We start from the raw sequence: 133,237 nt of genomic DNA, 5'->3' as shown, positions 1-133,237 counted from the left end.
CTCGTTCCGCATAACGCGGAAAACGTTTTTGAACAAACAGATGATTCATGCACCCGAAAACACCCCAGCAAAGTATACCACGCATTCTTGTCTCTCTTTATTAGCCTACCGTAGTGTTTCGAACAAAAAAAAAATGTTGTAGTGGTTTTTTGAGTCAAACATTTCAGGTAGGGGAAGGAAGTTCTATCGAAGAAAACAGCCCAGCACTATCATCTGCACGATTCATGGCAGAGCAGGCCGTTGTGTCACAGCTCCCCGCAACCAGTCGCACCGCACGACCATTTCAGAAGGCTGTTTACCGGCACTTCCGCGCATGCAGCGTCGACGCCCAAGAGATCAGGTTCAAGTCACAGCGCCATTGAGACGGAAATCGGGTCCTATTGCCAAAGAACGCGTCGTGGGCAACGCATCGAGCCAGCAAACAGCGAGTCGCTCGCGACGGGGCGTCACTCGGCGAGCCCGCGAGAGGCGCACAGGTGCGTTGCAAGCGCAGCTGGAAGACGACGACGACAACTGCTCCACTAGAGGCTGTTTCGTGACGTACAGTGATTTTTTTCGTAGTCAGAAAACAATGTTGTAAGAAATACGTTTTGAGGGATATACTGCCCAAGAGCACCGTTACTGTGAAGACTATGCCAGAAAGTGAAAATATCACACGGCGCTTCGGTTAAACGTGTGGCGGCGCCTGCCATCTTCCTCCATGTGATGGCAAGAGCGGCAACAAAAAACTCTTGGAGACAGAGGGATCAAATATTTATTTCTTCTTACATCAAGCAGTGAAAGACTGCTCGAAGGAACCGCCCATCCAAAAGTAAGTGCAGAATATGTGCGTCATAAATAGTCAAGTTATTATTTGCTTATTCGGTGGTGACATCAGGAAATTCTGAGAAACTTGTACGCGAGAGATGTGCAAGAATTTCAGTGCATTTTAAAGCAAAGTTTCAAGTTTTTCCATGGCTTGTGATATTTTTTGCAGGTTTTTGCTATTCAAGATGAAGTTATTATGTATGCTTATAATACACTCCCCTAACAGCATGGTGCATGACAACTTACACGTGACAGTTCGCGCTTACAAGGTCATCACTTTTTATTTCTTTGAAATATTATCGCTTCTGGGAGAGTTGCTTTGAAAACAATTATTGTAAATTTAGAAACGGAGCCATATGGAATATGGGTGGGCACGGCAGCACCGCAACCGCCATGCCGTCTAATCAGCGATTTTTGTTCCTCGAGCAGGTACTGCTGCTTTGCGCATCGATTCAAGCGCAAGCCCCGGACATGTGCATCGTCGGATCGGCTGCTGACGCGGCCGGTATCAGCGTTGGAACGTTGGATAGCCTCAAACCCGGAAGCCATGGAACGACGCCTACTGTCTGGGACAAGCCTATAAAGCTGGCACCTTTGGGAGTCGGCTTCAGTGGGCACGGCAGCACCGCAACCGCCATGCCGTCTAATCAGCGATTTTTGTTCCTCGAGCAGGTCAGTTACTATACCAAATGTGGTTACAGAAACGACAACCGTTTTGTTGTAGTGCTGCCGTGCCCGAGTGTGCTTTTTTCCGAATTTGCATCTATGTGCCTCTTGTTGTCCGGTGATGTAGAGCTAAATCCAGGGCCTGACACTAAGGTTTTGTAGAAGGAGCTTTGCGATGGGCAAAAAGCAATTCAAAAGGATCTAGATAGCCTCGGAAAGCGGCTCGAGTGTGTAGAAAAGAGCATTCAAATCGTTAGGGATCAAGCAAATAGTATAGTCAAGTTAACAAAAACTGTTAAAGAACTAAACGAGACCATCGTGAAGCAACAGGAGAGGTTGATAAATTTAGAGGATAGAAGCCGGCGAAACAACCTCGTGGTCTTTGGAATCAAAGAAAGCGAAAACGAATCCGCTGATGACCTTAACACAAAAGTTCTAAGTGAAGTTTTTGAAGAAAAACTTGGTGTGACGTTGAACACGGTAGAAAGAATTCACAGAATTGGCAAGAAAAATAGTAAGCACCCTCGACCAGTGATCTTGAGACTTTATGACTGCAGAGAAAAATCAAAACTGTACCAAAACTGCAAGAAACTTAAAGGAAGCGGCATTTCGATTGGCGATGACTTTTCCAAGGAAACACTGGCAAAACGCAAGCTGCTCTGGAATTCGGCAAAACAGGAACGTGATGATGGCAAACGAGTCCGTCTTAATTATGACAAGTTAACAATAAACAGCGACGTGTTTGCCTGGGATTACTCTAAGAACCGCCGAGTACGAATACGCCAAAATAACCCTCCACCGGCCGAAGGCTCGGAATGAAGCCATGTGAGCCTAAAGTATTCTGATTTTCGATTAATTAACTTCAATGCTAGGAGCCTTACGAATAAAATTACTGACCTAGAATACTTACTGGCCAGCTATGATCCACATATTGTCACTATTAGTGAAACATGGCTTCGTCCCGAAATAAAAGATCATGAAATTATACCCCCCGGCTACAAAATATTTCGCAATGATCGAGAATCGCGAGGAGGAGGTGTAGCCATCATAGTGAAAGAAAATGTTCAGTGCCTACAGATGCAAGGCACTCCGAATCACGAGAGTGTTTGGTGCCAAATAAACTTTGAAAATTCTTCATTTATTATTGGAGCATTGTACAGGCCACCAAGCGCGCACGTATCATATTTAGAAGATTTACAACGCCACTTGGAGGGACTTCAACCCTCGAAATGTAAGCTGATTCTCGCGGGTGATCTTAACCTCGGGGGTATTGACTGGAATAATTTGACAATTGATACAAAAGAGCGGTCTTCCTGTGAAGTTCTTCTTGATATCGCGTTCAATCATGATTTGACGCAGGTGGTCCGTGAAAACACACGTATAGCAGGATCAGCACAGTCTACGCTTGACTTAGTTTTTCTTGATGCATGTTTGGATAATTACAAAGTACAAATTCAAAGTGGACTATCTGATCACAAACTTATTTCTGTAGAACTTAAAACTGATCTTACTTCTGCCCGAAATAAAGCAAAGACCACACTTGTTCGCCAGTATGACAGAGCCGATGACACGAGCATTATCGACTACTTATCATTTACGTTGGACAGTTTCAGAGCGGAAAGTGACGTCAATGACTTGTGGCTGCGGTTTAAAGATATTGTCTCGTATTGTATCTCAACGTTTGTACCGTTGCGAAAAATAAGACAAAAGAAACAAAATCCATGGGTAACCAGAGAAATAATTCATTTAAAGAGGCAGATCGCCCGCCAAAGACTGAAGAGAAAAAGGAACCACGAAAAAATAGCTCTGTTATCACGGCAATTACGAACTAAGCTTCACACAGCCAAAGAAAAGTATTACACCGAAACCTTGTCCAACTTTATGGTCTCCTCCCCACACCGTTTTTGGCGTCACTTGTCACAGCCCGAAAATAACCCACATAGTATTATCATGAACGGTTCGGTTCTGGACGATGACGGAGCGATAGCGTCACATTATAACACGTTTTTTCAGTCTGTTTTTTCCCCGCGGTCTGGTGGTGATGCGTCGCAATATCAGATGCCTGGCCATCGTTCTTCGGAAATGCCGGACGTAAACGTAACGTACGAAGGCGTCGTTTCCCTCCTGCTAAACATTAACATAAAAAAATCTAATGGTCCCGACGATATACCAAATGCTTTTTTACGTAGATATGCGGAATGGATTGGACACTATCTTATGATCATTTTTAAAGCGTCACTTGAACAAACACGCGTCCCAAATGACTGGTTAGTGGCCAAGGTTGTCCCAGTTTTCAAATCGGGAGACCGGCAAAAAATTGAAAATTACCGCCCCATTTCCTTATCTTGTGTATGCTGTAAACTTCTCGAGCATATAATATCAAAATCAATATACGCCTACCTGGAAGACAAGAAACTTCTATATTCCAATCAGCATGGTTTTAGGCGAAATCTTTCGACAGTGACGCAACTGGTTGAAACAATTGATGATTTCGCGAAGGCTTTGAATAACAAGGGACAGATTGACTGTATTTGTCTTGACATGTCCAAAGCCTTCGACAGAGTCCCTCATTCAGAACTCATTGATAAGTTGGTTCACCTTGGCATAAACTACCATGTAACACAATGGATTCGTGCCTACCTAACAGGCAGAACTCAGTACGTAGAAATTAATGGCTCCAAATCAGAATTATTAGACGTCACATCGGGTGTTCCACAAGGGTCTGTGTTGGGTCCAGTCTTATTTCTTGTTTATGTTAACGATATTGCGCAATGTATTAACAAAGACATAAGGGTGCGACTCTTCGCAGATGATTGCCTCCTGTATAAACAGATAAACAACCAGGACGATTCGAAAATTCTTAACGAAGCTCTGCAGGTGGTTGAACAGTGGTGTGAAATTTCAAAAATGAAAATTAACAGAAATAAAACTTTTGTATTTCGCGTCACAAACAAGACAAAACATGTTGTTGACTTTAACTACACCCTGGGTTCATTTACACTTGCCGCAGTTGATAGCCTTAAATATTTAGGCGTAACTATTTCCAAGAACCTGAGTTGGAAGGAGCACGTTAAAAACATTTGTTCGACAGCAGAAATGAAACTCTGGTTTTTGCGTAGGAAGCTCAAGCTTGCTTCGAAAGACTCTAAGTTAACTGCCTACCTATATCTCGTAAGACCCACACTGGAATATGCCAGTATTGTTTGGGACCCTTATGAAACAGGATTGATAACCATGATTGAAAGAGTCCAACGAAGAGCCGCTCGATTTATTCTGTCTCGTTACTCGCAAACTGATTCTGTTACAGAAATGCTGCAATTACTTAACTTACCCTCCCTAGCAGAACGACGCCATGTAGCCAGACTTAAGTTTCTTTTTTTGCTTTGGAAAGGGCATTTCAACATAAATACTACTCCCTATTTAGCACCAAAACAAGGCAGAACCTCAAGAGGTACACATGAACATAATTTCCGGATATCTCAACTCCACATTAATGCATACGCCAATTCTTTCTTCCCCAGAACAATAAACGAATGGAACAGACTACCAAAAGCCATTGTTCAATGTGATACCGTTACACAATTTGAAAACAATCTGAGGCAAATCATGCCCTAAACAAAATTATGTGCATTATGTTACACCGACACAGATTGTGTTTATTTTCCCCGCATATTGCTTTTGTATTTGTGCTCTTACTAGTTTCCTGGTTTTTATGAATGTATGCTCAAAAGCAGTGTTTTTGTATAATTTTTGTATAATTTGCGTGCATTGTGTATAATGTACATTATGTTTTTCATTTTCTGTGCTGTACCCCACCCCTGTAACGGCCTCCGGGCCAACAGTATGACTAAATAAAAAAAAATATACCTAAACTACAAATTTTTTTTTATCTCAAAAGCAATAACAAATTCTTTATTATTCTTTATTCAGTGAGTGCCCCGCTTTTGCCAGTAAGGCGTTACAGCAGGGGGGGGGGGGGGTTACAGACTTAAATAGAACACTTCTTCATCTATACAGCACACTTGCGTCTCTTGCAGCCGGTTCCAATCTCTGATGGTCATCACAAAGAAGGAATTGTAATACATAGTTGTTCTTGCACGGTACTCTTTCACTTTGTGTCGGTGATCATTTCTACTGGATATGTAATTGGGTTGATACAAGTAGTTATTATAAGCAATTCCAGTGTTACCATGAAAAATACAAAAGAAAAACTTCAACCGCAGTTTTTTTCTGCGTAAAGAAAGCGATTCCCAACCCAATTCCGTTTTCATATCTGTCCGCTTGTACAGCTATCTGTCCGCTTGTACCGCCCTAAAACAAACCGCGCAGCTCTATTCTGAATTTTTTCAAGTTTATCTATAGACCTGGCCTGCATCGGGTCTCATACAGGGCATGCGTACTCTAAAATCGGTCTAATACAGGTGAGGTAGGCTGTGTTCTTTAAATTCTGGGGTGCCCATCTTAGGTTCCGTTGGATAAAGTTAAGAGCCCTTGCTGCTTTACTAACAACATAATCAATATTAGCATTCCATGAGCAATCATGCGATAAAACAACACCAAGATATTTGCATGTCGGTTCAGTAGCAATGACATACATATTCAGGCTGTAAGATGTCTCAATTGGTTTCTTTTTTTTTGGACACACGCATGTGCACACACTTTTTCGGGTTCAACGACATTTGCCACTTCTGGCACCACCTTGTAATACGATCCAAATCCTCCTGCAAAGAAACGCCATCACTTGCGTCCCTAATCTGCCGATATAAAACACAATCGTCGGCAAATAAACGCATGCGCGATGAAATACCCACAGAAATATCATTAACAAAAATGAGGAATAAAAGCGGCCCAAGGACGGAGCCTTGCGGCACGCCTGACGTTACACCAACATAGGATGAACACCTCCCATTTAAAAGCACGCATTGATGCCTGTCGAACAAGTAATTGGTTATCCAAGTTAGTACATTCTGGTCAAAATTTAGAATCTGCAGTTTGGCGAGGAGAAGGGAGTGCGACACGGTGTCGAAGGCCTTTCGAAAATCTAAAAAGACACAATCTGTTTGCCCACCCTCGTCAACGTTGGAAGCCAACTCATGAAAGAACTCTATAAGTTGCGTGGTACAAGAAAATCCTTTGCGAAAACCGTGCTGCTCATTTATCAGAACATTATTATCTGTAAGATGGGTCAATATGTGCTTAAATAGGATATGTTCAAAGAGTTTACATGATATCGATGTTAATGAAATGGGCCGGTAATTCGTTACATCTTTTTTTGAGCCACCCTTATGAACCGGAACAACATGGGAAATTTTCCAATCATCGGGTAAAGTGCCTGTTGAAAGGAACTTAGTGTAAATTATGTAAAGGTAAAGCGAAATGGGCGCAGCACATCGCTTCAGTACACGAGGAGAGATTCCATCAGGACCAACTGCTTTGGATTCGTCTTGGCTTTCAAGAAGAGAGCGGATACCACGAACACTCAGTTCCACCGGCGGCATCAGTGGAAACGTGCTTGGGTGCCGTTGGGAAGGAGCGTCATGCTTAGGCAAAAACACGGATTGGAAATACGTATTTAAACATGTGGCTTTAGCTTCCTCATCGACTATAACCGTATCGTTAAAATTCAGTTCGCTGACTCCAACATTATCAGATGCGCACTCCTTGATATAATGCCAGAACGACTTGGGATTAGTTTTCATTTTATTATTGAGCCCTTCAAAATATCTCACTTTTGCTTTTTCGACACTTGCTTTATATTGCTCCGTTAATGCTTGTAATTCTTTCGCGTGCTCACTGCTTCCAGTTTTCTTTAACTTACGGAAAACTCGTCGCCTTCTCCTGATTTCTCTCAAAATACCTGACGTCATCCATGGCTTCTTGCGTTTATTAATCTTGCCTGCTTGCATCACAGGTATGTGCTTATCCACAAGGGCTAACACCTTATCCCGAAACTTAAGCCATAAATCGTTTACACCATCGGATTCAGCAAGGCACTCAAACACGGGCAGATAATCTTCTAGTTTTTGAGCTATGCTTGAGTAGACACCCTTGTTGAATAGAAAAACCTTTCTAGTTGCACAACTTAAGGTTCTTCTGCTCTCTTTTTTAATGTCTGCAACAACGGCCATGTGGTCACTGATACCTGGAATAACACTGACATTATTCACCAAACTGGGGTTATTCGAGAATACGAGGTCTAGAACGTTACTATTTCGAGTTGGGCAAGTAACAAATTGAATAAGACCAAAATTGTCAATAATATTTTTCATTTCTATGTTTACACGGCACCCAGTGCTGCTTACACATATTCCATCACGCCATTCTAAGTCTGGCAGGTTAAAATCACCGGCAAGAATGAATGGTCTGCTTGAAACTTCCGAGATAATTTCATTCAGCGATTGAAGTGTATTGTAATCACAGTTCGGTGGTCGGTAAAATGCACCTACGGCAAACGAAGAATTATCATCTAGGGTTACTGTGCACCAAACAGATTCGACATCACACGGGATGTCTAAGGCGGCAGATTTCAGGGAACTTCGCACAAGTAAAAATACACCGCCCCCATGGCTCGACCTATCTCTACGATACGCGACAAATTCGCTGGGAAAGATTTCACTATCGCCGATATCACGGTTCAACCATGATTCCGTGCCAATAACTACGTCAGCTCTCACCGTCTCAATTAGTCCTGCCAATTCTTCCGCCTTATTCATTACACTTCTACAGTTTATTAAAACGGCGACCAGGTTGTGCCGTGTTATTTTTTTTTCAGGCAAGCATCATTTCTTTCTTTTTAGTGGGGCGACTACCTTCTTTTCGTCATCCCATACGTAAGTTTTTTCACCAAGAGTAAGCCTATCAAAATTCAGTTTAACTTTTGTTTTCTCGCCTTTGTGCGCCTTACCGTATTCCCATAATCGCTTCCGTACTTCCCGAGTAGCCGGCGCATAATCCTGATCAACTCTGATCTCTGACCCCTTAAATTTTCTTGCATTGGACAAAATTTCTTGTTTTTCTTTATACGAAGTGAGGTTTGCTATAATCGGCCTCTTTTTTTGTTCTCGGTATACACCAATCCGATGTGCTCTTTGTAGTGATGTAACTTCAATTCCCAGCTTGTCGCCAACAATCTTTTTAATCAACTCCTCTGACTGGTCCCACGTTTCCGCCCTGTTGTCATCCACTCCGTAAAACAAAAGGTTTTGTCTCCGACCTCTGTTCTCTAGGTCAATATTCTTAACCTGCAAATCCCTGAATACTTTCTGAAGAGTCTCAAGTTCATCCTTATGTTCTGAAACTGCTCTACCAAGGTCCTGAACTTGTTCCTTAGTTGCTTCAAGGCTGCCTTCTATGTCCGCTATCATTCCTTCATATACGGCGATCCTGGATTCAATAGTATCTAGCTTATTCAAGATTGCAGTCTGCCCTTTTTGCAGGCTTTGCAATATTTCCATTTCGACAGGACCCGGATTAAGTTCGATATCGCCGGAAAGCAACAAAAGCAGGAACACGTACAAAAATCTGTTCAAGAATAGAAAAGACCTACTTCGAGGCGCACGCGCTCGTTTACGACAACAAGCATCAGCAAATACCAAAGTGGGAGGAGCCGGCAACGCACACAATAGTCGTGAGACACGAATAGGGTAATGCAAACCAACCTGCGTGAATAACAGGGGAATCAGCTGCATGTCTGCCAGCGTGCCGGCTCCAAATCCCACGAGGCAGAAGCGTCGCTCATCTATATAGTGTCCACTCTGGTCACGTGGGCGTCGATTTCCAGCGGCGATTGGTCGAGGGCAATCGCTCGAATTCCACCACGCGCCGAGCGCTGCACTGAAGATAATGGGCCTTGAATTGTCGATGTGGCTTAACAAGTCATGGGATGTGATACCCGCCGAAGATGAAGGTACCGCTGAAGTTCGGTTTTGGCATGACGAAATTCTGTGCTGCCGACAAGCGCCCCGACCAGAAGGTGATTCCAAAACTTGCGAGAACCTGCGTGAATAACAGGGGAATCAGCTGCATGTCTGCCAGCGTGCCGGCTCCAAATTAAATGATTCTTTTTAAACTTTTTGAAGGAAACTATTAGATGTCCTTCTATGAAACACACAAGCTTTCATGTTTTTTTGGTTGACTACGTTAGAGGAACACTCACTGCTTAATCAAATGCATTTTTTTTTCAAATTTGGAATACTTTTTTAAATATTTCATATTGTTGCATGCCAAAATATTTTATCCATTTATTCGGATACACGACTGCCATGAATATTAGACAAAAGAACTTGATTTTAAACGATAACAACTCTCAAATATGCCCCAATAAGCCTTGACACCGGCTTTATTAGTACACCTAAAATAACGCCTGCGCTTTCAAAAAAGAACACATTGTAAAGCACAATGTTTCTAATTCACTGAAACCAAATTACCACTTTCATTCAATAAAGCATAATTTTCAATGATATTGTTATGTACCTCATGTATTGCTCTTCGAGAACAATTCAAATGGTGCTGAGGCAGGCAAAATTTTATTTCACGCAATATTTTTTAAAGAATACATTATTGCCAAAATGAATTACACAATTTTAAAGAACAATATCGGAGAGGATCAAGTTTACGCCTGCAGCGTTTGGCACGGAATGTCCGAAATGTGTTCAATTATTTGCACTCGAAACTGTCTTCTTAGCTCTCAACGTAGGCTGTAACTAATGCTCGTCAGAATTGAAACGCGAACCCTGTCGCCGCTTCTGCGTCAGGCTTCGTTACTTTCTTACCCACGTGACAGCGTTTGTAGAGTAAAAGTGCGCACTACGCGCGAAAAATTAAGGTGAGCTCGGCTCCCACTAACCAAGCCGTGCTCAGCCTACTGACACATTAGACAGGCTCAGCTTGTCAGGCCGGCATTCGAGTAACCGCAGGCGGACGGGGCGTGAGCGTCCTCCATGGTGCAGCCACCTGGTGGTGCAGAGCTCAAAGAGACTAAAACAGCTAATATTGCATAGGCAAGCGTATTCTGCTTCGTTGCTGTGTAAGTTTTCGGCATTCGCGTAATCATGTTGCTGCCAAAAATTTCCACACGCAGCAAAATAAAATACACTTGGTATAACCGCCTGCGGTTACGCGAATACGGGCCAAGTGAAACCTCTCTATTAACTTCGCCGTCGCTCGTACAGTACTGCCAACTCACGGACAAATTACTGAGTACAGCCGTTGTCCTCCATTTCTTGAAACCCATGTTTAGCTGAACTTCCCCCTCCGGGTATTCCTGACAGCTTTTATCTTTCTAGCGGTAGATAATGCTCTTTATTCTTTCATCAGTTATTCTGTGAGAGTTGTTGTAGTCGCTGGCTTCCATCGGCTTCTAGCACCGCCTACTGACCTGCCAGATTGATATCCCATAATCCTTCTGGCTCTCGACAGCTACACCAGTTATTAAGGCGTAAGCATTTAGTGACTCATGAGTGTCCGGGCGAGGGGAGCAAGGAGAGGAGGCGCCATGCCAGTAGCACTGTGCGAGTGCGCGCGTGGGAGTACGCGCGCATCGGTGACAAACCTGGAAGCCATACGGCTGTGATTGCATCACATGCTAGCGTCCAAGGCGATGCCCTTTCACAGAACAGGTCAGACCACAGCAGCAGAGGCAGACATCGATAGGCTTTCGCCTATCGCAGTTTAGCTCAGCAAAGTATCCATAGTCTTTGGCCTCGTGCGTGATCGATGGCGGCCCTGCAAACAGCCCTCGGATGACATCAGACGAGGGACTCGCCTTTGTCGTCGGCTACGCCCCGCCTAGTATAGCTTCATGTGTTTGCTCGCGCTCTGACTGCGCGCTCGCTTAGCACGTGGCTGTCCTCTTACTCTCCGTATTTAGGGCTAGTGTTAGATTTATACATCCCACTGTTAGATTTATAAATGCAGCGTGAGGAGGACAACAGACGTTATATATTTTCTCCTTACAAATTTCTCATAAATTGCTTACAGTAAATTTTCTAATAAATCTCCATAGAACTTTCTAACGCATACGCTTTATGTATTTTTTTTTAGGGTAGCATAGGACAATTTCTGTTCAACGTACTTATCGTACTACCGGACACGACTCCGAAAACATCCCTTCATGAGCGTTACAAAAATATTGTTACATAAATAACCGCCACAATGCCTGTGAACATTTTATTGCACCTTTGTCTTTGTCTTTAGTGCGTGTTAGTGTGGTGTGTGTTCAGCGCGTCAAGTGCCAACAAACCCTAGCTTCTAATTTTTTTTGTTTTAGTTCTAAATTCGTATGAAGCATTTACAGAACAAAATATTTTGAAAGCGGCGGTCTAACCAAAGGCTGCTGCTTGCATTTGTTACACAATAGCGCAAGTTTTTATCAGTGGGCCAACCTCACCCGTGTAATGTACTTGGCACCAATTGCAGGATCAAAGAAAGAAGGCGCTCCTGTACAGAAGGAACGTGTTGAAAAACTGCAGGCTTAGATTTTAACGTAGTCCAACTACTCAATACAGCGGCCAATGCTTTTCTTGCTCGCTTGATTTAGAGGGCTACATCAGTGAGCAAAACCGGAAGACGTCCCGGGCCTACGTTTGTAAACACTGAAAGCCTCTATACTGTTCTACGGATCTGCCGACTCACATTTCAAATATTCTAGCAGGGCACAACGGCCGACAGCTTCAAGTTGCCGTTACGCACATTCGGCAGCGGAGTCCTCCTCCCCCCCCTACTGTCGTCACATGGAAGAGGTCGCCACTCAAAGATGGCCAGTGTAAATATCCCGTTAGCTAAGGCGGCGAATTTTGCGGTCACTGACATCAACCGAGAAGTGGACTGAGCAGGGCCGCAAACGTACCTCTGTGAGCGACGGGATACATTTTAGCGAAAGTGTAGCAGCACCGGTTGGACGTTGATTCGCGGCGCATGCTGCAGCTTTTTGTAGCGTGAGCTACACTGGCCGAGGTTGAGCAGTTTCGCGGGGCTCCTGGAGAGCCGTGCTGCGCATGCACGAAGAGCAGTGACGTCACACGGCACACAGCTTGCGCGGCGGGGCCGCCGCCGCCGCGCGCACCTCGCCGGTCTGCACATTCTAGAGGAGTGACGTCATAGCCGCGGCACACGCACTGCCGCCGGCGAGTGCCCAACTGGGCGCCTCCTTTGCGCAGTAGCCAAGTCTGACGCTGCGCCGGAGCTGCTATCCTAGTCGTACGGCAAGTGAACTTTGTGTCGTGGCTGGGGACTTCAATCGTGCTCCAGACTCTCTTGGTGTTGCTTTGAAGAACACGTTTAACCTGGACTTAGCCATTGTTCCAACTGTACAGACGACCTAATGGGGAACCACCATTGATCGTGTATCACAGGCAGACAATCAATTCCAAATACTGCGTTGGGGCCATAGAGATGGCAGCGTGCTACTACAATGACTACCGAGCCGTCTTTATGGCGAAGAGAAGCAACCAGACGTTGAGCAAAAATAAATATACATGCGTCACATAATGCGTATACCGTGTGTGTGTCATTGAAGCAGCACTAAGCATGATAATCAAGCCAATCCTAGAACACCAGGAAAGCTAAGGATAACCAGCTGAACCTTAGCTCACGTATATCCTGGCATAGCCGAGCTAAGTCACTACTAATTTTTTAGGCGGGCCCCAGGCAAAGATGAAGGAAGAATAAGTAAAGGGCAGAACTGGACCACAAAGATTTAGGAAAGGACGCACAAAGGTTAAAAATAGAGAGGGTGAAATTTGTTAAATAAGCATGCAGCATAGTCCCAAGCAAGTGGCAAGAAATTGAAACGCAGCTGAATGACGAAGCGATTAGCATGTACAGTGTGGTCCTTTATGAAAGGGAAAACGCCCGCGCTTTGCGGAAGCTGCTTAGAGCGCTAGCAAGTGGCAGCAAGCAGAACCACGTCTACTTGTGGCGTCATCTTTCGGCGGCCACAATAACCAGGCGTGGCCGATAGGCAAGCGCCTACTAGAATTAGTTCTAATTAGTTTAGAATGTGGGAGTGGATAGATCCTCCAAACCAAGTAAAAGTGCTTTGTAAGTCGGTTGTACGAGGGAGGAGAGTCCCGATTGTCTGTACTCCCAACAGCACGGTGCCCGGTAGCTACGCGGTCAATGATCCCTCGCGCAGCATTCTGTGCCGACTCATTCAGGTCGGGTGGGGCACCTTCAATCTGTCCCATGTGGACTGGAAACAAGATGACTGTGTCGCTTGATCACCTTGCTTCCGAGTATCCCTAGGGCCAGAGCTTGACGTAATAGTTCTGCGGAAACCCACATGGTGGAGAGAAGTAATAAATAAAGGGAAAATCAGACATCCACCCTTTCGTAGCAATTGCCGCAAGCGAAACCCGTACGGGTTTTTCGAAAGAAAAGTCTCGCAGTTGAAGGAAAAATCGTCCTTGGTTCGGCACTGGAGCCTGAGGCTGCCGCTCTACCATCTGAGCTAACCAGGTGGCAAGCAGATGGGAGGGCGAAGTCAGTTGAAGATAATTCTTCCTGGCCCGGGACTCGAACCCCAGACCACTGCCTTTCCGGGGCAGCCGCTATACCATCTGAGCTCACCAGGCGGAAAGCAGATGGCAGGGCGAAGTCAGTTGAAGATAATTCGTCCTGGCCCGGGACTCGAACCCGGACCGCTGCCTTTCCGGGGCAGCCGCTCTACCATCTGAGCTCACCAGGCGGCAAGCAGATGGGAGCGCGAAGTTAGTTGAAGAAAAGTCGTACTGGCCCGAGAGCCGAACCCCGAACGACCACCTTTCCGGTGCAGCCGCTCTACCATCTGAGCTAGCCAGGCTGCAAGCAGATGGCAGGGCGAAGTCAGTTGAAGATCATTTGTCCTGGCCCGGGACTCGAAAACACGGACCACTGCCTTTCCGGGGCAGCCGCTGTACCATCTGAGCTAACCAGGCGGATAGCAGATGGCAGGGCCAGCTCGGATATGTTTCCTTTGGCAAATGCCCGAACGGCTGATCTCGAGTCACTGTAGATCATTTTCGTCTTGTCGTCCAATAAGGCCATCACTATTGCAGCCATCTCTGCGATCTCAAAGGACGTCATCCGAATCGAGATTGAGTTCTTCGCTTGTCTTTCATGGTCTACGCTAACCGCAGCGAAAGCCCCTCCCTCAGCGTAGCGCTGTGGGTCTACAAAACTGTTCTTCGAAGCCCCGACCTTCTTCAGGAGGGCGCTCGCGCGACACCTTGCCATGTTGAGTTCCGAATGCCCGTTTCGTGGGATCGGGGTGACAGTGATGGTCTCGAGGGATGCCGCAGAATTTGTCTTGACTACTGTGGGGGGAGCAATAAAAATGTGGAATCGATTGATTCTACTAGAAGCGATAATGATTAGTTCATTGAATCTGGCTAGCGGACATTAGTGGGGAATATGAACGCGCACCTGGATGATTTAGACAAATATACCAATTACAACGGTTCTCTAGTGCTGGATCTGTGCAAGGAAAAGAACCTTATAGCAGTTAACAGGAAAATAAGTGTCGTGGACGGGTCACACAATCTAAGAACGGCTAAACAAAACATTTACAGATAAAAATGGAAAAGATTGCATGGGTAGCGAACATAAACATTTACCTTTAAAATTTGGGAGAGGTAATAATGAAATGCGAGACCCAATAGCATCAGAATTTCTAAAGATGAAAGAAGAGCAAATAACAGAGATCACAAAAGCATAGAAAAGAAAATCGAGGCTTTTCATAGAGCGGTCCAGGAATATAAGAAACTGATGGACGTTATGCAGCAGGAAATAAGAAAGGCACAGCAAAATACTCGTTGGACCAATTGGAAAAAGGTAACCACGTAAGTGATAGAACAAGGAAATAAAGCAAGCTATATAAGAGCGTCACCAGGCGTCCAGAGATCATGGAGAAGCCAAAAAGTTGGCATTCCACGAAGAAGAGGTGCTCCTTAGATGGAACACGTACCGAGAAAAAGAAAAGGTTGGCGAGTGAGCTCATGCAAGAGAAAGTTAAATGCGGAGTATTTGCTCGAGTATTTGCAAAAGAGCAATGGAGCACCAAAAATATTATGGAACTATAAAAGAGCATTCGTAGCTCTAACAAAAATTCACAAATGGTTATAAGGGATAAAGACGGTAACATATAGAAGGAGACAGTGCGCTGCGGTACACCACATACGTTATTAGGTATAAGTTTGGCACGAAAGGAAACGTAGTTGAGACTCAAGGAAATCCAGCAAAACAGAGAAGCCTGAGAGATAAAAGTTCAGCAGAGAAAACTTTTACTCGACAAAAGGAGAAGAAAATGGCCTAACAACATGGCAGCCAGGTACGATGAAATCCGAGCATAGCTAATCAAATACCTTGGCCCGAGTTAACAGCAAGGCACAGCTGACTAATGCCATAAAGCAAGTGATTAGAACGAACGAAATTCCGGTTGGATGGCGTGAAAGCAAGATGAACCCTATCTACAATGGCAAATGCGATAAGGATAAGACAAGCTCGTACAGGCCAGTTACAGTAACGTCGCTGATATATAAAATGACAATGCAAGCCAAAAATAGGAACTGTCGAAGTGGGTGGATAAAAACGATGTACTGGGATAACCACAGAATGCGTTTAGGTCAGCCAGACGCTTAGATGATAATATGTTTTTACTGACAGAGTATATAGAGATTTCAGTAGCTGAACATAGACCTTTATCGACAGTATTTTTGGAAATTAAAGGAGCCTATGACAACGTAGAGAGGGAATTTTTATAAGATGTTCTTAAGCACTAAGGCATATAGAACGATTTCGTGGAGCTGCTGAGAGCGGTATGTAGAGACAACCGAGTATAAGTTGTATGGGAAGGTCGAAAAGGTAATGAAGTGGTGGGAATTTATCAAGGACTGAAGCTAGAATGTGCTCTCTCCCCATTTTTGCTTACGCTCTATGTTAAGGCCATGGAAAGACGACTGGAAAATAGCGAATACTTGTTTGATTTATCCTACATGCATAATGGACAAATTGTGCAACAGACGTTCCACGTACTGATGTACGCGGACGACATAGTGCTACTAGCGGAAAATAAAAGACATTGACAGGCATTTGCGAATATTTGTAGCAACGCAGCAACAAATCTGGGCCTCAAGTTTAGCTTAGAGAAATAGGGAATTATGATCTTTGGTGAGGAGACGAGTAATTGCGTGGTGTCAATTCAACAGGAAGTCATATCCATAGTCATGCAATGTAAATACATCTGCGTATACATAAACAAATGAGACTTTCTCAAGCAACCACAAAGGGAATCTGAAGATAAAGGGGAAGCGGAATGCTAAAATAATGGAACACAGAGCACTGTGGGGCCACAATAAGTATGAGGTGGCACGTGGTATCTGGAAAAGAGTAATGGTGCCAGCACTAACGTTCGCAAATGCCATTCTATGCTTAAAATATGATATCTTGCCCAGGTTGCAAGAGAACCAAAGATTTGTGGTCCGGTTGTCTTTGGGAGCCCACGGTAGAACCACAAATGAGGCATTGCAGGGTTACATGGGTTGGGCCTTTTTTGAAATCAGAGAAGCACATAACAAAATTAGTTTTGAAGAAAGACTCATGAGCATCTAAAGTGCACAAGTATCTGCACTCGAAATGCGTGGACACAGAATAGAGATCAAGAAAGTTGGCAACCAAGTACAGAGCAATTGAAACCGTAAATAGACTACCAGGAGTCATCAGAAAGAAAGTTAGAGAAATAGAGACATTTAATTGGATGCAAAGAATGGAAACAAAAGGACCATGGAGATCTACAAGGATGAGAAGAAAGAAAGTAGAAGGGAAAATCTGTACGATAACACAAAGAGCAGTGCCTTGGTATGCGAGGCTCGAGCCGGTTGCTTAAGGACAAAAACAGAGCGAAGAAAATATTCGTAAATAGATGAGGAATGTGCATGATGCGGCCAAATCCAGAGACCACTCAGCGCATCCTGACGGAATGCGAAGGGAATCACCCAGTGAGAACCGTAGGAAAGCTTTCCAAAACGCATGAGTTTAAAGTGGGCGGAAGCATCAGCTGGTCATCAGCCGAGATAAGCAAGAGACGTCTGGAGTGTTGGTGGAAAAAAAGCAGGCAAGAAATTCATATGGTTGAATCTCTCTCAGTCATGGCTAGCGGTACTACGTAGCTTTTGAAGAAAAAAAAGGATAAACAGACGTATAAAAATGCTAAATAAACATGTCTGTAGCATATATGCTGCAGATGTGCCTGATTAAATAAAGCAGGTCAGGTGACTATTTGTCACCGCCATGTTTCAAAGGGGATGCCATTAAATCATCATCATAATCATCACCACGATCATCATGGACTAGTAGTCGTCACATTTGCTCATAAATTGTGGCTTGGTCTTCCGCGATGGCGGCACCGCGCGTTCGGCGAAGCGTCAATTTGTTAATCTGCCGAAGCCTGAACAGCGCAGTGAAACAGCCCGTGAGCCAAGTCAAAGTATAATTTAGGGCCAACATCACGTTGGGCCCACATCAAACAACACCTGAGGAAACAATAACAGCAATTCTCTTAATTTCGCCTTTATACGCAACACAAATTATTGCTGGTGTTATCCCACGCAAAAGAAGAGAGCGAAAGAAATCTCCATGCTAGCGCAGATACGCTGCTGCTCGCTTGATTTTATTTAAATAAAATACAGCGCCGATAAGAAGTCGGGGACAGGGAGAGAGGTGAGTGAGTAAGGGTGCGCCGCCATCGGCATAAATGCCGTGCATGCTGATGCAGCAAGCTGTCACGTGACTCTTGCCGCCTCAGAAGGCGACAGCTGTGGAGAATGGCAAGTGCAATATCACGGCGCAACTCCCTAGGGAAGAAGGGAGAGAAATGCGGGACGACTGCTTTGAGGCAGGGCATGAACTTCTGTGCAGTGCTTCAGCACAGGGAGAAGGACATTGCGCTTTCCATGTTATTGTCACTGTGCCCAAGGTCCTCCACCCCCTTTCTTTTTTAAATATATTCCAACAAGCTTGCACAGCATGGGTTTATTACTTGATGGGGAAATGCGCCGGAGAAGCGTATCTTTCCTACTAATAATCAATGTGTTATCATTGTTGAAGGATGATAGTTTCACCTGTTTTTCCGAAAGCTCTCGTACGTTTCGGATGTTGCTTTAGTGTTGTTGCAGTTTTGCAAGTATTCATCACTAATACGACATTGATCTAATACGGGCGCTTGCAGCTGTTATTGTTCAACTTGTTCGGTGCGGTCGATAGCTATTAAGGAAATAGAATGCTCCTACAAAGGTTGGTTTGAGCGGATTGGCCAGTCTAAAGTCCAGTGTGGTATACCACGTGGTAGGTAATGCTTGTGTTCCTTGCTAAATATCTACATGAGATGTATTCTCAACGCAAATAAGTAATTTTCCATGAGCGCAGATTCTTGAGTGGAAGGCCATCACAACATACAAAGTAAACTAGGGAAAAGTTGCGTACGAAGTTTTAGGGGAAGTATGCGCGAATGAATGAAATCTCTAGTTGTTACGTTACATATGGAGAACACTTATTTCTTGTCCTTCTAGAACAGATTTAAAAGGAAGCCATCTTTAACAGCAAGGTGACTTCTTCACTTTCCTGACTGCTTTGGGGTGTCAGCCGTTGCGAGTTGACCAATAACGTACATACACGTACGGCCATATTCATCATACCTCGAGCCAGCGTGAATGCGATGGATGGGTTTTTCACGGTTTGCTAGATTAAATATTACTCATATTTTCCCAGGCAACGACGCAATATCGGATGGCCATTGTTTTAACAATGAACAAGAAATTACACTTTCTCAGAAGCATGCATTTTCGGGGCTGTATATTGTTGGTTGACCATTGCTGCTCCACTCAAAGGTTCGAAAACTACCTCCTCGTTCTAGTTAAGAGGATTTATATTTTAGAAAAAAAAACAGTATGGGTGGACCGCTACAAGCGACAATTTCTAGAGACGTGGGTGCTGCAGACATCACTCTACAACGCCATCTTATATGACACAGTCTACGTCTTCAGTCGCCGATCGCGATTGTCATACTAGTGGTGGCAAAATACAAAAATGCTCGATTCATTGTTGGCGCACAAGAGGCAAGCGCTGATAAGAAAATGCGAATGAAGCCCTCAACTACAACGCTATGCTTGCCATCAAACGAAACGACCTTTCTGGGTAGCGTTTGAACACAAAATTACTTGAGTCTTTTATTGCAGCAGAAAAAAAATCAAATTATGAACTTGAAGATCTGGTTAAATCCTCGCTATATTAAAAACGTTTTGACTGCGTTCTCAATTATGCATAGGATTGTGGCCACAATAAGATTCGCCTAAACCTAAGGCATCTAAAAGGAACTGTGGTAACACACACACGATGGTAAATTATTGTGCACTATGGATTCTGTAAATACAGTGTTAAGAAACATCAAAAGTTTAAAACCTTGCCCACAGGCTTTAGTGTACTGTGAGCGTGAGATTGGTTTCCGCTCCGATAGCGCTTATTGCACGGAACTCCGCAGCAAGGAAACGAGCTTTGACCGAGCCGCCACCATGGTCTCCGCCTCCCGGCGGCGCCGATCGATGCCTACGCTGAGGGGCGCCGCGTCCTCCTTCGCGCCACCTAGCCGTCCGAGGCTAGCAGAGACAAAATGGCGGAGGCCCGTTTCCCTCGTACCTTTGGTTATTTATCTTCTTTTTTTCGGCAGGAGAAAGAACCAGGAAGTGTACGCACCTCTACTAGCTGAGGTAGCTGTATTAGGAACGAGTCAATGTTTGCACCCTAGGAGTAGTGATGAAGCAGCTAAATTGAAAGGTCAAAGGGAGCGTGTTGGTTAGTGACACACTTCAATGGTGAATGCCGTAGTTCATTTTAATAAAAACGCCAGCATCATGCAGGACAGTGAAAGAACTGGGTGCTGACATAAAAAAACACATAAAAACACACGGAAACACTAAAAAAGTAAGCACGATCAAGATCAATTATCTGTTTATTCCGACGTTAGTGGCAAGTACGGCGGTGCTGTTCAACATAGGAACTGTCTAAGGAATTGCGGAACTCTCATCACGCGTGTTTAGAGTGCAACGCGCAAAAGTGTATCAACACAATAAAGACGTTTGTATTAGCAGGCACGACGATAAATAGACAACGAGTTATTACGTTATTACGCTGCAAAACCATCGCATCTGCATCTGAGAACACACCATCTACAGAAATATCGGGATTTAATTTCGTTATGTACAAAAGTGCGATATTGCTGATAAAATAATTTACGAATCACTTCTGTTGAAATAAGGTGTAACTTAATAGCTTTAATCTCCCAATAGTCTACAACGTTCACGCGCGTCGTAGTTGTAAGCACAAATATGTCCTTCTTTATATGTACCTAACGTTATTAAGTGTCTACGAAATACAATCAAGATCCTACTTACGAAATATTGCGCCACAGCTCGAGAGATTAATGGTTCCTGGAAGCTACCAGTCATGGTATTGATTATCTACTCATAAATTATTGTTGATGTTGTACTTGCCACATTCATAATATACTCTGATTTAGATGTCGTGCTAACGAAGTCTCTTTGTAATGGAAGCGAAAGTAACCATATTGGCTACGGATCCAGAGGCTGCTAGACTCATTTGTTATGCTTTTATGCGACATTATTTTTTAAAAAGAAGGCAGTCACATAGTACGACGTGAAATTCAGAAGTGAGGTCTAATGCTGTAATTCGACAATTTCTGCATGGCCAAAATTTATGCAGAAGCATGTGGAATCTTACAGTCAATAAATAGCAATGATTGAGTACAGTCGTCATCTAGATATGTTACAGAAGTATAGACCCAATATTTCTTACGTTAGTCTGACTAACTGTGGTTCCACCCCTATGGAGAAAATACAGACGATACGCTACAGAGCGTTAATGTGGCTGCCCTACCATTGCACATAAATATCGAAAAAGTCGTGTTTTACTTTTGGCGTGTGCTATTATTGCGTGCATGCGCCTCTGCATCCTGATTGTCGTGCGAAGAAGCTAGGATTGTCCTTTGCTGCTGTGAAAATGAGCTGTCACCACACCTGAAACCACAGTGACAGAACATGAACACAAACAAATTGTGAATAATTCGACGCTAATTAACAACAGAGGCGAAAGCAAAGCGACCGAATTGAACAGTCTCTTGAGAGGCAACCTGGCCCCTCGGCCACGCAACTAATAGTCGGGTATGCCAAGTATACACAGTCGCTTTCAAAATTTTCAGATAGCACTGCATGTGCCCTTAATGCGAGCAAGTTATTTGATAGACATCACTTTGTTTCAATGCGTGTGAACAAACCAGCGAAGATAATGGCATTGCGCTCTATGCTCTATGCTCTATGCCAGCCAGTCGTCGGCATAAGCGCACCTTAGTGTTTAAAGGAAGCTGGGGCCGTATAACGTTAAACTATTCCAATATGTTTTTATTCCAATTTTCTGACGTCAAATTTACGTAGCCGCCGACGCAAGCATCGGGCAGTCACCCGCAGGGTTGTCTGAACACACCAAACAAACGCTTTCCTCGTTCGTAGGAGGTGACTTTTGTTTGCTTGAAAAACGAATAACATTGCCTACACTGAGTTGCTTGTCTTATCTAATTGGTTCATAAGAGGCGAGGAGCATGCACAAGTGGAAAGGGATTCGATGGGGCCGAGCCACTGCACTGAATATCGATAACCGGATGAAGAGGGTGGTGCCGGCGTCTGCGATTGGTCCGCTTTCTCTTACATAGCTTGCGGTGGCTCGTCGACAATCGGGGCGGCATGCAACGGAAGCTTAAGGCTGACGCTAAAACAAATCCCCAGCAAAGAACAGTTAGCAGAACGAGGTTATAAACGTGCCGAATGTTCCAGAAAATGTTACATGGCCACGCAAAACGTTTCATTACACGCAAATAAACCCACGCTCTGCGTTAGGGGCGAGTAGGCAGTGCCGGAGCTATCGGTGGCAGCCATCTTTTATTCCTTTCGGAACGGGGCAGCCTGCGACTATTCAGAAAAAAAATTCAATTTTGTTCGGCATAATAATGCATATTTATCGCCTAACGTCACTTTGACGCGGTGAGTTTTTGCGGTTTTGTGATGTCGCGTGAGAGGCAGGTGAAGTGGGTGCAGCCCGAAAACTTTTGACGAATAGCCGAGAGCTAAGGGCAAAAAGGCGTCGCATCGGAAATAACAATTTTTGTTTTGTTCGGTCAAATTATGCATAATTAGTGTGTACACGTCATATCAGATGGGGAGCTATCGCGGTTTTCGTGACGTCACGTGACAGACAGGTGAAGTGGGAGTGGCCAAAAAAATTTTTTGACCAATCGCGGTGGGCTGATTGCAGAATTGGAATAGAAAAGTTTGGAATAGTTTTACGTTATAGCGCCCCTGTTTCCCCTTCCGTCTTCCCCAGTACAGACTGGAATGCACTAGCTGAGATGGGCCTTTCTGTCCTTCCTATCAATAAAATATATCTATAAAGGAAGCTTTTAGTTTTTCTGAGATTGACAACAAGAAGCCAAACTGAGCTTAGCAAAGCCATAAGGGCTGTCTCAAGGGCGACTTGCACGAACATTTATTAACAAAAATAATAACGGCTTTATTACGCGTTATTAAACGCTTCCTAGACCACCGCCCCTTTGCAGCTAGCCAGCAGTTGAGTAAAAATACTGATCCGTTTATCACTTGACAAGGTCGCCGCATAATAAAGAATATTGCGAAACGAACTCAGGTGGCAAATTAGAACGAACCGGTGGTATCACCATGTGTGAATTCAAAAGTAAAGCATGTTTTCCACTGAAAAAAAAAGGCACATTTCAAGAATATTGTGCTTAACTTTTCCAGCAGCCGGTGCTGAAAGACATGGCGTGCTTTCATTGCTTGAGGAAAGAAACGTTGTTCTTTGCGATAGCCAAACAGTAGGGTTCTTGCCGAGGCTAGCGACGCTGGGGAACAGCTGGCCCTGTTAGCATGGCAGCCAGTCGCCACAATTTGTTCTGTGCCTCGGTGTCCGTTCGCCACACTCACACCAACTGGAAGGAGTTCTTTCGATGCCATAGACGGTGGATGATTTGGTATGCAAACGTGTTCCTCGCGAAAGATCGTGAGGACGGAAGGAGTTTCTTCATGGAGTACAGTCGTCGGATAGCCGAATGTCAACAGATTGGATGCGAGCTAGACGCAGAGTCTCTGCAGTGTGCGGTTCCAGCCTCGTTACGTGGTAAATGAGTGCGAAAGTTGCATTGGTATGTCCACATGCTTGTCTCACTGCTCTGACGGCGACGTGAAGAGTGTTTGAGTTGAAAAATACTTACCAAACGTCCCAGCGTTTTGGTGGCAGCGATAAGCCTATTTGTGCCTAAAGCAGCCGATTGCTTCAAAGTGACTTTGTCGGCTGTGTAGATTGCATACGGTGGAGTTGTTCAGTCGTTGGTTTTGATGTCGTGGCATGTTAACATACAGTTCGTGTTTACCCAGCAGTGTGTGTTTTACGCATGCACTCTGCCCGTATAAGTACCATCATTGCCCCAATGGTTGACTACCGAACATTGCGGTGTGCTGAGCGTTGATGCGCCGCCGCTCAGTCTCGGAAACTCAACTTGCCAAAGCTATCACTTTTACTTAAATACGGCGCACGTAAGTGTACCCGCGTAGTGTCTTGCATAAGTGTTGAATGGCGGTAATGTAGAATACTTTCCGACCACCCTCTACTTTACGTTAACGTGTGTAATGCTTGTGTAAGAAAATTTCCTTCGAGTAATTATGCCGCACATAATTCTCTCTACATAACAACGTTTACGCACCACATTTCTGCCTGTCGTTTGCGATGTAATGATGGTTGGATAGCGAAGATCAAGCACTATGTTCCTTAAATGAGTGCTTGGTATACATCCCTCTTAATTTCCTCAAGTTCTCTCGCTCTAACAAAAAAAAGCCTTTCGTGGTGTATGCATTTTATTGCTACATTTGGATGCAATATTGCTCAGAATCAACCACAATCACACCGCCTCTTCATTTCCAAGTGGAACGTGCAGAAATTGTGGGAATGGAAGCAAAGTGCCGTCTGCCTTTATAGCGGCGAAAAAAGAAATCCCGTATGCCTTGTTACACCCATAGCATATGCATGGTTTTACCTTACCAGTGCCAGATGCTGCCACTGTTCCCTTACAGAGAATTCTGCATCTTCTGTTAGGCGTTGCCGTAAGCGATCGCCTACAGAGAGAGAGAGGTCATAAGGGAAAAGCAGGGACATTAACCAGGCTGAGCCCGGTAGGCTACCCTGCAGGTGGAGAAGGGCGAAAGTTGATTGTAAGAGGAGAAGGGAGAAAGAAGTTAAGAGTTTGCACTATTAAACACACAAGCGTTCATCGCTGAGTCAGTCACAGTTGGCCATACAAGCTGGTGCATTTCGAGAAACGCACCACTGCCTTTGAGGCCTTGCACATAGCAGACGCACGAGGCCACAGTCCCAATATCCTCTCCTCTGTGAAAGGCCAGTCGTTTAAGTGCTCCAAAGCTGTCCGAAGGGTACTCCTCTCGTATTCGTATGGGGGGCAGGCACACAGGAGACGTTTGGTTGTTTCTTCGACACCACATGTGTTGCAGTTGGGACTACCCGTCATTCCAGTTAGGAATGAGTAGGCGTTTGTCAAAGAATTTCCTACTCGCAAGCGGCACAGCAGCGTTTCTTCCCGTCGGTTATAACCAGGTAAAAGTTGTAATGTCATATGCGGGACCTTCGCATAAATAGGCGCCTGTTGGTGAAGTCGGGTGGGTTCCATTTCCTAAGAGTAATATAATATCTGCAAGACCGCTGAGGTGCCTTGCTGCATCCATTCTTGACAATGGTATCGATGTGCTTTCACATGCATCATGTGCCCCAGTGGTAGATTTCTCGGCACTTTCGTTGCCAATAATGTTGCAGTACCGAGGCAGCCTCTGAAATATATAGCCGTGGCCTTTGTCCGCTGTTTGAGGGCAGCACAATCGTGCATCTGCTGCCACTTGTTCATGGGGCCTGCGGCGCAGAGCTGATAAGAGTGATTGAAGGCTTCCATCGAGTCGCAGAACATAGCTCAGTGATTTCGTGACTGTTGATGCACATGTATCACTGCTCTACTGAAGAAGGAAAGTTCGGACGCTGTCGATGTTCTGATCTGGCTGATCTTGAGTTTCTTGCAGACTGACGTCGACGGAACGACCACCGCACCAGCTGTACAGCCGAGTAATACACTCGGTCACATTGCTGGAACGTGTTCACAGCGAAATATAAGTGCGAACGAGCCAGCGGTATAACCAGAAGAGGCGCGCATACCTCGCGTTCCGCCCGCATTTTCTTTCTTTCTTTCTTTATTCATTTATTCAAGACATTCCTTACAGAATATGCCTTGGGGGACGCGACAAAAGGCACTGAACGTGCCTGACTGGGCCTCGCCACCCTTGGCAGCAGCAGTCACACAAGAACAATAATAACAAAAGTATCGACCACAATAGGCTCAATTTGGAACACGGTAGAACTTAAACATCAACAAGTGTTCCTTATCAATAACGTAAATCAATAACATAATAACATAAATACACATAGACATCAATAACATAAATACACATATAATTAGATACATTGTACAGGTATGTCGCAACTATCGTCCTAGTACAGAAAATATATCGGACTTTAACAATGAAAAGCCAAGACACAGTAAGAGGAAACCAACTGGGATCAGTCCGGCACGATTTTTAGTCTGTGTTAAGGAAAAAATTTTTGAGCATTTTTCTGAAAATGTGTACTGAGGTAGCTGTAACGAGCGCTTCAGCAATTTCCGGATATTCGTTGAGAAGGTCTGGTATCATAAAGCTTAGTTTTTGATCGCCATATTTTGTACGAGAACGTGGCCTGGGTATTAAATTCTTTCGTAGGCAGTACGGACCGGGTTTCACTTGATATTTGGTTTGAATAGGTGTTGTTTGGTGCTGACGCAATATTTCCAGGGCCAAGTTGTATTTATACAATTTATGAATAGGCAGTATTTTATTAGATTTAAAAAAGGGTGTAGTGTCTTCAGAAAGTTCTAAATTTTCGATTGCACGCACCGCTCGCTTTTGCAAACAAAAAAGACTGTCTAGGTTGGTCTTAGTCGTTGTTGACCATACTAAGAAACAGTAACATAACCGGGAATGAAATAGCGCGTAGTATATCTGCCTTTTCACCGCAGACGGGATATAATATCTCACTTTATTTAAGATTCCAACAGCTCGCCCTAGCTCACTTCGGAGCTTGTCAACGTGAGGCGTCCATGAGAGGTTTTCTTGAAATGTCACCCCCAAAAATCTAACTGATACAGATTGTTCGATGGTAACGTTTTGAAATTTTAAATCCAAGTTTATAGTCGGGTGGTGTCCTCGCGGCCGGAAGAGTAAGTATTTCGTTTTGCTGATGTTTAATTGAAGTCTGTTAGATTGAAGCCACAAATCCAGACCTGTTAGCCATTCGTTAGCTCGATGAAATACCTCTCTTTCATGAGCTCCTGTGAAGAATACATTCGTATCGTCTGCGTATAAAATTAACTTTGTATTTTTGTTAATGTTTACAATATCGTTAATGTATAATAAAAATAACGTTGGTCCTAGTAATGATCCCTGTGGTACGCCAAATTTTACAAATTTTAAGTCCGAATTTACGCCATTTATGCATGTGAATTGAGCTCTCGAAGTTAAGTAGCTTTTTATCAAAGACCAAGCTTTGCCCCGTATTCCATACAATGGCAATTTCTTTAAGAGCACATCGTGTTGGACACAGTCAAAAGCTTTTCTAAAATCCAGAAATATTCCCAAGGTAACTATTTTCCTTTCGATGTTGTCTAGTATGTGCTCCTTTATTTCAAGAAGGGCACTTTCAGACGACTTGTTTTTTCTAAACCCGAATTGTTCGCTTACTATCGTTATGTTAATTGATCGTTATGTTGCAGCACTGGTTTGCGAAGTGGCCGTCGAGTTGGGAAAAGCTACGTGAAGTTGGGCCTCCCGGTCCTTGTAGCTGAGGAACGAAGTTGCAGCATTCTAGGGAACATTTGATAACGCATTAATAAAATCGTTATTATTTTTGTTATCAAATGTTCCTGCACGTTCCCACTCATCTGCTTGTTGTCCTGCGCCCTAGCTCTCGCTTGTCTAACAATACAATTGAGATCTGATAATGACCATTGGATGGCTGCAGCAAGCGTGCGTATTAATGGTCCCGTGTTCTTTTGTGTTGTTTTATGTTTGGCACCTGTAATGGCACCTATGCTTTGGAACAGGTAGATATTCCATTCTTCACTCGGCAGTTCGGTGGCGGTGCACAGACAGTGCAAATCGTAACGCACCTTCTGCTTTTGCAGCTCGCTGTCCTTAGCTAGCCTCACGGAAGACCACCCTTATCAACTTCCTGGACGGACGCTCCGCTGCAAGCTTGGTGACCGTGGTCCTGCGCCTGCGCTTGGATCCTCACGTGGCCGCAGCACCAGGTGGCCGTGGAAGACGCGTAAGAGGACGGCTTCACCGAGTGGGCCACGCAGTTCGGCAGCGGTGCACAGACAGTGCAAATCGTAACACACCATCTGCTTTTGCAGGTAAGAATTGGTGTTAGTTGCTTTTAAATTTGCTTCTGTTCTTGTACACTGCTGCCGAACACAGCGTGAAGTGTATTTGTTTTGCGTGAAGTGTATTTGCTTTGCTAATGGGGAAAGACTCCGCAAAGAATGCCCGAAAAGATGCAGAGAAGGACGCAACTGATGCAAAAGATCTTAAAGAGCTGTTGAAAGCGTTCGAAAACTTCAAGCGTAATTTCAGAATTGAGATAAGGGAAATTAAGGACGGCATACCATTTTGCTCTGATACTTGTAGTGAGTGAAAGATGCAGCCACTGATATTATGAAAATGCGAGCTGAAATGCAAGAACTTATCAGGGAACACATGGAACTAAAAGTCGAAAACAAGAAACTGTCACCAGAACGCGATCAGCTGGAGCAGTATCAGCGCCTAAACAATCTTGAGATAAAAGGTGCCCCGGTGGGAAATGATCCGGTGGCTGTTGTAACAAAGCTGTCGGCACGACGATTCATCCGGCTGACATCGACACATGCCACTGGATTCACACTCCTAAACTTGGTGCGCAGAAAATAATCGATCGTTTTGTCAAAACAACAAAAAGTGACGATATTCTGGTAAAGTGTAGAAAGGAAAGGCTGGATACTTCTGTGTGGGGGGATAAGAAGAAAATGCCCATTTTTGTAAATCAGCATTTGACTCATAGTGGCAAGGCTTTGCTTGCAGCTGCAATACAGAAATTTTTTGCACGAGTCGAATCTGTTCGTGTATTTCTAACATCTTTTGTATTATGCCTAAGGGCATGCTTTCGAATTAAAAAAATACAGAAAGAAAAAGAAACTGGCTGGAAATTCATCTGGAAATCTGGTGGCAAAGTGCCAGCACGCAAAGATGAAGGTTCACGGGTCACACACATTGCAGAGATGATGCAAGCCTCACTAAAATAGAGAATTGAACATGCAATGTGAAATACGAAATTGAAAACGGTTTATTATGTCTGATCTTGTTAACAACCGTAAGTATTGTAATGCTGCAGAATTTAATAGTGAACTCCGCTCTAGCAAGAACTTCTTTTCCACATTACATATAAAGTCTAGAAGCATAAAAAGAAAATGGTTAAAACACGTTGGCGGGCTAGTTGGTTAGAATCCATGGTAGTGTATAAGCGCGACTGGACGAGAACGAAGAAAGAAACAGATACACAGACAAGCGCTGCGTCTGTGTATCTGTTTCTTTCTTCGTCCTCGTCCAGTAGCGCTTATACACTACCATGGATAAAAAGAAATGTCGTTGACATTGCTGTTTTTCTACGGTCTCTATCAATTGGCTTTGATGTGCTGGTTTTCTCAGAAACATGGATCATTTGTACAGAAGATGCACCGTTCTTTCCAGGTTATCAAAATGAAATCCTTTGTCGTGAACAGCAAAAAGGTGCAGGTTTTGCTATTTATTTTAAGGATGCGCTTTCTTGTGAACTGCTTGATAATTATTCTGTCTTGAATGATATCGAATGCATGACCATGTTATTGGACCATATTTAGTAGTTGCTGTATAGAGGCCACCACGTGGCAACAAAAAAATTTATTCAGTTCCTTGACGTTGTGTTATCATCAACTATTCGCTGGAATACTCATTTCATAATTATAGGTGATATAAATATTGACCTCTGCTCCAATGATCCTTATGCGAAAGAATTTGAAACGCTTTTGCTTATATATGAAAGTGTAAATTTTATAACATTACCTACTAGATAATGCTACTAGGTAAGGCTACGGTAATGTCAAGCGCTACGCTGCTTGACAAATGTGCTTTCAATTTAAATTCGCAGAATATAGAAACCAGGGTTTTTTCGTATGACATAAGTGATCATATGCTCATCTTCTTTCTGTTATTATCTACTTCTCGCCTCTGCATATCGAAAACCCAGACATTTCTTTATCGAACTAAAAACAGCAAAACTTGGGAAAATCTTTTTTCACTTGGTTCAGAACCTAGATTGGAGCACGGTTTATAGGCAAAATAACCCTGATGAAGTTTATAACGCCTTCCTAAAGCTGTTGCGTGCTAGTTATGACGCAGCATTTCCACTTCAGAAGTGCTCACGTGATAGTATTAAAAATGCAGAAAGCCTTGGATAAATTCTGATCTTTACAGGCGCATTCAAATAAAGAATAAGTTGTACCACGATTTAATCCACTCGAGAGAGACAAGTGCGTTTACTAAATACAAGACATACAGAAATGTTTTAACTTCAGACATAAGGAAGGCCAAAACGAAATGCTATGAAAAGTTACTCGAAAAAATTACCACAATCACAGGAAATTATGGGAAGTCATAAATGGGCTTACGAATAGGAATAAAGGCTGTCATAGGACGCGGGACCTAACAATTAATGGCGAAACACTCAGCAGCGAAAGGTTGGCTAATGTCATGAACGAACACTTTATAAACGCGGGCTCCTATGTTGCAACCGATGGAAATACGGAAAGTGCCCCAAGTGCTGATAAGTCTACTGTGCCATATTCTATTTTTTTCAGTACCCACAGATCCGGTTGAAGTAGAAAACTTAATCAGAAAGCTTAAAAATAATGTTGCATCAGGGATTGATGAAAGAGGCTCTGCTGAGTTGAAATTGATATCACCATGGATATGTGATGTATTGGCCTATATTATCAACCTCACCCTCGCTACTGGTATATTTCCGGAACAGTTAAAGGTGGCAAAAGTCAATGTAGTACAAAAAGGTGGTGTTGTCAATAATTTAGCAAACTATCGACCAATATCTGTGCTTCCAATAATATCAAAAATATTTGAAGGAGTAATTTACGACACGCTTGCATCCTTTTTCGATGAACATAAAATAATAACAAAGAGTATACATGGGTTTCAAAAAAAAAAAATATAAGTCAACGGAACAAGCTCTATTGCATATTAAATAAAGATAAGATAATCGACCATGAGGTAAAGAAAAATAGACTTTTGGGCTGTTTCTTGATCTTCAAAAAGCATTTGACTCCATACAATTCCAACTATTAATTCATAAATTGTCGAGGTATAGAGTGCGCGGAGTCGCACTTCAACTCTTCAAAAGTTACCTTGAAGATCGCTATCAATCCGTGCAAATTAATAGCACAATTTCTACAAAGATAAAGTTAAACCAAGGAGTCCCCCAAGGGTGTATATTGGGGCCACTATTGTTGCTTGCTTATATAAATGATATTGTAGAAATTCCTGATTCCCCTGAGCGTTATATGTACGCTGATGATACAAGCGTCTTCTTTTCATCAGCCAATTTAATATCACTTGAAGTATGTGTATAAATATTTGAGGCGTTTTTCAGAATGGTTAAGGCAAAATAAGCTACGCGTAAATGCGAAAAAAAAAGACCTATATGATATTCTGACCTATCAACAAGGCTATAAGTAAAGTAAGTGTCACATTTTAAGGAAATTGTATTACACACGTTAGGGAACAAACATTTCTTGATGTGTGCTTTCAGGAGGAATTAAACTGGAACACACATGTGAATCACCTGATTACGGTATTAGCGCGAATAGTTGGTTGTTTTCACAAAACAGTACACTTAATCCCATTGAGGTTAAAACTAAATATGTACTATGCACTCTTTCATTTTAAGGTAACTTATGGGATTTTAGTCTGGGGTACAACATCGCAAGAAATTACGATAGGCTTATTACTATGCAGAAGAAAATATTGCGCTGTTTAGAAAAGTAGAGGGGAAAATTACAAGACTTCCCAACTGCTACACAGTTCATAAAACATTTCGTGCTCAAAGTTGATCATTTGTACAATTTAAATTGCTCCAAGTAATTCAACAAAGTAAATTATATGAACAAAGCCGCATCGAAAAACCGTACTATTGTTTACGAGAAGAAAGGATACGAGCACCGAAAGAAAGAACTAATTATGGAAAACAAAGTGCTGCGTAACAGACACATCATGATTTGAATATCCTTGCAGATAGATTGAACTTTAAAGCTATTAGTGCTGCATTTAAAAAAACAAGCGAAGAACTTAATTACCACATGTATGCAATATCAACATTACCTTTTGGATTTTCATGCCTCGACCAATGCTTAAATCATTCACGAATTAGTATTCTGAGTGTCTCCATGTATGATGTAATTTCATTGCTTCCTCGTGCATTATTCGTTTCCAAATTTTTGAATTTATTTTGTGTAGCTGTATATTTTGGCGTGCGCGACCTCTTCTGTAAGATTATTTAAAGATGTTATGTAAATTTTTCCTTTTGTTTATGTGATTTGTTATGTGTACTCTTGCAATTTGCTAGTTGTCCCTTGTCCTGAAACTGATGTACTGTTGTACAATGTATTGTTGAATGTACTGATGTACAATGTACTGTTCACTCTGTTGAACTCGAAGCGTGTGAGCTGCCGCGAACTGCGGAGGGACAGGGACCTTTGTCAGGCTTGATTGCCTTTAGCCTTTGCCCCTGCAGTGAGCTTTGTATATTGCTTACTGTAAATAATATACCTACTTACTTACAAGGGTACCTTACATCTCTTCACAGCTATCCAAACGCCATATGTATCCCCTAATATATCTAGAAGAAACCTTGCAAAAATCCTTCAAGGGGGAAGCTGGGCTACTCGCAGTATTCTGCCATAGTTAAAGCTTAACCAAAACAGAGTGGCAGTTTCGCACGAAGACGAATCATTGTGGGTGATAGCAAGCGTCGTCTTCCAGCTCCTCTCACAAGTGGCGTGACGTGACGCTGCACGCGAGACAACTGCCGCTGAGCAGCTGGAACAGCATCCCGACTGATAAGCCGGGGGGCTGTCGAAACGTTATCGCGATGAGGAATGCCGGTAGCGGCGTTACAGGCACCGCACCTCGATGGCGCCCGAGACGGGCCAAAAAGCGTCGGCGGTAAAGTGGACGGATTCAGCTTTACGCTTACCGTCCAATAGGCTCAGGCGCCATGGTGTGCATACTATGCGCACAGCTGCTCAGTAAGAATCCTATCGCGTGTGCGCACAGATCTTGTGCCCGTATCGGAAGCCAGAACCGGAAGCGAGCCGACTGGGTGGAGCCCGACCGTGCGCCCGGCCACTCTGTTCGTGGCGTCACACACCTCGGGCGGCCTTCTCCGTCGACGCCCGCACGGCACGACGTCGCGAGGCCGTCTCGAGGCTCCGAATCAGCGGCATCGCGATAAAAACGGGCCCATCACGAAGACAGGAAAAGCGCTGGACTGGCTTAATAAGACACAAGCGTATTTGTAAACAACAGTATACAGGAACTAGCAGTCAAAAAGAAAAGAAAATTGAACGAAAAATCACCAATCATCGCACTTGCGGACAGCGCTGCCTCTGAGTGAAATAGTAATTCTCTTTCTTGAAACAATAAAGATAAAAAAATAAACAGGTAATAATAAAAACAATAGAACGGGCGGTCACGCAGCTCCTCACACTAAGAAAAAAAAGAGTATCCCTTACTCTTTTCGAAGAGTCTGGACTCGTCACGTATACGACTCACATTGTGGGAGACACCCGAACTCTCTTTTGGCAGAGAGTCCCGAGACTATCTGTGCTCAATACAAGGTGTTCGCGTGACTCTGCACACAATAGTCATGCATACTCTGTTGTAATAGTCGCCTATACCCTCTCAAAAGGGTTACAAGACTAGTGCTGAGGGAGTCCGTTAACAATTCTAAATGAGTCGAACGACTCAAGATAAAGTGTCTCGTGAACACTGCAAGAATGATTCAGGTAACTATTCTAGACGAGTCCGATGACTCCACCATGTGTGTCAAGTTACCCTTAGTGCGTGGTGCCGGCCTCTTGCAAATGCTAGCGACAAATGCGGCCTCTTGCAAGTCGTTTCACTCTTGGATGGCAGTGTCGAGCCGCTTTTCAAAATGTGTCAACAACTCTTGCTGTAAGTACACACGACTACGGCTAGTTGTCAAGAAGACTACTGTGAAAAGACAACATAGGATAACAAAGAATCCACAGTAAACTTGACAAAAAGCACATGGCAGGTTAGCAAGAAAAAGTTAATATTTCATCAATCTTTGTTACTGTCTTCTGGAAAATTCAAATGTATAAGTCAGCACAGAATCACAATGAAAGAAAGACAGTTCTCGTTACCATTAAACTGGAATCAATAGCCAACTAAGCAAAACAGTCTTAAATAAATATCCAATATGTAGCCTGCAGCTGCATATGCATGACACTGCAATGCCACTCAGAACCATAATGAGACCCCAAAATATTATGTAACTCATGTAGAAGGTTAATTCACCACCGCACAAGTCTCTTATAATATGTCAAAATATTCATAAGTTCAACCTATTTCCCTGTTCTAAAAGACTTAACTTACGACTTAACATTCTAAGCAAGTAAGCTACACATAACAAATAAGAGAGGCTGCACTTATGTACAAAGGAGACCCATATAATGAAGTGAAATAAAAACAATATTCCAACTTAGATTACATTATCTATGCATTACGCTATGCTTGCTGAAAACAACTGGTTGGCAATTGATAATCCAGTCTAATAGTAAAAACAGCTGTCTTACCTTATGGTACTCTTGTTGGCACTTTTTCCCACACAATTTGTGCATGTTAGCGTGATGAAAATTGATCTGAAAAACACCACATTAAAAAGTTGTGCATCAATTTTATTCTGTCATACAACATGCAGCAGTGTATAAAAACCTCATAACTGACAAAATTACAAAAATAAATGCAGCAAAACTTACACTGATCATTTATTTATGTTGAGAAGCATACTTTTGCAAGACTAAGTAAAATAGCTGACACAGACAATTTCACAGGTAGAAAAAACCGCTAATACAAAACTTTCCATAATCCAAACACGTTGACAAAATAAGTAGCACAGGCAGCTGTATTTTGTTACGGCAAAGATAGCGCATGAATGACAATTACAAGAGGGGAAGCAGAACACATAAACAAACTATACCCAGCTGCATGCACGCAGCTGTAACAATACACATCGTGCACAAAGATCCAAAAGAAACAATGAGGAAGATGTGAGGAAGGCTTCTTTTACTCATCACAAGTCATCCTGTAAGAGCACATTATGCACTGGCTGTAATCTATCCTCAGGACATACATGAATAAGTTACTTTAGGTGCCACATTTATAAATCACTCATACAATGTTCTTGTGATTTTCCTTATTCCAATCTTTAGCTTAGCAAGCATGACTGAGTTACGTAAAGCCTCCCTACGGCTTGGCACATATACACAAAGAAGTGTTTCTATAAACACTGGAGGTCACGGACGGATGACAGACACATACCTCTTTTAATTCTTTTGTCTTTGTCATTATGATTACCTACCACAGTGGTCTTTTGTAGAGTGAAACACATCCAAATAACACACTGTGGGCAACAAAGTGTGAATACCTGTTCTCGATTTCTACCTTTCTCTGGTGTCCCGCTAAGGTAACAATGGCGCAAAGGATTGTCTTCCCAATGTATGCATTCCCATACAACAGGAGCAGATGATAAACCACATTAATGGTGCGTGAAATAAGGCATCTGTGCTTGACTTCCCACTGCCGCTCCCATCTGGAGTGATCTTTTTTTTTGCTTTGTATACACTAGTACAGGTGCTACGTAGTCCCCTTGGAACCCAAAGCAATTCTCACACCACAGCAGGATGTCAATTTTTTTAAATTCTAAGCAGAACTCTCGTTATGGGGGACAATTGCGAACTTTTATTTTTGCTTTGTATCTTAATTATGTTGTTGACCTTTAAATTTAGCCACTTTACTACTTTTCTGCAGACAGGCCATTGCACCAATGCTAGGTTTTGAAAACACCAGAGCAGGGTAGAAAGCAAGAAGAGATATTTATAATTTGGGTGCCCTCTCTGCATTACATGGATATGTTTCAATGAACGATAAGACTACTTGGTAGATAAACATATAAAAGATAAGAGAATTAAGCTCAAAGCCTAACAAATTAGTAACTGGGAATTTCATATGCAAATTAAATTTCCTGATTCCCAGTGATGAAACAGTTTTGAGAATATGTGCGAAGGCAACCAAGTGACTCATTCTCACAAAGAAAACAAAATAAAAACAAGCAAGATTACAAGAACTTCGAACTTGCAACCTTAAGTAAGACACCTGACATGACTGATTTATGTATTTACTGAGCATAAATTACAGCTAGCGCATAATCTGCTTGAACAAGATGACAAACAATGAGTTACTGTTGCTTTCTCTCTGGGGCATTTGGCTCTTCTGAACACATGCACATTGTATGGCACAGCTGCGTGGATGTAGCTGGGCATAGTTATGAGTCAGCATCACTCTGTTATTATGGTCCTTCACTATTATCGTTATAATTTATATTTGGCAAGCAGCCTAACTATCGGGTTGATCAGCTGTATTTTAAACAAAACATACTGACAGATTTCCGTTTCTAGCTAACATAAGGAGGCGGGTACATCCTTTCAGATTTCAAGAAACAGCTGTGCAACAGAAAGTCTACGATGACCAGTACCTTTATTATTAAGTGCCATGTACTAGATCTTTCTGCAATGAATACCTCTATTACCAAAAATTGTAGTCTGAAAAACTAATTGGAAAATATTTACAAAAGTGACAGATACTAGAACTGAATTACAATTGCAAATGTTTTCGTAAACAAGATCACAATAATTGAAGTTTTATTAATTTCAGCAAAATGGCTGACCTCCTATTATTGAGGCTAGTCAGTGCTGAAGGTATTGTTAGTTTGTAGGAGTCCTCAGACTGACAGCTCTGAAATATTTATCGCCATACTTGGTGGAACATGCTTTGCTGTTGCAGATATTACTTAGCCACAAAACATTTTGTAAGCTTTATGGGACAATTCTGTCTGGAAGATAAACCTTTCTGATCATGTCTTTTTGGGTTGTGTATCTCGGAACTGGTGCTAGTCTGAGTTCTTACAAACTAGACGTTATTGAGTACGGTAATTATAATGCCTGCCAGTACTATAAATTTCTGTTAGCGAAAATTGTCGCATTGTCATGAAGCAGTTATGTTCAATTTTTAGCGGCAGTCACTGCTGAAACACTCAGTACAAAGCACAAAACAAAGATATGGAGTCAAAATGTAAATGTCGAACAAAGTTATAGTCAATTCTTCATTTCACAGAACTGTCTTTTTTTCTGTTAGTTTGCCAATACCAATTGCACATACACAAACATTTGAGTATTGCACTTCTGGTAAATGCAGGAAATTTCAGTGTTTAACAGAAGCCCTTGGGAAGACAGCCCAGAGTCGCTTCAACAAAAAGACTTGCGTTCAATTTGCGTTTCTAGGTTGTAGGTCACTATAGCAAGGGGCATGTTTTGCTGATTGAATATTACTCGAAACAGTCTTATTATTCGTGCTAGAGCCTTGAAAAGAGAGCAAATTGTAGAGTTCTTCATGCAGATGTCATATATGTCAGTATTTCTTTAGCTGCTTCTTGAGTTATGTCCTACACAATGGGAAAATACAATTATCTTTGCGGGCACTTTCTTGTGTAAATTTTCACAAAAAGCAGTGTGCTGTAGCTACCTCAGCTCTTTGTAGACTGCAAAGTGCCGATATCTATTCAAAGAGCATGTAAAGTTACTAGAAGTATGCAAAATTAGTAGGCAGGCAGAGAGGCCTGCCTACTAATCTTGCATACTTCTCATGCTATTGTGAAAAAAAACTATTGAATATACTTCAAAAACATTTTCTCACAATAGCATTAGAATAACCTTATGCACTTATAGTTGTCCTATACTTCGAAATTTGGCATACGTACTCTTCAAGATATGCAGAATGCTGATGTCTAATTGAAATTGCAATCTGTAAAATTATTTAATGTGGCCTAATATATTTTTGCATAGTTCTAGTAATTGTACAAGCCATTTGGATAGGTATCACCACTTTGCAGTATACGAGTAGCTAAATAAGATACAGCATGCAGCTATTTCTGAAAATTTTATACACAGGAAAGTGCCCACAAAAATATTTTGCCACTGTGTAGGACATAACTGAAAAACAGCAGCTACACAAAAATAAATGACAATTCAAATCTAATAAAACACTTTATGAATGACAGTATATTCAAATCTCTAGTACAAATATATAGAAGTTGTTTCGAAGAGTTAATAAGGGGGTGTAAGTGTATTCCACCAAAGTGTTAGAAAATGCCTTCAGGCATACCATGGGGAGCTTTATAAATAGCACACGCACGCATCTGCCAAAAAAGCCCCATGCCCTGCTTGAATTCATTAGTCATTTTTGCATTCTGTTGTATGTCACCATTTGCATCCCTTAACATAGGGTGCACGAAACCAAAAACAGCCTATTACCCTATTTACTCGCATAATGATTGCACTCGCGTAATGATCGCACTCCTAAATTTTGTCGTCAAAATTCGATTTTTTTAATTTCCCATGTAACGATTTCACCCCGAACTTGCCGCAGTGATGTGTCATGTGCCAAATCTAGCTAATAATGATCGCGCTTACCATCTGTCGACTGCTATGCGAACGACTCTTCAAGACAAACCAAGCAGACTGCATGCAAAAAACTTTCTTAAGCAGATGCCCCATTTCATTCCTTTCATCACTTTCTGCACTTCTAAGACAAAAAAAAGCTACAACCAAACTTTCCTTTATTATGTGTAGGCTTTATAATGGTTGTGGTCAACAAAAACAACAAAAAAGGCGTCTTTCGATTCTTCTCATCTGCACTTGTGGGCACGCAACAAATCGCGAGCGGCAATGATAGCAGCCACGTTTACACTGATACGTTAGAAGTGTGCCCTATTCATTCACCGACGTTTGTAACGCAGCTAAGATATTCGCCCACCCTTAGCGGAAACGTGCCACATTAGGATAGTGGTGAAGACAAATGCCGCAGTTTCCGCAGCATGCCCACCATGTGTTCCTATGTCACTGGCAGAGCTAAGCGCGCCCATCTCTGTCCCCTCAAAGTGGGCATGGCTATGCTATTGCCGCAAACTCGCCGATGTTATTCATTACTAATATGGAAGAAACTGTTTGAATGCACTGTAATGTACACACGAGAAGAAAAACGCAATCAGCGCGTTCGCCTTGCTCTGCCGGCCACCATTTTTTTTCGTGTCCTGCACTACATACAGCAGCAGCCGCCTATTTGTTGACCTGTTGTCATCCCGTAGTAAATGCCAGATAATATATTTTTTTCTTTTTGCGGGAAATTTATCCAGCGTAATGATCGCACCCCTGAATTTGAGTCAATTTTTTTTACAAAAAGTGCGATCATTATGCGAGTAAATAGGGTAACACACTGAATTTTTAGCCTGTAAAGGGGTTGTATACAAATGGGGGCAGCCAACTCTAGTGTGACAATAAACAAATATTTGTTTTCACAATATTGAAACCAGTCATAAAATATATCCTCACAAATTTGGAAATGAATAACCAAAGAACCTTGCTGATTGTCTTATTGGTGTCCTAAACAAGATCTTTTCATGTTTATAATTCCTAGTTTAATTCACTTTCTCTAGTAAATGGGCTCTGACCTAGACTACTCAGTGTAGGAGACTAACCCAGACCTGGAAGCCAATATTTAAATCTGAAATAAAGACATTCATCCCACGAACACGTCACTGCTATGTCATCAGAAGCGTGCATCCATGGACATATAGTCTGTAAAATAATTTTTACATGATCTGTACTGTTACTCTTGTACTAATAAATTAGGAAATGCACTTGCTATTTAAAGCACTGCTGTAAACATTTGTGTTTGAGAAATGCAATACTCAAAAGTGTAACACAACCAATGTGTGCATGAAACCTACGATGCCTTTGACATTCGTCAGTGTGGCAAATAGGCACTGAGAAATGCCAAGGGCATCATAGCTTTCTTGTTTGAAACCTTGTATGCGAGTACATTACTGGTATCTTTGCAGTGAAAGGAAGTCGCATTATTATCAGACTTATGAGGGGAACTCATGTTTCTCTAGTTTAATATTTTCTCTTTTGTGCTCCTATATTCTTGACTTTTCCAAGAATAATGGGTGTTTGAAATAAGTACTCTATATTGCTCTTAAATTTTTCCTGCACAACAGCCCACGTTAGGTTACATTTCTTGAACCCTTTGTAGTGCTGTAGATTATCAAAAGAAAAAAAAATGCTGTAAGTTTGCATTTTAGCCTTCTGTATAACAAGTATGAACCTATCAATTACATACACAAGTACGAAACAACTACGAAAAACTGGGCATAAAGACATACATTATAATACCAGGAATCGATGGGGAGAATTCTAATAGAAAGGAACCATTAAAAACTCGGCACTAAAGACACATATTAATTATAATAACACGAGTATTTGCTAAGAATTTGAAGAGACAAATAGAATGTCTCTTCAAATCACTCCACCCCAACATTCATCCATGGTTCGATGAGTGACCACAGTTGGTGATGCTGTTTGGATAAGTTGCGGCGGAGGTGCAGCTGTGAAATAGGTGGAACATGTAGAGGGGCCACCAAAGGTTGCATGCTGGTTGCACAGCAGGTTGCCTTGATCTCCAGACTCACTCGACACTCATGCGTTGAGCCTGGTTATACGCCATTTGCAAAAAGGCCTTGCCCGAGTGTGTGGTACGGCTTTGGTAAAATTTCGAGGCAACCTGAAAAACATAGATTGATATCTATAAGCACCACAATATTCTTCACCATAGGGCAAACCTGAAGTTTACCATCGGCACATAGCAGATAATGAAAACAGACACAAGCCAGCAGACTTTCAGGTATAAAAATGTGCAAAAGTGTAAATGAGTGTGAAGAGCTGCTTATAGGATGGAATGTTTCATTTTGTCTTTTGTAGATCAATAATAGTATCTTAACATAAAGTCAAGTTTACTTTGCCCTCCCTAAAAAAAACTTAAAATTATGGGGTTTTACTTGCTAAAACCACTTTCTGATCATGAGGCACGCCGTAGTGGAGGACTCCGGAAAGTTCGACCGCCTGGGGTTCTTTAATGTGCACCTAAATCTAAGTACACGGGTGTTTTCGCATTTCAACCCTATCGAAATGCGGCCGCCGTGGCCGGGGTTCGATCACACGACCTCGTGCTCAGCAGCCCAACATAGCCACTGAGCAACCACGGAGGGCATGGCCCTCCCTATTTGTGTAAGTAGGCTATTCCATGCGAGCTGTACCAACCTGGCACACGACCACTTGAAATTTTTTTTTGAAAAACTGGAGGCCCTTCAATATAGCGCAAATGTTAATTTCAAGAAATACTTAACTTAAAAAGTTTTTTTACTGGCGCAAGCACTAAGTGAGATTTTGTGTAATGCACCAATCTATGCATCATAAAAGGCACAGCAGAAAAATTGATTCCTTCATTAAGGGGGCCAAATTTTTCAGGACAATAAAGAGAGGCCTTACACCAAAAATTGAACTGCTTATTAGCCACTGCTCAGTTTATTATGGGTCATTAAAAAATGGAAAAAATGGCCTATTAACTTTATTTTCATGAATCTGGCTTACAGCAAAAGCTGCAAATTTATGTAATCCACATATTTGGGAGTTGTGCTGCATGCAAAAACTGGTTTCAGGAACATAAATTATGCAGCAGTGCACAGAGATGAGGATGAACTAGCAAAAAAAGTCAGTTTTGGTGTGTTTATCGGCATACTTACTATTGAGGCAGTCCTAGTAAATTTATGCCCACTACCATGTATGAGTGTACACTGTATTGTTTTTTGATTGCTAAAGCTTTATCAGAGCAGTTTTTTGTTAAGCAAGAAAAAAAATTGTACAAGTGGTCTCCTACTGGTTTCAAAATTTGCAGCGCATTTCGTGTAATCCACATAGCCTTTTGGCGGCTAAGGCAAACTGCGTGGACTTGAGCATCCCTGCACAGATAGCAGGGAGTCTAAACTGCTTTGAAGTTAACTCTTTCATTGCTGAGTGGCTACAAGCCACTTCACTCAAAAAGTTGCCACTTAATCACATGTATTTACCTTAATCTTTCTGTCGGCTTCCAGCCTGCTTGGCATCATCACGAAGGCTGCCAACTCCCTAGTGGACGTAGTCAGGACACGGTGGTGGCAGGACAGCAGGACCTGCCAAAGGCTTCGAACTCTCTAGTGGACGTAGTCAGGACAGGGTGGTAGGATGCAAGGGCGGGAGCCACCAGAGTGTACCTGCAGCAAATTTGCACAAATGCTCTTAGTCCTAACATGTCACAATTTACAAGAAAAATTCAGCTGTCTGTGTAACATGGATACCAATACAAATAAATGTAAACAGTTAGGTCCTACAACACAACTAGAACATCGACAAAGAAGAAATGGTACTTATGCTTATGAAAATCCAAGCAATGAAAAAAAAAGAATGTGCATCCGATTTGTGCATGGAAGCTCAGTGGAAACCCGAGCTCATACCATCAAATGATCTGCTAGTCAACTGCAAGCCTCTTAAAATGTCATTGTATATTTTTTACACGCACTATGTTAAGCTGCATTGAAACAAGTTCAGCATCTCTAAATATAAGTAATCACGAAGCAATTCAATTAATGAATTCCAGTGGTCGATAATGCAACAAAGTGCATGCTCTGATGAAGCTGGCCAAACTGGGTAGTGACAAATAACAATGTGGTTCTCTACATCTTGTTTTTCTGGCTTTCGCTGTAGCATTAAAATACACAAGAAATTTCACATTCCTGACATTTAACCCTCCTAACTTTTATTCCATAATGCATAATACTTGAGCAAGAGCAATAATGCTGTCTTTTAATCATAAATAGTGATAGAACAAGAAATTTTACTGGAGCTAATGTTTTGACAAGAAAACTTATCTCCTTCTCTTTGTCGAAACATTGGCTCCAGCGATGCTCCTTGTTCTACGCCTCTTCATCATTTCAAGTCTCTGTCTTCCTGTGCACCTCTGTACTTTCAATGTTGTATCAATGAAATTGTAATAACGGAGAATTAGTAAATGTAGCTGATGAAGAACTTGGGCTTGTTGGTAGACAATGACAGAGTAACTGCGCAACATAGAGATACGAACAAAGGAGGCTTATGTGTGCCGTCACCTCCAGCCATGTTTCTCCTTTGGACGATTACTGTATCTCGATGTAAAAGTATTACCCTTTGCACAATAATGCTGAAATGAATAAAGGCCAGGAAAGTGGACACAAAAATTACAACAAATAGCATCATATGCTAATGAGATATGCGAAAGTGCCTGCTACGATCTGTCTCACCCATAACGTGCTGGATAAGATGGCGTCTTCTGGATGTTGGCATTTCTTGAATACCTAAAATAAAGTACATTTCAAAATTACAAAAATACACAGAACAGCAGTAGCAGAGGAGATAACGCATTGTTTAGTAAAAGAAAGTAAACTAATCTCTGATGCAGTGCAGACGAAATTTCCTTTATTAAATTAGTAGAATAATACACCACACTTCATTTCATTCAATGCTGTGAGCGTTTCTTGGTACAAGAAAGAAAGGTATTTCTGCATGAAAACAGTAAAATAATCATAGCCTTCTACTTTTTACAAAATACGCGACAGTGACTAAGCCAACTACAGCAGTATATACTTAAAATTGTTATATGCACATTACAATAGCCAAGACAGGATAAACTTGGGTTTATATGCAGATCACCAGGAGGTACCACTTTGCAATCAATTCATTTCTGCTTGCCAAATATCTGCACTAACATAAGACTACAAATAAAAAGACCCTCTTTTTCATAAAACACCGGACTCAAAATAAAAAATCCGGTAGGAATACCACAACTTCTGTGCATAACACAGCCAGGTTTTGTACGCCTTGTAGGTTTTACTATATAAAGGTTGCAGCAAATTCATGCTTTTAAATATTTACCACCATGAAAATAAAGATTACATAAAAAATAATAACATTATACATCGGCTTAGATTGTCAGCTAACGTGTTTTGTGTTTCCTACTTACAGCCAAATGCACATAATTTTTTTTCTGTTTCAGCGCTTTTAAAGCGCTGTGTCTGTTCGCTTGTGCATGCAGCCGCTTTACCGCTCTTAAGATATCTGTGCTGCCACATCGCCTGACACTGCCATACAGCGTTGTAGCGCTTTTATTATTCGCGGTAATATACCTAAAGCGCTAGTAAATCTTCAGAATACACAAGCTGTCTTTTCGACTACCTGTCTTCGCCAGCGAATGTCACACTGGTGCTAGTATTGTATCTACACTTCAAGTTACGCAGTACTTGATATTATACGGATTTTTCGATGCGACAGGCCACTCGTCACCGGAGTCATTAAGAACGGTGTTTCTCCTGGCAGTACAGCTTTGCAATAATTTCAGATGTTCTCCTGAGGCTTCCGTCTGCCAGTAGTATTTTCGCATACATACGCGCACGCATGCCCAAGAAACGTCTGTGAACTGCCAAGAGAAACGTGGCGCAAAATGTAGCCATACCGGAACGGCCGAGTCCGCGCCGTTTGTAAACTCGGAACAAAAGCTGATATGCTTACCTGACACGTTAAGAGAAATATGGCACAGGTCACAGGTCCCCGCTGGTAGTGGTTCGTATGCATCTGGTCGTCTCTGTCCGTTGCGATCTCCCATATCACAATGAAAGATGCAGTGCAAACCGAAAGACGAAATCGGCGATACGCTGCTGCTGGCGGCGGTCCCCTCGTCGCAATCACACAGCACGGACAGAAGCTCCCACCGTAACTTGCCGCAACGCTTGGTTGCAGTCGCCCCTAGCGCAGCGATTTCAGAACCACTCAACGACAACGCACTCGCGCGTGATACAGCGCAACTTTAAAATGGCGTCATGCTATTGACGGCTTCGGCTTTGGATCATTTTGTATCTGCACAACTGAGCAAAACAGTTGCGCTAGTTTCGGTTTTGTTTCCTCGCGTTGAAATAAAAACTGTTTTGCTCGCTGATAATTTTACGTCACTTAAGTAATGTTCACGAATGAAACAGCCATGAATTTAACACGCGTGTTGAAATGCCCGCTACGTTCACTTGGCAGAAGCAAAATTTGCCCGTCCGAGCGTGGTTACGTTTGAAATATCTATCGGGGGGCTGTCGGAGCATGCTGGAAGTGTGAAGACGCGGCGTAATTGTCCTTAATTTGCTTAGCTATAACGGTGCGGCTGCCCTTTATTTCTGTCGAGTGCAGTTTGCTCTGATGTGAGGTAGAACTACAAAGCCGCCCATGTTATTGAATGATCTAGTGCACCTGAAGCTGCCAGAACTCCGGTATTTCCTCCACAAGTTCTTGCGACTGTGTGCCGTTGTCACCAAATGCGAGCGTAGTCATTTGGCGGAGATTTAGCAACACATTTTCTAGAACTATCGTTCACCGCTCTCTCACGGCATGGAGAAGCAGCGTGGTTGGTCTTTAGTGAAAATTTCTATTTATTGCGAATTTTGCGATAGCAATTATATGGACACAACCGTCGAAATATATCTGTCGGTGTTACCGTGAGCTTTCGTATAAAGTCAAGTGCGATAAGATCCTATCCCGCGCCGTTGGCTGTGCGCGTTAAAGGAAGTTTTTGAGGCTGAGCCGGGCTCGATGGGCGCCCCAAGTATCTACTTGGTATCTATAGGAGGTCACGTGATAAAACGCGCGCAAGCCGGGAGAGGGATGCGCTAGTTTAGCGCGCTTCTCCTCCTCTAGCCGTTTCTCTAGCCCGGTCTTGCGCCACCCTCGCTCTGTTTTGGTGATAATTTCCGATGGACGCAAAGCTGGGGGGAGGGGGGGTGCGCGCTCAGATAACGCAATTTTGCGGAGACGCTTTGACGGAAGAGGCAGCAGAAGCGTTCGGTCCGCTCTGTTCGCGCCCTTCGTCACGCCAACGCTGTGACAGCGAGTGTTCGCCGTCATTGAGTGAGATCTGTTGTTTGCACGTACGCGCGTGAGCCAGTGCTTCCTAATTTAAGGAGTAGGCGAATGTTTACTGCAGTTTATTCAGCCGATGAAACAACGAACCTTGGTTCAGGCAATAGTTCGTGCAGTGGTTCATGCAGCATTGGGGCGAAACTGCTGTATTTTTGTTTTTATATTTCTAGGGGGTTCCAAAGCAGTGTTGCGTACGCTAATATTTGTTTCTGGCCGCGGAACGCAACGCACTGCGGTAGCCCAGTGGCTTTGGTGTTGCGCTCCTGAGCTCGACGCGACGGGTCCAACCACAACCGCGGCAGTCACATTCCAACGGGGGCAGAATGCGAAAACGCGCGTAACCGTGCATTCCGTACACGTTAAATAACCCGAGCTGCTAAAAATAAATCTGCAGCTTTCCATTACCGTGCGCCTCATAACAAGATATTGATTTTGGAACTTAAATCTTCAAAATTTACTTTAAGTCGCGGAATTACATTTACAATCGACACTGTTGACTGCACCTACTGAACTTATCTCTTTGCTGTGCTCTCTTTAGTAGCCAATACTTTTTTTTAGATTTACTTATGGTCAGAATCCAGTGTGACAAATCCAAGTTTTCCTTATCATGGGAATCTAGCTATCGCTTAAGCGTGTGAGGTATCAACAAACATGGTCAAGGAAAATCAATATATAGAGTTCGAAGTAATTTCAGAACATGACAAGGATGAAAGAATGATACACGGCATTACAACCAGGACAGGAACCCGAGGGCCTGCCTAAAACAGAAGAGTTTATCTGGTATTTCTTCTCCTGCATTAAAATCTTTCTCTCGCCAGGCTCATCTCGAATATCAGAGGAATGGCGATCTTCCATGACTCTTAGCGTGCTATTGAGAGTCAAACGACCCATGCGGGAATGTTGACTCTTCTTTCTGACTCTACTCGCGCAAAAGTGGGTCTTCGGAAGAAAAAAGAGAGTCAAGTTGCCGTGACTCACTTTTTACTCTCTTTTTTCTTAGAGTGCTCATTTAGAATCGAGAAATGAAAACTGCGTGGTAATTTGGTCTTTGTAGATATTAAACCATCCTATTAGTGCAACAGAAATAGTGTCCAGGTAAAGTATAACGACGGCATTGGATTAGGCGCTCCGACGTATGACAGAGCCAGTTCACCCAAGGCGCGGTGAGAGTGAGAGAGAGAAACATTTATATTTTACGCCAGCGTCCAGCGCTCACCTCTGGTCAGTAAGACTATGTAGTGCGGCAAGCTCAGTGGGATATAAAATCGGCTGATTATGGCGACGACAATGATTTTAAATGGTGGTATAAGTAATCCGGATATATTTAAGCGTACCCAGATATATGACAGGCTTCTATTTGGGAATGGCTAAGTGAGCCCAAGGTGTCATAATGAGAGTGTAATTTACTGATAATAGCCACTAGAAAAGCTCAGTCGCGGCTCTCACACGGTTTCAAATGTTGGCAACCGCTGCGAGTCATGGCCAGCAAAGCGTTAGGCCTGCCTGCTGGCTTACGGCATTCTCTATCAGTAAGTTAGCTCAGTTTGGTTCCAGTCTTTCCTGTTTCCTCGCTCCCTTTTTGCAGCGTTATTTTTCACAATGCGAGATTATCAACTAGCGCCTCTCTCTTGTCTCGTTAAAATTAGCGTTATCTTGAGCTCGTTTTCAGTTTATATGCGCCAGCTTGAATGCATCTGTTGCGCCGTGACGTGTTTAGTTCTCGAGGCTGACGGTATGATGAGTACTACACGCGCATCCACTGCATCCCCTGGTGCAAATGCGACTAAGCCAGTTCTCCTTGCCTTAATGACCAAATTACTGGCACTGGTGCCTGGTATAAGGCTCATCCGTAAATAAAGCCATTTCTCTTGTTCCTTGCCGTAGTGTTTAAATATATATTTTTTTATGTTAAGATAAATGCAAACAGACTGTCCGTACACTACCCACGTACTCAACGGCAAAGCGGGCTGTCTTATGGCTATCCTTGCAAATTTCATCTGAGGTAAAGCTTGTTTCTGGTAACTGAGATGACTAATTCGAGCGCAGTAAATGAAGAACGCATGAGTGCGCTGACAGTGCTTAGATCTTGGAATAAATATTACGACACAAAGAAGAAAAATCATTTAGGTGGTAGTTCACTACGGAAATTATATGGCAAGTTTTTAAAGTGCATGGGCTTTGCTGCATTTAGGTTTTGTGGACACTGCCGAACAAGGCGATGGTCTCCTTATTCTGGCCTTTCATTGACCGCGCGTGAAAATCCTTGCGCGCAGTGCTGCTATCTATTCGTCTGCACGCATACGGGCCGGCTCACAAAAAAATCACCGCCCGTGAAGATGGTTGAACAGCGAAGTTGTGTAAGTTACACCGAGTGTTACTCCATGCAAGTCATACTTCGCAATCAGTCGACATTGTAAATATTTTGGTTGACCATTCTTTCACCTCATTTTCGCTTTTGCAATAGGTGGCTTCTTCCTCAAGAGTACGCACTACTCGCGGTCTTCTCATAGTTGTAGCTGGGATGGAATGTGCGGAACCACTAATCCGAAGCTCCGCATATTTGGGCGCACCACTGGAGACGCGGGCGCTGCGATCGCTTAGGCGATTGGCTGGATTGGTTGGACGATGGACGTGGCATTTCTTGCGCCAGCAACAAGTGCCGGCAGCCACGCCACTCTAAAAACAGTTTCACCCCTTGGGGTGTATATTTGCCACACAACGATAATCGTCATCTGTCGTGTCCGCATTTCCTTTCTTTAACGCGGCGAGCCCGGTACTTTCCCGTACCGTTCCCGTGTCGAGAATGCTGCGTCACACTGATAACGCGCATGCCGTTCGTGACTGGGAAGTACCGGGCTCGCCACGTTAGAAAAAGGAAACGCGGGCAAGACGGATGGCGATTATTGTTGTGGGACAAGATAAGCCCCAAATGGTGTAAATTTTTCTAAGAGTGTAGTGTGTACACTCTCAAGAAATGTACACCCTTTCGGGTGTATATTTGCCACAGAACGATACATTCACTCTTAGAAAAATGTACACCCTTTCGGGCTTATCTTGTCCCACAACAATAATCGTCATCTGCCTTGCCCGCGTTGCCTCTCTTTAACGCTGCCAGCTCGGTACTTCCCAGTCACGAACGGCATGCGCATTATGAGTGTGACGCAGCATTCTCGACAGGAAAGTAGCGAGCGCCGAGTTTTCATGAAAGGAAACGCGAGCAAGGCAGATGACGATTATTGTTGTGGGACAAATTTACACCCCAAAGGGTGCAACCGTTTTAAGAGTGTTGTAAGAAAAGTTTACACCCTTTGAGTCGTATCTTGCCACACAACGATAGTCGTCATCTGTCTTATCCGCATTTCCTTTCTTTAACGCTGCGAGCCCGGTACTTCCTGTAACGAACGGCATGCGCCTTATCAGCATGACATAGCATTGCCGACAGGAAAGTAGCACGCGTGGCGTTTTAAAGAAAGAAAACGCAAGCAAGACAGATGACTATTTTTGTTGTGTGGCAGTAATACGCCCAACAGGGTGAAAACTTCTTTTATAGTGTGGGCACTGTTCGTTGGCCGCAAACCAGCAGCATAACATTTGCTTCTTTCGAGGAAATCAATGGCCGATAAATTCGATGCCGATCTGGCTAGATCGCCGAAGGTGCACAGCCGTATACGATTCGCGCATCAGATGGCATCCTCCCAGGGAGAGCGAGGTGACTCCAACCTCTTTCCGCTTGTTCGTCATTTCCGCTAGGTCATGTGGCCCCTTTTTCAGCGAAGTCCGACAACGACGGCACAGGGTTCGCATAAACAGCTTCGCTGTAAAATTGACCGCACCTCTATTCAAACAAAGGGGTGCCTCACGCACTGTGTCGCATCCGTTCATAGCGAGTTCATCAAACTGGGCCGAAACACTATCGGCGCTAATGTACTGATGCACCTGCGCCGTATCTCTTTCCGTGCCGAGCAAACCGCGCAACGATGATCTGAAATTACGAACACACTCACTCGACCGCTTCGCTTCTCCGTCGCAAGCGTGAAAAGAGAGAGGGCAAAGGCAGCCAAGAGGAACGAAGGGAGGCACCACAACTGTGGGTAATAGATTGTGCAAACAACCTCTGTTTAATATCACGTTGCCCACCTAGCTGTTTTGCGACTCCTCTGCAGACAAGACGCTACAATACGGGTCTTGCCTGTGGTTGTTTGCCATTGATCCGTTGCAAAGGATGACAATGGGGATAAAGTGGTAAGTGTGGCTGGATTTCGCAGAACATAAAAAGGGAAAAAAAGAAGCAAAAGCTGGCCAGTGATAAAGGCGACCCACCAGGTCGAACCACGAAACGAGCTTCCACCGCAGTGTTCGAGGTTTCCGCTATCGGGCTCAACCGCAGTCGCTCGTGTCACCGTTCAAACAGCGAACCTTTGACACGTGCAGTGGGGTTCGCCCACAAACGATGTTCAACACGAGCCACGTGGCCGCGCTTAGCCTCAGCGTGGGGCCGCCCCACTTGGTGCGACCCACCATGACTCGCGCCTGTTCCCCGTCGCTAAACGGGTCTGCGGCCGGTGACATGTTTACATTCGAAAATGCGGTCGCTCGTTTGTCACGTTAGATACACCCGCTTCTGTGTGATTTCCAGCTCCCTTACATTTACTTTATTTTTCTCGTGGGGTGAGTGAGTGCAGTCACTAACCGTAAGAACTGAGCGGCCGCGACGGTGCAAGCTGGAACGTTTTAAATTTTTATAAACCGGTGATCGATATGATGAACGATCCCCAATAAACTTTTATTCCATAAGCATAGCAAGCAGGAGGTCTAGATTTTATAACTCTCACCGAACCTTTCTCTCATTAAAGTACAAGCAACGCCACACAAGCACGCATGAGAATAGTTGTATTAATAAAGAAGTAATTGCAAGGTTTCTCACTATTTCAATAACGGAGGCACGCAGCAATAATGAGCCTCCAAAGTTTAACCCAGAGTAATCTCAATTGAAATGATACGCTGAATAAGGAAGCGCTGCTTAAACTGATATTTCATGAAAATTTGGCGGACAAGATTTTCGCGAACAAGAATAGTCAAGGAATATAAAAAACAATAAATTTTAAATTACGTTTTCTAATTTTAGCATTCTGTTATAAATGTTCATTGTATGGCGATTTTCATGCTGGAACAACCACAAGAGCCCTGGGTGTAATAAGTGAACTGCATCAAAATAGGAAATTAGACAGGGAAATAGAAGTGCGCCATGTTCAGTTTCTTATCGTCCCTCTTCTTCACAGAGTCGTTGCCACCATCCAACAAAGTAATCAACCAACAAGTAAAATTAACGCCATTTTCATTCCATATGTAAGGTGTTGATGGCTAGAAAGTGCTAAAAAGGAAAGCTTTCTGAAAACAAGATTGCAATGGGTCTACTACGTGGGACTATTTTATGTCAACAATAAAGAATATGCCAGTGATATTTCTACGAAGTTTTGGTAGTGGCACACTGTATGCACCTCCCTGCAGTTGTACCCGCCGCAGTTGCTTCGTGGCTATGGTGTTAGGCTGCTAAGCACGAGGTCGCGGGATCGAATCCCGGCCATGGAGGCCGCATATCGATGGGGTTGAAATGCGAAAACACCCGTGTGCTTAGGTTTACGTTAAGGAATCGCAGGTGGTCCAAATTTCTTGAGTCCCCCCATTACGGCGAGCCTCAATCATATCGTGGTGTTGGCACCTGAAACCCCGTAATTTAATTTAAAGTTTGCGTTGTCTACTTACAGCGGTGCTGCAACAACAACGAAAACTATTGCTTGCCTCGTTCTTTTATGCACAAAAGGCTAGTGACGTCACATCACATGTCGCAAGCTGCCGCGGAGACGGGAGCTTGCGCAACAGTAATCTTTAACGGTAAACGTATGCGGGGTGCGCTACGTGCTTCGGATTGATATGAGTGCCCGATCATCAAGTGGCTCAGATGCTTGTTTTGCGCTTGTTCTTTATTGAAACGAATGTTGTTCTATGCGTTCTGTGCGTGATTCCAAAGAATGTATGCACTTTTCGCTTCATTTTGCCGAGTGCTCAAAGTCTCTGCCGGGTCCCGATATTGCACTGCCTCCGAAATCCGTCGACATTTTTACCCGCGAGCGACGCCACGAAAAATGCCTGCCAAATGGATATTGGAAGCAGCAAGTGGATATTACTATCTTTTGCGCGTAATTGTCCGAAATTGTAGAAGAAAATGAAACCGCATACGAATAAACCTTTGCCGTCAAAATATATCCGACACAAGGTTCTTGCTGGTTAGTTTGCACGAAGAAGGCATGCAAGATCCAGGTTATTAATCAGGAGCAATTTCTTGCTCCCGCTTTATCCAAAAGAGGCGAATGTGTACGAAGTGCCCACTCGAGCAATCACTTTTGTGGAGCTATGCTTGTCGGCAGCTTTGTACAAAAACTTTTGTGGATTGAATAGCTCAACGTAGGTCTTGAACCTTTACGAGGTTTCAGGGTCTGCTCCGAGCATGTCGTAGGCTGCTGCTATCCCGTCATGCGCGGCTTAACTGCTCGGTTCGAGGAGATCATAATGCACGTTGCGAAGTGCGCACTCGCATAGCTTACTGAAGGGGTTATTGTGACGCATATGGTCATTCGCTGCATTTCTTTATGTGAGATTGTGTCCGCAAGTGCTTGTGCTGTCAGTGTATTATTCCCTGCAGTTTTATTTTTACCTTTTCTCGTCTTGGTGTACGAATCTTTCTCGTGTTTTAATTATGATTAATCAGAACAACATGTTGCGGGGCGCCATAGCGTAAAGCTATAACAATGTTCTTCTTTCATTTTTGCCATTAGCCATTCAAGATTCGTCGACCATTCTTCGCTTTCCGCCCCTACGTTTGCCTATCACGCAAAGTTATATAACCCCACACACACTTCGATAAATTCCAATCTGTATGGCGTGTGCAAACTTATTACACATGATTAGGGTACACGAAAGGTAAATAATCTGTCTCTTTTCTACGCCTTTTTCGCATTAGACGCCCGCTCTTTGTAAAATGTTTTCGGGCTGTGCCCACTCGCCCGTATAGAGCGCGACGTCCGAAAACCGCGAGAACTCGCCGAGTCAAAGTGAAGCGTCGGCGCTGAAGACGCAGTAATATGTCAAACAAATAACTTTTTTTCGGAATACCCGAAAAGCGCACCGTATACCCGGCAGCTCCAGCTGCCGGGGAGAATGAAATTTTCTGCCTATAATAATAAAAAAAATTCTCCTGCCACTATAACGACATCGAGCCCTTCCGCCACGCGTGCGACATCGCTCTGCCAGTGCCTTCGGCGTTGTGCTGCTAAGCTCGAGATCAAGTCGCGGTGGCGGATGGCGCCGGAATGTGAAAACGCCCCTGTGCCGTTCATTGGGTGCACGTTACGGAATCAGAGGGGGTAGAAATAATTCTGGAGTTCCCCAATACGTCGTCCTGCATAATCACATCCTGACTGCGGCAGCATAAAACACCACAATGTAATTTTTACTGCGACATAAATCGTATAGACACTCCAGGCGCATTTCCATCGCCGCCGTGGGTGTCGCCGTGATGTTCCATAAAGAATCCAAGCGCGATAACACCACGATAGCGCGCCGTATGCCGTGTATGCGAGCGAAAGCGTGCGAAGGTGAGCCAAGGATGGTGGCCTCATCTCGCGCGCGCAAGGCAGGGGCAGGCAGGTGAGCAAGCGCGCCGTCTTCCATCGCGCGCAAGGGGCGCGTCCTACACCGACGGCAGCTGACGGCGAGTGTCCGCGGTTACTGAGTGATGTGCGTTCACGTTTGCTGTGCACATGTGAAACCATGCTTGTTAATTTAGTAAGCGAATGTTCAAAAGTTTATACGGCCGATGAAGCTACTATCCTTAATTCGTATACCTGTCAAATAATTTGCTATCGCAATGAATGCTTAGCCTTTCGTGCGAAACTGCAACTTCGTTTGGCACTTCATTGCTGAGTTCCGTCTTATTGCCATATTTAACCTGCCGTTGCACGATGCCTTGATATTAGTCCAGCCACATTAAGCAAAATGCAAATGGCAGACGCCGACAGCGACCTCATCGAACGGTTGTCTAATTTTTCGGCGCTAGCTCGGACCCGCTGAAACCCTCTCCTTTCGGCGCGCTCCTCGCCTCTTGTCAACGATTTAGACAAAAAAAAAACAGTCACGGTAGGCAATGCTGTTCGCTTTCAAAGCTACAAAAGTGACTTTCTATAAACAAAGAGCGCGTTTTATGGGCTGTTCGAACACCGCTAGGGGCAACTCCCCGATTCTTACGTCGACGAATACGTAAATTTCACGTTACGAGATTTGAGTAAAGTCATAAGGGTATAGTGTCACGGAGCGAAAGAGACAGGAGGCAGTCTCTGCGAACGCCCCTTTCATTTCTGCTGCTGCGTCTTCCATGCTCACGCCCGCAATTTAGTACCCGAGGCTACGTGCACTTTGTACATACAATAGCTTTACGTTATACGGCACCTACTTCGTGTCTGCCACATTAAACAAATTTTATTTTTCAGGTGTCAAACGTGATCCGATTGCAAACTATGGATTCTTTGCATTAACAAGAACGTACTTTCCGTCCTAGAATTTGCGTCGGGATGCATTGCCATTTTATCTAACTCCGACACGCAGAGACTGTTCCTGTATGTGACTTATTATGTGTGAAAATGAATAGATGGACAGGGATCTGCCAGCCGTTTGAATAGCCTTTGGGGCCCCAACATGGCCAACGCGCCCATCCGTTCCGCCCTAGTCCCACTGCGCGCAGATCACTCTCCAGTCGAGACGGACTAGCGGCCGCAACTTTCCCAACCGCACGCCTGCTCGTCTCTCATCGGCTGGTCCTAGGCGGACGGCGTCGGGTTCCGTCACGGCAAACATGGCGCTTGCTCGAAGCAAAGCAGGGACGCGACGCCTAAACAATAGCCCCGTCAGAAATAATCTATTTTTCTCCTTCTTGTCATATTACTAGTTATCTGGCACCCACGGAGATGGTAATCGAAGGCAGCAAGTTCGGGTACCTTTCCCGGGTCGTCGCCACTTGGCACTGGCGAGAACCCTGGTGTGCAACGCCTTACACCTGCTATTTCCTTTGGGGCAGATTGTCTCTGCGCAGCCGCACTTGAGCGCCACGTGTGCATAGGAGCATCGGCGAAGAGCACCTGACTTGACACACTACTGGGCACGCATCGGCAACAGGAGCCGCGGCATTCTCCGGGGGCGCCGATATCGGCAACAAATACCCGACTTCGCCCATTCCAGAGCTACAAAAAGAGCCTTGTTGCGCTTAGTGTATTGGCAGTGGCGACGACGCCGGTGTATATAACATTACGCCCACTATAATCTTTGATCCAGATTGTCTCTGCGCAGCCGCAATCGCCGCCACGTCAGCATCGGAGCATCGGCTGAGTCCACGTGACACACTACTCGGCAAGAATCGACGACAGGAGGCGCGGCACTTTTCGGCAGCGCCGGCATCTGCAACAAAGGCCGGACGCCACCCATTCCATAGCTACAAAAGGAGCCTTCTTGCGCTTGCTGCATTCACATGGCAGTGGCGACGACCCCGGCGTCCAGCGCCTTACACCTGCTATTTCCATTGGTGCAGAAGATTGTGTCTGCGGAGCCGCAATTGAGCGCCACGTCAGCAATGGAGCATCGGCCGAGTCCACGTCACCTGACACGCTGCTCCGCACGAATCGACAACAGGAGGCGTGGCACTTTTCGGCAGCGCCGGTATCTGCAACAAAGGCCTGGCGCCACCCATTCCAGAGCTACAAAAGGAGCCTTCTTGCGCTTAGTGCATTCATTTGGCAGTGGCGACGACCCCGATGTTGATCGCCTTGAGGCTATTTCTTTTGGTACATATTGTCTCAGCGCAGCTGCAATTGTGTGCCACATCTGCATCGGAGCATCGGCCTAGACCACGTGACCTGACACACTACTGGGCACGCATCGCCAACAGGAGGCGTGGCACTCTTCTGCACCGCCGATATCTGCAACAAAGACATGACGTCGGCCAATACAGAGCTCCAAAAGGAGCCTTCTTGCGCTTACTGCATTTACTTCGCAGTGGCAACGACCCCGATGGGCATCACTTTACGCCTCCAATTTTCTTTGGTACAGATTGTCTCTGCGCAGTCGCAATTGTGCGCCACGTCAGCATCGGAGCATCGCCCGAGCCCACGTGACCTGACACGCTACTCCGCACGAATCGACAACAGGAGGCGCGGCACTTTTCGGCAGCGCCGATATCGGCAACAAATACCTGAGTTCGCCCATTCCAGAGCTACAAAAGTAGCCTTCTTCCGCTTAATTACTGCATTCACTTGGCAGTGGCGACGACCGCGGTGTCTATCGCCTTACGCCTGCAATAGTAATCCAGCATATCGCTGTAGGGTGTGAGGCTCGAGTTGCCAGGATCCGACACAGGACATGAAGGGGCAGCGGCCCGGAGGAAAGAAGCGCGGGCAGCGGCATTCGCCGTCTCGTTGCCGGGAAGACCCGTGTGGCCTGGGGTCCAGACTATTCTGATGGAGTGAGGGTTGAAGCGCCAGGAGGCGGCCCGAAGGAGACTAGCCGCCAGCGGACGATGGAACCCTCGACGTATCGAGAACATATGCGGGAGGATCTGAGAAGCAGCATGAGAGCCGTGCGATGGGAGGTAGGGCCAGGGGGTCGAATTCCACGAAGACAGGCAGTGACGTGAAATATAGCCGATACGGCCACAAGTGAAGCATATAGGCTTGTCGTCTGGAGTGCGCGCTTCGGCCGGGTTGCGATACCGTGTTGGGGCATTCAGGCTGCGGGGGCCTATGACAGTGCTGGACGGAGTGTAGTCAGGCTGATTAACTGAGCAGGCGTTGGTCAAACCAACGTTAGCCAATTCTTGGCGCACGATGGACTGGATCAATGAGACGGTCGCCTGGCAAGTGTCGGGACCATGGGTTGGGGTTGTGACAGGAGATGCGGCTTCTATTTCACGTCGGATGATATGTAGGCTGTCATCAGAGTGATGGGGCGTGGGTGGACTGTGGAGGCCTTCGCAGCTGGGCGGAGCAGCCATGTTGGGAAGGCGTGGAAATGGCTGGACAATTCGGCGACGCTTGGCTTCTTCAAACCGCCGGCATTCGGTAATAGTGGCTTTCACAGTGGAATAATTCTTGAACACAAGGAGGTGGAAAGTATAATCTGCTATGCCCTTAATGACATGTGCAACTTTATCAGGTTCGGACATCTTCGGATCCACTTTGCGGCACAGAGCGAGCACGTCCTGGATGTACTTGAGGTAGGATTCAGTGCACGTCTGGGTGGCGCGCTGACGTCCAACAGGCTTGCCAAACAAATACTTGAGCTTCTGTTTACAAATGTCCCAGTTGCTAAGTTCCTCCTCGTGGGTTTGAAACCAGATGCGTGCCGTCCCGCGAGGTAACATATTAAATTAGGGAGCATGATGGCCTGATCCCAGTGGTTGCTGGAGCCCACCTACTTATATAGTTGAAGCCAGTCTTCAACATTAGTGTCGTCGGTGCCAGAAAAGCTTCCTGGGTGGCGGTGTTGTGCTAGAATGACGGTGTCTGTGGGTGCCGACGGGCGCGAAGCATCGTCGCCTTGTGCTGGCATTGTAGATGCATCCAAGGAGCGCCCGCTGCGTAAATCCGTCTTGATAACGATCCCGCAACCTCCACCAAAAATGTTACGGGGTTAAAAACAGCCAGAGGTATATTTAGAGGATATTTACAATGATTGTAGCAGCTGACAAGATGGTAGACAGCGCGCGAAGCCCACAGCGTCGTGTTCTTCCGACCAAGCCGAAAACATCTTCGTCAGCGTGTCACAATGTCTATGAATTTCGTGTTTTGCGTTTATTCTATGTGTCTTCACGACCTTTTACAAACTTTATTAACACAATAGCGCTGCTTCAGCAATATACCAATGTTCGTACGCGTTGTCTTGACTTTTGGATAATACCACGTTTCTGCACTTTTTACAAACTGCAGTCTTTGTAATATAATCTTCCATTATTCCTCAATAAATACAAAGATATAGTGAAGCCTACAGTAGCATTACTTCATGAGCTCTTTTTTAAAATCATACCTGCCATCATTGCCGTGAAGCTACATACGTTAATAATTCTTCTTTAACAGAAGCTAAATCTTCCTGTGTCTGCTTGTATTTCACATTGTAGTGTGTTAGAATGTAATATCTTTTCATGATGTATTATGTGTTTGTGTGTATGCAGATGTGAATTCATGTATATCTTTATATATATATATATATATATATATATATATATATATATATATATATATATATATATATATATATATATATATATATATATATATATATATATATATATATATATATATATATATATATATACAGTGAAGTAGACGCGCGTATGAAGCGGTTTATTGACGTTTCGGCCGGGGTCCGGCCTTCATCAGAATACATTGCATGGTGTCAGTACAGTTAATATACATGCGCTTATCAACCAAATGAAGATACGTTAACATGAAAAACGAATAAAATGGGCGAACAAAATACATCCGAATCGTTCAAAGGATAGCTGACACGTGTATAGACCGATGGCGATTGCAAACATATAATCTAAGATACAAAGTATAAAAACGTACCGAAATGAATTGTAAGAACCAATCGCCACGTGACAACAAAACGTCGATATGCGCTCAATATGTGCTATGTTATCAAGCAAACACAGACACAGAAAAAGGGGAATAGCGACGTACTAGTAGAAGAAGGGACAAGTGACGGGCTACAAAGACAGGCAACTCAATTTTGCTACACATTCATTCATACCACACGCGACAGTATCAAACTTATAGATAAGGAAGGATTCGCGGGCTTCTCTATCATAATTTGAGCGAAATCCAGATTCAAGCAACGTGACTTTCAGTTTATCAAATGAGTGGTCAGGAAGATGTACGTGTTTTGAGATGGGCAGGTTGGGCAACGTGTTAGCGTGGGATTTATGATTGTTAAAGCGGAATCTGAAAGGCCCTTCTGTTTGTCCGATGTACCGTTTTTTGCAGAGCGTACATTCAAGCATATATATTACGTTTTTTGTGTCACAATCGAAATCGCCTTTGATTTTTAAACAAAAGTTTGAAGACGTACTAGTAACCTGTTGCGATGTGGCCATGTAGGGACATACTTTACATCGTGGTTTTCGACAAGGACGGCATCCGATGGCATCAGGGCAGTCAGTCTTAGATGATGATGCTAGTATATCTCGAATATTTCTAGCTTTACGGTATACTGCTTTAGGCGGATCAGAGAATATGTTTTTGAGGCGTTCACTTTGCATTAGAATATTGTGGTGTTTCTTTAATACATGCGAAACATTTGAGACTGACGCAGTGTGGGTTAGGACAAGATTTGCCTGTGGTGAGGGAGTCGGTTTGTTCTTAATGCAAAGAAGCGTCCTTCGGTCATGCACGTCTGCGCGTTTTATTGCATCGTCAATTAATTGTGGTGGGTAATTTTGTTTGGCTAAAGCGTTTTTTAGGGTACCACAATTCTTTTGAAACTCTGATTGCTCAGAACAAATTCTTTTAAAACGTAAGGCTTGGCTATAAGGAATGCTGGTCTTGCAATGTTTAACGTGACTGCTATCGAAGTGTAAATATTGACATCTATCTGTCGGCTTTTTGTATAAGGCAGTAGATAGTTTATCATTTAGCACTGAAACGCTGACGTCAAGGAAGTTAATAGTAGATGCAGAATACGTGTGAGAAAATGATATAGATGGATGGGCATTGTTAAAGTCAGATATGAAAGAAAGCAGTTCCTGTTCCCCATGAGGCCAAATCAGAAAAACATCGTCAATGTAACGTTTGTAGTAAAAAGGTTTTAAGGTCCTGGTTAGCAAAAATTTATCTTCTAGCTGACCCATAAATATATTGGCGTAGTTCGGGCCAATTCACGTACCCATAGACGTCCCACTAATTTGCACATAGTGTTGTCCTTCAAATTCGAAGTTATTTAGTTCCAAAATAAGGGCTAGCAAACTTGCCAATGTGTCGCTGTCGATGAGTTTCTCGGGTGATACGCATTCGTAGCAATTGACGACTGCCATGATGCCATCAGAATGTGGAATGTTAGTATACAAAGATGCTACATCAAGTGTGACCAAAAGAGAACCTTGAGGAATAATGAGATCGATTATATCCGACAGGAAGTGGGTAGTGTCTCTTACATAAGAGGAAAACGTAGCTGGGATATTACTAATCAGGGAATCTACGTAGCTGGACAAATTTTCTGGGACTGTACCTATACCAGAAATGATGGGACGACCTGGGTTGTTTATCTTATGTATCTTAGGTAAAAGGTAGAAACGACCAGCAACAGGATTTAGTGGAATTAGAGAATGAACCGGGTGAGTTGTTGCTTCACTACAACTCACCCGTGTCATGTTAGATCACTATCGTTCTTCCAGTAAGAAATTCATGAACCAAGAAAGTCAAATTGCTGCGAGCTTGAACTTGTCCTCTAGCCAATCCGGCGCGTTAGAGGCATTCGCAACCAAAAAACCGAATGAAATCTACGCATTGAAAGCCAAGAAACTGTCCCGTGACGGTGTTGTGTGCCCTTCTGGAAGCCAGAACAAAGTATTCAACTCTGCCCCTTTTCAAACCAAACCTCTAGAAGTACACTCCGGCACTTCTTCGTCATCCTCTGTTAGTAGGTTTGCCCATCAGGAGCTAACTAATATTGTTAATATTTCGGACGTTCAGCTAACAACTGAGGAGTGAAGTGTTCTACGTCGTGGTCTTAATTTTTGTCCAGCAACAGGTGGACATAATGAATTTCAACTACTGAAAGATTTGGATAATTTCGCCCGTAACTTACGCTTGCGCGAATACTTCCATGACCGCTCCAATTCAAGCGATTCGAAACAGGCGTTACCCTCTGGCAAGCACTGGGTCCCTCCCACACAGCGCGATAGATTTTTGGACATGTATATCAAAGCAGTACAACGAGACGTTCTGCAATTGTATCAAAAACAAGCACCCTTCCGCCGTAATTTGTCCGCCAGCGAAATGAAAGCACTAGATACCCTTTCCTCTCGCAAAGACATCGTCATTAAGCCTGCTGACAAAGGTGGTGCCGTTGTCATAATGAACAAGTCCGATTACGTCGCAGAGGCCCACAGACAGCTAGCAGACGCGACGTTCTATAAACGCCTTGATCATGACCCCACTGAGCAATATAAATCTCTGATCAAAAGCACAGTGCTAGATCTCGTCAAGAAGAAAAAGGTGCCTGACAATGCGGTTCATTCTCTAATTCCTCTAAGTCCTGTTGCTGGTCGTTTCTACCTTTTACCTAAGATACATAAGATAAACAACCCAGGTCGTCCCATCATTTCTGGTATAGGTACAGTCACAGAAAATTTGTCCAGCTACGCAGATTCCCTGATTAGTAATATCCCAGCTACGTTTTCCTCTTATGTAAGAGACACTACCCACTTCCTGTCGGATATAATCGATCTCATTATTCCTCAAGGTTCTCTTTTGGTCACACTTGATGTAGCATCTTTGTATACTAACATTCCACATTCTGATGGCATCATGGCAGTCGTCAATTGCTACGAATGCGTATCACCCGAGAAACGCATCGACAGCGACACATTGGCAAGTTTGCTAGCCCTTATTTTGGAACTAAATAACTTCGAATTTGAATGACAACACTATGTGCAAATTAGTGGGACGTCTATGGGTACGCGAATTGGCCCGAACTACGCCAATATATTTATGGGTCATCTAGAAGATAAATTTTTGCTAACCAGGACCTTAAAACCTTTTTACTACAAACGTTACATTGACGATGTTTTTCTGATTTGGCCTCATGGGGAACAGGAACTGCTTTCTTTCATATCTGACTTTAACAATGCCCATCCATCTATATCATTTTCTCACACGTATTCTGCATCTACTATTAACTTCCTTGAGGTCAGCGTTTCAGTGCTAAATGATAAACTATCTACTGCCTTATACAAAAAGCCGGCAGATAGATGTCAATATTTACACTTCGATAGCAGTCACGTTAAATAGCAGTCACGATAGCAGTCATTGCAAGACCAGCATTCCTTATAGCCAAGCCTTACGTTTTAAAAGAATTTGTTCTGAGCAATCAGAGTTTCAAAAGAATTGTGGTACCCTAAAAAACGCTTTAGCCAAACAAAATTACCCACCACAATTAATTGACGATGCAATAAAACGCGCAGACGTGCATGTCCGAAGGACGCTTCTTTGCATTAAGAACAAACCGACTCCCTCACCCCAGGCAAATCTTGTCCTAACCCACACTGCGTCAGTCTCAAATGTTTCGCATGTATTAAAGAAACACCACAATATTCTAATGCAAAGTGAACGCCTCAAAAACACATTCTCTGATCCGCCTAAAGCAGTATACCGTAAAGCTAGAAATATTCGAGATATACTAGCATCATCATCTAAGACTGACTGCCCTGATGCCATCGGATGCCGTCCTTGTCGAAAACCACGATGTAAAGTATGTCCCTACATGGCCACATCGCAACAGGTTACTAGTACGTCTTCAAACTTTTGTTTAAAAATCAAAGGCGATTTCGATTGTGACACAAAAAACGTAATATATATGCTTGAATGTACGCTCTGCAAAAAACGGTACATCGGACAAACAGAAGGGCCTTTCAGATTCCGCTTTAACAATCATAAATCCCACGCTAACACGTTGCCCAACCTGCCCATCTCAAAACACGTACATCTTCCTGACCACTCATTTGATAAACTGAAAGTCACGTTGCTTGAATCTGGATTTCGCTCAAATTATGATAGAGAAGCCCGCGAATCCTTCCTTATCTATAAGTTTGATACTGTCGCGTGTGGTATGAATGAATGTGTAGGAAAATTGAGTTGCCTGTCTTTGTAGCCCGTCACTTGTCCCTTCTTCTACTAGTACGTCGCTATTCCCCTTTTTCTGTGTCTGTGTTTGCTTGATAACATAGCACATATTGAGCGCATATCGACGTTTTGTTGTCACGTGGCGATTGGTTCTTACAATTCATTTCGGTACGTTTTTTATACTTTGTATCTTAGATTATAGGTTTGCAATCGCCATCGGTCTATTAACGTGTCAGCTATCCTTTGAACGATTCGGATGTATTTTGTTCGCCCATTTTATTCGTTTTTCATGTTAACGTATCTTCATTTGCTTGATAAGCGCATGTATATTAACTGTACTGACACCATGCAATGTATTCTGATGAAGGCCGGACCCCGGCCGAAACGTCAATAAACCACTTCATACGCGCGTCTACTTCACTGTGAATATTTACCCGGACCCAGAACTGCTTTATTTCTGGTATATATATATATATACATATATATATATATATATATATATATATATATATATATATATACATATATATATATATATATATATATATATATATATATATATATATATATATATATATATCGATTGCCAGGTGTGATGCCGTCAACCTGTTTCGCATTACGAATATTGACGTAAAGAAAAATTAGTGTGTACTTCCGTGTGGGAAGGTAGAATATCAAAGGATAGGTGTAAAACAGGTGTTTCCATGTAGTAGTCCATTATGTATGTGCTATTCAAGTTGTGCGAAGCAGCTATCTGCGGGCAAAGCATTCGACAAGATACCGTATGTATGTCTGACGCATTGAAAATATTTTCCCTTGAACATTCTCAGCTCTAAATCTGAAGTGCCCGCTGTTTTTTGTTGCAAATAGCACATGTATATATATTTTTGACCTGCCCCACAAAGCGCTGATGTGACAAAAATGTGTACCTCATAGTGCTATAATGTTTTTCATGCTGTCTTATTTTACTTAATACAGTTTTCAATTTGCAGATTCCTTGACACGCTTATAGCTAAAAACCACAGAAAACTACTTGCATTTTGACTGCGAGGTCACAACAGGAGCATTTGTGTGGTATCCTTCCTCTCCATCGAAATGGCCTGGCACACTAAATGCCAAATATCACACCTGCGAAGCTGAGCATCCAACCTTAAATTTGAAACGCTTTTCTGAATCCTCGGCAGTTATGTTTATAGGCAGGTTGTGACAGCAAAGCTACACCACGTTAATTTAAGTGCGATGTAAAGGGATGTTTATGCATAGCCAAGCTGTTCTAGTGCGCCTGCTGGAATACAGCATTGTCCAGTGGCCCCGCATATTCTAGACGCAACAGTGAATAACTAGTAAACGAAGCGGCTGATAATATTAAACTGACCCATATGTAGCAGCATTATCTCGTCTAACCCACACGCAAAGTTGCTTTCAGTGTACTGAATAACCACAGCTTTGATTTGCCAAATTATATTACTGCACACACACTGCGCTGAAACAAAGTCTGTACAACGGTGAGCAATGCACCAAGGAATGAAATATTACTTGTGATGTTGGATTTCAATAGTAATGTGAATGCATACCCAATTTACCAGTATGCGTGTTTTCTTCTTGAACAATTTTACATTTGGCTCAGAGGCTGAGCCACTGTAGCCTCTTGACTGCAAATTTCTGTGCTCTCCTAGTCCTAACGTAGGTATAATTCATTTGGCTACCCGAGTAGTGGATAGATAATGGAGCACAACAATCTTTCAGTTTTACGCAGAATACTATGTGCATTATTCACAAAACTGAACCGAAGGAACAATTCGCTGATTCGTTATGCAAATGAAAGAATGGCAATCACTGTTTCTTCACTTTTTGTGCAGCCCTGTCTTCAGCCATATGAGCCTTCATTTCATTGCCATGCGCATGTTAAAGGAGCTACTAATTAGGAAAAACAAACACAATACCACTAACTACATGAATGCTTTCACACCACGAGAGGTCACTGAACTCACTGCTAAGCTTAGTCACAAGATAATCTCGGTTCGCTTTCATATAAATTACCGGTGCTGGGCAGCTGTTTATGCCATGCTATGCTTTTTTATTTTCCTAAAATGTGACTGTACATCAACTAGCTGGGTTGTTACTGCATAAATACATAAACATGCAGCCCATGCCCAATTAACTCAAATAACCTGAGTAGAGCTTACAATAGTTCATGTATCATTGCATCCTGTGTGAGGTTATGTTTTATATGCCGAGCAATCAAAATAGTACACTCATGTGTGATGCTGACAGTATCAAAAAGCCTCAAGTCGATCAGCCTTGTTTGCAGCCGTGGGTGAGAGAGGGAGCATGCCTGTCATGGCACTGCTTAATTTTGTGCGCTTCGGTAATGTTTTGTACATTGTTGAAATATAACGTTAGGTATGTCTAAGTAGTAAGGTGGCAACAGATTGCCCTCCCCCCCCCCAAGTCGGCAAGAAAGAATGCAATTGTTTAATTTTACTAAATATAAGTTCTCTTATCAGCAATATAAATTATTTGCTGTCAAACATCTACTCCCCTTGGAAACATCTCATGGGTACATATCTGCATAAGGTCACCGCTATGCATACATATTGCTTTTATGCCAGTAATAACGAATTTTACAGTCAGTGCTCGACCTTCATTTCCTTGCTGTATGAAGTCGACCAGTTATGCAACAACTTCTTGTACACAGTGAGAACTTCATTCATCGCTGAGCACCTCTTTTCAGGTTATATTTTGTTTGGAAAGTTTACAAGCAGCAAGTATTAAATTTATAATATGCTTGTTTGATGCTTCATCTTTGGTGGCTTTATATATGTAAAAACAGGTAAAAGAATTTCATGCATCCAAGTGCTTTAAGCACTCTCTCAAAATTGGCTGAGTGAAAAAAAGCATGGACAAGCAAATGCAAGCATATCACCAAGCTGTACTCGGAGCCTCGCACGCGTGCTCAGTGGTGAAGAGGTGTGTTTTGTCCACCTAAGCAGCTGCATTCCACGACAGATGTGCTTGTGTTCCACATTCTTACAAGGTATCCCCAGCACAACAGTAATTGCGTCCTCGCGCCAAACATGGCGATGTCGGAAATCGCTTCCGGCGACACTATCACTTTCGCGTGTCGTAAAACGCAGCACGTTGGATAATTCGAGAGGTTTTGGTCAACCAACCAAGGCAGCGCGTGCCTAAACTAATCGTCCGAGAATAACACGCATGTTGCGATAAGATGCCATTGCAATACCTATGTAAAAGGTGGCGCAGATAAGATGACTGTGCAGTGTTTAAAAGAAGGATGACGGTGCCAATGCAAACATGCGGCTGCAGAACAGAATGTGGCAGCCTAGAGTCGCATTTTCACCGTGACTCGGAAACTTGAATCACATCTCCGAACATATGCCAGCGTCGTCTGCTGGAGCGCCTCCTTTACGTAAAGGAGGCGATGTCTGCTGTCAAAAGAAATTGCCAGCCTTGAACACCTTTGCTCCGCCGAACGGTTGCCAGCTGTCAACAGGTCGCGCCGCCCAATAGGAGTGCCCGTGCGATCCGCTCGTGCGGATTGAGCATGCACCGAGTTTTGCGATACCATCCGCCATTTGGGCGTCCGCATGCGGTCGAACGAGGGCGTAACGGACGGGCGGATTGACCATGTTTGGGCCCTTAGCCTCTGCCCCTTCTTAGGCCCACTCTCAAACAAGAAATCAAGAAAGAAAAAGGAAGGGGGTGTAGGGAAATGAACGCCGAGCTGGACGGTACGATTACAAAACACACTGCGTATCCTCAACGTATGCGCAAGGGTACCATGTTCCTTGTCAGCTCAAGAGTGTGCTCCGTGTGTAAACTGCATCATTACGAATCTAAATTTATGAATAACTTCATATATTTCCTTTACAATATAAGAGAGAAGTGTATTACTTCCGCAAGAAAATGAAGGTGCCTGGCGATATGCACCTTCACAACACGCTAGGAATCCTCCTTCCTAATAGGTAACTTACTCCTACCGCTATAGGTAAATTCTTACCTAGTGCTATGCAAAGCTAGCCAACTCTGCCGCTCGTAGCAAAATGTGTTTTGGTAGCTGGATGAACGCAAAGGTAACGATGTTGACTACAACGTAAGTAAATTAAGATTTATATAAAAGATTAGGTTTTATATAAAAGAGATTTCGAAACAGATCAGCCATTTTCTGCTCAGAGAACTCGCAATAACAGGAAACCACGCCAAATTTTAATAGAATTTTCATAGCCTATGGAAACATTTTCTTGTAGTAAGGAGACAAGAACACTAATGGTTACAATTTTTTTTTTCTGAGAAAAGCGACTAGTGTGTACGTAATACGTGACAATTAAACGTTCTCTTTTATATACAGTGGCTCAGTATACAAACGCACGGGGTTCACGTGCCAACGCGATCCAGCAATATGTGCGGGAAAGAACCTTCCGGTGCGATTGAAGGAAGCCAGTGATGTGGAGCTCTTCTGTCAACGTCCGCTAGGCAAGTTCACCTGCTGACGCACGTTGTCACGTCGTCAGCATTTTCACTAAGTCTGAGCACACCGCACCAGCAGGCGTTGACGCTAGGCACAAGATTTCCAAGGAGGATCGGGTTATGTTATGCGGGGCCGTCATACCCGGTTGCAGGAGCTGCAAGATAACGGTGGAAAGTGAACAAAGCTCGATTATTTGTAGCTCATAGGAACAGCCAGTGAAGCGAACACACAAAAGCAACGAAAAAGACGAGCAGGCAATGTTGATAGCAGCTCTCGCAATGTTTGCGATAGAGAAACGTTCACAGTGCTGCAGCATTCGCGTAATAAACGAATATCTGTAATTGCACTCGCAATAGAAGCAACTTGAAAATAACGTAGGATTTAGCATCCACAGCAGCTTAACGTAGCACAAATGACAAATATTACGTCAGGCACGCTAAAGATACTCGATAGGAAACGAGAACTCCATATGTGAGCACAGAGGAGCACATACTGTAATACTGCACTACTGTAATGTATACCGCAGGCATGTATGTCACAGACGGTGCAGATATGCTGTGTACCCAATTATGCTGTGCTGTGCATATGCTGTGTACCATATATATATATATATATATATATATATATATATATATATATATATATATATATATATATATATATATATATATATATATATATACATAGGTGGCGAGAATATGTACGTGACGCAGTGCATTTCAATGGCGGCGCCGGTCAACAATCACGCAATGCATGGCCGGTTTCATTCTTGTTGGCCTATGTTTCAGGTACACCTAGGAATATCATAATCGTGCGCGGAAAACTTTATTAGAAAATAAAATCTCAATTACAAAGCATGTGCAGGGAGGCTTAACCTACTTCATGAAGGGTGGCGCTTTTGATCCCTTTAAAGGATTCTACCAGAAGCTGACTATTCACGGTGCGTTCGCATGCGGTGCCATAACGGGTCCACACTGTTGCAGCCGCATACCGCGATCTAGATAGGCTAACAAAGCCACTCGCTATTTTCACACTTATTACCTCTGCTCACTCAACGTCGCTCACCCTCGACGTCAGGGCACGTGCACCCTCTGTATGCTGGCGAGCAGCACGAGGATGTCCCCTTTGCGAACGCACAGCACGAACGGCTTGTTGACGAGGAACTCGACGTCGGGAGCGGTGGCCGACTCCTCGCACTCCTGCGGCAGCGTGGGCGTGACGCCCTCGTGCACGCCCACCTGCACCTTGTGCAGTACCCATGTCAGGCTCACCGGCGTCGTCGTCGTCACCGTTCTGCGCCAGGTATACCGCCATCTCGACACGCTGAGCGACAGTCCCCCCGACAAGCTCGACGAGGCGCTATAAAAAAATTCTAGCAATTTAGTAAACTCAGATGGTTTTGGAGCATGTTCCCGTTTGACTTTTGAGCACAAGGACAAAAGAGAAACCACACGACACGAACGCTTAGTTTTAAATGGACGTTTTAAGAGGAAGCTTTAGCTCCGATGCTCCTATCTAAATACATGTAAAAGGAGAATTCGTTTTTCTCTGCAACTACTGCACCAAATTTGACGAGGTTTGTTGCATTTAAAAGAAAAAACTTTAAATCTAGTGACTGTTGGTTCGGGATTTCCGATTTACGGCTTCAATTTTTTATTAAATATTGGCAAAAATCGCAAGTTTTCAGAAAACGAAACTATCAAGTTTACAACTCCGTAACTCAGCAAGAAAAAATGATATCGCAATTCTGTGAATTGTGCCTAAGAGCACATATAAAGCGGACAAATTTGACATCTTACACATGAATCTAAAAAAAAAATTGGTAATATGTAATTACAACTTTTGCAGAACCCTTGTAAACTACGTAACAAATTCACGTAAGATGTAAAATGGCATATGAAATTTGTCCGCTTTGAATGACCTAATGGATGCCGTTCACAGAACCGTGATATCTCTTCTTGATGCTGAGCTATTAGTTTGTAAACTTCGTGCTTCTATTTTTTTCAAACTTCTGAATTTTTGAAAATCTTTTTTAGCAGAATTCAAGCCCTAAATCAAAATTCCGCTTCCAACAGTCACTAGAATTTAACTTTATCTCTCAAATGCAACAAATTTCATTAACATCGGTCCAGGGGTTATCTCAGAAAAACGTTTTTGCGTTTTTACATGTATTTGAATAGGCCGCGTCGGAGTTGGGCCCGAGCTAAAGCTTCCTCTTAACTCGAAGGAAGCTTTAAACAGAGCAACCGGAACACTGGATGCGCGATTGGATTGCGCACAAGATATTTGAGAGGGAGGACATAGCTTGCGTAACAAAGGCATAGAAGTGCAATACACAGTATTTTCAGAAAAGGTAAATACGTCTGCGATGTTTTGTCATTAAGAAAGGTACATCTTTGTCACGCACTAATAGTGAGAACTGGGTCACAGATCCCGTCCCTCTGAAAAAAACTAGTGCTCAGCCCATTTGCACGTTCAGAGATATTATGCGAAGCATATTACGAGAGCTCAACCCAGCTCCTCAGGCGCGGCGGTGTCGCCGTCAATACCACGTGACACCGTGCCATACCACATGAGACTGTGACGTCACGACAGAGCAGAAACGGGGCTCGAACTCGCGGCGTCGCTCGCGGCGTCGCTCAACTCTTGCAAGATGGGCTGGGTGGGAATCGAACCAGGGTCTCCGGAGTGTGAGACGGAGACGCTACCACTGAGCCACGAGTACGATGCTTCAAAGCGGTACAAAAGCGCCTCTAGTGAATGCGGTGTTGCCTTAGAAACGAGCTGTTTCTAAGGCTCAGGTGTGCGTCGCTTGCTCAGGCGCACATTTCGTTGCCGCGCCGAACGCTGCGTTGCTCGACGCTCACCGCGTCCAATGCGGGCGCGTAGTCGCTGGCGGGTTGACGGGAACGCTGTCGCGTTCCACTCTTGAAGGCGAAGCAGAGTAACGCATGAGTTGTTTCTTCGTCTAGCCGAACCAAATATAGCCAAGCAACAGCAGTTCACCAGGCTAAACAGTGGTTCAACAACTAAAATAAAGGCTAGTATGCTTCGCATCCTGGGCTTAACCTTAGCTAAGCCACAGCCATTTTTTTTTTGTTCTTTTCTTTAACCCTGATCACCAGCTCTGGTCATTTTGAGCTGGCAAGCACTGTGCATACAATGCACGCTAACGGTCGTGTCAAGTGTTACATCACTACTCACTTCAGAAAGAGCGGCAATGTGAAGTCAATTTCGGTTTGCCCTTCTTCTCGCGAAAGCAGAGTTCCCAGCCGGACTGTTGACGCATGTTGTAATAGTGCGCCTGTGTACATGGCAGTGCTGTGACGTGGCTCACAGTGGCTCGTGATTTCAAAAACAATTCGATGCAATATCTGTTCTTTATGGAATCCGCTGCTTCAATAGACGAATTAAAGCTTAGAGAAGTAATAAAACACAAACAATATGTCTGACTGCTTTTTTGTTTCAATTCCCAGCGCAGCAAGCGAGTGGTACTTCCGTTTCCTCTGCTTGTTACAACGTCGTGCACTCGCGCACGGAGAGACCCAAACTATGACATTTTCTACAGTGTTCCATCGCGGGACCATGCACTGTGATACGCTTTTGTCTGCCTCAGTATTCGCGTAGCACTGACTTATGGCGCTAGTCAGGTGTCCTCGTGCACAGCATGCAAAATCATGCGATGCGCAACATGGCACAAGCGCAGCAGCTCGTGCGCGACGTCGTCAGTGAAAGTTCGCTGCGCAACAAAAAATGGAGGGAAAAAATGGCTGTGGCTTAGCTAAGGTTAAGCCCAGGATGCGAAGCATACTAGCCTTTATTTTAGTTGTTGAACCACTGTTTAGCCTGGTGAACTGCTGTTGCTTGGCTATATTTGGTTCGGCTAGACGAAGAAACAACTCATGCAGGCGAGCGCACGAGCTGGGACCCGGCTATGTAGCTACGCGGCCGCACGAGTTGAGCCTCCGCTTTTGCAGATGTTATGACGTCATATGGTAGCTACGCGGCCGCGCTCGGCGCAGCAAGGAAGAGCGTGGTTGTGCGGCTAGTATGCTTCGCATAAAAATGAAGGCGGGGCCCATGACGTAGCTCCGGTTTGGCAGAACGCAGGGAAAGAATTTTGCTTGCGGAAGCTAGACTGGGCAATTGGAGAGAGCGTCTATGTTTGCTCTGAAGCTCACCTCCCGAAATCATGGGTTCGTGGCACTCAAATATTTATACCTCGGCTGGTTATGGGGAAGAAGAAGAAGACGCAAAGTGCGGATCTGTGTCGCGTCGGCTCCGCAGATTTTGAATGATTCTCGGCGTACATTCGAAGAATTCACCGACGCCTTATTATCGAGAAGGAAGTGCAAGTTCCACGGACCACCCTGATATCATTGTCAAGTAGGTGGACCGTTTATTTTCGGCACATCGACCACTTTATATAGCGCCACGCCGACACGGCCGCTAAGCCTAACCCAACGAAGCTGGTGGCTGGAGCCCCGGTGGCTGGAGCCCCGCCTCTTTTCGGGTTAGAGCTGCAAGATGGCAACGGTGAGCGTCGAAGGGGATGATATACCGAGAGAAGAGTATGAGGACGAAGCAGGTTGGCGTGTTGTGAAGAGAGGAGGATGTGCCAGTGAGCGGACAAAATCTCACGGAACCCAAGATCAGGCAGCGCGCTTCTCCAGCGAGAACGCATTCAGTAATATTCAGTAATAGGTGGAACAAGGGACAAAAAGCAAGACAAATCATGGCGGCAAGCAGGATGCCCAGTTTGGCGAAGGCGGAGTACAAGATAATAGTGCGCCCACGTGACAGCTTCAACGTCACCGACTATGGGATCAATCGCCTAGAATGCTGCGTCGCCAACGCCGCGGGAATCCCCAGAAAGGAATCGGAAGATGACACGGTGTGTGCCAACTACAAACAGAACATTCTAGTGATCAGCACGCCATCGGAGGAGCGCGCCGAAAAATACAGGACTATCACTCGACTGAGGATGGGAGACAAGGAGTTCGAAGCCAACGCGTACGAGCAACACCCTCTAGAGAACTTAAGGCCTTCTGGCTGACCCTCTCCCCTTGAGCGACGTCACGCACAAGAGGCCAACATAGAAGTTCCGTGCAGCGTGCTACGAAGCTACGAGCGGCGCACCAGTTTTGAAAATGAAGCGCGGAAGATATACAATGGTTAACCCCGGCTATTCGGAGAAGACCGAGGGGACGAAAGCGGCGACAACAATTCAATTAGTTCCAGGAGCCCTGCCGTTCAGGAGAGCACGTTGTTGGGCGAGTCGGTCGTACATACTTAAAGAAGGGAATTGCGCTAAAAAAGACACGGACGAGTAAGGACATGGACGGGCGCAAACTCGCGACTGATTTTATTCAGAAGAAACACAAATATATATACCTAGATCCTTATTGCTTAATCATTGCCTAAGCGCACATGCCAAGAACGTTTTTTTCTTTTTTATACAAATTTATGCTGGAATCACTTACACAATCATCACCTGACTTATCAATGTAAAAAGCCTCTGCGAGTTCACGTGCGACCTGGTTACGACTGCGCCTTAAGATTTTGGTTCTAGCCAGCAAAGGCTGGCATGCTTTATCAGGCGTAGCCAGAGGGCATGCGCCGCAATGTAAGGGCAAATTTGACCCTTTTTCGTTAACCATAGAGAGCTTGTGTTCCCTTAGTCTTTCATTTATACAACGGCCCGTCTGGCCAATGTAAACTTTTCCGCATGTCAGGGGAATTTCATAGACAACCCCGACCGAACACCTGACAAACTGGGTGGCGTGACGTTTGGTGCAGTCTCGCACGCATTCCTCGCCGGAGACAATCCGGGGGCACAAAGAGGCCAACTTGCGCGGGGCAGAAAATACCACCGGCACACCGTAGCGATTGGCTACATTCTTCAGGTTGTGGGAGACCCTATGGATATAGGGGAGAACCGCCGGTCTGGTCTTCGGTTGACCGCCACCATCTTGAGGTGTTCTAGGTTTCAAGCTTTGCAGAAGCTTCTCTGCCACAGCAGCCACGACGGAAACGGGAAAACCAGCCTTCTGCAACCTGCCAATCTGATTGTTGAGGCTGTCATTTACCAGGTGAACACATGATTTCTGCAGGGCTTCCTTCAGGCACAGCATAACAATGGCGCGTTTTACCGTCTTAGAATGAGCGGACTCAAAAGGCAACAGGTCTTTCCGGGCTCGTGGTGAGTACATCAAACACGTGTGATCTGGTGTTAAAGTGATGTTAATATCTAGAAACTGCAATCTATCTTGTTCAGGTAATTCGTGGGTGAAGGTTAGACCCCTCCCGTGTCGTTTAAAGACAGATAAGGTCTCTTGCACGGTAACCGTGTGTGTCAAACCGGGTTTCTTCTTAAAAATCACCAAATAATCGTCCACGTATCTAAAAACTTTAAGAACCATCTTGTCGTCCAAATAACACACCAGATCACGATCAATGCTGGCCAGGAAAATATTAGCCAGTACCGGCGCCACACAAGACCCGATGCAAATGCCCTGACGTTGAACATGAAAATGGTTGTCAAAAGTTACAAAAGTGGACTCAAGATAAAATTCTAGTAGCTTCATGAAATTGTCCACGGTTAGGCCGCTAGTATTCTGAAATTCTACTACACCATTTTCGTCGATGCAAGACCTAACTGCACAAAATAGGTCATCATGCGGTATAGAAAAGAACAGGTTTTCTATGTCAAAAGAGACAGCGTAGCCTAAAGATGAGGAACCCTGTAGGAAAGAAACCACATCACCTGAATTCTTCACTACAAAAGGGTCTTGTATAACTAAATTCCTTAAACACTTTTGGAGAAAAGAGCTAATCTCTCGTTGCCTTAAATCTCTCGTTGCCTTAAATCTCTCGTTGTTTTAAATCACTGGCTGCGAGTGCTCGCCTATAGCACAGACTCCGAGTGGATAGGTGAAGCCAGGTTACAGTCCTATCGGCGACAGACTTCCCAAGCGGTCGAATTTTGGTGGGGGTGCCTTTTGCTGCGGCTTCCAAAAGGCAGGCCTAGAGAAAAAAGTCTTGGTTGTGCGATTTCTCTGCTGGCCGACACGGTACTGCCACCCAAGATAGCCGACGTGCTAAAGAAAGGACCCAAGTTCAGCATGGAGCCTAATGTGCCAGCGCACGAGTTGCTGTCGTTGAATCGACAAGTGGCGCGCAAAACTGGTGAAGAGGACCGTGAAAGGTGTCTTCTTGATGGGGTCGAGTGCCTGCTGCGTACGGCCACCAAGCCTCGAGTGTCTGCGTGCCTAAGACAGTCAACTGTGAAAAGAGACGCCGAAGAAGTCGTCTCTTTCTTCAAAGAACATCAGCTGATGCTTCTACAGGCGGACACGGAGGGAGGATTTGCCGTGCTACCAAAGGGGATGTTTCATGACAAAGCCGTTGAGGCCGTCGGAAGGAACTTTGGCACCAAAAACCTGAAGACTTCCAAGGTAAAGGCTCAAGCCATAGAACTGTGCAAGGACTTGGCTTTAGATAGACTTTCAAGAGCTATTAACAACTGTAAGCGCAATAGCCTAGAACTGTTTTTTACCGTGAAGACGCACAAAGATGACAAGCCGTTCCGGTGTATTGTGAGTGAAAGGGATACGTGGCAACGAGAGATTACCTCTTTTCTCCAAAAGTGTTTAAGGAATTTAGTTATACAAGACCCTTTTGTAGTGAAGAATTCAGGTGATGTGGTTTCTTTCCTACAGGGTTCCTCATCTTTAGGCTACGCTGTCTCTTTTGACATAGAAAACCTGTTCTTTTCTATACCGCATGATGACCTATTTTGTGCAGTTAGGTCTTGCATCGACGAAAATGGTGTAGTAGAATTTCAGAATACTAGCGGCCTAACCGTGGACAATTTCATGAAGCTACTAGAATTTTATCTTGAGTCCACTTTTGTAACTTTTGACAACCATTTTCATGTTCAACGTCAGGGCATTTGCATCGGGTCTTGTGTGGCGCCGGTACTGGCTAATATTTTCCTGGCCAGCATTGATCGTGATCTGGTGTGTTATTTGGACGACAAGATGGTTCTTAAAGTTTTTAGATACGTGGACGATTATTTGGTGATTTTTAAGAAGAAACCCGGTTTGACACACACGGTTACCGTGCAAGAGACCTTATCTGTCTTTAAACGACACGGGAGGGGTCTAACCTTCACCCACGAATTACCTGAACAAGATAGATTGCAGTTTCTAGATATTAACATCACTTTAACACCAGATCACACGTGTTTGATGTACTCACCACGAGCCCGGAAAGACCTGTTGCCTTTTGAGTCCGCTCATTCTAAGACGGTAAAACGCGCCATTGTTATGCTGTGCCTGAAGGAAGCCCTGCAGAAATCATGTGTTCACCTGGTAAATGACAGCCTCAACAATCAGATTGGCAGGTTGCAGAAGGCTGGTTTTCCCGTTTCCGTCGTGGCTGCTGTGGCAGAGAAGCTTCTGCAAAGCTTGAAACCTAGAACACCTCAAGATGGTGGCGGTCAACCGAAGACCAGACCGGCGGTTCTCCCCTATATCCATAGGGTCTCCCACAACCTGAAGAATGTAGCCAATCGCTACGGTGTGCCGGTGGTATTTTCTGCCCCGCGCAAGTTGGCCTCTTTGTGCCCCCGGATTGTCTCCGGCGAGGAATGCGTGCGAGACTGCACCAAACGTCACGCCACCCAGTTTGTCAGGTGTTCGGTCGGGGTTGTCTATGAAATTCCCCTGACATGCGGAAAAGTTTACATTGGCCAGACGGGCCGTTGTATAAATGAAAGACTAAGGGAACACAAGCTCTCTATGGTTAACGAAAAAGGGTCAAATTTGCCCTTACATTGCGGCGCATGCCCTCTGGCTACGCCTGATAAAGCATGCCAGCCTTTGCTGGCTAGAACCAAAATCTTAAGGCGCAGTCGTAACCAGGTCGCACGTGAACTCGCAGAGGCTTTTTACATTGATAAGTCAGGTGATGATTGTGTAAGTGATTCCAGCATAAATTTGTATAAAAAAGAAAAAAACGTTCTTGGCATGTGCGCTTAGGCAATGATTAAGCAATAAGGATCTAGGTATATATATTTGTGTTTCTTCTGAATAAAATCAGTCGCGAGTTTGCGCCCGTCCATGTCCTTACTCGTCCGTGTCTTTTTTAGCGCAATTCCCTTCTTTAAGTATGTACGACCGACTCGCCCAACAACGTGCTCTCCTGAATTACGTTTCTTCTGCAGTGGGCCCTTTCTTTTGTGTTTCCCCGTCAAACTGTAATATACCTACTTTGATCAGCTCCATTGTGTCTGCGACCTGCCGTGCCCGTTTTTTCGGCTATTGCCTCAAGAAGAATTTAGTACCGATAGAATTCACAGCTCTTTTTGGCCACGTGTTACCGTCTGTTGGTCATTTAAAGCGCCTCTGCAAAATTTTGAGATCGGAGCTATGGCGCCAAATCAGGCTTTTAAATCACTGGCTGCGAGTGCTCGCCTATAGCACAGACTCCGAGTGGATAGGTGAAGCCAGGTTACAGTCCTATCGGCGACAGACTTCCCAAGCGGTCGAATTTTGGTGGGGGTGCCTTTTGCTGCGGCTTCCAAAAGGCAGGCCTAGAGAAAAAAGTCTTGGTTGTGCGATTTCTCTGCTGGCCGACACGGTACTGCCACCCAAGATAGCCGACGTGCTAAAGAAAGGACCCAAGTTCAGCATGGAGCCTAATGTGCCAGCGCACGAGTTGCTGTCGTTGAATCGACAAGTGGCGCGCAAAACTGGTGAAGAGGACCGTGAAAGGTGTCTTCTTGATGGGGTCGAGTGCCTGCTGCGTACGGCCACCAAGCCTCGAGTGTCTGCGTGCCTAAGACAGTCAACTGTGAAAAGAGACGCCGAAGAAGTCGTCTCTTTCTTCAAAGAACATCAGCTGATGCTTCTACAGGCGGACAAGGAGGGAGGATTTGCCGTGCTACCAAAGGGGATGTTTCATGACAAAGCCGTTGAGGCCGTCGGAAGGAACTTTGGCACCAAAAACCTGAAGACTTCCAAGGTAAAGGCTCAAGCCATAGAACTGTGCAAGGACTTGGCTTTAGATAGACTTTCAAGAGCTATTAACAACTGTAAGCGCAATAGCCTAGAACTGTTTTTTACCGTGAAGACGCACAAAGATGACAAGCCGTTCCGGTGTATTGTGAGTGAAAGGGATACGTGGCAACGAGAGATTAGCTCTTTTCTCCAAAAGTGTTTAAGGAATTTAGTTATACAAGACCCTTTTGTAGTGAAGAATTCAGGTGATGTGGTTTCTTTCCTACAGGGTTCCTCATCTTTAGGCTACGCTGTCTCTTTTGACATAGAAAACCTGTTCTTTTCTATACCGCATGATGACCTATTTTGTGCAGTTAGGTCTTGCATCGACGAAAATGGTGTAGTAGAATTTCAGAATACTAGCGGCCTAACCGTGGACAATTTCATGAAGCTACTAGAATTTTATCTTGAGTCCACTTTTGTAACTTTTGACAACCATTTTCATGTTCAACGTCAGGGCATTTGCATCGGGTCTTGTGTGGCGCCGGTACTGGCTAATATTTTCCTGGCCAGCATTGATCGTGATCTGGTGTGTTATTTGGACGACAAGATGGTTCTTAAAGTTTTTAGATACGTGGACGATTATTTGGTGATTTTTAAGAAGAAACCCGGTTTGACACACACGGTTACCGTGCAAGAGACCTTATCTGTCTTTAAACGACACGGGAGGGGTCTAACCTTCACCCACGAATTACCTGAACAAGATAGATTGCAGTTTCTAGATATTAACATCACTTTAACACCAGATCACACGTGTTGGATGTACTCACCACGAGCCCGGAAAGACCTGTTGCCTTTTGAGTCCGCTCATTCTAAGACGGTAAAACGCGCCATTGTTATGCTGTGCCTGAAGGAAGCCCTGCAGAAATCATGTGTTCACCTGGTAAATGACAGCCTCAACAATCAGATTGGCAGGTTGCAGAAGGCTGGTTTTCCCGTTTCCGTCGTGGCTGCTGTGGCAGAGAAGCTTCTGCAAAGCTTGAAACCTAGAACACCTCAAGATGGTGGCGGTCAACCGAAGACCAGACCGGCGGTTCTCCCCTATATCCATAGGGTCTCCCACAACCTGAAGAATGTAGCCAATCGCTACGGTGTGCCGGTGGTATTTTCTGCCCCGCGCAAGTTGGCCTCTTTGTGCCCCCGGATTGTCTCCGGCGAGGAATGCGTGCGAGACTGCACCAAACGTCACGCCACCCAGTTTGTCAGGTGTTCGGTCGGGGTTGTCTATGAAATTCCCCTGACATGCGGAAAAGTTTACATTGGCCAGACGGGCCGTTGTATAAATGAAAGACTAAGGGAACACAAGCTCTCTATGGTTAACGAAAAAGGGTCAAATTTGCCCTTACATTGCGGCGCATGCCCTCTGGCTACGCCTGATAAAGCATGCCAGCCTTTGCTGGCTAGAACCAAAATCTTAAGGCGCAGTCGTAACCAGGTCGCACGTGAACTCGCAGAGGCTTTTTACATTGATAAGTCAGGTGATGATTGTGTAAGTGATTCCAGCATAAATTTGTATAAAAAAGAAAAAACGTTCTTGGCATGTGCGCTTAGGCAATGATTAAGCAATAAGGATCTAGGTATATATATTTGTGTTTCTTCTGAATAAAATCAGTCGCGAGTTTGCGCCCGTCCATGTCCTTACTCGTCCGTGTCTTTTTTAGCGCAATTCCCTTCTTTAAGCCCTGCCGTTCCTTGAATAGCTTCGGGTTCGGCATGCTCGGCAATGCTCTTGCATGCTTCCGAACGCACATTTTTTTCTAGATGTGACCAGTGCATGTAGTCTCAACACTTGTGCTGTGCTTGCGATTGTGTGTACCGCGAGTCTTCATTGCCCCGGAATGTGGAGTGCCATGCCAAGATATGCCTATTAAGTGCTGCGTGCCCAATTGCCGGAGCAATTACATGTACAAATAAAGGCAGAAAAATAATGTCTTCAAGTTTCCGCAAGATGAAGAAGCCCAGAGTGCCTCGATTAGGGCGCTACCACGCGCAGACTTCATTGTATTAGCGCACTCCCGGGTAAGATGTTCAGAACTTCTTTAAATAGTTACTTTTGAAAAATACGGAAAGTTAATTGCTCAATTACAGCAAGTGCATTTACAGAAAGTGATGATTCCTCAGAGTTCGACGCCTGCGAGGATAGACATAAATCTGAATTTGTGTTAAGGCACCTTTTGTGGTGTAGCAGGAATATTTTATTGAAGAACTACGGCTGCAAGATGAATGACAAAATATTGGATGCCAATGCTAAGGCAAGGAAGAGAAAAGCTGAAACTCTGCGCAATAAGGCAGCTGTTTTCGTGTAAATAGCTGCACAAATGTTTTATATCCCATTTCTAAACTCATTTGAGTTGTTGTAAATTAGTGGACTGCGGTAATTAGTGCGTCGAAAGCGAAATTATTCGTTTGACCATAATCTAGATTGTAATAAATACATGTGTCCCCAATAAGATTGTTCATACGCAATTGTGAAGCTAATCGAGTGCATTACATTCGTCATTGCCGTGCCGTAAAAACCACAAGTACAAAATACGGAAGGAGTGGTTTTTATGGATTCAATTTACTTGAAGTAATAGGTATGAAATATGGGGTATAATAAATAATAATTCGCAAAAAACGTACATTACAAAGAAGACAAAGCGCGATGCTACAAAAGCTTCTGGCATCAATACATGCACAAGCTTTACAAAGCTGTTTTGTATCTGTGCCTCTAAATAAATGCTTTGCAAGGTGCCTGCTGCTCATTCCGCAGTTTCGACTGAAGAAAACGTGTGGAGTGGTCAATAAAAGCATACGGCTGCTAGGTGAACCAAGCCGCGATCCCTTCACTGAACCCGTATGCCCGAGCGTACCGATGGCCTCTTGCCCGTGACGTCACTCGCCGAGCACTCCGGCCTTCTAGTCTAGGAGGTGTTGGTACGAGTCGGCTCCGGAGGATACATCTAAGGGAGTGATAAGAGGAGTAACGCACGAGGTGTCTCCTAGAGAAATAGTGGAGATGCTTGTAACACCAAAGAATCCGACGGTCCTCATGGCCAAAAGGATGGGAAACACCACGAATGTCATCATCCTTTTCGACGGGCATCACGTCCCAAACTACGTGAGATACGGAAGAGCACTGGTCAAGTGTTCACTATACCGGAAGCAAATAGACATATGCTACCAGTGCGGACGCCTTGGTCACAGAGCCGATGTCTGCCCGAACCCGAACAGCAGGATATGCAGAGGCTGTGGCTTGGAGAACCCGCCACAGGACCACGAGTGCGAAGCGAAGTGCCAGCTCTGCGGCAAACACCATCCTACGGCGGATCGCCGATGTAATGCCAGATACAAGTTACCGTATTTGGTAAAGAGGCGCCGCTGGGAGCGAGTCAGACGAGAGGAAGAAGAAACGATGTACCACGAAAGGGAAGCTGAAAGACTGTACAGGCCAGGACGGGAAGACTGGAGACAGCGGTCGGAATATCGGACAAAGGACGGATCTGGACTAGAAGATTTCCCCAAGCTCCAGGCAAGGGAAAGGGGCCGCTCGACGTCGAATAGAACCAGATCGAGATCGCGGTCCAGATCGAGATCCAGACCCAAGACCAGTAATACCGAATCTACCAGAGCACAGGGGGGAGGAAGATCGCAGAGCCCAAAAGGAAAGAGCAACGTCAACGACGCCGCAGGACCCTTACAGGTGAGCTGGGCGGACGCGGCTTCCGGGGCGCGTGCGGAGGCACAGGCTGCTTTTCAAAATAGAGTTAAGACGCTAGAGAAAGAATTGGTGCAAATCAGGCAGAGCAATGTTGCGTTCATGGATGAAATTAAAAAACTCAGGCAAGAGAAAGACCGTTTGAGGAGCGGGAAAGTGCCACGCAACGAGGAAAGCTCGCGAGTTATAAGGGAGGAAAAAGAGACAGCAATGGAGGAGGACGTAGCCCTCACCGCCATTAAACGTAAGACCGAGAACGCTCCGATTGAAACCGGAGTAAAGAAACCCAAGCCAGCCACGACGCTCCAAGGAAGACAGAAGGAATTTGAACAGAAAATCGAAACCAGCATCAAACAGAACGAAACAAAATTTGAAACTAAACTAGAACAACTGAAAGTGAGGCTTGAGGCGAAGATAGAGGCAAAGATGGAGGCGCTAGGAAAGGCGATACTACAGCAAGTGCAACAAATGATGGCTGACTTCGAAGCCAAACTAGCAATATGGGGACCGCAAACAAGTAGGGAGGGACCGGTTAAGACGGCCATTAAGCCGTACACTAGGCCCCCCGTACCCGCCGAGGGATTGGAGAACCTGTAACGCCGCCATGGACAGACGAACTAGACACACGATTTGGCAATGGAATTGTAGAGGATACGATCGAAAACGATACATTTTGCAACAACACCTTAAAGACAAAGAAAACCCGGATATTATAATGATGCAGGAAACAAATGGGCTGGCAAAATTGTCGGGTTACAAGTCCTTTGGTAGAGCCGAAGGGGAGACGAAGGCGCTAACGACGTTGGTAAAGCGAAATCACTCGGTCGTTCAACACGACACGGAAGTTAAGTCAATCGATCACATTCTATTAGAACTCATACCCATGCGGAAAACGAAGGACAGCCTCTTTGTATTAAACATTTATAGCAGTCCCAAGTGCAGACACCATAAATTTCGATCGCTCTTTAAAAAAACCCTAGCCATAGCGGACAACCGAGCGGTAGTGATCGGAGGCGATTTTAACGCCCAACACGCGGCGTGGGGTTACAAAATCGAAACTCAAAAAGGCAGGAACCTATGGCTAGACGCACAGCAGGAAGGTCTGACCCTCGTGACCGACCCATCTGTTCCCACGAGAATAGGTACCAGCGTTTGCGCGGATACTACGCCAGATCTAACATTCACCAAGAACATACGGGACGCGCAGTGGACAAATACGCAACACGACTTTGGGAGCGATCACAATATACTAGAAATAACGGTAAGGGCAGGACCGCGCAAGACAAAGGGTAGACCACTTAAGATTGTCGACTGGGACAAATTCAGGAAAATAAGGGAGGAGGCCGACGACACGACACAAGGTATTGAGGAATGGACCGAAAAACTAAAGGGAGATGTGGCGGCAGCTACGAAAATGGTCCCGCCGGAGGCGCATCTAGAGAACGTAGACAGTAAGCTTCTACACATGTGGGAAGCTAAGGCAGGGTTGCAACGGAGATGGAAAAAACAAAAACACAACCGGACGCTTCGTAGAAAGATAGCCAAATTGAACAGGGACATAGAAAAGTACGCCCAGCAGCTATGCAAACAACAGTGGGAGGAAAAATGCAACAACATGGACAGTCAGATAGGAATGGCAAAAACGTGGAACATCCTTCGATATTTGTTAGACCCGGACGGGACAAAGTCGGCACATAGGCAAAATATAAATCGGCTAATACAAACGTACCGAGGGACAGAGCAGGACTTCCTCAAGGAAATCGAGAAAAGATACATCTCGCAAGTGCTGCCCGTCGTACACCCTGACTACACAGGGCAGGTAAATGACGAATTAGACAGCAAAATCGCCGAGTCAGAGGTCAGGGCAGCCCTGCAGAAACTCAATACCAAGTCGGCACCCGGACTAGACGGTGTAACGAATAAAACGCTAAGGAACTTGGACGATGAGTCTATAGCTAAGTTAACCGAATATATTAACGAATGCTGGGAGGCAGGGCAGATTCCGCAGCAATGGAAGACGGCACAAATCGTGTTAATACCTAAACCGGGCAAGCGACTGCAAATTGAGAACTTGAGACCCATATCTCTCACTTCTTGCGTGGGGAAACTCATGGAACACGTGGTCCTAGCTAGGATGACCACCTACCTCGAAGACTGCGACGCGCTCCCGCCCACGATGATAGGATTTAGGAGAAACCTCTCAGCGCAGGACGCTCTGTTACAACTAAAACATCAGATCATAGACGATTCGGGCAGATCGACATAGGCAATTCTCGGGTTGGACCTAAAAAAGGCCTTCGATAACGTAACACATGCAACGATACTGGATAGAGTAGGCGAACTAGGACTGGGAAAACGCACGTACGATTATGTACGCAATTTTCTAATGGGCAGAAAGGCAAAGATCACGATAGCGGACCTAGTTTCGGAGGATATCGAGATAGGCAGCGCAGGTACGCCACAGGGCTCGGTCTTATCACCGATGCTATTCAATCTGGCGCTTATCGGGCTGCCAGCCAAGCTACAAGAAATCGAGGGTTTTAATCATACCTTATACGCAGACGATATTACCGTACGGGTGAGAAACGGAAGTGACGGGCAGATAGAACAAACGCTTCAAACAGCGGTCGAAACAATCGAAAAATATCTAGAGGGGACAGGGCTAACATGCTCGGCAGAGAAATCGGAGCTGTTACTGTACAGACCGACTCGCAGAGGTCGCAAACCAGGCCACTACAGGGAAGAGCTCACTCATAGAGAGGAGATACAGTTAAAGACGGCCGATGGGAAACCCATACCCAAGGTCGATAGGATCAGGGTATTGGGGTTCCTCATTGAAGCCAAGGGCAACAACGGAGAAACCCTCAGAAGACTGGAGGGAACTGTAGCGCAAATCATGAGGCTAATCAGAAGGATAACAAATAAACATAGCGGGATGAAAGAGGAAAACACGATCAGGTTAATACAGGCCTTCGTAATAAGTAGAATAGTGTACGTAGCGCCGTACTTAAAATGGCAGGTCGCGGAAAAGATCAAACTAGAATGCCTCATTCGGAAAATATACAAACTAGCCATAGGACTACCGATCAGCACCAGCACGGACAAGTTGCTGCAATTAGGCCTACACAACACTATAGACGAGCTCATTGAAGCGCAATGTACGGCACAATATGAACGCCTCTCTAAGACTAGAGCAGGCAGACACATCCTAGAGAGATTAGACATAGGTTACCACACACAGCATGGTGTCAAGGTGGACATCCCGAGAGATACAAAGGAAAGATTGGTAATACCTCCCTTACCAAAGAACATGCACCCAGAACACAATGAGGACAGAAGAAAGAACAGAGCGATGCAAATACAGAAGAAATTCGGCAGCGACAAGGACGCAGTGTTCGTAGACGCGGCTCGATACAGTCGCAGACGGGGATTTACGGCAGCCGTAATCGATAGGGATAAACGGTGCAAGACATGCGCGACGATACGCACCACAAGTAACGAGATAGCTGAAGAAGTAGCCATAGCGCTCGCAGCAGCTCAGACTAACGCAACCGTGATAGTCAGCGACTCTCAGACGGCAATAAGAAACTTTGCCAACGGCCGAATCTCCCCGGAGGCACTACGAATTCTTCTTGCAGGAGGGCAAAATTACAAAAGAAAGATATATATCACCTGGACACCCGCTCACACCCTCGCGGAGGACGGCAACAACGAGGCGGCACATGACGCGGCTCGAGGGCTTACGGACCGAGCCGCAGTCGCAAGTGACGCCCCGACACCCTCCGGACGTGACGGTGCGGTAAATGAGTAGGAGTGGGAGGACAGAATGACAACATATAATGACATTACGAAACATTATAGGTTACAGAGGTGCATATTCCCGCGACCTCACGCAAAATTGACAAAAAAGCAGTCTGTCGCATGGCGGCAGTTACAAACTAGGACGTACCCGAATCCTGCGCTCTCGCACATCATATATCCGGATGTATATCCTACGGACAAATGCAGAACATGTGGATCCAGAGCCACTCTGGAGCATATATTATGGGAATGCCGAGGGCTAAATAGCAATAAAGAAAACACGGTCTCTAGCAGCAGCCTTCGCACGCGCTGGGAAGCCGCGCTGCTCAGCCCCACCCTCGAAGATCAATTATGGGCCGTCCAGCGGGCCGAGGATGCCGCCAGGACTCAAGAACTCCTGGCCGTCACCTAGGCGGGCCCTTTGGCCCTCCCCACCAACTCGCAGGGCAAACAATAAAGTTCTTTCCTCCTCCTCCTCGGCTGGTTATAAACTAATTTCAAAAATATTTGTAGCAGAACGTTATCTAGAGGGCACGTAACGACTCCAGCGCATAAATGAAATTAGGTGTGTGGCCTGGTGAGGCGCCCTTTAACCCCTCCTTCCACATAAGCACAGCGCTCGTTTCGTGTTGTCTTCCGTCTCTTCCTGTGATGAAGAAATTCATGTTGAAAAGTTAGATGCGCAAATGCCAACTTTAGGAATTGGCAAATCTGCAGCTGCGGTAATCAGCTCAGTAAGTTTGAGAGGGAAGGAATGAGAGACAATGAGAATTAAGAGCTGGTATCCCAACTTTGAAACAGTTCACTAAGAATAGGAAACTATCACATAAGGAAAATGAAGGAAAACAAAAAAATGGCTGTGGCTTAGCTAAGGTTAAGCCCAGGATGCGAAGCATACTAGCCTTTATTTTAGTTGTGGAACCACTGTTTAGCCTGGTGAACTGCTGTTGCTTGGTTATATTTGGTTCGGCTAGACGAAGAAACAACTCATGCATTACTCTGCTTCGCCTTCAAGAGTGGAACGCGACAGCGTTCCCGTCGAGCCGCCAAGGGGTGGAAGACAATGCGCTACGGCGCAGCGACTACGCGCCCCGCATTGGACGCGGTGAGCGTCGAGCAACGCAGCGTTCGGCGCGGCAACGAAATGTGCGCCTGAGCAAGCGACGCACGCCTGAGCCTTAGAAACAGCTCGTTTCTAAGGCAACACAGCGTTCACAAGAGGCGCTTTTGTACCGCTTTGAAGCATCGTACTCGTGGCTCAGTGGTAGCGTCTCCGTCTCACACTCCAGAGACCCTGGTTCGATTCCCACCCAGCCCATCTTGCAAGAGTTGAGCCAAAGCCACCTAGAAAATCAGTCTTTGTAGCACGCCGCAACCTTCGCTTCTCATTCCAACGAGCAGCTCTGTCTCCAGGAGGCATCTCGCCTCGTGAGTCTCTAGCAGAGGCAAGCGCCGCGAGCGACGGCGCGAGTTGGAGCCCCGCTTCTCCTCCGTCGTGACGTCACGGTGTCACGTGGTATTCAAGGCGACACCGCCGCGCCTGAGGAGCTGGGTTGAGCTCTCGTAATATGCTTCGCATAAAAGAACTGCACTACAAGCTAAAGCACTGTCACAGCCAGCGTGTCACAGCAAATTGAAATCTCACATACGCCCGGAGACGCTCCAAGCGTCTGAGAGCAGTGAGGACCAGACCACCTCACGCTCCGTTTTTGAAAATGTTATCGTGCGAAAATCTTGCCGAACACTACGAAAATATTATGTCGTCTTGTTCGTAAAGTCACGAGGTTTCCGAAGATACTGAATTCTTCGACCTATGACGATTTCACGACGAACTATCCTCACCAGAAGATTCGAAGCACATGTGGAAGGGCTAGCGCTAACGTCAACTTCAGCCGGTGCCGCGGCGTGGGGAGACCCTCGCACGTGCGGGATGCGGTGCTTGTGTGTGCTCACAGAAGTCCAATAAACTTTTTACGGACTCTACGGACTTTTTCTAAGGCGAAGAAAGCCGAAGGTGAGCCCTTCCCGCATCTTTTCAGACTTTTGAGTGGGAAAAGGCTCATGTTTTGACGGAAAAGCCGAAGCCTAGAATTAGGTTTAGCGCTGCGGACGGCCACAGTTGATCCTTTTCCTTCGGCCATCAAGCATGCCGGACGGGGCTTAACAATGGCTCAAGGCTATATGGACGTGGATGAGCCGATTCCGGGCCCCTCTAGGGCGTCAGATCTTCAACCAAATGAAGCGGGGGACATCCTGCAACATGTAACATCAAATAATGAGGCGCGGGAAAATAACGACGCGTCTCTCGAGAACGCCACGGATATCTCAGCGTCTGAAACATGGACTGAGGCCGGGTGGCAAGACCGTTATATTACGTCGCAAGAAAAAGAACAGTCAGAAAAGCGAAAAGGAACCCGAAGAGAGAACCGAAGAGGGAACCGAAAGGAATATCAAGAAATTCGAGAGCTACTCCACAAAAAATAGAGAGAGCCAGGCTTACAGCGACTTCCGGCGTAGGAAACGCCGTGGACCGCCGCCTCTCCCGAAGGATGACATCAAGGTCATTTTGAGGACACACAAGGGCCTCATGGTTAAAGATCTGCTTGGATCGAAGCTCGCTGTGGCAGTTATAGAAGTCTGCCTGAATAATTTTGGAGGCAGCAGTATTTTTCCTGCGGATTCATCCCGGATGCAATATTATCATATTATCCCCACCACACGAACAAGTGGCGCGAAGGCAGCGGGAAATCAGACAACTAAAGATCACGGGGCAGCTTCACCCCTTTAATGCATATGTGGCAGACCCAGAAGATGTTCTGCGAAGCACTGTTCACGGCTAACCACCGGGAACACCTCAGGCGGAACTAATGGAGAACCTGCGGATCCGCACTCAAGGTGTGAAGATTGAAAGAGCCCGCGTGCTGGGCTCGTCCAAATCGGCGATAGTGACTTTCACCGGAAAGGTGCTTCCAAGGTGTGTGTACTTTATGGGGGCAGAAGCGATGTGCTACCCATACAAACCCACAATCCACGTTTGCGAAATATGCCGCTCAACGGGTCATCGTACCTATGTGTGCCCAACTCCCGATATCAGCGTGTGTTCCAAATGTGGGGCAAATCAGGGGCACAAGTGCTCGCCAAAGTGTGCCATCTGTCGCCACGAACACGAGACGGGTGACACTTCAAGCAGAAAGAAGCTAAAGAACATCGCCCCCCCCCCTTCCCCCAAATTCTCGAATCGAGCAACCTCGACGGAAATCGGAGTGGATTAATTCGAAAAAGGACTTCCCCGAAAATCGAGCAACAGAGACACACACCCCCGATAGTTTAGCGCGGAAGGGGAGGAATCGATGAGTCGAAGGAAGTTCCGATCTAGATCACGATCAAGATCAAGACCACCATCGAGGGCATGCCAAACCAAAGCCAACAAACTCGAGGACACCCCTTGGAAACCAAACCTCAAGAACATATCGGCCAATAAAAATGACATGAAATCACCTCTCCGCCCCCCCCCCCCCCTCAAGACGGGAGCCGTAGCAGAATTAGCAGCTGCCAACCGACCAAACAATCAAGTGAGCTTGGCGGAGGTCGTGTCTCCCAGTGCTCCAATAACCGACAATCAGCAGTACAGAAAAATCATAGATGAAAACAAAAAACTAACGCAAGAAATGAAACAACTTAAGATCCATATGGAGGCAGAGCGCAAAGAATTCCAACTGGCAATCTCCTTATTCCAAAAGAAGTTCGAAAACACAGTGAAAACGCTGCAGGCCTCTGGCTCGGTGGTCGGCCCTAACGGGCACGAGACACAAATACATCCTACTCAAGAAAGGGAAATGTAAGTAGGCGAGGGAAGAGGTGACGAACTTCTTGGCTTCCCCACGCACACGCACAACCTTATAAAACAGATCCACAACCAAGTCCAAGAAAATAGGAGTAGCATGCGAATCTCCACGATCTTTTAACGAATTTCATGTCAGGCATAAAGTCACTCATCGGTGAGTTAGTTAGTTAGTTTAATGGGGTTTAATGGCGCAAAAGCGGCTAAGGCTATGCTGCGCCAAGCACGAGGTGTTCTAAAATACAGTTTATAAAGTGAAAGACTGTGTTAATAATCTATATATTATGTAAAAATCCAGTGTCGTTTAAAAATTTACGGACGTCACAAAATGGGACTAGTGGATCATCGCCTAAAATTAGAGCAGGGTGTAACGGTATGTGTTGTTCATATAATTTGTGCAAGAGTGCTCGTCTGTGTGTTTCAATCTGCGTACATGTGAGTAATATGTGCATAACTGTTAGTGGTTGTTGACATTTCTCGCATGTTGGTGTGTCTTCTTTCCTAAGTAGGTAATTGTGTGTGATGTGTGTGTGCCCGATGCGTAGTCGGCACAAAACTACTTCGATGAACCGCTCCTGATGACAGCATGACTTCCACTCGCCAACTATGGGTTTCGTGAGACGTAGCTTGTTGTCGGCACAACGGTCCCATTCGCGTTGCCATTTTACCGCGAAGGCTTTTCTAATTGCACGGATGCTATCATTATATGGGAGTTTCGTGTTTGTAATATCTTTGTGCGCTGCCATCAATGCACATCTATCAGCTGCTTCGTTACCTGGTATCCCAACATGGCTTGGGACCCAGCAGAAACGAATTGACCTCCCGTATTCGTTAAGTACCAACATGTTTAAGATGTCTCCTATCAGGGGTTCACACTCAGATTTCAATTGTAGAGCCTTCAGTGAGCTTAAAGAGTCAGTGTATATGACTGCATGTTTGTGTTTATCAGTTATAATCTTTTTAACAGCAACCCAGATAGCGTAAACTTCAGCCGTGAACACACAACCGTGTTGTGGTAATCGAATACTTGTTTCCCAATTTTCCGCTACAACCCCCACACCCACGTGATCTTTTGTTTTAGAGCCATCAGTGTAATATTGCATGTTATTTTGATATTTTGATCATCGGTGAGGAATTAATCTAGAAACAATATGTAAACGAGGCTGTGGGAGACTTGCAGAGAGCAAATTATAAGCGTCCTTTTGTTACCCCAATCACCCATAAACCATCAAAGGCGGGTCGGGACGACGCTTCCGATAAATTATGAGTGCAAACACTAGTTTCAAGATATGCGTTCCAAAAGTTTGCAAATAAATGCATTGGTCTTCTATTAGCATTTGATACTGCATGCATAAAAAAGGCGCTTTGCAAGAAAGTAAGTGGAACAACAGTAAATTTTGACGGCATGTTTGACTACACTCATCTCAAAACTGGTGCTACATATTGTGACGTGGAAGCCCAGTAGGGAAACTATGTACAAGGTGAACATCGCCAGGCCGATTACCAAGTTCGAAAATGTCTCGATGCGACTCGCGACTCGAGACTCGAGACTCGGGCTTCCGTATGCTCCGGCGGAAGGTTATTGGCGAACATGCTTCAAATTTCGCGCCTCCCGCAAGTTGACGGCGTCGGATTGCCCTTCTGAAGACCTGTAGCATATAGTGCCAAAGCTTCTAGCTGAAAGCCTTGCGGGGAGCAAAGGTGGCTTACGGAAAGTCCTCGTGGAAGTACTTGCTTGATGAAGCCGAAATGCACAAGTGGACTGCAGGTTCTGTTTGTCGTAAAGAACAGGACAGGGCGTCAGTAAGAGGCGTTACGCAGTAGTTGCCATCTGGAACAACTGGCGAACATGAAAGTTGCACATACGTCGCGGTTTTGTATGGTAGGCGGACAGAGTCGCTGCACTGTAAGCGAGACAGAGGAGGTTGGTCACTGGGTTCACAGAGGCGAGGCAGTTCAAGGCGAAGGACACCGGCGGTGCAATCAATCAGAGTGGAATGAAAAGAAAGAAAATCAAGTCCAAGTATGAGGTCGTGAGGGCACTGCGCAAGGACCGTTAAAATGACAACCACCTGGTGACCGGCAACGGTAACCCGAGCTGTGAGCATTCTAACAGAGAGCGTCGCGCCGTCCGCGACACGTACGACTCGGGTCGTGGGAGGTGGAAGGATCTTCTCCATTCGACGACGAAAACTGGCACTCATGACAGACATGAGCCCCTGTATCAAGCAGGGACGCCGTCAACGTGAACTTGAAGAATGTTCCAGTAGGAACGTAATGGTAACAGAGGGTTTTGGGTCAAGGTCGACAGTGCAGCTTCACCTCCAGAAGCTGCGCAGTCTAGTTTTGCAGCAAACAGCGACGGCTAAAGTACGGCGAAGGAGAGTGGTGGCGAGTCGGTGAACGAGATGAACGAGATGTCGAGGTCTCGGATACCGTGGATTTAGAACAAGCCGGATAGGCGGCCTCATGTTTTCGGCGGGCGATGCGCGTCGCGTAGCCTGATGTCTCAGCTCATACACGCAAATTGGCATATTTAACCTTCGTCCGCCCACAGCTTGAATTTGCTTCATCCATCTGGTCGCCTCATCAAAAGTACTGAATCTCTATGCTGAAAGCCATACAAAATAGAGCCGCTCGATTCATTTCTTGTAACTATAACCGCCATTCCAGTAGAACAAAAATTAAGCTAGGCATTTCACTCCAGACGTTAAGTATTCGTCGTTGTGTTGCTCTCTTATGCTTAATACACAAATATATTCACAGCGTGACGCCATCCCCACTGCCATTTGAAAAACCATTACGTGCATCCAGGCGCCTTCATCATCACATCAGCATCAAACGCATATTTGGTAAAATTAAAGCTTTCGATTCCTCAGCTTTGCCACAAGCTATCGCACTTTGGAACGATCTTCCAGATGCCATTGTTTCAATCACTAACCGCGAACATTTCCGTGAGCGCTTAACACATTTCACAAACTGAGACTATAATGATGCATTTTTTTGTGCTTACTGTTACTTTTCATTGTTCTTGTTCATGCTCATCACGTATTTTATTGTATAATTCCCCATCACTCAATGCTCCGACAGGAGCCTGGGATGTACCTTTAAATAAATAAATAAATGGTTGGCGAGCCTCACTGGGCGACGTTCGAGGCGAGACGCCCGAATTGAGATGCTTGCTCCAGACGAAGGCACTGCTTGATCACAGCGTCCACGGCGGTGAAGGCAAGCAGATTGAACGTGTCGTCTGCGATACCCTTCAAAATGTGGGCATCTTGTCAGCCTCGGACATCATCTGGTCAGCTTGTTGAGCCAAGGTCAGCACGTCCTGTGCCGCCAGTCGTTTCTTGGCGGCGAGCTATCGGCCCAACGAGTGGCCGAAAAGGTCGCGGATCGGCGGTGTGTCCCAGCTGGTGAGATCTCCCTCGTGGGATTGCGAAACCAGACGCTAGGGGTCCTGACCTTGGCCAGCATTACACTTGGATCCCAGCCGTTCTGTTTTCTAAAACGCTAGTGCATGCTGAGCCACTCGTCCACGTCAACGCTGTTTGCCCTCGAAAAAGTCCCGGGATCGCGGGGCAGCGAGATCTCGATCAACGCGTTAGTGGTCGCAGGCGGCGACGTGTCGTCTCTTGGTGGTGCGGCGGCATATTCGAGGTGGCGTCCACCGCGCAGCTCCGTCGTCAGTAGTAGTACCCCGCTCCTCCACGAAATAAGTTTTACGTGAAAGCCCAGTCGGGAAACTATTTACAAGGCGTACTTACAAGAAGTATCAAGCACTGGCAAACATGGAGGCCAGCCAACATCATGCAAGGTGCGTCTTCGTCTTCAGATCAGCCAGTATTCCCTTATGGGTACGTCTTCTTTTGTCTCCCAAAAACTGGCGCATACCCACTATCCTGGATTGGACAAGAAGCAGGCGGTTTCCAGTGTGTTTAGAATTAAAACAAAACCAAACTTGAATAGTAGAACGTGGGACTAAAAAACGTGATTTAGAAGTTTCATAAAGATGTTAGAATTTTTATGAAACAAGTAAGCATATAGGAATGAAATAATAGAAATAATTGATAATTTTACAAATTCCACAAGGTACTCTCTTTGTTTTAATAACGTCACACTAAAGGCAAAGGTCGACATCTTCTTCTAGTAGAACGAAGCAATGTATTTTCAAGATGTGTTCCAAGTGACTGCGTCTTGTCACATCAATGACTTCTATTCGTGTAATGCAATATGTGCGCTGAAGTAATTGTTTGAAAAAGAATTAGGGAAATTCTAGTTCACTAAATTTTGCGTATGTAATTCTAGGGCATGTTATGTATGCGTCTACTCGTATAACATCTCAATAAGAAGGCTGAACGGCACAGGCAATCTTTAAAAGTTCTGTTTACGAGAAAATAAAACACCCCATATAAATTACATGCACAAAATGTTTTATGTTGCAGGGTAAACTGTCGAATTGAACACGTGCCTCCACTTTTCATGTTTGGCAATAAAATCCTCATACCAACACGCATTGCAAGTCATACATCTTTTTTACTTACTAATTGTTGTTATTTCTACTACTGTATGCCACAGAGGTACATTTGGTTGATATAGGCGACCACTGCCCCGTTTTTTAATGTACACCGACGACCTTAAGAAAACAGTTCATGCCTGTCAGAAGTTCACTTGTTAGCGTATAACACAAGCAAAGTTAGTGTAATTCCAGAATGACCTTATCAATTACAACTGGTCACACGTGTTGAACAGTTTAACAAGGCACACAACGAATTTATTAGAAGATTTTCCCATATGTACGCGAGATATTTTCCAAAGAAACCAGCTAAACATTCCCAAAAATTAGAAATCCAAATGATCAATCAGAATTTAAAAGATTTCATGAGCTTGCAAAAATTATCTCAACAAAAGATATCTATCATTACTTCCTGAGCACACGGTGTGACTTAGCATTACAAGCATTGAAAAATTTAGAAACAGGCTGAATGCTCAAGTCAGAAGGGTAAAGGCGCCGTACTATAACGACTTATTCGAAAGTTTCTGGACAACGCCCAGAGATTGCGTGGCACGCGATTAATTTTGTTCTAGTTCGCCAAAAGGAAGATACACTCTTGACATCGCTAAGGGTGGGTCCACGTGAGATAATAGGCACGCCACTTTCAGATTTCTGTAACCATCACATCGTAACTGCACAAAGAGATATTACTGAAGGCAATTATTGCATAACGGTGGCTTGTCATAGCGATGCTGCTCGCGATAGTGCATTCTTTGTGCCTATTTATGAATATGAAGTATACAGTATATGGGGCTAAAAACAGTAACGCTGTTGATATAAATAATTTGCAAATGAAACCTATAAAACATGTATTGCTCTTTATCTTTGTTCCAGTTGTACAAATCGACAACTTAATTTTAGTCTTTAATTTTTTTTTCTGATGCAATGAACACGCGAAAATTTGGGTTATTGAAAATGGTGGTTATCGTCTAAAGAGTGTGTCTACCTATCAACCGATATTGGTACTACCAGCTTTTATTTTCGAGAGGAATAGAAAAGCTCCTTTTTGCCATAATGACCGAATGTTTCACTAGGTTTCAACTGCTCCATTCAGAGGAACTCGGCGACCAACGACCATCACAACTCTGCGCCGGTTGCGTTGATTACTGGGTGAGTACTTCACAAACGAAAGCCAGCTTCCAATTTCGCGCGAGCTGTTCTTGCAATGCGCCCCACAGTCCGCACGCATGGTACTGGCGGGTTCCGACGAGATGTGTCTCGATCGGCTAGCTGCCCTCACTGACCGCATATGCGAATGCTGGCCTGCGGCACAGTTACCTCTCACCGCTGCGAGAGTCTCAGAGCCCGGAGACCGACTCACGCGCCTGGCGGGAACAATCAACTTATCAGTGCACTGAAAAAGCTCTCGAGGGGTGGCAACACTGGCGACCGACTTCGGTGCAACCCTTCGGTTTCACAGTCTCGCAGTGCACCTAGAGACTAGCCGCGGTGTACTTGCGCTGGTACCATCGTCACTTTGGCGAACAAGCAAGTTGCTCCACTAAATCCTGTTCGTGGACGGGAAATGCATCGGCCAGTCGCTAACTGCGGCAAGCGACAGCAGCCCTCGCGCAAGCTGCCTGTTCGTATAGTCGGACAGCATCACTGGCACCCCCCTCCTTGTCCGCACTGGAGCCGAGCTGCCTATCGTTCCCGCCATAGGCTCCGACTAGGGGGGGGCGGAGACTCCGGGGCCCGAGCGCCGCTCCCGCTCCGGGCGATGCCGAAGCGCGCTCCCCCCCTCCCCACACACACACCTAAAGTGTCATTACCATAGCTTTGTCAACCACATAATAATAATAATAATAATAATAATAATAATAATAATAATAATAATAATAATAATAATATAGTTATTTCCATCGGATGATGGAGGAGGTTGTGGGTAAAAGCTGCTCGTAAACAGCTTGAAAGTAAAGCCCCTTAAACTTCCTAAGGTTCAAAGCCCCACGCTTTGAAGGATGCCGCCTCCTCCTAGCGCGCTCTGGCCGAGGCCGACGCCGCGTCACTATTAATAGCATCACGCGGGCCCTCGCGCCGTGCATCAGAGCCATTTTTGCTCGAGAAGCGTCTCCGGAGTGGCCAGGAGCACATGTTGGCGCCATTGCTACGCTCGAGCAGTGTAGGCGGCGCCACAGTCGAGGAAGGAGCATGAAAGAGGAGAAACGGGGAGGAGTGAAAGTGCAGTAGGAGAGTGTTACTACTTTACGAAGTTTAAGGGGTTTGACGACAAAGGCCCACAGCGCCCCCGCCCCCTTCTCTACAGGGCAACAACAGCAAAGCAGGCAAAGACACACACAATTTGAGATTTCTTTTGACTTACATCGACTTTTCACTTGAAATTTTACTGGGGCTAATAGCTTACTGCATCATTGTTGGCGCAGACGTGCACGGCTTTTAAGAGGAAGCTTTAGCACGGGACCAACTCCGACGTGGCTTATTCAAATACATGTAAAAAGAAGAAACGCTTTTTTGTTTTAACCCCTGGACCGATTTGAATGAAATTTGTTGCATTAGAGAGAGGAAGTCAAATTCTAATGACTGTTGCAAGTGGAACTCCGAATGAAGGCTTGATTTTTTATTAAAGAATTTCAAACTTTGGACAGTTTGAAAAAGAAAATCGGAGCACAAAGTTAACAAATTCATCGCTCTGCATCAAGAACAGATATTTCGGTTCTGTAAACGGCATCCATTAGATCATTCAAAGCAGGCAAATTCGATTTCTCACTTTACATTTAATTTCTTAGGTCCTTTACGGGGGTTCTGCATAAGCTGTATTTCCATATTACTAAATTTTTCGATATTAATTTGTAACATATCAATTTTGTCCGCTGTAGAAGTACTATTAAATGCAATTCACAAAATTGTTTCAGTTACAGAGTTGTAAATTTGGTAGTTTCATATTTCGAAAATTTTGTATTTTTGCCAATTTTTAATAAAAAATTCACAAAATAAGTCGAAAATTTGAAACCAACAGTCACCACAATTATAGTCTTTCTTTTAAATGCAAGAAACCTCGTTAAATTTGGTGCACTGATTGCCGAGAATAACGAATTCTCCTTTTACATGTATTTAGATAGCAGCACCCGAGCTAAAGCTTCCTCTTAAATTATACTTTCGCTTTATTGCTGCTAATAACGACAATAGGAGGACAGGCATATTAGAAGCACTAGCGGCAGCTGCATCACCCGTATTTTCTCACTTCAACATTGTTTTAAATTTCCGCTATATATAGCATGCGCACACACAATGTATTTAAATATGCACACAGAACAAAGTTCATTATATTTTTGCAAGAGATGAAGGTAGACAATAAAAGATTGTTTGTAAAGGTATAGATAGCCTATGCCTAGAGAATGAATATGTTGCTGTATGTTCAACCTGCTTTAAATTGTTTTGCGCACTTTTTTGACGATGAAAAGAAACTATAGACTTCAGTGAGCCCTTCAGCAGCTTTTATGAATGGTGTTTGAAATGCATGTGGATGTTGTGTGTCCCAGTATTGCTTCTCTTTCCAGTAACCAAAGCTAAAGACTCATGAAAAAAAATTATTTCTAATAATGTACATCATTTATTAGGGATGGAAACGTCGTCAGTTGCATGCAGAGGCCATAAATATATACAGGATGTCCGAATTAACTAACAAGATTTAAGAAGAAAGCAATGCGTTACTGCAAGAAAACCTACTACATATTGTTTACAGTACAGTGGAATAGCTGCCAGTAATTTTTTTCCTTAGTAAGGTTTCATTAGGTAATTGTACTAACCATCTAGCTCGATACGTACAAACCTAATTATCAAAGTCTCAATAAGGCATTTGAAGGACAGTCAAGGAACATCTAACCGGTATTTTCAGCGACGTACTAATTGCGTAATCTATTTTCTTTTTCTGACTGATGAATAAACCCCGCGAAATATGGAGAATACCGCGTCACTGCGCTAACACTCGCCCCCCGCTCCCCCCCCCCCGCCCGTATCATAAAGCTGCGCCCTCGAACAGGCTCCCTCTGAGTTCTTCAGAACGAAATAAAGGAAATAAAGAAAAATATCGTGATCGAGCTAGTCCCTTATCTGCCGCGGCCGGCCGAAGTAACACATCGCGTTTGATGTTAGTTGGAAACAAGCTGAGATAGCTGTTGTCCTAGCGTAGATAAAATGCAGTTTTTTTTTTTCACGAAGCCTACCACCACAAAAGCGAGTTAACAACGCCAGTGCAAGGATTTGGAGGTGCATTGTGTTTCGTCCCTGTCGCCATGTGTTTCTCTAATGAACTTGCCTTGGGATCTGCAAATGGCAACAAGAGGAAAGCCGCAAGTATATATATATCACTCATGGAGATAGATCAAACGCATCGACTATCATCAGAAATTAAGAAAATCTGAGACAAACCGGCGGCTTCAAGAAAGAGCGAATGAGGGCTCCATATTTGAGTCCTAGTACGCAGGAATGTTCTAGCATTTATGGCCTCAACCCTCATGCTAGCGTGGGGGACGGGGCCACCCAGGTACCAATTTCGAGGTCATCGGTTGGAGGGTTTCAAATGACGCCTTTTCACCGATACCACGTTAACGAACACCAATGCTTAGAAGATATGGTCCTGCAAAGTCGTCAAGATTTCTCTAATCGGGTTGTCACAAAAGCCGATCAGTCTTCGGACTTTTTGACCAAGATCATGTGCAAAGATGAAGCCAATTTTTTCAGAAACGGATAGGTAAATTTACATAATGCACGCTATTGGAGGGACTCCAATATTTATTTATTTATTTATTTATTTATTTATTTATTTATTTATTTATTTATTTATTTATTTATTCAAATACCCAAAGGCCCTCTTGGAGAGGGTATTACATGGGGGGGGGGGTACAGGAAACACACTAATAAGAATTTGCAAAAAAATAGTAAGAATAAAGAATTCAGCAAACATAGTAAGAACACCACAAAATACTCATACACCAATATTGGAAGTGGATTGAAGTTCGTATAAAGATAAGAATGAAGTATGAAAATTGAAACACCGGGGGTTCAAGGATAACACAAGAAGAGAAAAAACTGCAATACGATGTCAAACAAGCTTCAAAGGTATTAAATTAGCCCTGAAAAAAAAATAGCTAACACCAAAGACGCACAGAGACGTCAAATTCTGAAATGAGTCCACAGCATTTGATGAAATTGATCGGTGTTAACTTCAGTGGCAATATCAGATGGTAGGTTATTCCAGTCAGCTATGGTTTTGGGGATGAATGATTGTGCGTAATGGGCCGAGTCGCAAGTTGGGCGTTTGACTTTGCAGGGGTGATCACGGCGAGGAAAAACGACAGCGGGTGACTGAAAGAAGTCGTCGCGCAAACGATCATGATGATAAAGTTTGTGAAAGAGAGATAGGCGGGCGTGTTTCCATCGTAGTGATAGCGGAGGCAATTCGGCACGAATTTTTAAAGATGTAACACTGGAGTACGGAGAAAAATCTGAAAAAATGAAGCGAGCAGCACGGCTTTGCAGGGATTCAATGTTACGTATAATGTAGTCTTGGCTGGGGTACCAGATGGCACATGCATATTCAATTTTAGGCCTGATTAACGTGGTGTACGCGAGTTTCTTTAGGTGTGAAGGCGCTTGCTTTAGTCTGTGTTTCATGATTCCGGAAGTACGGTTAGCAGATGCAAGAGTAACGTTCATGTGATGATGCCATGTTTGATGCGATTGCAAGTTGATTCCTAAGTATTTGTACGAGGTAGTAAGTTCGACAACATTGTTGCCTATAAAGTATGAAGTTGGAATACTGGAAGAGGAGTGCGTAAATGACATGCACTTAGTTTTAGTATGATTTAGAGTCATTTGCCAGTCTGAACACGATCTGTTTATTGCGTTGAGGTCTGACTGCAATGCTTGAGGGTCAGTGTCAGTAGAAATGGTACGGTAAATTACGCAATCATCGGCGAACAGTCTTACTCTGGACGACATGCAGTTAGGCAAGTCATTAATATATATTAGAAAAAGCAAAGGGCCAAGCACGCTCCCTTGTGGAACGCCGGACGTGACAGGAATAAAAGGGGAGTTACAATGATTAATATTTGTGAATTGAGTTCGAAATGACAAGAAATCTTTTATCCATGCAATGACTTGGGCGTCAATGTTAAAATGTTTAAGTTTTAGTAGTAGCCTGTGTTGAGGAACGCGGTCAAAAGCTTTGGAAAAATCTAAGAATATCGCGTCGACTTGGTTGCCAGCGTCAATACATGAAAGCAAGTCATCAGTAAACCGTGCAAGTTGCCCATCGCATGAATATCCCTTGTGAAAGCCGTGCTGGTATTTATTTATTTATTTATTTATTTATTTAGTCATACTGTTAACCCTCACTTGAGGGTCGTTACAGGGAGGGTCAGTAATACATAGAACAAATATTGAAGATCATTTGTAGTAGAACATTTGTAATACATAGAACATTTGTAGAAAAAGAACACACAGCTACATGCAAGGAACAAATATAAGCTATACAGTGTGAGCGAAATACTTGTCAAGGCCAACCTCAAAATCACTCATAGCATTTTTTTGTACCACATCATTCGGTAATTCATTCCACATTTTAATAGCGTCAGGAAAGAAAGAAAAGCGGAATAAGTCTGTTCGAGCTGATATTGGTTGCACGAATGTACTGCGTGTTGTTCGTGGTAGCCTTTTGTGAAAGAGCGTCAGATAATCATCCTAGTTTATTTTCACATGTGCATGTAGTATTTGAAAAAGCAATTTCAATCGCTGCTTCTGCCTTCTTAATTCCAGTGGTTCCAAGTTACATATTTTTAACATTTCAGTTACCGAGTCACGTCGTCGATATTTAGAGCAGATAAAGCGAACTGACATTCTTTGAATTCGTTCTAGTTTATGTTTTGAAACCTTTTGATGTGGGCTCCACACAGCACCAGCGTATTCTAGGCTCGGACGGATATATGTCTTGTAAGCAATCAACGTGACTTCTTTCGTCGCATGGCGTAATTTTCATTGCAAGTAGCACAACTTCCTGAATGTTGATTGACAAATATCTTCAACATGAGGACGCCAGTTCAATTTGTCTGTTATGGTTATACCCAAATATTTGGAGCTACCTACTTTTACCAGTATATTATCAGCAATATTATATGTGAACGAGAACACTTCCTTTCTTTTTGTTATGTGTGTGCAAGTGGTTTTTGTTAAATTAATTTCCATGCCCCATTTTTGACACCACGAGCTTAAGTTTTGAAGGCACTGGTTGAGTTTAAATTGATCTTCCCTGCATGTTACCGGAGAATAAATTAGGCAATCATCTGCGAAAAGCTTAATTCTTACAGGTGATTGGACAACCGCTGAGATATCATCAATGTATAGCAAAAAAAAAAGGAGTGGCCCTAGTACGGAACCCTGCGGCACGCCCGAATATACCTGACGATTTCCTGAAATAGTATCTGCCACTCGGACTGCTTGTTGGCGATCAGTTAAATACGCTCCTATCCAATCTAGAACATCCTCACTAAGACCGACATTGCGAAGCTTGTAGAGCAGTTTACGGTGTGAAACTTTGTCAAAAGCCTTCGCAAAATCTATGCATATAACATCGACTTGTACACAGGCATCTATAGCAACACAGAATTCATGAATCGTTTCGATCAACTGCGTTACAGTTGAAAGGCCACTGCGGAATCCATGCTGAAACGGACATAATAAGTCATTTTGTTCCAGAAATTGTCTGATGTATTTTGCCACTATATGCTCAAATATTTTACAACACACCGATGTGAGAGACACAGGCCTATAATTGCTTAACATTGTTCTATTGCCACCTTTGAAAATTGGGACCACAATTGCTCTGCGCCAATCTTGAGGTAGCGAGTGGCATTTTAAAGACTTCTGAAATATAATTACTAATTACTAATTAATTTGAAGATTATGTTATGTTCTTCTAAGTATTTTATGATTTGAGAATCTCAGTGGCTATGGTGTTGGGCTGCTGAGCACGAGGTCGTGGGATCGAATCCCGGCCACGGCGGCCGCATTTCGATGGGGGCGAAATGCGAAAACACCCGTGTGCTTAGATTTAGGTGCACGTTAAAGAACCCCAGGTGGTCAAAAATTTCCGGAGTCCTCCACTACGGCGTGCCTCATAATCAGAAAGTGGTTTTGGCACGTAAAACCCCAAATATTATTATTATTATGATTTGAGAATGTATGATATGTTCGAGTAGTTTGCAAACGGTGCTAGTTAACGAAATAGGCCGGTAGTTGCGCGGTGATGAGCGATCGCCAGATTTAAAAATTGGTGTGACCTTGGCTGTACGCCAGTCATTAGGAATTTGGCCGGATGACAATGACTGTGAAAGAAGAGCGCACAAGATTCCCGAAATGCTTTGCGATGTACTTTTAAGCAACTTGTTGTTGAACCCAACGTGGTCAGATGCAGATGATACCTTACGATTATGAAGTAGTGATATGATACCGGACTCGGTAATATTTATCTGCGGCATGATGATATCGGAAAGTGTACCTATGTTTGGGTATGAAGTGACGTCCTCGCGGGTGAACACAGACGAGAATGCATTGTTTAATATTTGTGCATAATTTGACTTGGGAACAGTGGTTCCTGTGGGATCGGTAAGCACAACATCGGGGTGATTGCTTGGATTTATTACTTGCCAAAATTTACGAGGATTGTTAGTCAGCATAGACGACAGGTCGTGGTTGAAAAAGTGACGACGACTGGATTTAAGTAACTCTTGGTACTCTTTGTCGCACTGTTTGTTTTTAAGCCACGATGGTGTAAGAATGGATTTCTGGGCTTGCCTGTACAATCGCTTTTTTTGTTGTTGTTTAGACGCAGAAGTTCCTTGTTGAACCATGGCGTAGAGCTCCTACTCCTAATTGTTATGGAGGGTATATATTTGTTAACGACGTCAGTAAACATATTTTTGAACGCCACCCAGTTTTCTTCAACTGTACGGGACAAGAAGTCATTAAGAAACTGGTCTGCAAAAAGAGATAATTGTGCATTCATTCCATCAAAGTTAGCTCTGCTATAGCATTTTTTTTTCAATGATCTTCTTACTGTTATGCCGACAAACAATGTTCCCAGTAATGACGTCATGATCGGAGAGCCCATCTAGGTGACTAATGTAGGCGCAAATGTAAGGGATATTAGTAAGGATTAGGTCAAGAATACTGGAGCATGTGGCAGTGCGCCGTGTGTGTTGCATGATAAGTTGGGATAATGAAAAATCTAGGCATGACTGAAGAAATGCATTCGATTCTCTTTCTCTCTCCGTGACGGATAGAGTTGCCCAATTGATGCGTGGATAATTAAAATCCCCAAATATTATTAACACACAATTTGGAAATCGGTTACACACTTCACTCAAAATGCGATAGAACTCTTCAACAAAAGCACTTCCCATATCAGGGGGGCGATAAAAAACACCAATAAGTGTGACAGTACTGCTACCGCTTAACAACACCCATACACATTCAAGAAACGTAGAAATTATGATGGGTACACATGATAATTCTTTTTTTATTTCCAACAGAACACCACCGCCTCTCCGATTTGACCTGTCGCAGCGAAATGTGTTAAACGTCGCCTCGGTAACAAAAATGCTGTCGTCGGGAACATTGTCCGTAAGCCACGTTTCCGTGAACACGATTAAGGATGCAGAGCATGAATCGATAAGCGAGGAAATGGGAACAGCTTTAGAGAGGATACTTCTGGTATTTGTATAGAGGAAAGTTAATGCGGTATTATGGCAAGGCTTATGAACTGACGGCAAAGAAGGGTTGATTACTTGAGCTGAGTCAGGAGAATGATTGGGTCATTTGTCAGCACTTCCGTGGGCGCCGCCCTCTACCTCTTGCGCATCATTTCCAGATGTTTGTAAACGGACTGCGCACTTGGCATCCGTGTCCCAGACGTAAGCGTCATCATTTAGAATGAGCTTGGTGAAAGCAAGGCGGGGACGATCACCCTCCTTTTTTATTGACTTCGAGAACTGCCAAAGCTTTCGGTGCTTATCGCGCACGGCAACAGAGTAGTCCCGTGTTATCCTGAAATCTGTTTTCTTCAGCTTGCTGCCATTGCTGAGCAGAGTCTCGATTTCTTTTTCATTGTAGAATGTAGCTATTATTTGCCGATTTTTCTGGGCTGGTAACCGACCCAGGCGGTGGGCCCTGGCAACTGGGTAACGCTGGGTAGCGAGCAATGGGCGCTAGTAACAATGGTCGCTCAATGTGCGGTTCAGAATTTACGCCGGTGCTATGATCGGTCCCATCTTTTTCGATCACACACTGAACTGGACAACGTTACGTGAACGAAATCATTGAAGGAGTGGTGGATGAGTTTCTCAGCGAAGTCACGTCTTCCACTTATGTGGTATCAGTAAGATGGGGCGTCAGGGCACAGCAGCAGCCGAGCACGCAACTGGCTGGCTGCCACTTTTCATGCGCAATAGAATGAAATGCACGGGCCTGTAAATTGGCCGGCTAGGTCACTTGACCTGTGTCCACTCGATTCCTTTCTTCGAGGTTTTGTGAAAGATCGTGCTTACATGTTCGAGACAGACGTGAAATTAGTTCAAGGCAAAGATAGCGGATGTCTGCCGTCGAATTTCAGCGTCGGTCATCAGAACAGCCGCAGAAGATGTGATAAAACGGACATAGGACTGCGTAGAGACAAAAGGAGACCTATTCGAACACGTCCTCTACGCTGATATTCAACGGAGATTACGAATTCATATATAATAAGAGCACACTGAAATCTGATGTTTTCTTCTTTTTTTGTGCAGTCATCTTAATCGCCAATTCGGCTCATTTAGAAGTATACTTAGAGGTATATTTACGTTCTTGAGCGCATCGGTTTTGCCTTGTCTCTACACGTTGGTGGCTTCCGGGTCTGCTTATTCAGCTTATATTTTTTGAAACTAATCTATCTTTTGTACCAAGTACGCGCTTTCATTAAAAATAAAACGGTCAATTTCTTCTGGCTTTGGTCCGCAGCAAGTTTCTGGCGCGAAATATAGCTTCGCGCGCACATTTTCGATGCAGTGGGAGCAATGCCGGGATTTTGAAACATTCTCTCCCAATTACAGTAGCGCTTCAGCTGCGTTATCAAGGTGCTTTTGTCATCAATGTGATCAGTCGGCTTTGAGAGACACCGCATTTAGATGTCATTTTCGGGTGACTACAAATGCATCACTGCCACTTTGAAAATTAGGACAGCACTTCTCAAGTTAGACAGTTAATTGCAATAACTTATTTAAATCTCAGTAACGAAATAATTGCTGGTGGCTGTTCCATTGTACTGGAAACAATATGCATTGGGTGTTCTTCGGATAAGGCAACTGCTCTTTTTTTAAGTCTTGGTGCATAATAAATGGGCAACACTGTATAATTATCTCAGTAACCAAAGTGAGACCAAACGGGATTCGCTCGAAATCAGAATCAACAGAGGTCATGCACAGCAGTACTTATACTCGGACTCACAAAAAAGAGAGAGAGAGGGGGCGGCTGCAGTTGCGCTGGAAAGGTGAAGCAGTATTAGTGGTAGCCAAGTATGCGAAATGACACAAAGGAAGAATACACCACCACGAGGAGTCAGGCTGTGAAATTGCACTGCCTCCTGCTATGAGGTCTCGTATATACTAATAAAACGCCGTCACTTCAGCGCTCAATTGTTCGAAGTCACATGAAGTTTCTTCAAGTGCACGAAATTTTATACTATGGCTGCAGTTTCTGCATACCATGTAAACTGGTCTACGCAGACAATTATCCAACGGTTCTCGTTGTTAGATAACGGGAATGGACCCAAAAGGTCAATGCCTACTTGCTCAAATGGTGTACTGGGCGGTGTCAATGGCCGAAGAGGATCCGGGGCTGCGGTGGTCGGTCGCTTGTGACGTTGGCACGTTTCGCAACTAGCGACATAACACTTGGTTGTTTCGTACATCTTGGGTCAGTAAAAGCGCTCCTGCGTGCGGTGCAGCGTTCGTACGAAGCCGAAATGGCCGGATGTCACATCGTCATGCATGGCGCGTAGAACGGTGGAGCGGAGACTCTCGAGGACAACAAGCAGAAAACGCGCTCCATGACCGGATTAATTAGTCGCAAGAGGAATCCGATAGAGGCAGTCTGCGTCAGCGTGACGACGGCCACTCTTGCACGATACCGCAAAGTCGTATTCCTGGAGGTGCAGCGCCCAACGTGCGAGGCGACCAGAGGGATCACGCAAACCGACCAGCCAGCATAAAGAATGGTGGTCGGTGATAATCTTGAATGGTCTACCGTAAAGATAACACCGAAACTTTTGTATGGTGAAAACGGCTGCCAGGCATTCCTGTTCCGTAACCGTATAATTGCGTTCAGATTTGCTCAGGCAACGGCTGGCATATGCGACAACATGTTCGGCGCCACTGTGACGTTGTACAAGCACCACTCCTATCCCGATTCCACTAGCATCAGTGTGAACTTCAGTCGGGCAAGATGGATCGAAGTGACGCAAGAGGGGTGCTGACGTTAGTATAAACTTCAGTTGAGAGAATGATGCGTCACACTCTGGTGTCCAACTGAAGGATGCATTTTGTCGCAAAAAACTTGTCAACGGCTAAACGATGTCGGCAAACCGGGGAACAAAACGACGAAAATACGAACATAGGCCAATGAATGAGCGGAGTTCTCGTGCTGACTGCGGTGGCTCGAAGGAGCTCACCGCTTCAATCTTACGAGGATCGGGTCTGACGCCATCCTTGTCGACTAAGTGTCCCAGGATCAGTGTTTGACGTTCGCTGAACCGACACTTTTTTGAGTTTAGAACCAGTCCAGCTTCCTCAATGCAGTCGAGAACGAGGCTGAGGCGTTCGTTATGTTCTTTAAACGTGCGGCCAAAGATTACAACATCATCGAGGTAACACATACCTATCTCCCACTTTAAACCACGTAGTACTGTGTCCATGAATCTTTCAAAGGTGGCAGGAGCATTGCAAAGGCCAAAAAGCATCACATTAAATTCGAATAGGCCGTCTGGAGTCAGGAAAGCGGTATTTTCTTTGTCGGCAGGGTCCATAGGTATTTGCCAATACCCCGGTCGCAAATCAAGTGTTGAGAAGTAAGAAGCAGCGTGTAAGCTATCAATGACGTCATCGATTCGCGGTAGAGGATAGACATCCTTCTTCGTCACTGCGTTTAGATGTCTGTAGTCCACGCAGAATCTCCAGGATCCATCTTTTTTTCGCACCAGGATTACTGGGGCTGCCCATGGACCACACGACTCTTGAACGACACCTTTGTTCATCATCTCCTTGACTTGCTCTGCAATAACTTTGCACTCGGACGATGGCACTCGGTAGGGCTTCCGGCGGATGGGGTGTGCTGAGCCGGTATCTATTCTGTGACGAGCGCGGACGACGGCAAATGAAGGGGTGCATCTCCATGCGTGAAGTCGAATGCAGCCTCATCTCTGGCAAGGACCTGTACCAGTGCTTGCCGTTCCGATGCGCCGACAGCCTTGCTGATCATGCCGAGCATTAGCTCTTAAGAATGGCGATTATCGCAAAAAGAGCAAGCTGTAGCAACGTCCGCAGTTAGTGCCGCTATTGAGCTACATGCGGTTTTATCGAAGAGAGCGATTTTCATACCGCGAGGAAGGACAACCGGCGTGGCGGAACAGTTCAGCGCCCACAATGTGGCGACTCCCTTCGTCATGCACACGACAGAGCAGGGCACAAGTATACCTTTTTTAGCAGAGTTTATGCGGAGAGGCCTAACTACAAGGTCAACACAATCAGCATCCACAGTAGTTGCAGAAACACGAACGGGCGTCAGGCACCACGATGGTGCAATCACTTCATCAAGAACACTGAGAGTGTCTGTGTCCCTGTCTTCACCACTCAAGCTTTGTTCGGACTGTGCTGATATAAATAACTTGCTGAATGATATTTCGCCACAACCACAGTCCACGGAAGCGTCGCACTGTACAAGAAAATCGATACCACGAATAACATCGTCCGAACAACGAGAAAGAACAAGGAATTCCGACACAAACACTTTCCCAGCCAACAAAATACTCACAGCACAAACACCAAGGGGTTGAAACAACTCGCCGCCTACTCCACGAAAGGTAATACCGTCATTCCAAGAAAACATAACTTTGTGTCCTAGACGGTTTTTGAAAGGAGGATCATCACAGACACAGTCGCCCCAGTGTCAACTAACGCCATGGTCGGTATTCCGTCAGTCGAGACATTCACTTTGTTTTTGAACATCACAACAGGCAGAAGTATTTCTTGCAAAGACCGTCCGGCGACCACACCTCCATTGGCCGCGGATGCTAGTTTCCCGGCGGCGGTGACGAAGAACGGCGCCGAGGGGACGGAGAGCGACGGGGACGGTTACTTGGTGGCGTCAAACTCCACTGGCAAATCTGAAGCTGGCGAATCGCTGCGTCTTGTCGCGTGTGAGAAGTGGTCCATTGGAAGGGAATCGGTCATCCGCAAGTCATATGAAGTACGTGTTCTGGGTGGCGAGAACATCGTTGGTGTCCTACGTGATTGACGGCCGTGGCGACAATACCGAGCTATATGGCCCGTGGAACCGCAGTTGTAGCACACGGGAGGGTCGCGGTTCACAGCATCTTCCTCGAAACGAATGCTAGGCTGCTGCCGGCGGCGAGATAGTTCGTTGTCCTGTGGATAACGTGTCTCTGCTGCTCGCTGAAATCCGTTATATCGTTCATAAGTCGCGTCGTGGTAGTATGGTCGGTGCTGTTCTTGTCGCGGCCTGACAGAAGTCACAGGACCTCGGGGGTAAAAACGCGGCTGCTCTCGCTGTGGCCGAGAGTCGTAAGTAGGGCCTCTGTCATAGAGACATGGCTGCTGTCGGGGCGCGAGTTCATAATCCTCAGTGTGCCTCGCCGCAGGATACGGGGAGAAGGATGCCACGTTTGGCTCGAAATCTGGTGATAGGCGGAAGCTATGTGTGCCTGGATGTGTCACTTGCGCGTGCAGGCTGAGCTCTTCCCGAACTATTTGTCATATCGTTGATGCCAGATCGAGGGGCTGGTTGCTGTCCACGCTTGCAACTGTGGTCACATTGGCTAGCGTGCCAAACTTCGGCGTGATGCGCCTCGTCTTCAGTTGCTCGAAAGTACGACAGTGCCGAATGATGTCAGCGACGGAAGCCAGGTTGTCCTTTGCGATGAGGAATATATAAACTTCTTCGGCAATTCCTTTCAGGATGTGCCCGACTTTGTCTTCCTCAGACATTCCAGAGTTTACCATCCTACACAGTTTTATTACCGCCTCAATGTAGGTCGTGCAGGTTTCGCCTGGCAATTGCGCACATTGCAGTAGCGTCTGTTCTGCCCTTTTCTTTTTCGTCACGGAGTCACCGAATCGCTCTTTCATTTCTGAAACAAATCTTCCCCATGTTGTGAACGTTTCCCCGTGGTTGTAGAACCACAACAACGCCGTATCCGTTAAGAAGAACACGACGTTCGAAAGCTGAGAAACGCTGTTCCACCTGTTGGCGGCACTCACCCGATGATAATGGATGAGCCATACCTCGACATGTTCGTCCGATCTTCCGCCGAAGGGATGCGCATCTGTCAGTTGTAGAACGGAACTTGTCGGCGCAGCTGTTGGAATGGGCCGTTGTTCGTCTGCGTCGTGGGACATATTCGACTCCGGTAGATTCGGTGGGAGTCCAGCAAGGCGACGGCTCCGTCGAAGAACTTCTGCTTCAGCCTCCGTCTTCAGCTGTCGATTACCCCGCACCTCCACCACAACTGTTACGAAGAGTTGCGAGAGAGAGAGAGAGAGCGTAAACTTTAATTTCAAATCAGCAAGATTTGAGTCCGGCGTCTTTTAGTGGGTCTGGGCACCCGCCGCGGACGCGGTTCCGAGACCTTGTCTCGAAGCGGCTTCCTCGGCTCGCTGGACGGCCCAGAGTTGTGCTGTCAGGTCAGAGCTGAGCAGTGCGGTCATCCAGCGTGACTGGAGGCTGGCGGTGGAAGAGACGGAGGGGTCGGCACTGCCCGACTTGTTTGTTAGGTCCCGACACTCCCATAGCATGTGATTTAGTGTGGCAACCTCGCCACACGATGTGCATCTGTTTGTAGTGTACATGTCTGGATACATGGCGTGCATGAGTCTGGGGTTTCTGTAAGAGTCTGTTTGTAATTGTCTGAAGTGTACTGCTTGCGTCCTGTCTAACATAGCGTGAGGGAATGGGTATATGCGTCTTTGTAATTGGTAGTGTGCCGTGATGTCGTGAAAAGTGGTCATACGATCCTCCCATGCCCAGACGTTTGCTGTACACCGCGGGGGCTCTTCCTCCGATGCTGCTCGGTGAGTCAGGCCTCGAGCAACGCCATGAGCCGCTTCGTTGGGGGTGCTCATTCCAGTGTGTGCCGGGATCCATAGCAAATGCCTTCGGGTATCAACGTCGGCCTCTCCCTGGTGTATGGGATGTCGCTGGAGTATCTGATACGCCTCTTGCGAGATGCGTCCATTTGCAAAATTGCGAATTGCCGTTTGCGAGTTACAGATCACGTATGTAGCTTTGGTTTGTGTGAGGGCCAGTGCTATGGCCGCTTCCTCTGCCGCTTCGGCATGTGCCGTGTTCACGGTGACGCTCGTGAGGTGGTTGCCTCGGTGGCTAGTAACTGCTGCCACGAAACTCTTCCTGTCTCGATAGCGGGCTGCGTCGGTGAAGACCGCATCCTTGTCGTTAGAGTAACTTTTGTTCATTTGTTGTGCCCTGGCTGTACGCCTCCCCGTGTGGTGTTGGGGGTGCATGTTGCGAGGCAATGGGGGTACGTATAGTTGCTCGCGTATGGGTCTTGGAATGTCTACTTTGACGCCATGTTGCGAGTGGTATGTGATGCCGAGATTTTCAAGCACGTGTCTGCCCGGGCGGGTCTTGGATAGGCGTTCAAGTTGGGACACTTGTTGCGCCTCCACGAGTTCTTCGAGCGTATTGTGTAGGCCTAGTTCTAAGAGCTTGGTGGTGCTGACTCCAGGCGCAAGTCCCAACGCACATTTGTACGCCTTGCGTATGAGCGCGTTGAGCTTGTTTTTTTCCGCAACCGTCCAGTTGTGAAACGCTGCCGTGTACCTTATCTGGGAAATGACGAAGGCTTGGATGAGTCGGATGACGCTGCCTTCGCGCATGCCCGCGTGTTTGTTGGTGATGCGTCGAATGAGCTGCATCGTGCTGGTGGCCTTTGCCGTTATCTTGCGAAGTGCTTCGCCATTGCCACCCTTATGCTCTATCATCATTCCTAGTACCCGGATTTTCTCTACTATCGGGATGGGTAGGCCATTTGATGCCGTTAATTGGATCTTTTGCTTTTCCTGGGGGGTGTAGCATTTAGGTGGGCGCCCCTTTCTGATTGGTCTATACAGCAGCAGTTCGGATTTTTCGGCCCAGCAGGCGAGTCCCGTGCCCACGAGGTAGTTTTCTACGCATTGGATGGCCTGTTGTAAACGTTGCTCGAGTTGCGAAGAAATGGTTTTATTTGCAGGCGATGGATGATGATCGTAGTGTGGTCGTAGCGCAGCCCGGCCTCTCAAACGCTTCGTTCTCTTCGTCTTCTCTTCTCTTCTCTCTTTTCGTCCGCGCCTTTCGTATCCGTTACAATATATATATATATATATATATATATATATATATATATATATATATATATATATATATATATATATATATGGGGGGGGGTGTTAGGAAAGCTGGTCACCCCCTTCCCCCCCCCACAACAGAAAAATAGAAGCGCTACGCCTATGGTTCCCGTCACAGTAGGCGATCGCCAACGCGTTAAGTCCACACCCCCGCTCCACGCGGTGAACAACTCCACGCGGCGCAAGCTTCTCAAAGGTTCATGGATGAGGTAAAGCGCGGACTTCCGTTCATTTTCGTCTACATTGACGACATTGCCGTTGCAAGTCGCGCAGACGAAGAGCACAAAGAGCACCTTCGCCTTCTATTTGAGCGATTGGATGACACGGCCTGGTCCTCAAGCCCCGAAAATGCGCTTTCCGATTTGAAGCGCGGATTTTCTTGGCCATGGATTTCACCCCGAGACGTCAAGACACTGAAATCACAGGTGCGGGCAATCGAGGACTTCCCCTCTCCACGCTCCTACGAAATTTGCGTCAGTTTCTGAAGCTCATAAACTTTTACAGTCACATCATACCATCTTATTCGCAAGTTATTCAGCCACTTACCGACCTGCTGCGCCGCGACTACTCAAAAAAAAATGCCTAGCTTCCACTGTTCCTCGGAGCACGAACACTCCTTCCAGAAAACCAAAACGTGGCTGGCGATTGCAGTGCTGACTCATCCGTTCAATGACGCTGCAACTCGCCTTACGGTAGACGCGTCGACCACGGCAGTGGGTGCGGTACTCCAGCGGCACGATGGCACAGACCGGAGGCCGCTGGACTTCTCAATGTGCCTCGAACCTACAGAAGCGCGCTACAGCTCCTTCTGGATACAGATGTTGGTCATCTATTGCGCTGTCAAGCATTGCGTTTTTAAGCATGAAACGATTTCAGCTCCCTTTCTGAGTGACCTTCAAGTGACCTTGAGCCAAAAGCCAGAGCTCTTATCTGGGCACTCAAACGAAAACATTAGGGCAAATTTGTGAGAACAAAAGGAGATTGTTTGGATAACCAGTCATTACTTGACAAAATGCGATCTCGGGCCCCCAAGTCTTCGTACAGGACCGCGTTACAGAGGCTAGTTACTGCCCAAACAAGTTTTAAAAAATATTGCTTCCGAGTTCTTCATAATGTTTGTTCACAATATCACTCAAGCTGTAACTTCTAGTACGCTGAAGTTTTATTTTTCATTTCCAATAGCGACGTTGAAATGGCAGATACAGCACACTATAGACTCGTGCCGCTCAGCGCTAAACGCCAGCGGCCCGCGAGTTCCGCGGCGCGGGTTTTGCGTCACCTCGAGAGATACAACCACGCTGCGTGGCGCTTCCTTCAGGGGCCTCTACCCGCCGCGGTGGCTTAGCGGTTATCGTCTTGTGCTGGTTAGAGGTAAACATGCATAGACGCAAACATAGATCAGCCCGGAAAGTACGCGATGAACGGTAAGAGTGGTCACGTATTAAACTAGTCATTAAATGGCGCGTTTTAAGAGCTGTACATGTTGCAGTCGCTGTCAGTAGATGTATGTAAAGCTGAATATGTTACAGCCGCTCTTAGCAAATAGTTGTTTTCATACTTGGACACCAACTTGGAGCTTTTCGACCCACAAACCTATCTTTCAGGTTCATTTAAATTTATTTTTTACTACCGTGTCATTTCTCTAGCACAGCACGGTGATAAACCGAAACGCCATCTGGTTCTTTTTGTTTTTAATTGGTGACCCGTACCTGAAGTTGGCCTCGTCCGTAAAGGCCTCGCGGATGCCGAGCTTCTGCAAGACGTCAGTGAGCTCGGCCTCGAAGGTGGCTGAGAAACGCGGCAACTCAATCTTCACCTTCTGGCGCTCCTTGACTGCCTCGAACACGCGGTTCAGCACCTGCACGTGATGCAGATGCCCAGTGCTATCGGTGTCTGTAGCAAACGTTTGAAGAGAAACAAAAGTTGCAGTAAGTTACTTTCGCTTTCGTCGTTAGGCGCGGCAATATGTTTCCCGTTTATTCGGGTGAAGAAGCAGACAGTAGGTTTTTAGGCAGCCACTACATCGACAGCCCGGGACTTTCATATGTGGTAATGCTGGCACAGTACTGAAGTCGCAGCATCGCCCTTCTATGGATGCTTCTAGGAACAAAAGGTATGCCCGATTGACTAATGAATCGACTAACTGATTAACTTTAAAGTATAAATAAAGAAAGCAGCGACATGTCGTGATGATGGACTCCGCTTTATTAGCACTCACCTGACCTTGTACAACGAGCGGCAAAGCCCCGGAAAACAAACGTTCTGTATTTTAGCCCCCTGGGGACACCGCTATACAGTGTTTCAAACCGAAGAAGGAATGTCGCAGAATAAGAAAGTCAAAGGCAATCAGCGACTGCGGCGCTGATGAGAGATATCGCAAAATCTAAATGGTGAATCGTAAATCAAATCGCTGGCATCGCAGACGCAATAGCTAAGAGATACAGCGCACACAAGTAAAATGAAGCACCTCTCTTTTCGAATCTGGAAGACACGAACACCGCCACATGAGAAGGCCGCCATAATTCATATTTCGCAGGGCACCCCATATACCAATCTGTTCGGCAGCCACAAAAGAGATGAACACTTTGCGGTGGTATTTTTTACATTATTTTGTCAGGTCGTCATTTGGTTTGGTGTTGCTGCGTACTCTCCTCGCACGTGCGCAAGCTGTCTCACTCGGCAGCTTGCGCGCCCGCCGTCTGACGACGCGTGTTGACTGGGTTTCCGACCGGAACCGCAGTGGACGCAGCCGCCATTAATTCGGCTTTGAAAGAAAATTCGGTGAGTGTGGAATGGTTTTTGGTACGCGCATGTTTCTGTCCAGCACGCGCACGCATCCGTCATTGACGGATATGCGCTGGTTTCCGCGGATATCTGCCCATAGACATATTATCGGTTATTTTATTTGGCGCCACAGTGAAAGTGCTTAGTGGAAATAATGTAACTTCCATGGTTCACTGTTCCGAAATCGGACAATAACTTCTAAGGAACGTTAAAGTTTTCGGTTTCGAAAACATTTTGATCCCACTTTTCTTTAACAGACTCCAAATTTACGAATCCTGTTCTTTCTTTCTTTCTTTCTTTCTTTCTTTCTTTCTTTCTTTCTTTCTTTCTTTCTTTCTTTCTTTCTTTCTTTCTTTCTTTCTTTCTTTCTTTCTTTCTTTCTTTCTTTCTTTCTTTCTTTCTTTCTTTCTTTCTTTCCTTCTTTCTTTCTTTCTTTCTTTCTTTCTTTGATTTCTTTCTTTATTTATTACAGAGCTACTTACTCCGTAGCTGTGGTATGAGACCTTACTTTATAGAACATGTAAGAAATCAAGAATTATACAAGCTCTCCTTGCGGCAAATTCTGAACACATACGATCCACAGGTGGTCAAAATTAATCCGGAGTACCCCTCTACGGCATGCCTCATAATCAAATCATGGATTTGGCACGTAAAACGCTAGAATTCGTTAATTTTTCCCAACTCACGCTAAGTGTAGCGCGTCTTCGGGCTACTAACCAAATCCTATGCACATTACCAACATCGCTGCTTGCGATCGTGCGGAATCGGTGACACTTGGGTTGGTGCAGTGGTTGCAATCTCACCGTGATTGTCTTGCAGAAAGATGGAATAACAGGTTCACCGAAGTGAAGCTGCGTCGCATTCTGTCAAACGTTTCAGAGAAGCAAGCTATCCCTGTGTCGAAGGACACATTTTTGTGCTTGCTTTCACTGCACCACGATGACTGAAACGTGTGTCAGTAGCTCATTATACTCTCTGACCTTCGATTTCTGCGATGTAAAGAGAGACGCAGCGCATCAGCCACGAACCTACTCTGGCTTTGGCTCGCGGTTCGAATATGTCGTATAAAAAGAATATATAATCGATAATTTATGGAGTTGCACCAATGGGAATAAGCTCGCCGAATGTCGTATCCGAGTTCATTGTTGAATTTTTTTAGTGGCGTTCCCAGCCTACCTTGTGTGCGAACGCGGATGTACGGAGCTAATATGCAGTGTACCGACCTGAATGTGTCGCTACTCACAAGCGTTCTAGTAAAACTGAATGTAAAGGTTTGCACTGCTGCTCACGAAACTGACGGATCACGGCGCGACAGGTCTCCAATTGACCTTCCAGCTCCTCCGAATCCTTAGGTTCTGTTTGTCGAGCCCACATTTTGTCTCCCAACAGAACCTACATTTTACCTGATGAGGCATGGTGTACGGCTATGGGCGCCTTCATTTCTATTTCTGCTGCCAGTCTTGCCATAGAGGACGTAAAAATTAGGGGGTTCACATCTCCGACACCAGCTGCAAAGGTATTTCTAAGCTATGTAGATATTGGCTTCTGCATATTTCAGAAAAGTGGTCTCCCTGCTTTCACGGGCTGTGCTAATAGTGGAGAAGAGCCAATCACCGTCGATCAAGAAGCGAGCGGTTGTGCACCGCTTGTCGGCGTTCTTGCCAAGCGTTGTAAAAATAGCCTGTCATTCAGCGCCTACAGAAAGTCGGCGCACGCTGGTCGGTGCCCTCACGTTTTACCTTGTGCGAATGCGGAGGTCTACCGCTGCTACGCTGTTGTGTCGAGCAAAAACCGTTTGCACGAGAGAGGAAAATTGGACACGTGACGCGGCGGACGTTGTCGATGAAAAACTTGTGGCTATCCTTCATCTCTCCTCAGTGCGGCAGAAGCTGTCGGACGGAGCAAGACGGCGTCCTGCATCGTCTCCGATTCCCAATTCCCTAGGCACAAGTGAGGCAGACCGTCGCTCGTATCATGCGCAGGTATGACATCGAAATTGCGCATCCGCGAACGCGAAAGTTAAGAGCGTTGTACTTGTAGCTAAAGTAAAAGCTAAGCTGGCAGATGAGAACTTTTCCTCAACAGTCTAGATCATATGCAGCGGTGAATGTAAGGTAATTACACGTATATCGGCCAGATAGATGATCTCCAAAGAAAGAAAAAGTGACCAAGAATGCACGAGTGCGACGTCTGGAAACGACACGTAGCCTCGAGTGCCCTTGGTGAACATGCGGACGCCACAATAATGACTGCTCAAGTGTTTTAGAGATAGATAAGAAGCTCGCGTCACGCCTGCATCTAGAATCCCTACATATCAGACCATGGCACAGACACTGAGTATAAATGACGGGAGACTTTATTTATTTATTTATTTATTTCAAATTTTCTTACAGGCCTCCTATGAGGCATTCAGGAAGGGGGGTGTCATGGAAGGACTAAAAGAGTTTATTTAAGGGGTATATAACAAAACATACTATACTTAGCACGAATAATGGACAGTATAAAATGTATACACACTTTATACAAACATTAGAGAATTGTACAGAAATAACAGGAAACAGTAACGTACATGTTAGGAGAAAGACAAAAGATACAGTTCTTTCAGTAAACAATGCACAAGGGCGGCCACTTCAATGCCATATGATAAAAACACAAGAATAATAAACAAAAGAATAACTCATAAACAAAGAAGCACAGAGAACACAAATAACTACTCCGTTCCATACATAGCCGTCAACACTGTGGATGCTAGAAAGACTCCTTGCAGTGGATTCGCTCACACTTGTGCACAACTCTTGCTTGTATAGACTCGGTGTTGAAAGAAAAGAAAGTTTTAATCGTTAGAAATAAGGACACTGTGGTAGACGGTTGCTTTGTTTCAGATCATTTGCATCTCTATCGTTCTTTGCGGGATCTTTGTTCGCAGGCCGTCTGCCTCGCGCGAGCGAACGCTGTTGGCGCGCAGGGACGCATGAACGGAACGCGCGGAGTGGTGACGTTTCTTGAACGAACTTCTTGCGTAGCTTCCACAGCGTTGACTGCTATCTATGGAGCGGAGTATGAAGAACAAAAAGACATCATGCATTTTGTTCAAGTCAGGCAGTGGAATATTAACTTATGAGCTGGCAGAATTTATCAGAATTTGTTTCGGAGGCTACGAAATCAGGAAGAGCGTTCCATGACCGAAAGGTATGAGGAAGCGCCGACCAATTGAATGTATAAGTGTTCCCGTAGAAGCGCTTGAAGCTGAGCAGATTATGTAATCTGCGTGATGTGTGAGGTGCGACTTCAAGCCGCAAATAATATTTTCTAGCCACATAAAAGCATTTGTGAACTAATGATGAGAGTTAAAAATCATGTCGAGTACTTAAGGGCAGAAGTGTAATATCACGTTGTATCTGCGAGGTGCTTGAATTGTAGGTATAGTTACGTGGAACAAACCTAGCGGCCCTGTTTTCAACTGATTATAATAAGCTGATTAGGTTTGTATGATAGGGTGACCAGATTGGAGAGGCAAATTCGAGTTGGGGGCGAACGAAAGTCTGACAAGATAGATTGCGGATGTTGGAGGGTGAACACGTGGGTTTCGGCGTAAGTACATCAGTGATTTTGTACCATTAGCACACAAAGTAGTAACGTGATGGGTCCAGGAAAAGCTTGGTGCGAGGTTAATGCTTAAATACTTGTATGAAGTAGCGGGAAAAATCTGGTTAATATCTATGTGATATGTTAACTTAGAGATTGAGTGCTTCCGAGTGAAAGACATTACATGGTATTTAGGGGAATTTATGGTGATTAACCAAGTATTACACTAATCCAAAAGAAGCTGAAGGCTGTTTTGAAAAAGGAGGTTGTCAGCGATGAAAGTTTAAGGGCGGTAAATAATGCTCTAGTCTGCGAAAATTACCAGTCCTTGTGCTGACCTACTGGGAAGATCGTCATTGTATATTAAGAATAGCAGCGGCCCAAGAACTCTACACTGTGGTACGCGGGAAGAGACATAGGAAAGGGGCGAAGAAAGATTGTTAATGATTATTAACTGTCGGCGAGTAGAAAGAAAGTTCCGGAGCCAAGTTAGTGTCCGTGAATCTAATCTTAGCACGCTTAACTTTGAAATCAGGCGGCAATGGGCTACGCCATCGAACGCCTTAGAAAAGCCGAGGAAGACGTCATCAATGTCAAAGTGCGGGTCATTTGTGAACTCTAAAAGCTGTGTCTCACATGACAAACCTTTCCTGAACTCGTACTGATTGGTGAAGAAAAAAAAAAGGTTGATTCACCGTCAGTTCCGACGTTGCATAGCCACGGCCTGCATCACCAACTAAGCGCATTTAAATACGCTGCGTTTCTGTCATTGGTCGTTATTGTGAAACATTTAAGGCTCCCTTATAGAGAATCAAAAGATAAATGTATATTTTAAGGCGAAAGCTTTAGATGGCTCATAGGTCGAAAATCTGACGACCTTCCTGCGGTATGTCAGCAAAATTCAAGGGCACGCGCTAGTAAGCCATCAATGTCTTTATCAGTACAAGTACTTTATCACCTCTGTTCGCATTAAAAAGACACCGTTCTAAATAATCAGCGGGGCCACAAAATTACCGAAATGTGATTTTCCCGCATTCTTTTCAATATTTGTCGAGCATTGTACACGTGTCTCATGACGTTTTGAAGAGTAACGTACGCCTGTGGGAACTGAAAATAAATCTGTTGTTGAAAGTTAACGCCACCCGCCGTGGTTGTTCAATGGCTATGGCGCTGGACTTCTGAGCACGAGGTCGCGGGATCGAATCCCGGTGGCGGCGGCCACATTTCGATGGGGGCGAAACCACCCGTGTACTTAAATTTAGGTGCATGTTAAAGAACCCTAGGTGGTCGAAATTACCGGAGTCCTCCACTAAGGTGTGTCTCATAATGAGAAAGTGCTTTTGGCACGTTAAACCCCATAATTTTTTTTAAAATTAGCGCTTTGTGTTTGTCCTTCTCATTCTGCCTGCGCTACAAGAAGGCGCCAAACGAACAAGCACATGTAGCAACCCTCGTCGTATAAAGTGCTAAACAAAATATTCATTGAGTGAACCTACGTATATATGTGTCTTAATTGTCCTCATAGACTTGTGACATGATCTCGGCCGGGTGAAGTGGGTCTTCATCGCAGGAATAAGGAAGCGCCGACGAAGCCGCGCATCGGGAAGATGAGAAAAAGTAGGAAATATTGCATTCACTTGATTGGTACATGGTGGTGGCTGTCATCCGAGTCCGGAACGGTTCTGATCGACACTGCGGCGACACGACACAGTTTATGTTGCGTATGCAGTCAGATTATACAAGGTTCGTCGACCACGATTAGAAAAATCGATAAAGTTCGCGATACTTCCGATGCGTATAGGCGCATCCTGCTCTGAGCGATAACGTTCAACGTTTGTTTGCCGGTGTAATACGGTCACCGGGTACAGATAACTATATAATTGTGCTTGTTGGTGCATGAAAAAAAAGAAACGTGAGAAAGTGGGTTGAGAGAAAATCCGTAAAAAGAATTGGAACACTTGTAGCACTCACGAAAAAGATCTAGAATAGCTAAAATTTATGTAATTCGCAGCTTGCCTCCTTTCGATTCTTGCTTCTGTTAAATCTTTCCCGTGGAGCACCTCATTTATTAGTCTAGCTTGTTTTGAAGCATCAACAATGCATCGGGAGGCCCTCAAAATGAGTGTATTGCTAATAAAAATGTCACTTGTAAAGGCTGTGTCCTGTTGTAACTGCTTTCAGCCGGTGAAGTCTGTCTTTCTCGACATTAGTGAAATGACATACCGTCAGATAACACAGGCTTGAGAATCAGAGACAATTAAGAGGTGTCTTTGGCTGCCCTTTGCCAAATTGTACCTGACGCGAATGATGTAGAACTTTATGGAAGGCACGCGGGTCCCAACGATTAGTCTGGAACATTCGACGACTCTGTATAAAAGCCGACGCGCTTGACCCGCTGATCAGATTTTCGACGATCGCCGAGCGTGTTCGCCGCTATCGTTGTGCTATAAGTGTAGCCTGTTTTGTGGGCACAAGTTCGCCCAATAAACGTTACTTTTGTCGTTCACAGTATTGCTTCTGTGTTATTCACCGTCACTACCACGTGACATCTGGTGGAGGTGCTTTTGGTTTATGTACCGGACGCCCCCGGCAAGCCGTGATCCAAGCCCGGAACGCAAAGACAACACCAACGTAGTCCCAGATCCTCGAGCAAGCCGCCGTCTTCAACAACTGCCCCCGGAGCACGGACTTTTGCCTGAGACGACGAGGAAGATCGCCACCAAGTCCACCCCAATGGCAGCCCCAGCATCCCCCATCGTGCTGCAGAAGCCCAGGGAGCCTCCGACGTTCCGTGGTTCAACGTTCGAGGACCCGGAAAGCTGGCTTGAGACATACGAGAAGGTCGCTGCTTTTAACAACTGGAATAGCGACGACAAACTGCGACATGTCTTCTTCGCATTGGAAGACGCTGCCAGGACGTGGTTCGAGAACCGAAAAGCCACCTTAACGACCTGGGAGCTGTTCCGAAGCGGCTTCCTGCCGACATTCGCAAGCGTCGTACGCCGAGAACGAGCCCAAGCGCTATTAGAAACCCGGGTGCAACTACCAAATGAGACCACCACGATTTTTACAGAAGAAATGAGCCGCCAGTTCCGCCGCGCCGACCCAGAAATGTCGGAGGAGAAGAAAGTCCGCCTACGGATGCGTGGTGTGAAGGAAGAACTTTTCGGCGCAATGGTACGAAGCCTACCGACGACTGTAGCAGAGTTCCTTCGCGAGGCCACCGACATTGAGAAGACACTCGAAATGCGGAACCGGCAATTCAACCACCGCACGAACTCTACAAACTATGCAGGAATTCAATCGCTGGCCACCGACAATCTACGCTAGACTATCAGAGCGATCGTACGGGAAGAGCTGCAGAAGATGTGCCCTAGGTCGCAGCCTCAAGAAGCCTCAATAGCCGAAATCGTCAAAGATGAGCTTGGGCGATCCCTTGGAGTTCCTGAGATGCAACCAGAATCACCGCAGCCCCAGCCGGAAGCGATGACCTACGCCGCCGTCGCTCGCCGCCAAGGCCCCCCTGCACGACCGCGCCAGGGACCTTTAACGCCACAATTCCGTCGTCCGCCGCCAGCACGCCCGTCCGTCGCCCAGCGCCGCTACGGAAGGAAGACGGACATTTGGCGCGCTCCTGACCACTGCCCACTCTGCAACCACTGCGGAGAAGCTGGTCACGTCTACCGCCGATGCCCATACCGGGAAATGGGACTGCGAGGGTTCGCCGTTAATGCGCCGCGACCACAGCTTGGTGAACGACCTCGCGATATCGCCGACTACCTCGCCGCCACTCAGTGGAGCGCTCGACGACCGTCCCGTTCGCCGTCACGAGGCCGCTACCTGTCACCGCAGCGCCGACCGTACTCTGGCCCAGCCCGGCGCCGCTCTGCGAGCCCATATCCGGAAAACTAAAAGCAGCAACCGATGGAGGTGCGGTTGCTGTTCGTCGAACTCACGAAGATCCTCCGCCGCCGACGAAGACGACGAAGAGACCATCTCGACGACATAATAACGACACGCCGCCGTCCCGACAAAGTCAGGTACCCAAGACTACACCGACTAAAGACCATTTGACGAAGCGACGACGCAGCCGTGATCCGACGCCAAGACCTAATTGCAATGCCAGACAAAGAACCACCGACCTCAATGTGCTTCTCGACGGCCACGCAGTCACCGCTTTAGTGGACACAGAAGCCGATTACTCCGTCATGAGTGGACCCATCGCCGCGCAGTTGAAGAAAGTTAAAACTGCATGGGAAGGTCCTCAAATTCGGACCGCTGGAGGACACCTCATCACGCCGACTGGAATCTGCACGGCAAGAATAACCATTCATGACCGGACTTACCCTGCCACCTTCGTTATCCTCCAACGGTGTTCACGAGACGTCATTCTCGGTATGGACTTCCTGAACCAACACGGCGAAATCATCGACCTGAAGTCGAAGTCAATAACGCTGTCGGAAGATCAAGCGATACCGCCGAAGAGCCCTCGTAGTCACCACGCTTTGAGTGTGCTCGAAGATCAAGTGAGCATCCCGCCTCCCTCCAGCATGGTTATTTCGGTCGGCACCGAAACACCCGCTGACGTAGAAGGCGTCATCGAAGGCGACCAGCGTTTACTGCTCGACTGTGAAATTTGCGTCGCAAGAGGGATCGCTCGACTGCACGGAGGAAACACGAAAGTGTTGCTGACAAACTTCAGCCAGAAGTTCAAGCACATCAACAAGGGCACGACGATCGCATACATCGAGGAAATTCAGGAAACCAGCGATGCCTTTGTCCTTTCGGATTCTGTTGCATCTACCCCGACGACCGTAGTTCCCTAGCCAGACTTCAACATAAATCCAAGTCTCCCCGTGATTAAGCAGCAACAGCTCAGAAGTCTGCTTCGACGATACAAAGACTGCTTTTCGACGTCATCAAGGACTCGACAAACACCAGTCGCAAAGCATCGCATAATAACCGAAGAGTGCGCTCGACCACTACGCCAGCGCCCTTACCGAGTTTCGATGCGAGAACGCGAAGCTATAAGACAACAAGTCGACGAAATGCTGCACGACGACATCATCCAGCGGTCGAAAAGCCCGTGGGCGTCTCCAGTTGTTTTAGTGAAGAAAAAGGACGGAACCCTACGTTTCTGCGTCGATTATCGTCGACTGAACAAAATCACGAAGAAAGACGTATACCCCCTCCCACGGATAGACGACGCATTGGATCGGCTCTGCAATGCTAAATACTTCACATCGATGGACCTCAAGTCTTGCTACTGGCAAATAGAAGTCGACGAAAGGGATCGCGAAAAGACCGCCTTCATCACCCCAGACGGCCTCTACGAGTTCAAGGTTATGCCATTTGGACTGTGCTCGGCGCCTGCAACCTTCCAGCGCGTGATGGACACGGTTTTAGCAGGATTGAAGTGGCATACCTGTCTTGTTTACTTGCATGACGTCGTCGTCTTCGCCGGAAATTTTGACGATCACCTTAGGCGGCTTGCAACAGTACTACAGGCCATCAAATCATCAGGGCTCACTCTGAAGCCAGAAAAGTGCCGCTTCGCTTACGGCGAGCTTCACTTCCTAGGCCACGTCGTCAGCAAATCCGGAGTATGCCCCGACCCACAGAGAACAGCTGCCATCGCAAAGTTCCCGCAGCCCATCGACAAGAAGGCAGTGGGTAGATTCCTTGGCATGTGTGCCTACTACAGGCGCTTTGTCAAGGACTTTTCACGCATCGCTGAGCCGCTAACGCATCTAACCAAATCTGATGTCGAGTTCAAATAGCAAACGCCGCAGGCCGACGCATTTCAAGATCAAAAACGACGCATGCAGTCATCGCCTGTACTCGCACATTTCGACGAAGACGCCGATACCAAAATCCACACTAACGCCAGTAGCCTAGGCCTCGGTGCCGTCCTAGTCCAGAAGAAAGACGGGCATGAACGGGTGATATCTTATGCTAGCCGGTCGCTGTCAAAAGCGGAAGGCAATTATTCTACGACTGAAAAGGAATGCCTCGCCATCATTTGGGCTACAGCAAAATTCCGCCCTTACCTGTATGGCAGGCCATTCAAAGTCGTCAGCGACCATCACGCGTTGTGTTGGCTAGCTAACTTGAAGGACCCTTCAGGACGGCTGGCGAGGTGGAGCCTCAGACTGCAAGAATATGACGTGACGGTGATCTACAAGTCCGGACGAAATCACTCAGACGCCGACTGCCTATCACGCGCCCCCATCGATCCCCCGCCGCAAGACGACGAGGACGACGACGCCTTCCTTGGTATAATAAGCGCGGAAGACTTCACTAAACAGCAGCGAGCCGACCCGGAGTTAAAAGGCCTCGTCGAGTACTTGGAAGGGAACACCGACGTTGTCCCTAGGGCATTTAAGCGCGGGTTGTCTTCGTTCACGCTACGAAACAACCTGCTCGTGAAGAACTTCTCACCAGTCCGCGCCAGCTACCTTCTTGTTGTACCGTCAGCGCTGCGTCCAGAAGTACTGCACGCCCTACACGACGACCCAACCGCTGGGCACCTCGGATTCGCCCGGACGCTGTCGAGGATACAGGAAAGGTATTACTGGCCGCGTCTCACCACCGACGTCGCCCGTTACGTCAAGACATGCCGAGACTGTCAGCGGCGCAAGACACCACCGACAAGGCCAGCAGGATTACTACAGCCGATCGAACCTCCTCGTCGACCATTCCAGCAGATTGGGAAGGAATTGTTGGGGCCGTTTCCGACTTCAACATCCGGGAATAAGCGGATCGTCGTGGCGACGGACTACCTCACCCGCTTCGCTGAAACTAAAGCTCCACCAAAAGGCAGGGCAGCCGAAGTGGCGAAATTTTTCGTCGAGCACATCCTGCTGCGACATGGTGCCCCAGAAGTCCTCATCGCCGACAGAGGAACGGCTTTTACAGCAGAGCTCACCCAAGCCATTCTGCAGTACAGCCAGACAAGTCACAGGAGGACAACTGCCTACCATCCGCAGACGAATGGTCTCACGGAGCGCCTGAACAAGACCCTCGCCGACATGCTAGCAATGTACGTCGACGTCGAACACAAGACCTGGGATGCCATCCTGCCGTACGTAACATTCGCTTACAACACGGCGGTGCAAGAAACAACACAGATCACGCCGTTTAAGCTGGTTTACGGCAGGAATCCGACGACGACGCTCGACGCCATGCTGCCGCACGTCACTGACGAGGAATATGTTGACGTCGCTAGCTATTTCCAGCGCGCCGAAGAAGCCCGACAGCTCGCCCGCCTGCGGATCAAGAACCAGCAGAGGACCGACAGCCGACACTACAACCTCCGACGACGCTTTGACGAGTACCAGCCCGGTGACCGTGTTTGGGTTTGGACCCCTATACGCCGACGAGGACTGAGCGAGAAGCTTTTGCGTCGCTATTTCGGACCGTACAAGATCATCCGACGTATTGGTGCACTGGACCACGAGGTCGTGCCAGACGGCATTTCGCTGTCACAGTGGCGCCGCTCACGACCTGAAATTGTCCACGTTGTGCGGCTAAAGCCGTACCACCAGCGTTGACGAACTTTGGGACTTCGCGTAATTGACCTTTGGACTTTGTTTCTTTTCGTTGATTTGTTACTTGTGTTTAATATGTGTCCTTTTCTGTTTCGCTCTCTTTGTAGCATCGGGACGATGCTTTTTAAGAGGGGGTATTGACACGTGTATTTATATTTATCGGGTAGGTTTGGCCGCCTAACAAATCTTATCGCACAGCGCGGGACGCGCTTGCATGCAACCGAAGTTTCTGGAAAGTTATCGATGCTTCTATCCGCAGTCTGTTATCGCCGAACCTTGTGTTATCTGATTTATTCGCCTGACGCGAATGATGTAGAACTTTATGGAAGGCACGCGGGTCCCAACGTTTAGTCTGGAACATTCGACGACTCTGTATAAAAGCCGACGCGCTTGACCCGCTGATCACATTTTCGACGATCGCCGAGCGTTTTCGCCGCTATCGTTGTGCTATAAGTGTAGCCTGTTTTGTGGGCACAAGTTCGCCCAATAAAAGTTACTTTTGTCGTTCACAGTATTGCTACTGTGTTATTCACCGTCACTACCACGTGACAATATGCAAAATTGTTACACAATAATTAGTACGAATACCACAGTATCATAGTGATAATTCCTTCCTGCAGTTTAAAATAAAGCAATGATAGGAGAGCGAATAATTTGTTACTGCGTATGGACGCATAATCAGCAGAACCAGGGATAATATATATTTGCCTAACATGACAAAGAAAGACATAAACTAACAAAATAAAACTTTTAAAAGCTAGACATTTTGGCTTCCATCCGAAAGCTCTTTTCGCAATTGGGCAAAAAAGTAGAAGAGCCTATTTAACTAGGTTTTAACATGTGACGCAGGCACCGCGCATAAGGCAGGGAGAGTTCCTTCGTTTCGATAAGCGCTATCCTGTTGATTGTATCTCTAGTGGCCCCAAAGGTAAATGCGTGTCTTCCAAATTTTTTCCTGGCCAATTATACCAGAGTTCATCCAGTCACTGTTGTACCTAATCATTGCAGCGCGCTCTACCAAAGCATCTGACGCCACGAGTTGCCATTTGCTTGAAGCAAAGTGCTTGTCAGCTGCCTGTCTCCCATTGTTCAAGCTAGCTGAGCAAAATACAAATTTACATGCACGTTATACTTTTGAGTATAGGGCATGTAATTGTGGAGCTTGCTGTAAAAGTGCATATAGATTTCTTTCATGGTGCATTTTGTGCATTTATTTTTTTCAGTCTACAGGCAAGAATATTTAGAATTTCGCAATTACTGTGTTTGAAGTTTGTTCATAACTCTATTCAATATGGAGCGTTTGTTCTAAATATTTATTCAGCATTAATCTGTCATACAGAATGTAGAATACTATGTGTAAGACCTTATGGTTATGTACACTTTATAGCTGAGCATTCCAGGCAGCTGTGTTTATTAATGATGAGTTTACTGTTGCTAAATGCAAGAAAAGTCTAGTAACAGGGAATGTTTGGAGGAGTTTAAGTTATAAACGGCATAAGTGATGCCATCGCATTTATTGACACTTAGGCATGTCTGGCTGAAGCTGTTCTAAGAAGTTTGAATATCCTTGCTGCAACCGGTTTATCGCTGCTTTACACAATTGTATGATTCCTACATCTAGCAGGTGCACATTATTTGCAGCAGTACCGCTTCATTCGCTATTTGGGTGGTGTTCAAATGCCCACAATGACGCCAGTGAAAAAAAGGCTTCGTGCCCCAGATGTGTGAATGCCATTCCAAGCATGTGTGGCAAGGCAGTCAGTTAAAATCGGCGCTTTTATTGTAGGTCATTTAAAGTTCTTGTGCATGACTACTAGATGCTGTCCCGTTCACATATACTGATACAATACATCAGGCTATTTTAAAATTTTTTGCATTTTTCCTCCCTTAGCTCACAGCAAGGCAACTTATCATGAGGGGGATATGAAGAGTGCATTATCGTCGCTGCTTGCTTGTGGCTTCGAAGGACATGTATGAAAGGGTTGCTAGATAAATATCACTGATTGGAAAGATTGTGTTTTGCTAACAGATGCATTTATATCTCACTCATGTGCAAAGTTACATCAGGACAGCACCAGAATACTTTACAAAATTCTGCAGAAAGCGGGAAATGTCACGAGAGTGTTTCTGAAATGTACAAGAAACTTGCAAGGATGTTTCTTAAGTGAGCAACAGAAAGTTGAAAAATGTTACTAGGAAGTTTCTAGGTGAAGAAATGAAATTCTGATAGAATGTTACTATAGTTTATAAAAAGTATGAAGACGGTTGGCAAATCCTGCTTTTATTGTTTGAAATATGTTCATTCATCGTTTGAAGAAAGTTCGTAAATAAATTCTTGTTCAATATCGGTGGCCAATAGTCGACATGATGTTGGTATGAAGTTTGTAGGAAGTTTAAAAACGGTTTGAAGACATTCAATAAACCGTTGGTAGATTCCAGTAATAGGGCCTACAAATTTTATTCAATGTTACTAGAAATTTTTCTAAGGGCGTATTCACGATAACGAGGTTACGTTGCCCACAAAGATCTAGCATTGGCTTCCCGCAGTTGTCGGTATAACCATCTAGATCCTGTATGTGGGCATTCATGTCACCTAATAGCATATTTTCGGCATGATTCCCGACACCTATGCATTCTACTCACTCTCGATTCTTATCTATGCAATTATTTCCGGTCCACAAATGCGTTATTCCCCGCCAAGTTTTTTTTTTCCCACTCTTTGTACCTGATAACCAAAGATGCTCTTGACATTTTGAATTTACTCTCTTTCATTTGGCTCCCTGATGGATAAGCATTCCGACCCCCCTCCATTTCTTTCCGACTTAGTTCTGTTGCACCCTTCCCAAAGATAATTCTCAATCATTGGCGGCTCTTCCGAATCTCTAAAGTGTGTTTCAGTAACTGCGAGCGCTCCTATTTGTTCTCTATTCAACCATTCCTCAATCTCTGCCCACTTTTTCTTTCTTCTGCCGCCCTGCATGTTTATGTAGCCTACTGCATGGCGAGCTCCATTTCCCCTTTCTTGTTTACCTCTTTTTTCTGTTATTGACGGCGACGCTATTTTGAGGTTCCCCTATGGGACCTCTCCATTACTACCTACTATGGCCTCCTTGGTGCCCGTGGGCCGCCTAAAGAACTAACAGCTTGACCAGCAAGTCACCAGCCAACTTCTCGTCCAAGCCTCTAATTGAAGTGTACCTCGTCTCGTTCAAAATCACCGCACCTTCTCACTTCCCTGTTTACTTCAACAACCTCGAAACCTTTCTCTAGGCTCATTTTCCATATCGCCTCATTAGCAACCACTACGCCTCTTTGTACGTGACTTTCACGTACGGGCACCTCTGGCACCATGCACACCACTATCTGCACCTGAGGGGACTGCTCGCACTAGCCATCTAGCCCGCCTGCTACTATGACAAGGTTGCGCACGTGGGCATATTCCGCGAGCTTTGCTTCTGCTCACTCCATGATACAACCCAGCATCCGCCTCGGAAATTTCCTTATCACCACCCTTACATCACTTTTCACCCTCTCCAGAATTGTTTGAGGACCTAGCCAGGCTTTTGTCGCCGGCGATAATCACCATTTCACTCTCTCGTTCCTTTCTCTGCTTCCCTTTGTTCTTTCTCGCCTGATTCGGACTTGACAAGGGGCATTCACCCCTGCTCTCCTGCTTCTTGCGCGTGGCTGCGTCAAGGTGGGTGCCACTCTTTCCAGCTACCTCTTGTTCACGTTGCACGCATTCCGGGTGCTTTGCTGAGACTCCCTCTCCTTTCACGTCGGGAGACTGCGTTCCATTGTCACGACCATTTTCGTTCACAGTGGCGGCCCTGTTGAGCTTTTCCTCGGTTGCTTGAAGTACTTTTCCCACTACCTTCCCTGCATCGCGCTCCATATTTAGCTCATTTTTGAGCCCTTCGGCCTGTTTGACAAGCTCGCCCTGGAAAGCCTCCGTTTTCTTCAGGCTAGCATCGACATCACAGTGTGTGCCATTTCACTCGATTTCCTCTACACTCTCATCCGTCCCCTCGTCTGCCTTGAGGGACCCAACGCACACTGGACGCTTTCCCGACTTTTTTGGCATGTATTGCACGGCTTTTTAATGCGAATACTATAATACTATAAGAATAGTATAATAATGCAGAGCACGTGATTCTAGCAAGAAGTGTCACTCGCGAGAGGGCGCCACTCCAAGTTCTCACCGCGGATAGCGAAGAGAGCGCGGTGAGAAGGGTGCAGCGTAACCATGAGGAGGGAAGTGGAGTAGGAGGGCACGGCAAAAGCTTAAAAAAGCGCAGCGCCGCGCAGGACGTGCTCTGGGGCTACGATGGCTACTAGATGGAGCCCGAGTAGCGCGCGTCGTCTGTTTACCGATGACGCTATCGATAAGGCATGCAGCGAGCGCGTCCACCGATACCATATATGGAAACAAAGCACTGCATGATCCGGAGTCTGTTGCAGCGGCTGCTGTGAGTCGCGCCCACGCGCCGCCTACGCGCTGCGTCTAGCGATCCCCCAATCAGCGAGGCAGACGCGCTACACCTATAGTTCCGTTTGCAACGTGCCGTAGGAGACACATTGTCCGCGCCAGCCAATGTATCGCGAAATGAAAACACGCATAGCGTTCCGCTCACATTTTTCATTAGGGAGTATCGTAATCGTCAGTGAAACACTCTGAGAGCACTGACCTCGGGCGTAAGATTGACGCAGAGCTCGTCGAACTTTCCCGTTGGCAGAATGATGGTGGCCGAGTAGGCGTCGCTCGAGAAAGGCAGCTCGACGGCGCGCAGGCCCAGCTCCTGGATGCAGGCGTAGCCAACCACGGCCGTCTGTCCCATCGTCGGCACGGCCGTCCAGCTGCCGAATGGACGCCGCATCGTCGGCATCTTGGGGAAGGGCAACTTCCACAGCGTGTCCAGTGTGGCCGAGCTCAGGAGCACGATGCGGCTGTCGCCGTCCAGGGGGCAGTCTGGAGGGATCACCTGTGCCACACAGCGAGAAGAGGATGTCAGCCATTGCACTGTCCGAGCTATAATACTAGGCTGTAATGAGCCCGAATGCATAAATGTATGGCTGGCGGAAAATAACTCTAGTTGCAGCCAAAAAGTTTGGAGAACACTTAAAGGGCCCCGCACCAGGCACAACAGCAAATTTTGGTTATACAGTTAAAGTGGTTACGTGCCCTCTACGAAGCGTTCTGCCGCAAAACTTCTTCAGATCGGCTCATTAATAGATTGGATAGAAATATTTCATTGCCGTGAACCAATAATTTCAGCAGGTGGGCTCCACTGCCAAGCAAGGTGGTCTCTCCTCTCACCCAGTCTAGCCTTCGCAAGCGAAATTCCTTCTCTGCGTTCTCCAATACCAGACCTCGAGTAGTGCGTGACGCATACGTCACAGGCCCCGCCTTCATTTTTTTTCCTCGCTTCTTCTTTTTTTTTTTTTTGCGGCGCTAGGCATTTTAACTAACGGCGTCGCGCGCGAGCTGTTGTCTTTCGCGCATCGCACGATTTTGCGCGCTGCGCAAAAGGAAACATGACTAGAAGTATAATTAAGTGCTACACTAATACTGTAGGCCGAACAAGCGGATCGCAGAGCATGATCCCACCCTGGAGCACGGTATAAAATCGCTTAGTTTCAATGACTACGCACGTAACCGCACGACCGCGGGAACAAGCATACGAAGCGGAAGTGCATCTCCCTTGCTTCAATGCGAAGTAAAACAAAAAACATGCAGACATTCTGCTTGGGTGTTTTATTATTTCTCTTAACTTCAATTCGTCAATTCATGGAACAGATCGCACAAATAACAGATGTTGCCTGGAATAATTCGCGAAGTCACGTGTCACCACGAGCGACGTCACACTGCGGACATGACTACGTAGGCCCAAAAGCACGACCACGTCACCGTCCGGCTTGGAGCGCGGCGGCCACGACGAGAAGGAAAAGTGGCATTCGGTTTGAAATTTCAGGTCTTTCCGCGGCGCGTAGCGATGTAATCACGATCGTTATCGCTCAGTGTGTGCTCTGCCCTTGGCAGCTGAAAATGGCCAGACCTGGTGAGAGGCCCTTTAAGTTTCGCTTTTAAGAGTGGAACGCTATTGCTTTCAAAGACCCCTAACTGCTTTTCATGACTCGCGGCAACTGCTGCTTATGCAACCGTAACGTTTACCGGGGAACGCTGGCGGCAAGCGCTGCGCACAAAGGCAAGCATTCTGGTTGAAACGCGGCCTCTCGCGTGGGTAGATATCCTGTTGTTGTCTCCCACTTTTATTATTTCTGTCTGAAACATAAATGATATGCGCTGTCGGTGTTTTTTTTTTCATTACATTAGTTTGTGGGCTGTAGTTCTCAAAATTCCGAGGAATAATTTTGTACAGAATGAAAGACAAGGTATGAGCAGCTTTGATGGTAGAAGAGTGGTTGAATATGCGTGCTTCATATTTAAGTTTTAAATCATTTTTGCTGAAGCGACGTCAGACGCCGGATTTTCTGCGACACGGGGCCCTTAAGGTTATCACGTTAATACGGCCATATGATTGTGACGTACGAGGACAACCATGGCTTTTAGCGGGCAATAGCATAAAAATGACTAAAATGAATGAAGATACAAGGCACAGTCGTGTTTAAAAGCGGTTTCCCGCTAGTAACTCCTTGTAAATTGTTGTTCTGATCGACTAAGAGGTTTTTATGTTTTGTGCTATGCCCGTCTGGTATATAGCTCGGGCCGATGATACCTGCACGAGTCACAGAAGTGTACCATGGCGTTACTACGTATTATAAGCGCATGAAGGCACGAACGTTGGTCGTGATCATCGCGTCCACATCGCTTCCGCGATACGGACGCTCTGGAAGTTATGGTAACTACTATACTTAAAACACTTCCAAGGTGATCTTTCTGTGTTAGCAGCCTCATGCGAAAAAAGGGATTTTATTCGCGAGAATTTTCGTTCGCAAATGCTCTTATGCTATTGGTAGGCCACCTGCACTGTATCTCCAGCATCAGGATACGGAGCAATTTACGCGCCGCGGTGGCTTAGCGGCTATGGTGTTGCGCTGCTAAGCGGGAGATCCAATCCCGGCCGCGGCGGCCGAATTTCGATGGGTACGATTAGCGAAAAAACGCTCGTGTCTTGTCTGTTGGGGACATGTTAAAGATCTCCTTGTAGTCAAAATTTATCCGGAGGCCGGCACTACGGCCTACCTCATAATTAAATGATTGTTTTTGAAAGCAAAACTCCAGAATTCTATTTAGGGCAGCAAGCTTTTCTTACCAACCACTCTATCCTCGGAAGTTTTTCTGAACATGAGCCCAGACACTTTTGCACAATACGTATACTGTCTTGCAGCACCCATCATATCTGCTTTGTGATGTTCTCGGCTGATTTCCTTGACGCTGCCAGCAGCTGCCCACAACAGGGCACGCGGCTTCCACACAACCTAGTTGTCTAAGCAGATCGAATGGCTCGCTTGCACGCGCTTCGTAGCTGCCACCACGAATGAAACGAGAGAGCCCGTTCACCTGCTTGATGCCCGTGATGGCCTCGGCCCAGGTGTTGACGAGCCGGCGTTCTTCGGCGCTGCGGCGCGCCAGGTTGGCCGGCGACACCAGCGTGCGATAGACGCGCTGGCCGATCTTGCGGAACGAGTCGCTCAGCGGAAGGTTGCTGTTGACGAGGATGCGGTTGGCCATCCTGAAAGCGGTGTCCTCGTCCTCCGGCGCCGGCGAGTTGCCAAACGGCGCGAACACCAGGATGCGCCGCATGGACGTGTGGAACTGCGGCAGCTTCACCTTGAGTGCCTCGGCCATCTCGCGCTCGGTCGTGCGCTGGGCTCCCGCCATGAGCAGCGACACCACGATCATGGCGGCGTGCGGCGACACTAGCACGTTGTCGTTGGGGCACTGGACGAACAGGTTGCGGAAGATGTGGCAGCCCAGCAGGCTGATCGCCTGAGGAGCGTTGTCCATGGCTGGCACGGCAGGAACCTCGCTGTCCTCGCGCAGCCACCAAGAAGCTTCTTCTTCTTCGGCGGATGTCCCACGAATTAGGCCGGTGAATTACTCGGAATTGCGCAAGCTGTGACGTCTATCTCTGCAATACGTACAAATAAGTATGAGCATTCCTGCCTTGCGTGAGAGCGCCTACTGCAGAACGGTCGTCATCTTCTCATTTCCACGCAGAAGATATTCGCAACGACTGGCGTTGCAACGTTCTCTCCTGACGCAGCTCGTTACGCATTTCTCTCAGCCGAAGCTATAGCTCAACCACGGCTTGTTTCAGGCTA

The 133,237-nt window shown here is 45.5% G+C and overlaps 1 protein-coding gene across 4 annotated transcripts; it reads right to left on the bottom strand.

The window, feature by feature from the left end:
- Positions 1-67,236: 67,236 nt before the first annotated feature.
- LOC135907592 (ovalbumin-like) lies at positions 67,237-132,974 on the bottom strand. Of its 4 annotated transcripts, none has more exons than XM_065439276.1 (5): positions 132,474-132,973; positions 129,640-129,933; positions 112,742-112,890; positions 68,456-68,749; positions 67,237-67,544 (listed from the first exon to the last, which is right to left on the bottom strand). In XM_065439276.1, the coding sequence occupies exons 1-4, from the start codon at positions 132,918-132,920 to the stop codon at positions 68,464-68,466; spliced, it is 1,176 nt and encodes a 391-aa protein (XP_065295348.1). In that variant the 5' UTR covers positions 132,921-132,973; the 3' UTR covers positions 67,237-67,544; positions 68,456-68,463. The 4 variants fall into 4 exon arrangements, with proteins under 4 accessions (XP_065295348.1, XP_065295347.1, XP_065295349.1 ...); XM_065439275.1 differs by having other exon boundaries at positions 68,432-68,749; positions 132,474-132,972; XM_065439277.1 differs by having other exon boundaries at positions 68,432-68,683; positions 132,474-132,971.
- Between the last annotated feature and the right edge of the window lie 263 nt (positions 132,975-133,237).

Source organism: Dermacentor albipictus, chromosome 1 (assembly GCF_038994185.2).
Source record: "Dermacentor albipictus isolate Rhodes 1998 colony chromosome 1, USDA_Dalb.pri_finalv2, whole genome shotgun sequence".
Lineage (NCBI taxonomy): Eukaryota > Metazoa > Arthropoda > Arachnida > Ixodida > Ixodidae > Dermacentor > Dermacentor albipictus.
The sequence above is the reverse complement of the archived record's forward strand: the minus strand, read 5'-3'. Positions and strand labels throughout refer to the sequence as shown.

What these genes read in the sequence shown, in the direction of transcription:
- LOC135907592 (XM_065439276.1), bottom strand. Translation starts at nt 132,920, where the DNA reads ATGGACAACGCTCCTCAGGCGATCAGCCTGCTGGGCTGCCACATCTTC. An exon ending in CCATCACGGGCATCAAGCAG is followed by an intron (nt 129,934 to 132,473) that starts GTGAACGGGCTC and finishes TGTGTGGCACAG; the next exon opens with GTGATCCCTCCAGACTGCCC. An exon ending in GCGTCAATCTTACGCCCGAG is followed by an intron (nt 112,891 to 129,639) that starts GTCAGTGCTCTC and finishes CATCACGTGCAG; the next exon opens with GTGCTGAACCGCGTGTTCGA.